The 144,179-nt window shown below is 46.0% G+C and overlaps 2 protein-coding genes across 2 annotated transcripts; one reads left to right on the top strand and one right to left on the bottom strand.

Moving 5' to 3' along the window:
- The first annotated feature begins 38,576 nt into the window (after positions 1–38,576).
- Positions 38,577–50,883, top strand: BNIP5 (BCL2 interacting protein 5). Its single transcript, XM_065913296.1, has 10 exons — positions 38,577–39,198; positions 41,793–41,857; positions 42,091–42,331; positions 43,368–43,499; positions 45,025–45,086; positions 45,400–45,637; positions 46,456–46,587; positions 47,406–47,470; positions 49,024–49,266; positions 50,848–50,883. Exons 1-10 carry the CDS (start codon positions 38,577–38,579, stop codon positions 50,881–50,883), a joined length of 1,836 nt encoding a protein of 611 aa, XP_065769368.1.
- A 6,302-nt stretch (positions 50,884–57,185) lies between these two features.
- PNPLA1 (patatin like phospholipase domain containing 1) lies at positions 57,186–108,221 on the bottom strand. The gene is made up of 9 exons (XM_065913295.1): positions 108,017–108,221; positions 81,591–81,823; positions 79,646–79,711; positions 78,375–78,584; positions 77,405–77,465; positions 65,467–66,036; positions 62,591–62,669; positions 61,338–61,463; positions 57,186–57,318 (listed from the first exon to the last, which is right to left on the bottom strand). The coding sequence occupies exons 1-9, from the start codon at positions 108,219–108,221 to the stop codon at positions 57,186–57,188; spliced, it is 1,683 nt and encodes a 560-aa protein (XP_065769367.1).
- Between the last annotated feature and the right edge of the window lie 35,958 nt (positions 108,222–144,179).

Here is a 144,179-nt window from a genome sequence, read left to right as displayed (position 1 = left end):
ACCACAACTACAAAGCTCATGTGCCACAAACCAGAGAGAAGTCCACGGGCTGCAACAGAAGATCCCACATGCCACAATGAGCATCTCATGTGCCGCAATTAGGACCTGATGCAGCTAAATAAATATGTTTAAAAAGACCTTAACATTTACTAAAATTTAAATAAATTTAACATTTAATACATTAAATTATATTTAACGTGGTTCAATACTTACTTGAGTCAAATAACTGGTGATCCTTTTTGTGTGTGTCTGTGTAAAATTTGTATTTGTTTTGTGAAGTGACTTTTTCCTATCTGTGGAGTCTAGAAATTGACCCCTGAAGGAGATCCTTGAAATCTGGAAGTGCTCATATCTGATGCTGAGCACTTTGCGTGGCTCATATCTGATGCTTTGAGAAGCGCTCATATCTGACGCTGAGCACTTTGCGTGGCTGACACTGAAGTGAATAACTGTTTTCTCTACAGGAAGTGAGACACTCCTGTGCATAATATATGGGAAGCAAGAGCTTCCTTGTATTCTCTTGAGCATAATGAGCACTTCCTGGAGGAAACAATATAACTTGATAAATTGAATATTTTTTTCAATTAAAGAACCAGCTGCTCATGAATAAACTCAGAAGCCAAGAAGTATTTGAGAAGATGCTTAACTTCATTAATAATTGAATAGTTCAAATGAGAGTGGCTTATGGATCGACAGCAACGAACAGGCTCAGGGGTGTCGGGAGTGGGAAGACGCAGCCACACTCACAAACCACAGCTGGAGGCGTGAAGAAGTTCAAAGTTTTGGAAGAGAATTTGGTAGCCTACCAAAGTTTTAAACGTGTCTTCCTTGTAACCCAGCCGTTCTATTTCTAAGGATATACCTTTCAGAAATAGTCTCACATAGTACAAACACATATTTAAAGAGATATTCTCTGACGCACTGTGTTACTGTCACAAAAGCTTAGGAAATATCCAAATGACTAGCAATGTGGTTTGGATAAATAAATACAATGAAATACCATGCAGCTAATGTAAAGAAAAGTAGATTCATAAGTGGTGATGTGAGTGGATATGTGGACACTTCTGCAGGCGCAGGACTGGGGGTCTTGGTCTTTTGTCAAATGGTGATGCTATCCTTGTCTATGGCTATTTGGAACTGGTGAAACCCTGATTCAGAAAACATGGCACAGAAAGGCTTAGGTTGATTTTGTTACATAAGATAGTTTATAAAAACTGTATCAAGGAATTAAACTGAAAGCATGGAATATTCACCAGTCTTTATGTCTTCCACTAAGTCATGAGAAGTTTACTTACCTCTCAGCGCCTCAAGTGAGAAAGGAAACGTTGAACTTGAAAGTCCTTGTCAACCATCTTGGGTTAAAAGAGGAGGGAGTGTTACCTTGGGGAGGGAGTAGGGACCCAGCTGTGGACAAGCTGATGTAAGCCCACCTCCTCCTCTCCTCCCCTCTCCCCTGCCTGCCTAAGTTGAGTTGGGAGTGGGGGGTTGGGAGTTCCACCTTTTGAAAGTTTCAAGCAGAAACGTCATCTACAGAAGGCTGACGAGCCAATGTGGGTAAAATGCAATTTTCTTCATGTCACCTTGCACGGGAAATACAGGGACACTGCTGAACACCCCTCCTGACTACTGACTGTTTCTTGGAGTTTAGAACATTTTCACATACTAAGTTAAAAAAAATTATCTGGGGTTTGGAAAGCAGAAAGGAGTCTTCTTTGCTCTTTGGCCAAAAACTCCCTTAAGACAATGTTTTTTGTGGAACCACCACAAGAACATCTTAAAAAACAGCAAGTTGTGGAAGAGTATATGATGAATGTTCCCATCTGTGATGATAACAATAACAACAACAATAAATCATAGAAAACAGCATACACACTTTGCTATTAAAAGTACCCCATCCTGGAGAAGAAAATGGCAACCCTCTTCAGTATTTGTGCCTGGAAACTCTCATGGACAGAGGAGCCTGGTGGGCTACAGTCCATGAGGTTGCAAAAGAGTTGGACAGGACTTAGCAACTAAACACCAACAATAAAAATCGGTTCATTAATTGTAACAAATTAGTACTGTGTCATATTAATGTGATATGTAGTAGGGGAAACTGAGTGTGAGGTGTATGGGAACTCTGTACTATCTTCCCAACTTCTCTATAAATCTAAAACTTCTAAAAAAAATTGTCTAGAAAAATTGAAAAAAAAAGTATCCCAGAAGACTATATTCAAAACAGTGACTCTCTCCCACATGTGGGGGTGTTATGGGGTCCTGGTATTTTAGGTCACACACAGGTAAGTATTATTACACAGTGCAATAGCTCTGCTCCCAGCAAAGTTGGCCCAACAGGCTTGCCTGCCTGTCAGCATGGCTTTTGCTTTGATAAGACCTTCAAATTCTGTCCTGGACAGCTTCCTGGTGAGTGGAGTGACCTTCCTTATCAACTGAGAGCACAGTCACCTGCTAATCCTAAGGTCCACCTATTCCTTGAAACATAGCTCCTTCTCGGTTGGACCCTAGTACCTGAAATCCCACCATCTGATAACTGTCCCAGGGGAATTTCAGAAGCATCAGAAGAGGCTGGCTCTCAAGTTTCACCTTGTGGGCAACCTCTGCAGGTGGAAACCTGGTCCTACCCCAGACTTCCATAGAAAGTCAGCGCTGAGAACAAAAGTCACTAAGGACAGAAAAACCTCTGAGTAATGCTTTAGGGATCAACCTTAGCTTCCCTTTTTTTGATGTTGGTTTTGCATTTTTTATTTCAAGATAAGCTATTTTCTTTTTTATTTCATTTTATTTGCTTATTTTTTAGAGTCCATGAAGGGAACACTTTAAAAGTAACAGGATGGTACTATCATCTGCCTGGCACACACCCCTTCTACTGGACAGTCAGGCAAATAAAGCTGGTGCTCCTGAGGGCTTCCTCTAGGAGGAGGGGGAATCTCAGTAGGTTCATGATTCAGAGAAGACAGACACCTGAGTCGTGAACCTGGACTTGAGTTAGTTGGGTGGGGGTACCCAGACCTGGAGACCTAGATTGCTGAATGACTGTGTGTGAGAGTCTGTATTAGTTCCCTGTAGCTACCATAACAAATTGCTACAAGTCTAGGGCCTTAAAATAACAGAAATTTATTCTCACACAGAAGACCAGAGGTCCAAAATCAAGTCATCAACAGGGCTGGTTCCCTCTGGAGGTTCTGAGGGAGAACCCATTCCATGCCTTTCTACTAGATTCCACTGGTAATCTTTGGCATCCTTTGGTTTGTAGATGCTTCATGCCAATCTCAGCCTTCATCTTTACACGGCTGTCTTCCCTGTGTGTGTCTCAAATAGCCTTTTGCTTTTCTCTTATAAGGACATCTGTCATTGTGTTTAGGGCCCACACTCAATCCAGGACAATCTCATCTTGAGGTCCTTAATTACACCCCAAGGCTTTTTCCGATAAGGTCACATTTCATAGATTCCAGGGGTTCAGACTTGGACATAGCCTTTTGGGGGTCATCACTCAGCCCACTAAAGAGAGGGACACACTGGGATGGAAGATAGTTGCTGCTCTCACTGCCCTTCAAGTTACTGCAATTATTCATGGCACGTTGCAAAACTCTCTTTGCCTAGTAATTTGCATAACCTCATATCTGTAAAAGAGGTCCCAGCCCCTGGGGACTAAATTACATTGTTTCAGTCAGTTCAGACCTTGCAGGAAGATGGGTGTAATGAAGCCCATTTGCAGAGGAAGCGGGGATGCTGAATGGAAGGAGAAATAGACGGGTGTTTGCAGGTAGGCGGCCAGCTCCTGAGGACTAGGGCCTTCTTGAAACCCCTCTCCTCCCCTCTGCTTGTTGTCAGACCCAGGCCCTTTTGCTGGTGGGGATCTCTCTCCCAAATGGGAAGATTGGATTTGGGTTTGTTCAGTGGTCAGAAACCCAGAGCCACTGCTTGGCATTCTTTTTGGGAGGGAGGTAGTGACAGAGAGGGCCTGGGCTGCAGCCAGACTTTCTCTGTGAAACTGAAGCCTGGGTGCCATGTTTGAGGGGCCAAGTGAACAGGAAGGAAGCTTTCTGTGAGACACAGCAAGCTGGAAGCTGTCACTGGGGGAGATACTCCGGAATCCTGCCTCTGAACCCCCACTGATAAGGGGGCAGGCCATTTTCTCATTATTGCTGGTTTTTGGTTTTATGTCAACTTTCCTTTATTGAACCATGTATACTACTGAAATACAAAGAAATCACCAGAGTTTATAGGAAGATTACCAAGACTAATGTCATTAACTCAAAATGAGGCTTCATGAACTGAAACAATTCACCTTCATTTATCAGCACAGAAACATAAATCTTTGAAAAGCTAAATAAAAGTCTATTTAACTTCAAATCCTGTTCCATGAACATCTTTAACAATCATTTGACATAATTTTACATGCTATATGAATAGCAAATAATTTAACAACAACTTTAACAAAACGATTTCATTTAACTAAATTAAAAGTATAAAATTCTGGTCAAGTTGTACTTTTACTTTTTTTTAGTCAGATGGTAAAAGCTATGAATTATTGAGTTCCCTGCCCCCTAAACATCTGGAGTAACCCTGTATACAATAAAAAAATGTAAGTATAAAATGTTAAACTATTGATTGCATAAGGAAAAAATGTAGACTTCACCATAGCAAAGATGACTACTAGCTTTGCTTACTATTAGATTCAACCACCATTCAGTCACTGAATTATCTGAGTACCCACAACAAGCCTGGCACTATTCTAGGCACTGGGAGACAATGAACAACAAAAAAAATAATAGTTTTTAATCATCATGGGACTTGCATTCTGCTGTGGGAAATAGACAAAAACAAACACAAAATAATAAGAATCATAAGTGTGGTAAATTCTATTAAGGAGACAAATAAAACTTTTGCCACAGATTAGTCCTTGAAATGGAGAAGGAAATGGCAACCCACTCCAGTCATCTTGCCTAGAGAATCCTGTGGATGGAGGAGCCTGGTGGGCTGCTGTCCGTAGGGTCTCATAAAGTTGGACATGACTGAAGTGACTTAGCATGCATGCATGCATCAGAGAAGGAAATGGCAACCCACTCCAGTGTTCTTGCCTGGAGAATTCCAGGGACAGAGGAGTCTAGTGGGCTGCTGTCTATGGGGTCACTGAGTCAGACATGACTGAAGTGACTTAGCAGCAGCAGCAGTCCTTGAAAGCTGGACTGTGGAATTCTAAAACCTAAAAATAAAAAATTCATGAAGAGCTACATCAAGATGACATAGATTCAGCAGACCTTTGCTAACATATAAGAAAATTATAGACACTGCCAGTGAAAACAGAGATCAATCTTTCATTGTCAAAGCCATGAATGGTATTATTACTTAGCAATACAGTAGCCTCATAAGATAATTAACCTCACAGTTCCACAGAGTTAAAAAGTTTGTAAACACAATATTAAAAAAAAAAAAAATTAACAGGTGTCTAAGGAGATAGGACAACCAAATGTAACGTGGTATCCTAAATGGAGGGACTTCCCTTGGTCGTCCAGTGGTTAAGACTCCATGCTCCCAGTGCAGGAGGCCCAGGTTCCATCCCTGGTTCAGGAAACTATATCCCACATGCCACAACTAAGGATGACAAATACTGCAACTAAGACCTGGTGCATCCAAATAAATAATTTTTTTAAAAATAAGAGTAAAAAATATTCTGAATGGAATATTGAAATAGGAAAAAAAAAGAGAAGGAAATCTGAATAGCCTACAGACTTTAGTTAATAATGTATCAAGATTGGTTCATTAACTGTAACAACTGTACCATACTAATGTAAGATGTTAATAACAGGGGAAACTGGGTGGGGCTATCTGCATGATCTTAATTTTTTTGTAAATCTAAAACTGTTCTGAACAAAATCAAGTATACTTTTAAAAAACATATATAAGATAGCTTCAGGAATTATGGTGGAAGGAAGGGAAGTTAGTAAAAGACTTAAATTAAGAAATGATAAGCCATAAAACTCTGCAATGTGAATTAAAATATAACTCAAGAGGGACTTCCCTGGTGGTCCACTGGCTAAGACTCTGGACTCCCAATGGAGGGGCCCCAGTTTGATCCCTGGTCAGGGGACTAGATCCCACATGCCGCAACCAAGAGTTTGCATGCCACAACTAAAGATCCTGCATGCGACAATGAAGATGGAAGGTCCCTTGTGCAGCAACTAAGACCCAGAACAGCCAATAAATAAATATTAAAATACAACTCAAGAAATTCAAAGGAAACATGCAGATACTTAAGTTATGATCTCTATTCATTCTAAAATCTTTCTAGGACAGAGATCAATGGATTTTTCATACAAACTAGCTCTGCATCAAAACACAAGACAGGCAATAACACCCTTGGAGTGCACAATAAGTATTTTAGATCCCTATTTAACAATAGTGACTAATAGACTATATTTTATGTATGGCACTGTCCTGAAATTGTCATAAAATGCCTGGACAAGGATCAACCTCATAGGTCTAACTACATTATTTCCTTCAAGAAACAAGTTTACTTATTCTGTGTTTTCCAAGTCTCCTGTAAATGTATCACACTTTGATAATTAAAAAAAAAAAAATTAAAAACAGAATGAAACAAGTTTATATTTACTTCAGGATAAAAAAGCAGAGACCTAGTAAGGAGGCAGGGAGAAAAGATTATGTATGAAGGGAGAAAAATCATTTCCCAGGTCTAACCGAAAGGAATACATAAGGCAGTACATACTTAAATCTAATTGAGATAACTAGATAATGAATCTATTCCTTCTCTATTACTCCTAACCCCAAAAGAAATCCTACAAAACAAAGATGTCCCTTATTCTAAAGTCTTCTCTTACAGATATCTTAAATATATAATTGAAAAATACTCATGAAGAAATGGAATAATTAACATTTACCCCAGTAATTCTTGTTTGCACCACTCTGAGGAGAATCAGATACTGCTTCGTGTTGAGACAAGAAAAAGGAGAGGAAAGGTATGAAAAATTCCAAGTAGACCAAGGAATTACACTGCACCATGACTTCCCCTGTGGTTCAGTGGCTAAGATTGCACACCCAATGCAGCGAACCTGGTTCAATCCCTGGTCAGGGAACTAGATCCCACATTCCCTGCCACAACTAAGACCCAGCGCAGCCTAGTAAGTAAAATAAAAATAAACAATTTTTTTTAAATGGCATCTGGCACAGATTGGGAAAGGCATCAACGCTGCCGAAAGACCTGTCAAGGATGCAAGTCAAGAGAAGGAAAGCAGGTTTTCCAACAGTCCACAGCCTAACCCCAGGGGTAAAAATCGCCACTGCCCCCACCGCTCCCTCACTCCCCAACCACTCCATCCTCAAGTCGCCTCCAATCCAAATAGACATCCTCCATGGTTGGTGCTTTTAGTGGCTCAGTCTTGTCCGACTCTGCATTGCAGGCAGATTCTTGACCGACTGAGCTACAAGGGAAGCCACATCCTCCATAACCCACACCAGTTCCCCATCCAGGTGGAAACAACCCACGTAGCACCCAGGACCTCCACTTCCCTCCTTCCACAAGACTCGCACTTCTGGGGGCCAAGGCTCTGGGGAAAGCAGAAGGCAGACCGCACACTCCCTGAAGGACGAAGAGGCCGGATCCGGAGGGGGGCTTCCCGGGTGGGCCTCATGGAGCTCACCAGCCGGCCTAAGAGCCAGGAGCTGGCTGGGGTTCGGGCAGGGAGCGGCGGTGAGTGAGCCCACGTGCCCGGAAGGGACGCTCGGGCGGCGGGGGCTGGGCGCGGGGAGGCCCGGGTGGCGGGAAAGGAGCCGGCGGAGCCGGGGACGCGAGGTCGAAACCCGTCGGCGGCCGAGAGGGGTGGGTGGACGCGGGCGGCGGCTGGGGGTGGAGCCCGGCGCGGGGAAGCCGCGCACTCACCGCTCTGCGCCCCAGCGAACGCCGGCTGGAATCTCCTCAGCGGCGTCCGGAGGTCCCCGCCCGCCGACGGGAGGGAACCGGAGGAGCTGCCGCCGCCTCAGCCCGCGAGGCGTCCCGCGCCGACGGAGAGGCTCGCGGCAGGGCGGGCGCCGAGCCCCCGCGGCCCCTGCAGGCCGGGCGGCGGGCGCGGCTGAGGGCAGGGCTCCTCTCTACCCAGGCCGGCAGCCCTCGGCGTCGTCCGGCACCGAGCGGGGCTGCGGCTAGGAAAGGAAGGAGGGAGCGGCTGGAAGCACCCAGGGCGCGCTCGGGGTCCCGAGGCTGGAATCGCTGCTTCCTCAGCGTCTGGTCGCGACACCGCGGTCTGGGCGGCTGGGCCTGACGCGGCCGCGTCGGGCGTCTCTTCCCGGGCGAAGCCTCGGCTGCGGCCGCCAAATGCGCCCCGCGGAGCGAGCGTCTGGTTATTGTTTCTATTCTTATAAAGTCCTTTATGCAGATTTAGTTATCTACCTTTTTTTCCCCAAGTTTTTTTGTTTGCTTTTTTTTTTTTAAGTGGAATTATTATACGTAATGCTCTAATGCGTCTGGAAAATATTTTACACTACAGTATGAAGTGTAGATCTAAATCGATACTGCTCTGATTTCTGGCCAGTTTCTCCAACATCATTTACTGCATCATCAGTCCCCTCTACTTTTTGGTTTGTGAGCTTTCTTTCTCAATAAATTTGTATATTATTTTGTATGGTTCAGAGCTTATTTTTTTTCTTGATTGATTTTCCCATTAATTCTTGTGGATGCAGCCTGATTTATTTCTTTGTTTATAATACATTTACTATCTAGCAGAGAAAACTTCCCCTCCTCATCTTAGTTATTTTTCTTTTCCAAAAATTTGTAAACTCACTTGCTACTTTTCCAGTGATATATGGCCAGGGACATTTTTGTCCATTTAAAAATTCTGTGTCAATTTCTTTTGAATTTTAACTGGATATATGATGGATTATGAATTAACAGAGTTGATGGTTTTTTCATGGATGTTTCTAAATTTTCTCACATCTTTTATATCATTTATGGATCTCATGCATTTCTTCTTAGGGTTAACTAGAATATTTAAAAATTGCTATCATGGCTAGGATATTTTCTTCTATCATATCTTCTAATTGGTTATATAGAAATACAGTAAATAGAAAATTAAGTAACAGTAAATAGAAAAATGACTTTTTTTGTGTACATTTATTTGGCACACAGACTCTTGTGTTATTCTGAGTTTTTAGTAGGTTCCAATTTTCTGGCTGTATTTTTACAAGTGATAACAACATTGTCTTCCTATATCTATATCTGTATCATCCATATCTATAAAGGATTTCAATATGAAATGAATGAAAATACTAAATGGAGAATCTCACACATGTGCCCTCAGAATAACAACTTCAGAACAGAGACTGGGACTTCTCTAGTGGTCCAGTGGTTAAGAATCCACCTTGCATTGCCGGGGACTCAGGTTTGATCCCGGTTTGGGGAGCTAAGTTCTGACATGCTGTGGAGCAATTAGGCCCACATGGCAACTGCTGAGGCCACACCACAACTAGAGAGTCAGTGTGCCCCAAGGAAAGATCCAGTCTGAACTTAAATATTTTTTAAAAAAAAGAGAAGAGAAATTGGTTTCCATTAAATGTCTGATTTACAGGAGACTGAGACATCTTACCAATGAACATTTGTCAAGAATCTCTCCCTGTTCTCAGGTCAATAAGCTTACTGTTTGGTCTCTGGTTGGACTTCCCCGTCTTTGCACTCCTTGCCCATATATAGACTCCTTCCCAAACCTTCAATTAATTCAGCATGTACAGCATGCATTTCCCAAATTGCAATTCCTCTGCTACTCTCAAGTCTAAAGTTTCTGGTAATTTGAGATTGCCTCAGTTTACCTCCTTATTTAGGTTGACATTCCATGGTGTCAGAAGTGGGATCCAAGGGAGAGCACCTCAGGAGGGACAGTGACTCTCATCATTGAGCAAGTACTTGTGCTGGGCCCCTTGTGCTCAGGGCTTCTTAGAGTCACCTCTTCTGGCTTGATGAGTCTGCTCTTGGGTTTCAGGCTCCCTCCCTTAGGTCAAGCTCTCCAGATTTATTTAGGATTTGGATAAGGATAGATTGTCCTTCCAGTGAGTGATCTTTTAGTTTCTGAATTAGAATACATTTGGATTTTCCTGAGAGCATACCAAAAACTAAAATTGGTAGACACAGATTGAACACCTAAATGCTGCCAGAGTGCTCCCCACTTGTATATGAGAGACAACCGTCCTCAAGGCACAAGACTACTGTGTAAGGATAAGGTGGTCACAAGTGAGCAAATTTCCCAATAGGCCACTTACCACTCACAAGAAAATTTCAGGTAACAAGGGACACCTGGGCACAGGTTGGACAAAGAGGGCAAAGGCTGTATGCCAGAAAAAAGAAGTATCCCATGAAAGGTACACTGTGAAACAAAACTGAAGTCCCAATCCTAAGCATATCCCATTGGCTATCCAGGGCTTTTTGTGTTTGCTCTTGGGGAAAAACTCCAAAAATGGGATCCTAGTCATCTAAATGCTTTAAGGTTGGCCCCTCTTTAGGAACCCCAGCCAGTTTTATGTTTAAAAAATTACAGTGTCTCCACATGTGAATGGACTAATCTTACTGATGACAACCTAAAATTATACTCGCCACAATGAAGGCTGTTCCAATTAGACAAGATCATTCATTTAAGAGATGTGCTTGAAGGCAAGTGTTCCCGAATCAAAGAGGATGGATACATATTTTAGTTAGTATGCAGATGCCTCCAAAAGCTTCAAAATTCCAAAATTTGAAAACTTCACGGAAAGATTCATTGGGAAAGGGTAATAAAAAATTAAAGATAAAAGAAGTACAACAAAAGACTATGAGACTGATGTAACGCCTACTGCTGCCCTCTGTCCTCCTTGACTTGGGTACTCATTCTACTAATTCTCATCTGAATTGCCTTTCCACTCTGAAGAGATTACAGGACTGTAAACAAAAATCCACTGAATTAGTTATCCTCATATCTACCCTCAAAGAATGGCCCCCACATGTGTCTGTCCCAGATTTGATAGGATTCTGAGGGGTTTTCTGGTAAACTGCTACCAATTATTCCCTTAAATAGCCAAGGGGGAACTAAATTTAAGAGTAATGGAGGGAGTTCCCTGGTGGTCCAGTGGTTAAAACTCTGAGCATCCAGTTCAAGGGGCATAAGTTTGATCCCTGATCAGGGAACTAAGAGCCCATATGCTATGTGGCATGGCCAAGAAAACAAACAAAAGTAATGGAAAGCCTTGCCAAATTTTGGTAAATACCAGAATTATACTATATTTTAAACCCCACTCTGGAGCCTACAAATTGGATCCTAGGAAAACTGGCAATGACCAAGTGAAGGGTCAGAATTCTTTTAGAGTCAGCTCTCCTGAATCTGTCTATTGCAAGAAAGAGAAGAAAATAGAATTTCATGTTGTCCCTTCCTTTTGGAATCCAGATCCATTGGTTATTGATCTTTTCTTTCCTGAGCTAGCTGTTACTTTCTTGTTTGTTTCATTTTGTGTCCTGAGAACTTGGCATGGCAATCATCAGGTTGGGGATCCCCAAATATGGCCAAACGGAAATGTCTGTTGCACCCCATTTGTGACTAGGTATGGCTAGATAGGGGACTTCCCTGGTGGCTCAGATGGTAAAGTGTCTGCCTACAATGCGGGAGACCTGGGTTCAACCCCTGGGTCGGGAAGATCCCCTGGAGAAGGAAATGGCAACCCCCTCCAGGATTCTTGCCTGGAAAATCCCATGGACGGAGGAACCTGGTAGGCTATAGCACATGGGGTCGCAAAGAGTCAGACACAACTGAGTGACTTCACTATGGCTAGATAGAGATGTGGATTCCACAACATTTGCAGTTAGAATCCTTTTGCCAGCCCTCAGGAGAACCATCTTTCATTTATGTGGTTATCTTTGGGGATGGCTCTGGATCCTGGGAAGACAATCCCTTCTGCACTCTCTTTGGGGATGCCTGTATGTGTTTATGCCATGTATGTCTTTCTCCCCCTGAGGAATCCTGCTTACTGCTGAACGTGTATCTTTTTGCATGTGTTCTTACAAAGCTGGCATTGTTGTCTTTCCAGTTTGTATTTTTAATTTACATGATGTTATTTGGTTCATCTCATTCTGTTTTTTACTTTTTTTCCCCCCAGTAAACACTACATCTCTAGTATACTTCCACATTGCTATTGGTTGCTTCTAATGTGTAAATAATTCTCCAGGGTGTCCATCCACTACCTCTTATCTGTCCTTCTTCCAGGATCTTTCAACTCCCTGCTACCACAAATGGTGCTGCCATGGATATCCTTGTTTCAGTTCAGTTCAGTTCAGTTGCTCAGTCATGTCTGACTCTTTGTGACCCCATGAATTGCAGCACACCAGGCCTTCCTGTCCATCACCAATTCCCGGAGTCCACCCAAACTCATGTCCATTGATTCGGTGATGCCATCCAATCATCTCATCCTCTGTTGTCCCCTTCTCCTCCTGCCTTCAATCTTTCCCAGCATCAGGGTCTTTTCAAATGAGTCAACTCTTCCCATCAGGTGGCCAAAGTATTGGAGTTTCAACTTCAGCATCAGTCCTTCCAATGAACACCCAGGACTGATCTCCTTTAGGATGGACTGGTTGGATCTTCTTGCAATCCAAGGGACTCTCAAGTCTTCTCCAACACCACAGTTCAAAAGCATCAATTCTTCAGCTCTCAGCTTTCTTTATAGTCCAACTCTCACATCCATACATGACTACTGGAAAAACCATAGCCTGGACTAGATGGACCTTTGTTGGTAAAGTAATGTCTCTGCTTTTTAATATGCTGTCTAGGTTGATCATAACTTTCCTTCCAAGAAGTAAGCGTCTTTTAATTTCATGGCTGCAAATACCATCTGCAGTGATTTTGGAGCCCCAAAAATAAAGTAAGCCACTGTTTCCACTCTTTCCCCATCTGTTTGCCAAGTGATGGAGCCAGATGACAGGATCTTAGTTTTCTGAACGTTGAGTTTTAAGCCAATTTATTCACTCTCCTCTTTCACTTTCATCAAGAGGCTCTTTAGTTCCTCTTCACTTTCTGCCATAAGGGTGGTGTCATCTGCATATCTGAGGTTACTGATATTTCTCCCGGCAATCTTGATTCCAGCTTGTGCTTCATCCAACCCAGCGTTTCTCATGATGTACTCTGCATATAAGCTAAATAAGCAGGGTGACAGTATATATAGTGATTGTAGCCATGAAATTAAAAGACGCTTACTCCTTGGAAGGAAAGTTATGACCAACCTGGATAGCATATTTAAAAGCAGAGACATTACTTTGCCAACAAAGGTCCGTATAGTCAAGGCTATGGTTTTTCCAGTAGTCATGTATGGATGTGAGTTGGACAGTGAAGAAAGCTGAGCACCAAAGAATTGATGCTTTTGAACTGTGGTGTTGGAGAAGACTCTTGAGAGTCCCTTGGACTGGAAGAAGATCCAACCAGTCCATCCTAAAGGAGATCAGTCCTGGGTGTTCATTGGAAAGACTGATGTTGAAGCTGAAACTCTAATACTTTGGCCACCTTATGGGAAGAGTTGACTCACTGGAAAAAACCCTAATGCTGGGAAAGATTGGGGGCAGGAGAAGGGGACGACAGAGGATGAGATGGCTGGATGGCATCACTGACTCAATGGACATGGGTTTGGGTAGACTCTGGCAGTTGGTGATGGACAGGGAGGCCTGGCGTGATGTGGTTCATGGGATCGCAAAGAGTCAGACACAACTGAGCAACTGAACTGAACTGAAATATACAGCCTTGATGTACTCCTTTCTCAATTTGGAACCAGTCTGTTGTTCCATGTCCAGTTCTAACTGTTGCTTCCTGACCTGCATACAGGTTTCTCAAGAGTCAGGTGAGGTGGTCTGGTATTCCCATCTCCTTCAGAATTTTCCACAGTTTATTGTGATTCACACAGTCAAAAGTTTTGGCATAGTCAATAAAGCAGAAAGAGATATTTTTCTGGAACTCTTGCTTTTTTGATAATCCAGCGGATGTTGGCAATTTGATTTCTGGTTCATCTGCCTTTTCTACAACCAGCTTGAACATCTGGAAGTTCACAGTTAACGTATTGCTGAAGCCTGGCTTGGAGAATTTTGAGCATTACTTTACTAGCGTGTGAGATGAGTGCAATTGTATGGTAGTTTGAGCATTCTTTGGCATTTCCTTTCTTTGGGATTGGAATGAAAACTGACCTTTTCCAGTCCTGTGGCCACTGCTGAGTTTTCCAAATTCACTGGCATATTGAGTGCAACATTTTCACAGCATCATCTTTTAGGATTTGAAATATCCATCACCTCCACTAGCTTTGTTCATAGTGATGCTTCCTAAGCCCCACTTAACTACATATTCCAGGATGTCTGGCTCCAGGTGAGTGATCACACCATCATGATTAACTGGGTCATGAAGATCTTTTTTGTACAGTTCTTCTGTGTATTCTTGCCATCTCTTCTTAATATCTTCTGCTTCTGTCAGGTTGATACCATTTCTGTCCTTAATTGAGCCCATCTTTGCTTGAAATGTTCCCTTGGTATCTCTAATTTTCTTGACGAGCTCTCTAGTCTTTCCCATTCTATTGTTTTCCTCTATTTCTTTGCACTGATCACCGAGGAAGGCTTTCTTATCTCTCCTGGCTGTTCTTTGGAACTCTGCATTCAAATGGGAATATCTTTCCTTTTCTCCTTTGCTTTTCACTTCTCTTCTTTTCACAGCTTGTTTATGTGCCCTTAAACAGCTTTGTGAGAATGGCTAGGAGTGGAATTGCTAGTCCCTGGAAAGTAGACATCAGTTTTCACTAACACGGCCTGATTGTTGTCCAGAATGGTTGTACCACTCTGTATATTCCCTATCTGCCTGCAGAGTATGGAAGTTTTCTGAATATTGAGCTTCAAGCCAACTTTTTCACTCTCCTCTTTCACTTTCATCAAGAGGTTCTTTAGTTCCTCTTCACTTTCTGCCATTAGGGTGGTATTGTACGCTTATCTGAGGTTATTGATATTTCTCCCAGCAATCTTGATTCCAGCTTGTGCTTCACCCATCCCGGCATTTCCCATGATATACTCTGCATGTAAGTTAAATAAGCAGGGTGACAATACACAGCCTTGATGTACTTCTTTCTCAATTTGGAACCAGTCTATCATTCCATGTCTGGCTCTAACTGTTCCTTCTTGACCTGCATACAGACTTCTCAGGAGACAGGTAAGGTGGTCTGGTATTCCCATCTCTTTCAGAATTTTCCACAATTTGTTGTGATCCACACAGTCAAAAGCTTTGGCGTAGTCAATAAAGCAGAAGTAGAAGTTTTTCTGGAATTCTCTTGCTTTTTCTGTGATCCAACGGATGTTGGCAATTTGATCTCTGATTCCTTTGCCTTTTCTAAATCCAGCTTTAACATCGGGAAGTTCTTGATTCACATACTGTTGAAGCCTAGCTGGAGAATTTTGAGCATTACTTTGGTAGCATGTGAGATGAATACAATTTTGCAGTAGTTTGAACATTCTTTGGCATTTCCTTCGGGATTGGAATGAAAACTGATCTTTTCCAGTCCTGTGGCCACTGCTGAATTTTCCAAATTTGCTAGCATATTGAGTGCAGCCCTTTCACAGCCTCATCTTTTAGGATTTGAAATAGCTCAACTATAGTTCCACCATTTCCACTAGCTTTGTTCATAGCAATGCTTCCTAAGGCCCACTTGACTTGCATTCCAGGATGTCTGGCTCTAAGTGAGTGATCACACCATCATGGTTAGCTGGGTCATTAAGACCTATTCTTTATAGTTCTTCTGTGTATTCTTGCCACCTCTTCTTGATATCTTCTGCTTTTGTTAGGTCCATACCGTTTCTGTCCTTTATTGTGCCCGTCTTTGCATGAAATGTCCCTTTGGTATCTCTAATTTTCTTGCAGAAATCTCTAATCTTTCCAATTCTATTGTTTTCCTCTATTTCTTTGCATTGATCCCTGAGGAAGGCTTTCTTATCTCCCCTTGCTATTCTTTGATACTCTGCATTCAGATGGACATATCTTTCCCTTTCTCCTTTGCCTTTTGCTTCTCTTCTTTTCTCAGCTACTTGTAAGGCCTCCTCAGACAACCATTCTGCCTTTTTGCATTTCTTTTTCTTGGGGATGGTTTTGATCACCGCCTCCTATACAGTATTTCAAACCTCTGTCCGTAGTTTTTCAGGTGCTATATCTATCAGATCTAATCTCTTGAATCTATTTGTCACTTCCACTGTATAATCATAAGGGATTGATTTAGGTCTTACCTGAATGGTCTAGTGGTTTTCCCTACTTTCTTCAATTTAAGTCTAAATTTTGCAATAAGTAGTTCATGATCTGAGCCACAGTCAGCTCCTGGTCTTGTTTTTGATGACTGTATAGAGCTTCTCCATCTTAGGCTGCAAAGAATATAATCCGTCTGATTTCGGGGTTGACCATCTGGTGATGTCCATGTGTAAAGTCGTCTCTTGTATTGCTGGAAGAGGGTGTTGCTATGACCAGTGTTCTCTTGGCAAAACTCTGTTAGCCTTTGCCCTGCCTCATTCTGTACTCCAAGGCCAAACTTGCCTGTTACTCCAGGTATCTCTTGACTTCCTACTTTTGCATTCCAGTCCCCTTTGATGAAAAGGACATCTTTTTGGGGGGTTAGTTCTAGAAGGTCTTGTAGGTCATCATAGAACTGTTCAACTTAAGCTTCTTTGGCATTAGTGGTTTGGGCATAGACTTGGATTACTGTGATATTGAATGGTTTGCCTTGGAAATGAACAGAGATCATTCTGTCATTTTTGAGATTGCACTCAAGTACTGCATTTTGGACTCGTTTGTTGACCAAGAGGGCTACTCCATTTCTTCTAAGGGATTCTTGCCCACAGTAGTAGATATAATGGTCATGTGAATTAAATTTACCCATTCTGGTCCATTTTAGTTCACTGATTCCTAAAATGTTGATGTTCACTCTTGCCATCTTCTGTTTGACCACTTCCAATTTACCCTGATTCAGGGACCTAACACTCCAGGTTCCTAAGCAATGTTGTTCTTTACAGCATTGGACTTTACTTCCATCACCAGTCACATCCACAACTGGGCACTGTTTTCACTTTGGCTCCATCTCTTCATTCTTTCTGGAGTTATTTCTATTTCTCCAGTCTTTTCCAGTAGCATATTGGGCACCTACCAACCTGGGGAGTTCATCTTTCATATCTTTTGCCTTTTCATACTGTTCATGGGGTTCTAAGGGCAAGAATATTGAAGTGATTTGCCATTCCCTTCTCCAGTGGACCACGTTTTGTCAGAACTCTCCACCATGACCCTTCTGTCTTGGGTGGCCCTACATGGCATGGCTCATAGTTTCATTGAGTGAGACAAGGCTGTGATGTATGTGATCAGTTTGGTTAGTTTTCTGTGACTGTGGTTTTCATTCTCTCTGCCCTCTGATGGATAAGGATAAGAGGCTTGTGGAAGCTTCCTGATAGGAGAGACTAACTGTGTGTGGGGGGGGGGTGGGGGTGGGGGGGGTGGGGATCTGTGTCTTGCTCTGATGGGCAGGTCCATGCTCAGTAAATCTTTAATCCGTTGATGGGCAGGGCTGTGTTCCCTCCCTGTTGTTAGGCCTGAAACCAAACTATGGTAGGGGAAATGGCAACCTCCTTCAAAAGGACTTATGCCTGCTGCACTGTTACATTCAGTGCCCTTGACCCAACAGCAGGCTACTGTCAACCCATGCCTCTGCTGGATACTCCTGGACACTCACAGGCAAGTCTGGCTCACTCTCTTGTGAGGACACTGCTCCTTTCTCCTGGTTCCTGGTGCACAAGGTTTTGTTTGTGCCCTCCAAGAGTCTGTTTCCCCCAGTCCTGTGGAAGTTCTGTAATCAAATCCCACTGGCCTCCAAAGTCAAATTCTCTGGGATCATCCTTTTATGCTCCACTTTTCTCTGCACCGTTATTGCTCTGAGCTTCCCAGATGGTGCTAGTGGTAAAAAAAAAAAAAACCCACCTGCCAATGCAGGAGCCACAGGAGACACAAATTTGATCCCTGGGTTGGGAAGATCCCCTGGAGGAAGAAACACCCCACTCCAGTATTCTTGCCTGGGTAACCTCCTGGACAGAGAGTCCTGGCAGGCTACAGCCTATAGGGTTGCAAAGAGTTGGACAAGACTGAAGCGGCTTAGCACACATGCATCATTGCTCTAAGTGATTCTGCTGCATCCCTGAGAGTAGCTTGGAAAACCTGAAGTATATGACCCTCAGTATTACCAAGGGTCAGCAAACTATCATTTGTCACCTGTTTTTGTATGCCCTGAGAGTCTTTGAGAGTGGTTGTTACATTTTTCAGATGGTTGAAAAAAAAATGTTTTTAAGAATAGTATTTCACAAGTTGCTCCATATCACTCATTATTACAGAAATGCAAATCAAAGCCACAGTGCGGTATCATCTCATGCGTTAGAATGGCTATCATGAAAAAGTCTACAAACAATAAATACTGGAGAGCAATAAATGCTGGAGAGCTGGAGAGGTTGTGGAGAAAGGGGAACCCTCTTACACTATTGGTGGGAATGCAAACTGGTACAGTCACTATGGAGAACAATGTGGAGATTCCTTGAAAAACTGGGAATAGAACTACCATATGACCCAGCAATCCCACTACTGGGCATACATCCTGAGGAAACCAGAATTGAAAGAGACACATGTACCCCAATGTTCATTGCAGCACCATTGACAATAACTAGGACATGGAAGCAACCTAGATGTCCATCAGCAGATAAATGGATAAGGAAGTTGTGGTACATATACGCAATGGAATGTTATTCAGCTATAAAAAGAAATGCATTTGAGTCAGTTCTAATGAGGTGGATGAAACTGGAGCCTATTATACAGAGTGAAGTAAGTCAGAAAGAGAAACACAAATACTGGGTATTAACAAATATATATGGAATTTAGAAAGCCAGTAATGATAATACTACATGGAGGGCAGCAAAAGAGACACAGATGTAAAGAACAGACTTTTGGACTCTGAGGGAGAAGGCGAGGGTAGGATATTTTGAAAGAATAACATTGAAACATGTATATTACAATATGTAAAATAGATGACCAGTGCAAGTTCAATGCATGAAGCAAGGCACCCAAAGCCAGTGCTATGGGACAACCCAGAGGGATAGGGTGGGGAGGGAGGTGCACGACAACCCACTCCAGTGCTCTTGGCTGGAGAATCCCATGGACAGAGGGGTTGGCAGGCTACAGTCCATGGGGTCACAAAGAGCTGGACATGACTGAGTGACTAACACTTCCCCAAAATAGTTGGAGTAATCCTCCCACTCATTAGCCTATGAAATTACCCAGCCCATAAAATCTAAACAAGCCACATTTTGAGACTGCACTCACTCTCTGTGACGGTCCACACCGTGGAGTGTGTTTCTCTTTGAATAAATCCACTTCCTACCTATCACTTTGTCTCTCACTGAATTCTTTCTGCAATGAGACATCAAGAACCTGAGTTTCATTAGGTCCTAAAGGTAGGTGTGTGATCTCAGTTGGAAGACTGGGTTTTGGTTGGGTTTGAGTCCTAGCCATCTGGGTTAGAGTCTCAAACTGGGTTTTTTCTGGGTTCAAGTCCTGGCACATGGGTTCAAGTCCCAGTCTGAGGTTAAAGTGTTTCAGTTCCATCTAAGCAGAGACCTACAAAGTGAGAAGGAATTGACCATGTGAAGATAAAGGCAGATGGCAAGAAGAAGATTCTGGGTAAAGAGAACAGCATGTCCATGGCCAGAGGGATCAGATCATGTTGTTGGAGGAACAAGGAGATGTTTGCATTGTCATTTGCATGATAGGCTTCTGCGTGCTAAGTTGCTTCAGTCCTGTCTGACTCTTTGCAATCCATGGACTGTAGCCCGCCAGGCTCCTCTGTCTATGGAACTCTCCAGGCAACAATACTGGAGTGGGTAGCCTTTCCCTTCTCCAGGGAATCTACCCAACCCAGGAATTGAAGCCAGGTCTCCTGCATTGCAGGCGGATTCTTTACCAGCTGGGCCTCAAGGGAAGCCCATGCAGCTAGGGGTGGGCAGAAAACTAGTTTTGGCCAATAAGACATAAAAGAGATCTGCTTTGAAGTGTCTGGGAAAACTCTTCAGATTAAAGGTGAAGCCACAAAGGACATGATAACTTTGCCCCTCTTGTCTGCCTTTGAATGGGATTGTGATGCTGGTGCAGTGGGGTCTGTGGCAGCCACCTTGTGATCATGAGGTGATAAGCACCAGAACAAACCTGATCCCTGTTGGTATCACTAAGTTCTGCACCAAACCCAGAACTATAGCTACCTTCAGGGACTCCTGGTTGGGTTAGATAATTACATGTCATTATTGTGGAAGCCTGAGGTTCTCAGCTGGGGGTAATGACATCCAGTGGCTCTTTGGCAATGTCTGGACATTTTTGGTTTTCACAACCCAAGGGAGTTACTCCTGGTAGCATCTAGTGAGTAGAGGCCAAGGATGTGGCTAAACATTTCACAACACACAGGACAGTCCACACGACAAATAATTATCTAAAATGTCAACACAGTCAAGGTGAGAAATGCTGCCGTAAGCCACGAAGAGCTTTCTTCTTTGATAGAGAGAGTTCAAGTGCCTGCCAGAGTCCCAGAAGGGTGAGTTAGGAGCAGAGCAACATCTACCTTAGTTCACAGGAAAGAGGAGTGCAGGCTTATTCCAGCTGGCTTCACTTAAACTGTTTGGCTTGGAGCAAGTTCCATGAGAGAGCTGAGGACTTGAGTCCCTCAGGTGAGACCCTACTGTGGGCTTCTCTAGATCTAACACTGCCTGTGCCCATGTGCCTGCTGTGTGCCCTGGGCTAAGTGCACACGTGAATTGCCTCCTCAAAGTTTCCCAGTGATTCTGAAAGTTCAGTATCACTTATTCCTGATGAAATAAGTATTCATATTCTAAGGCAAGTTAAGGAAAATTTAAACACAAATAATTTCCTCTGCCCTTTGGCCACCTCTCTCCCATCTACTGTGGATTGTGCATCAACCAAGCCTCCCCATTGGCAGAAATACCTGTGAAATGAGGGCAGGGGCAGGGCACAACCTTTAAAAGAATGACATAGCCAGAAAACACAACATAAACTGATTAGAACCAAGTAGGCCCAAGATGGTGGACAAGTTGACTTCCACTAGGTCTTGAGCCTCCGTATACTCTCGTTGTAACACATCGGCAAGTTAAGTAACACACCCACAGGCACCACGACAGTTCCAAGGCTGACCAGAAAGGTCAAAAAGTGGGCAGTGGCCCAACTTCTGGAAATTCTCACCCCTTCCCGCATGTAGTTGGAATACTCCTCCCACTCATTGGCCTGTGAAATTACCCACCCCTGTAAAAACTGACAACCCCATACTCTGGTGCCACTCCTGCCTTCTGGATGGTTCACACTCTGTCTGTGGAGTGTGTTTCTGTCTAAATAAATCCACTTTTACCTATCACTCTGTCTCACTGAATTCTTTCTGCCATGAGACATTGAGAACCTGAGTTTCATTAAATCCTGACACCAGGTGTGTGATCTCAGTTAAAAGACCATAGGTTCAAATCCCAATCTGAATTACATGCTTTCATCTGCTCAACCGTAAAGAGCAACATTTTCCTAACACCAAGACAACTCCTTAAAAGATAACCTTCCTTTTTGATCTTATAAGGGGCCACCCTGACCCATGATCCACCACCTGCTTTGTGTCGCCCATCAATAATACGTTATTAATGTACACCTGTGTTGGCTCAGATGGTAAAGAATCTGCCTACAATGCAGGAGACCTGGGTTCGATCCCTGGGTCAGGAAGATAAGTTGGAGACGGGAATAACTACCCACTCCAGTATTCTTGACTGGAGAATTCCATGGACAGAGGAGCTGGTAGGCTGCTGACTGGTGGGCTGTGGGGTCACAAAAGAGTCAGACATGATTGAGCAACTAACACTTTCACTTTTCTGTCTCAAAAACTTATATAACTGTGCTTTGACCTCTAATGGGTGGAACAGTCCCCAGAGTTTTGTAAGAAGCTGTTCCTGGGTTATAATCCTCAGTTTGTTTTGAGTAAAAGTTTCCATTTCTTTCTTAGAGTGAATGATTAATTTTTTTGTTGAAATTCCCATTGTACGACTGTGAAAATTGAGGTTCAGAAGAACAATGGGGTGCCATGGTTGACAACATGTTCTGGAGACAGACTGATTTTAATCTGCCGTTTAGCAGTGTCCCTCAAGCGTCTTGTTTTATCATTTTGAGCATTCACTTTCCATATCTACAAAATAACGCTATATACTTTATAAACATTATTATGGGCTAAAAATAAATAATCCATGTAAAAGCTCCTATTACAGGGCCTGACAGATGGTGAACATTTCACAAATGGCTGTTGTTATTCCTACTATTCTCAATATGCCCTCTGGGGCCGAGAAGCTGGGCTGTAGTGCAAAGGTCAAAGCTAGGTCATCATCATGACCACCTGAATCAGCTACTCGCTGTGGAGACCTAGAAACAGCTGAGAGAGGGGAGATTCTGGGAGCCACTAAGGGGAGAGAAAAAGTAACTGAGACAGGGAGGTGTAAATAGAGATTGAGATTCACTGAGCGCTTCAGGTGCAAGACCTAAATTCAGTCATTTTGCACAGGAACCAAAAGACTATATATATATATGTGTGTGTGTGTATATATATATGCCATGCTGAGCAGCTTGCAGGATCTCAGTCCCCCACCACGGATCGAACCCAGGCCAGGCTGCCACAACAGGCGGCTGAGTCCTAATCGCTGGACCGCCAGGAAATTCCCCCAAAAGACTAAGACCTTCTGACTGCGGGACTTTGGTCCCTGATCCTTACCTGGTTTGAGAAAGAGTGAGGTCACAGTCTCTCAGGGACCTCTCATCGAGGAGAAAGAAGACATCCCTCCAGGAAACTTGGAGCCCAAACACAGAGTGGGGGCTAGACTTTGCCCTGGTTGATTCCAGGCAGAGGGTGTGGCTCTGGGAATGAGGGTGTGTTCACGTACTTGCTCTTTGCTCTTGGGAATCACCAAATGCACACGCACATTATTTCCATAACGCAAATTCTCTTGCCAGGTTGGGGGCAGATTTGTGGGAACTGAGTTTCCAAACATAGACAGGTGTGAGTGTCTCTTGTGAAAATTCTTCATCTCTTAAATATGTTGCTTAGAACTGCTCTCCCGATAGCTCCTGAGCCTGGGGCCCTCAGTTCTGTCCATCTCTCTTAGCAAGTAATGCCTGCATTTTCACTCAAGATGAAGTTTATCTTCTGTGTCCCCGTGTTGCACACCCAGGCCACACAAGAGGGTAAATAGACTTTCTAAATAAACAAATATTCAGACTCTCAGAGGGGAAGAATATCCATTTTGTGAATATATTACCACTTATTTATTTACTCATTGTTCTGGGGCATTTGAGTAGTTTCAAGTTTTTGAGTCTTTGTCTGTTACAAATAGTGCTGATGTAAGGAAGTTTTACTAATGTTGTTTCGGGGTAGCATGTGCATTTCTGTCATGTATGTATCTAGGAGTGGACATCCCAGAGTCCCAGACTCTGCACTCCCAATGCAGGTTCGATCCAAAAGATCAGGGACCTAGATCCCACATACCACAATCAAGAGTTCACAAGCTGCAACTAAGAGCTGGTACAGCCAAAGAGAGAAAGATAAATATTAAAAAAAAAAAAATCAGTGGAGGTTCTGGGTCAACTTTACTAGATAGTACTACTCATTGGAGAAGGAAATGGCAACCCACTCCAGTATTCTTGCCTGGAGAATCCCAGGGACAGAGGAGCCTGGTGGACTGCCGTCTGCGGTGTCGCACAGAGTCAGACGCGATTGAAGCAACTTAGCAGCAGAAGCAGCAGCATCAGTACTCAGTTCTCCAAAGTAGCTGCATCACTGTCCACTCCCACCAGCAATACATGAGAAGTCTGATTGCCCCACTTCCTCTGTGACCCTTGGTATCACCAGTTGGAGAGTTTACAGGTGTGGCCACACACAGCAGCATGGCTGCACCTCAGAAACAGAAACACGGAATAGAGTGAAAAAAGCCAGACATAATGGAAAACCTGCCATGTGATACCCATTCATATAAAACCTGCAAACAGGTGAAAATAACCTACTAGAAGTCGGGATAGTGGTACCCATGAGAAGCAGGAGGGGGGACCTCTGGGGTGCAGGTGATGTTCTGCTTCTTCGTCTAGGGGCTGGTTACACAAATTTACTTCGTGAAAATTCACCAAGATGTGTAGTCAGGATTCATGCACTTTCCTGTGTGTTATACTTGAATAAAAATTTCTAGAGAAGTTGTCTCTCAATCTCCCTCTCTCTCTTCCTCGGTCATCTTTCCTCATAGTACTTGGTTGGGAACTGTCCCCACCAGTGGCCCTTTCTCAGCCATGCAGCCTGTACAGTTGCACAGGTTCCATACTCAGAAGGGCCTGCAGTTGGTTTTATGCTCTGTCATCTATGTCTTGAAATTTTTCTTGCCCCAGGGGCATTTTGTTTGCTTTTGGGACTGAGCCTCAGATGTCACGTAGCCACACTCAGAATCTACACAGGTCCCCTTCCCAGGCTTGGTTTCTGAGGACAGGGTCAGGGTGCTCCTATTCCTGAATAGAGAACATGCCAAATGCCCAGTTTGGCCCCAGGATGGTTCTCCCTCCTGTGGGAACATGGAATTGCACTTCCCTGTGGATAGAATTCCTGGGTAATAGGGTAGGTTTGGCTTCCCAGGTGGAACTAGTGGTAAAGAACCCGCCTGCCAATGCAGGAGTCATAAGAGGCGCAGGTTCGATCCCTGGGTGGGGAAGATCCCCTGGAGGAGGGCATGGCAACCCACTCCAATATCCTTGCCTGGAGAATCCCATGGCCAGAGGAGCCTGGCAGGCTACCATCCGTAGGGTCACACAGAGTTGTACATGACTGAAGCGACATAGCACACACACACACAGGGTAGGTTCAGCTCTCAGTTTAGTTACCATGGTTCATTTGGTCATTTAAATAGTGCAAGGAAATACTCGATGACAATTGATGAGACCCTTTATGTCCAGGTCCTAGGGAGAGCGTACTCTTAGCTGGGGAAGGAAGGACTTATGGAAGAGGTGGATCTTGAGCTGTGCTTTGTAAGACTTGTTTATACCAGGAAAAGAATGAAAATTCCAGTGGAGAACCTAGTGGATTAAAGGTTTAAAATTAGATATTAAAATATACGTGTTCAAGAGATAATGTAGAAATAGTCACCCAAGCTGGTAGTCGAGGTAAAAAAAAAGTGACTTGTGAGGTTCCATAGATAGTGTGAATCTTAGCAACTCTGCTGTGTTGCCTTATAGGCCTTAACAAGGCTTTTTTAAGAAGTGATGACTTAATTGTCAGGGTTTAGTGTTTTTGTGCAGTGTTAGTTTAGTAGCAGTTTTAGTCATCCTTTTGCCCAGATTAGTCAGTTAAGTGTTGACTATTATGTCTTTCCAGGAACTTTAGGTTTTGTCCATAGTGAACAGAGCTAGGGGCTTCCCTGGTGGCTCAGAGGTAAAAAATTCAGCTGCAATGCAGGAGACACAGGAGATGCAGGTTGGATCCCTGGCTAGGGAAGATCCCCTGGAGGAGGGCATGGGCACACACTCCGGTATTCTTGCCTGGAAAATCCCATGGACAGAGGAATCTGGGGGGTTACAGTCCATAGGGCTGAAAAGAGTTGGACACAATGGAAGCAACTGAACATGCATGCATACACAGAGTTAATGTTCATAGTAAGACTATCACACAGTGCATGAAAGAGTTATGGAACAGGTGATGAACTAAGTGCTAAATCGGTTGTTGGTCAAGGATCCTATCAGACCAGGGGAAGGCTCAGTGAGGACCAAGTTTGCATAGCCCTAACTTGAATGACAAGTGGAACATATATTGCTACAGTTAAGAGAACAGAGGATGGAGATGGAAATGACCCTGGTGTGGTCACAGGTTGATAAGAGTAGAAGATACACATAGAAAGGAAAAAGGAGATAGAAACATTAAGTTACTGAGTCCAGGTCACAGTGGCCTTGAGAGCCAGGACTGAGTACAATATTAGTGACCGTGAGAATTGAACCAAAGACCTAAATGCAGCACATGTTTTTCTGTACATTTTGCTCTTTTATCACGGCTTTCTTAAATAGACATCAAAGGATTTTTTTTAAAGTTCTGAGTTATTTTCTGTAATGTTAGGGTAGCTTTGTGATTTTATGAGGGGATCTGGTTTGGAAATTGACAAAATGAATAATTCCTTCTTGTGTTCCATTTCATTTCATTTGGTGTAATAACTTGGTTTCATAAGACTCTTAATATCAGCTTATATTTAGATATATAATATACATAGCCTGAAAGTACAGAAAAGGTATTTTTCATTTAGTTCATTACAAACTAACTGTACTTAGGGATACTTTGGTTTTGGATAGTTAAGTTATTTGTCTAGTCACTGTTGCCATAAACTTAACCTAAGATATATTTAGAAAAGGATTTATTTTTTAGTGCCATGAACCCCTTAGCAGTTAGTTGAGATCTCAGGCTGAATTCTCAGAATACTGTTTCAAAATATATAGTGTAAGTAGGATTACAAAGGAAGCAAATTGTATAAAAATAGCTACAACAATATAGTTAGTCAGTCATGTCCGACTCTTTGCAACCCCATGGACTGTCGTCCACCAAGCTCCTCAGTCCATGGAACTCTCTAGGCAAGAATACTGGAGTGGGTAGCCATTCCTTTCTCCAAGGGATCTTCCCAACCGGGGTCTCCTGCATTACAGGCAGATTCTTTACCATCTGAGCCACCAGGGAAGACACAAGATTTAACAAGTTGAATGATGTATTTACTTCTTTATCATATGATGCATGAGATAGAGGCAGTTTATAAGCCATCATAATGAACATAAGCAAGATACTGAGAGTCTAGCAGTCATAAAGCAACATGAAAATACATGATTTCTGTTAGTGATTAAATCACAGAAGTGTGGTTAAATGTGGCTTGTTGCCTACAATAATAATTGAAGGACATGCTAAGTTTCATAGCAATAAAGATAATTTTACCTGCCCCAGGTACAAAGATCTGGGGTTAGGAACCCTAATTTAGGGTAGTTTGAAATGCACGTTGACATTGCTTTTCTCACTTTCTCCTTATTGCTTTCTCTCTCTCTCTCTTTTTTTTTTTTTTGCTTTCTCTTTAATCCTGAAAAATACAGTGAACAGTTCACATAAAACATGTTCATACTATTTTGTGTTATGATGCTTGAGCAATATCCTTTATTTTAATAAATAACTATGCAATTATCTATATTTACCTAAGTATGCTTTAGCAAATTATTAGTAGGTTTCATCACTACGAACAAAGCTAGTGGAGGTGATAGAATTCCTGTTGAGCTATTTCAAATCCTAAAAGATGAGGCTGTGAAAGTGCTGCACTCAATATGCCAGTGAATTTGGAAAACTCAGCAGTGGCCACAGGACTGGAAAAGGTCAGTTTTCATTCCAATCCCAAAGAAAGGAAATGCCAAAGAATGCTCAAACTACCGCACAATTGCACTCATCTCACACGCTAGTAAAGTAATGCTCAAAATTCTCCAAGCCAGGCTTCAGCAATACGTTAACTGTGAACTTCCAGATGTTCAAGCTGGTTGTAGAAAAGGCAGAGGAACCAGAGATCAAATCACCGACATCTGCTGGGTCATAGAAAAAGCAAGGGAGTTCCAGAAAAACATCTATTTCTGCTTTATTGACTATGCCAAAGCTTTTGACTGTGTGGATCACAATAAACTGTGGAAAATTCTGAAAGAGATGGGAATGCCAGACCACCTGACCTGCTTCTTGAGAAACCTGTATGCAGGTCAGTAAGCAACAGTTAGAACTAGACATGGAACAACAGACTAGTTCCAAATAGGAAAAGGAGTACATCAAGGCTGTATATTGTCACCCTGCTTATTTAGTTTATATGCAGAGTACATCATGAGAAACACTGGGCTGGAAGAAGCACAAGCTGGAATCAAGATTGCTTGGAGAAATATCAATAACCTCAGATATGCAGATGACACCACCCTTATGGCAGAAAGTGAAGAGGAACTAAAGAGCCTCTTGATGAAATTGAAAGAGGAGGCTGAAAAAGTTGGCTTAAAGCTCAACATTCAGAAAACCAAGATCATGGCATCCGGTCCCATCACTTCATGGCAAATAGATGGGGAAACAGTGGAAACAGTGTCAGACTTTATTTTTGGGGGCTCCAAAATCATTGCAGATGGTGACTGCAGCCATGAAATTAAAAGATGCTTACTCCTTGGAAGGAAAGTTATGACCAACCTAGCAGCATATTAAAAAGCAGGGACATTACTTTGCCAACAAAGGTCCGTCTAGTCAAGGCTATGGTTTTTCCAGTAGCCATGTATGGATGTGAGAATTGGACTATAAAGCTGAGCGCCGAAGAATTGATGCTTTTGAACTGTGGTGTTGGAGAAGACTCTTGAGAGTCCCTTGGACTGCAAGGAGATCCAGCCAGTCCATCCTAAAGCAGATCAGTCCTGGGTGTTCATTGGAAGGACTGATGTTGAAGCTGTAACTGCAATACTTTGGCGACCTTATGCGAAGAGCTGACTCATTGGAAAAAACCCTGATGCTGGGAAAGATTGAGGGCAAGAAGAGAAGGGGACGACAGAGGATGAGATGATTGGATGGCATCACCAACTCAACATGGGTTTGGGTAGACTCCGGCAGTTGGTGATGGACAGGGAGGCCTGATGTGCTGCAGTTCATGGGGTCACAAAGAGTTGGACACGACTGAGCAACTGAACTGAACTGAACTGAAGTAGGTTTCATTATATTGCAAACATATGTAACAGAGTCCACAGTTAAGATTAAGTTGGTAATCAGGTGCATTCATCTGGTTAATTATTGATGTTCTTTATTTAGGGTCCAATTAATGTAAAAATAATCTAATGATGTGGCACATTTTACAAAACTGTGTACTGAAATAGCAACCCACTCCAGTATTCTTGCCTGGAAAATTCCACTGATGGGAGCCTGGTGGGCTGCAGTCCATGGGGTTGCAAAGAGTAGGATACGACTGAGCATGCACACACAGGTACTAAAACTCTAACTTGATAAGCATGAATTTTTAGCAAAGAAACAGTGCTCTGAAAATCCTGGTCAGATGGGAGAAGAAATTGATATACTTTTTAAAGTGCTGTAGTAATTTAAATGTCCCTCTTATGAGACCAAGTGTGCACCTAGTTCTAATATAGGTGTTTAAAATTCTTGGCTTTCTTTTCACTTTATAAATGAGAGGAAGATTTATTCTGTCAGCATCATATGCACAGTCGCTGTTAAAATGCTGACTTTGGCTAGCAGTTAGGTCAGTTGAAACTTACATTTATTGTTACTTGATTTTGCTGAAATTTTAGAATATTATCTTTCTCAAAAGATGTTAATTTGCTTGATGGAGGGATATATTTTGTTTTTCTCACCTTATTTAGAAATCATTAAATTTGGAATCAGATTCTTCATCTGCTAAAGAAATTAAATTTTTTTTTTTTAATTTGGCAGCATAGTTTGTGTTTACCTGTTAAACCAAAAATCACTGTAATTATTCATTGACTCTTGTAGTCTTTTGAGCTTTGCTGGTGGCTCAGCAGTAAAGAATCCACCTGCCAATTTAGGAGACATGGATTCCATCCCTGGATTGGGAAGATGCCCTGAAGAAGGACATGCCAACCCACTTCAGTATTCTTGTCTGGGAAATCCCATAGACAAAGGAGCCTGGCAGGCTACGGTCCATAGAGTCTCAAAGAGTCGGACACGACTTAGTGACTAAAACAACCAACAAAAGAGCCACATGGCTCTCTGCCCCGTGCTTCCATCTGCCTTAAAAAAAAAAATTGTGATAAAATATACATAACATAAAACTGACTATAATAACTATTTTTAAGTCTGTAGCCCAGTGGCACTAAATACGTTCATGTTGTTGTACAACGATCTGCACCATCAACCTCTAGAACTTTTCATCTTCCCAAACTGATACTTTGTACCCATGAAACTCTAACTCCCCATTCTCCCCATTCTCTTCCTCCTGCTTTTATAATTTTTTTTCTTGTTTGTGTCTCTTCCCAGCCACCTTGCACACTCCATGGACTGTAGCCCACCAGGCTCCTGTGTCCATGGGATTCTCCAGGCGAGAATACTGGAGTGGGTTGCTGTTCCCTTCTCCAAGGGGATCTTCCCGACCCAGGGATCAAACCCAGGTCTCCTGCATTGCAGGCAGATTCTTTACCGGCTGAGCCACCAGGGAAGCCTGCAGAGGGCCAGGAGGGGGCACCATCTTCAGAATAAAGAGGAGCATGTATGATGCACACAGGACCTGGAAAACATGGTTAACAAAAAGCTTTGTTAAATAAAAATATGGGATATAATTTAACCCTTGTTTGAAATCTGGGCTGGTTCTTGGACTAATGAATTCTCTAAATTCAGTGTTGAGCCAGTACCCAGGCAAAGTTGGATCCAAAACCTCTTTGCTGATGGAGTGGATAAAGCATTAACTCTGCTCCAATAATAAAATACTGGCTCTTTGTTAAGTACTTACCAGGGACTAGGTACTCAATACACAGAAAGGACTTAGAAAAGAACCTGTTGTTGTTCAGTCACCCAGTCATGTCCAACTCTTTGCGACCCCGTGGACAGCAGCTCAATATATTTTCTTTTTTCTTTATGAGAAGTATCACATTTGGCCCTGCAAGCATCCTCTAAGGTGGTCATTCAGTTCTGAGTGAGAAATACATTCAGAGACGTGTGTCCCCTGCCAGAGGTCACACAGCTGGCTGATGGTTCCAGGTCTGGGTAATTCCAAAGCTCAGTGCTTTCAGGATTTACTTTGCAACACTTCCCCATGTCAATTAGCCAAAACAGGATTTCTGACACATCTTACTTTCGTTTGAATAAAACTAGTTTCTCTTTTCTGATTATAAGCATGTATAAGTTCTGTTTTTTAAAAAAACTCAAGCATGGGAATTCCCTGGCAGTTCAGTAGTGAGGACTTGTTGCTTTCACTGTGGGGGCCTGGGTTCAATCCCTGGTTGGGGAACTAAGATCTCACAAGCCACAAGGCATGGACAAAGCATAAAATAAATTAAAAAAAAAAAATTAAAACATTCAGGCACTACAGAAAATGAAACTGTTCCTTAAGGCTTCTTAGACTGTTCCGTCAAGATTCACGGTGACCCTACCAGGATTTAGGCAGCACGTTCCTCATCAACTCCTCCTTCCATGTTTTGTCTCCAGGTCAGGGATTTTATGTTGCATTGAACGACCTTTCTTTCTTTATCATCTGCTCCTAGGTGTTCTCTGGAGAGAGTGGAGGAGGGTATGGAGGGTATGCAGATGCTGAATCTACCTCCTCCCGTCTCCCCACTTGTGTGTCCCATAAGAACTTCTTGTTTTTCATTCTATGCACTGGCCTTCCTCCAGCCAGGCCTAAGTTTGTTTTTCTGAGCGCTGGTTTCATCCTGGGTGTAATAAGGAAGTTGTTGAGTGAAACTGTTTTTTTCCGGAGTAGCTGAGGTAAGCCTGCTATCTCTGGGGGAGCGGGCAGCAGCCCTTGGGATAGGACGGGCAGGTGGCGGGGGCGGGGGCCCGGATTGGCTGTCCGTGAGCTCACCCCCTGGGCCACATGATATATATGGTTCTGCCCAAAGCATCTTCGGAGACAGCCTGGAAACCAGCAGCATCTTCTCCCTGGGAGAGCTGGGACTACTCCTCCTCATTGGATACACCTTCCAGCAGACAGGGAGTGGTGCCTAGACATCGTGGGCAGTACCTGACGCAGAGCCCCTTGGTTGGGAGCTCCCGACCAAAAGTGTCCTGGGACAGGAGCGACTTCCATGCTCTGAAGGTGGCTGAATGATACTCTCCTTAGACGACTGGAGTAGTAGGTGGGTATCTTGGGGTCCTGAAAGGCAGCTAAACCCTGAGTCCAGTCCCAACTCTGCTTCTAGCTTGCTGGTCTCTTCATCTCTAGAAAAGTAGAAAGTTCAATGACATGATCTCAGCCAGGTGTCATACAAGGAGCTGGGAACTCACCTGGATTTAGAAGCTCTAAACGCAAGTCCCAGCCCTGCTGCTTACTTGCTTAGCAGTCCTGAGCAGGGAACTTCACTTCCCTGGGTCTCAGTTTCCTCATCTGTAGAATGGGGGCAGCGTTACATACCTCTCCTGCTCATTTCCCTATTGGATGTTGTGGAGGTCAAGTGATAGCTTGATGTGAAGGTACGTAGTAAAGAGAAATTTTGTATAAATGGAGGTGGTGTTATTACCAATGGCTGGACTAAGGTTTTATCACTTTATGTTTCTTGGAAGCTAGTCCAAGGAGAGGGAGATCTTATGAAAAGAGTTCTGGTGGTCTGCTGCTCCAACAGGGATTTTAGGGGAGATTATAACATTGCATGGCCTGTAGTCTGTGGCCGTGGATAGAGGACAAGATGGGGTGAGAATGGGATGGGGGTACCTGCACAAACTCTAGTGCTGGATGAAGGGGTGCCATGGTCGTTTTTGGAGTTATCCTACTCTGTGTTGATGACCCTACTGCCCCCACAATCTGCCCCACTGCTGTGTCTCGGGGTCTGAAGGTCCACTGTTAGGGAGTTCATTGTTTTGGTTTTCAAAAGATCCTCAAAAGATGCAAATCCCAACCTTTTGGAAAATAGGTACCAGGTGATGTGTGTTTGATGGTGACAATCAGATTGGGCGGATGGTCCAAGTCTAGCTCTTGACATTGAGCTGCAGGCCGGCTCTGGCAGAGCTGACCCCACTTTCCAGCCCCAGGCTCAGATGCCTCTTTGATCCGAAGCTGCATGCCAAACCCCACTGGGCTCTGCTGTGGTCAGGTTGTGGTTGGAGTCCTTCGTCCCTGCCCAGCCTCACATTTTAAAGTGGACAAGGACCAGAGGGAGAGTTCTCAGGGATGGATATCCAGGCAGGAGATGGGTCCAGAAGCGATGAGATGTGAGGAAACACCTAGATACCTGGGCCATCGGGTGATGGGCTCGCTGGAGAGGACTCAGGGGTGAGGTAACCTCTCCTCAGGGCGTGAGGGCCTGCCGCTAGCCAGGTCAGCTCTGAGGAGTGTGTGTGTGCGCGCTAAGTCCCTTCAGTTGTGTCCGACTTTTTGTGACTATGAACTGTGTAGCCCACCAGGATCCTTGGTCCATGGGATTCTCCAGGCAAGAACACTGGAGTGGGTTGCCACGCCCTTCTCCAGGGGATCTTCCTGACCCAGGAATTGAACCTGCATCTCTTATATGTCCTGCATTGACAGGTGGGTTCTTTACCACTAGTGCCACCTGGGGAGCCCCCTGCTTATGGAGGACTGTCTTTAATTCCCGCTGGCTGACGGTGGAACTATCACCACTTAAATGGTGGTGAGATCCCATTGCAGGAAGTTTTCCAACAGGGGGTGCGAGTGTATGAAGGAGTCCTACACTTCTCAGGTCTCTTCCAATTCTAGGAACCTCCTAGGGACCCCATGAAGGAGAAGGAATACTCAAATTGTTCCCACCTAACACTTGGGCGGTGGGTGTGGGAACAGGATGGATCCAGTGTTGAGGGAAGAGATGACCACTTTCTCCCCCACTCCAGTCCTGCCAGTGGTGGTTGGAGGTGTCCTCCTGGAGGGGGTGGGCTGTGGGTGTGGACCAGTCATCTTGAGAGCCCAAATGGAAGACTTGGACCTCAAACGGGCACTGACCTTCGGCGTTCGGAGTGTCCATGGCTCACTTGTGCTGATGAGTAGGAAACATGAGTTGAGCTTCAGCCCTTGACTCTCCTACTCACTGACTGGCTTCCAGCCAAGAGCCTGTGAGCCCCACCCTGTGTCTACAATCTTTGCCTCTGGGACAGAGATGTCAATACCTGGGCACACGTGAGTGTGACTCCAGGCGTACAAGTCACAGCAGACACGTGTATGGACATGGTTATCAATGTCAGCCTGAAATAGCAGATTTGTTCACCCCTAAGTATGTATGTGTGTGTGTGTGTATGAGTGTGTTTATGGGAGGCCACTGAGTGCTGGAAAAAGAATTTAGAATCCAGAGAAGTGGATTCAAGCCCCATCTCTCCCTGCTTCTGGACTGTGAGACCCTGGGCAAATCTCTTCATTGTCAGAGCCTCAACCTCCCACTGCCAGCCTGGCTCATTGCCAGGCTGGGGCCAAGTTGGATTGAGATCTTGTGGATGGAGGGTGTGCTGGGTGCCCTGTGGCTGGTAAGGTGATTGTGTTTGTATATTTGTTCCAGAAACACTGAGAGCCTCCCAGGCAATGTGGACGCAACAGAACCCAGGCAGACTTGGGTCCTTTCTCTGGGACTTGGATCGAGACGGGGAGGGCAGAGGGTAAATGGATACCCAGAGAATGATGCCCTGTATTTACACTTGGGGGCACGGGAGGGAAATTTTAGGGTGTTATGAGTTCCCATAGGTTGACGGTACGAGAGTGTGTTTCTGGGTCACGGGAGTGTCTTAGCCCATTTGGGCTGCCATCATAAACTCTCATAGACTGGGTGGCTTAGAAACAACAGGGATTTGTTTCTCATGGTTCTGGAGGCTGAAGTCCAAGATTCAGGTGCCCACAGATTCGGAGTCTGGTGAGGGTTTCCTGGTCCTGAGACCAGGTCTCTCTGTGTGCCCACACGGTGGAAGGGGTGAGGGAGCACTTTGGGGTCTCTTGGATAAGAGCATTAGTCTCTTTCATTCGGGCTCTGCTCAAATGACTTAATTACCCCAGAGGTCCCCACTTGTAATACCATCCCACTGGGGATTACGTTTCAACATATGAATCTGAGCGGATGCAGACCTCTAGTCTATAGCAATGAGAGTCTGTGGATGTGACCCTGGGTCCACACCGCTCTCCCTCGGAGTGGCCAGCTGTTTGTTGTATCGTTTGTAGTCCAGGAGTGGAGAAGGCAAGCAGTTAAACTCCCTCTAGGGAGTGGTGATAGAGCTGTTACAGAGGAGCTTGGCAGGTGCGTGAATTAGAGAATGATATATAGATGAGGTCAGCATATAATTTAGAAAATAAACCCCAAATGGCAGCACGCTTGTGAAAAATTGGCCAATTTCCCTCTCTGCAATAACTCAAGGTCAGCTCTGTGCACTTTCTCTGGTGTTTTGCTGCTGTTGTTTTTAAATACGTCCACCGGTACATGTCAGAAGTCCTGCGATCGGCAGATCATTGGGATGTTACGGATATTTCTGAGCAGACTAGGAATTAGCTCTGAAATCCACTTTCTGTCAAGGCGATCAACAAGTTCACAAGAGCAGCTGGGTTTTCATGCAGCCAAGGTCTGCGACTGTCTCAGGGTTACCATCTGGAGGCTTGACCTGGACGGGGTGGAATTCCCCGACGGGCAGGCAGAACTTAGATGATGTCCCAGGCAAAGCAGGGACACAGGACAACAGAAAAAAAAAAAAAGAGGAAGGAAAAAGAAAGATTTGCTTTGATGAATTCTGGATAGGCAGAATTTTATAATTAGAAAGTCTGGAAAGATTTAATTTCAGCACATACAGAATCTGTGTGCGTGTGTATGGTGTGGGTGTGTTGGGGGAGCTGGTTAATATTAAAACACAATCTTCTCAGGCAGGGCTTAGAGACTTTAAAAGTCTGAGGACACATCTGCCCCACAGATCTTCCAGGGTGTCTCCTTGGAGGAGGGTAGGCTTTTTTTAAAAAAATGTTTATCTATCTGGCTACACCCTGGAGTTTCTCTTCCCACGGGAACACTCTTGGAATGCCAAGGTCATGCTCCCCACCCCTCCTCACCCTGCCTCTGGGGCCGCTGCAGCTGCTCCTCCTCTCGACCTCCCTCCCCTTCCTCTGGGCTCGGGGCACTGTTGTTTCAGGAAAGCAGTGGTCAAATCAAGGCCGTTTTCTTGAAAACCCTGCACGAAGGAAAACCACTGCCAAGTGGAATTGTCCTGATGCTCTGATGAGAAGTAGCAGTGTCCTTGGAATGCGATCGGGGAACATTGCCACCATCAGCAATGGGGGAAACCGTTTCCATAGCAACGACAGGTTTTTCCAGTGATAACTGCGCCTCTTTTCTCATTAGTTGGAGAAAGATGCCAGGCCCTCTGTGTGGGAGACCCCCTCGAGCCGAGCTAGCGCAGGAAGCCAAGGGGCTGGTTTAGTGGTTCTGTTACTGAGCAGCTTCTCTGCCAACCTCATCCAATTTGCCCGATCACAGGAACATATGGAGCAAGCGGAGAGAACCTGACATCATTCAGTGAATCTCTCTTTTTTTTTTTCCCTTTTTCTTTTCGGCCAGCAGCTTGTGGGACCTCAGCTCCCCAACCATGGATGAAACCCAGATGTAGCCTCGGCAGTGAAAGCGAATCCTAACCCCTGGACTGCCAGGGAAATCCCTCAAGGAATATTTCTGGCTCAGTTAACTTTGATCTTAACATCAAATAGAACTTCGACCTCAAGTTATCTTCTCTTTAAACCGTATGCTACTAAAGAAAGAAAGTAGGGACTTCCCTGGCAGTCCAGTAGTTTAGACTCCGCCTTTCCAATCCTGGGGGTGAAAAGTTCGATCCCTAGTAGGAGAACTAAGATCTCGCCTGCCACAGAGCACAGGAAAAAAAATAACACTAAAATTAAAAAATAACTAAATAGATAAAGAGTGAGAGTAGCTGTCAGGGGGATAGAGCATTATTGCCCTCACCACGTACACCCCTACTCCTGCCCATGTGAGGACATAAGCTGCATTTCATTCCCTAGCACCGAGCAAACTTCCTGGTACATAGTGGGTGCCTGTTAAAGGTTTGCTGAAAGAAATTAATGAGAAGAAAGCAAAATATTTTCTTCTATGATTTCTTTTCTTATCCCACTTAATGCCACATTTTGGAAACATAACTGTAAGGCGGCTTCTGAGGCTTTCAAGAACGTTAGACAACTTTCAGATAAGATAACATCGCTTAAAATTTTCATGTAACTCTATTGCTTCTTTAAGGAACCTTGGGCAACAAACAAATCCTTCTGAATTGCCTGCTTCCTCATTTCACTTCCTCCAAGACTGCAAGCGTGTGGATGCCTTGCCGGGTGGTACCCACTGGCTTCTGGCCATCCTCCCTACCCTTCCTCCTGAAACTCATGTTTGAAGGGAGAAAAGCATCCTTGGCTGTTAACTCTCACCTTCAAGTCCTTCTGTATTTCCCTGTCCTTTTCTTCCCTGTCTTTATGTATCTTCCTCACATTCACAAGGATGCCTGCACGTCTGAAATTGCAATTACAGGTTCTTATTTTTGTCTCTAATCTGGACATAGTAATAGAAAACATTTTAAAGTAATGAATCAGTTGGTAAACACAGAAGATATAATGTAGATACATTAATACTTAATTCACTAATAATAGTAAATGCATGATGAAGCTGTATTACAAATTAGAGTAGGCAACCCATAAATCTAAACTCCATAGGAATCTCTGGGAACTCAGGACTGAGATTCCAAACCATATTTCATTTTTCTCTTAACTTCCACCAAAGGGCAAAGGGTTTCTGAACAACTTCAGAAAAATTGGAAAGCCTCAGGAGTTTCAGATTAAAGACACACCAATCAAGTGCACTGCCCACACCCCAGCTGGTTAAAATGCTGCCCAGAAAGAGGAGGTTGTTTTTTCTTTTCCATGAGCAGTTGCTTCATTTTGGATGGAGAATGCTTTAAGATGGAACGGTCCAAATTTCTTTATTGTATGTTAACTACACACCCATAGGTATTGTTCAGTTTACTAAATGCTCATTATACATTTACTCCTTTGTTTAATAAGTACTTATTGTGTGCCAGTGATGTGCCAGGCATCTTCGTAGGTACTCAGGAAACAAGACCTAGCAAAACAGACAAGGGGGGAGGCAGAGAGGCTCAGGCAACAAACCGCTAAACACGTGAAGATGTAATCTTGCCAATAAGAGGGCCCCTGTGGGAAGGTCAGGGTTCTCTGGTGGCTCAGACAGTAAAGAATCTGTCTGCAATGAGGGAGACCTGGATTTGATCCCTGGGTCGGGAAGATCCTCTGGAGAAGAGAATGGCAATTCAGTATTCTTGCCTGGAAAATCCCATGGACAGAGGAGCCTGGTGGGCTATGGTCCATGGAGTTACAAAGAGGTGGACACAACTGAGTGACTGAACACACACACACACACCAGTGGTTAGGACATAGCACTTTCACTGCTGAGGGCATAGGTTCAATCCCTGGTCAGGGAACTAAGATGACCAAACTCAATCTCAGTGGACCGCAATCAAGGTGTTGGCAGGGTGTTCCTCCTGGAGGTTCTAGGGGTCTAGCTGTGAGATCTGGGGCATGACCTCCTGGGGATCGGTTTCCTCCCCTGGGACACAGGACAAGGATACCCGACCCTCCCAGGGATGCTGAGGAATTTAAACGAGACAATGTCTTTGAGAGTTGATAGTACTCACATGCCGGGAAGGTTGGATGGGCACACGGGTCAGCACCGCTAGTCCACCCTGCAGTCTCCGGGGCCTCTTCTAAGGGAGCTGTCTGTTTTGGTTGTAGCGCAATGGAGCCTCCACGGGGCCCGAGGAAGCCTCTGTCCTGGAGGAGAGCCAAGTCCCTGGACAGGCTGCAGAACACCCAGAAGGATTCAGAGTCGTGGGACTGCCAGGGCCCTTCCCCGCCCACAGGCCCCTTCAGGGAAGGTCTTTGTCGGGCGGCCAGTGATGGGACCAGATGTCTCAAGCGTCCAGTTCAGTCTGCGGAGGCTCAGAACACCACGGCTGCTGCCCCCAGCCCAGAGGAGACCAAGGACCTTCTCAGTGAGCAGAGGCCTCTGCAGGACGCCAAGAAGGACAAGGCCCAGTGGCAGGCCCCGCAGGGGTGGCTGAGGTTTCTGGTGAACTTATTCTTCAGGACAGGCCCTGAGGAGCCCAAGGAAAAGACCAACAAGAAGGCAAAGGGGAAGGAGGGGCCCCCCGACCCCGCAGAAACCCCCGAGAGCCCGGGCGAGCCAGCTCCCAGGAAGAAGCCCTACAGCAAGAAGGCCAGCCGCAAGAAACACAGCCAAAGGAAACACGGCGTGGAGGAGGCCAAGGGGGCCCGAGATCAGGAGGCCGAAGGCCAAGAGGCCAAGGCGGCTGAGGCCTCACGTGGTGAGGGGGCTGACCTGGGCCCAGCAGCCAGGGGTGAGCAGACTGTGCCTGTTTCTATGGTAACCCCACCCCCACCCCTACCCCAAGCGCTGGGGTGCTCTGAGCTGCTTCCTCAAACCTCTCAACAGAAAGGGTCTCAGAAGGTAGGGCTGCCATCAGGAACAGCATCACTTCTTAGAGGCAGAGCCGCATGGGGGCTGAGAACTGGAGGTGAAACCCCAGTTCCACCACTCACTGGCTGAGTGATCTGGGGCTGGAGACTTGCCTCACTGGGCCTCAATTTTGTTTTTTTTTCCCACTGATACAATGGAGACTATAACAGGTAGCCGTAGTCCAGAACTGGCATAGAGCAAGGGCTTCATAAGTAGCAGATGCTATTACTGTTAAGTACACCGGGTGGAGGAGCACAGCTAGGGAGAAATATGAAGGCAGAGGGGAGGCTGAGCGGGAAGCTCTATCCCCCAACATTAATCTATGTGTGAGGACTGGGGTAGGTGACAGGGAAGTAGAAACAGCTGTCTGCTGGTCCTAGACTTGATTCCATCAAGTTTGCTGTGTGACCTTGAGCAAGTTGCTATCCCTCTCTGATATCTCTTTGATTCTCGTTTGTAAAATGAGTGAGCTGGTCCTTAAGGTGCCATCCTTTTCTGATGTTTCGTGTCTCAGAGTTGAATGTCCCACAGGCAGCTGGAGGAAGATGGAAATTTACCCTACAGGACTCAAAACTCACCATGTTTTTCATGGGGAGAAGAGATCCAAGGAAGATCCAGGATACTCTGGGGTGGGGGAGTGGAGAAAGATGTCTGGGCTGAGGCAGCCTCTTTTCAAATGGAAACCTTGGAGGGTTTTTGATTTTTTTGGTTAAGCCTAGAGCTGGCTCCAGCAGCGCCTGGCCTGCTGTGAATTCCATGCACTGTGTTGATTAACAAAGTCAGAAGAATGTCACTGACACCCACACACACTCCCACACACTTGATTTCATCTTTATTATAGGTGGAGAAGACTCTGATCTCCACCAGTTCTTGCTCCTTGAAGGTGGGGGTACTGGAGTCTGGAAAGTTTCTTTCCAAGCCACAGATCAATCAGCAGGAAGAGCAGCTCAGAAAGCTCGATATTGCTGTTAGCAAACAAAATGGATTGTTCCAGATGACTGCTTGGACCTTGGATGTTTAGACCTCACAAAATGCATGTGCTGACCTTGGCTCTTCTGGCACTTCTGGTCCATTTATGTTAGAGTGTCACAGAAGGGAGTCTCAGGAATTAGACTGGCCTCTGGAAAATGCTTAGGTGTTAATGAGCATGGGACATTTTTAAGTCATTTAAAAATTTATAGAAGGAACACACACACACACACACACACACACATATATAAACACCCACATATATATACATAAATATTTAAGTATATAGAAGAGTGGAAAGAATAGTTCTGTGCACACTCACATACTTAGAATTGTTAATAGTCCTCCATCCTTGCTTCATTGTTGCTAAACCTCTTTAAGCCCTTTAACCCCTTTAAAATGATGCTTCATCCTTAAATACTTAGACACACATCTGCAAGGAATAAGGACAGTCTCATACACAACCCCAGTCTTGTTATGGCCCTTAATAAAATCCATAAGGCTGTATGAATCTAATTTCCTACCAGGACTGGGCATATTTTAAAAGATATGAAAATGGAGGAGCTATGCATCTGTCAAGGAGTAGCTAAAAGGCATTTAATTGTTATTTTGCAGGAAATTTGCAGGATGATTGCTCTCTCACGTGAGAGGGAGTTGGCTGGTAGATTGAGTCAAGGAACAAAAACCTAACAGGGTTTATAAATGAGAGGGAAGGGGTAAGAACCTCTGCAGACAGTCTGGGAAGAGGGACTCTTGTCTGCACCTTCTTTTGTGTAAACTGATAGGCTGGCAACTAGCAGAGGCCACTCTGGGCATGCTGTCTTTGGGTAGGTCGCCTGGAATATCAAAAGAAAACCATTTACATCGTTTGGGCTTCTATGTAAAGACTTGGCAGTGTGGTTGGGGCACCAACGTGGCAGGCTATCTGCGTCCTGCCTGCTGGAGTGCCTCGGTCCACCTCAGATAGGCTGGCACTCCATCATTTCCCTGACTGAAATTTTGTAGGTCGAATCATCTCTAACCTTGTAAGGTACTTCCAAACGCAGCCTCCTCTGATGGCCTGACAGTCTTCTGAGGGATCCAGGATGGGACTTACGATCCATGTGTCACAGAGGAAGTGGTGAAGGCCCAGAGAGCTTAAGAGACTTATCCAAGGTCACACAGCTTGGGTCACAAACCCAAAATAGATGTTTACAGATCCGCAACATTCAAAGGAAATTGTGGGGTACAAGTTGAATGCTTCAAGGACTGACTCGAAACTTCTGCATAAAATTGCATGCTTTGGCCTAGTACCCTTCGCCTGTGGATCTTCCAAACCCTTTCTTAGAAGGACCAGTCCCTGGGATGTGTGCTCCTCCATCCCCAATCTGTGGCCTAAAGGAGCTGTTTTAAGAAGACCCTCATTTAATCCATAAGTCCCAAGTTGGTCTCAGAAGGCCAAGGCAGTCATTAAAGAGTCCTGTCTGCTCCTACAAAGATTAACCAGGTGTATTGGTTTTCTTCCAGATGATATCATCATCCAGAAGATAGTGCAGCTGCTCCAAAAAGTGGGAGACCAGTGGGAGGAAGAGGTGAGGAGCGAACTGTCTGCACAGACGCCCAGGGGCATGCTACCTTCCCTCCTCCTTGCTCAGACCCTGCCTGTCCTTCCAGGCCTCGCTGCTCCCCTGCCCTGGTCTCTGTCACCAGCCGTGCCTGGGGCCACCCTGAAGCCCTTGGTTGCTCCTCGGTTGCTTCTTGGGGAGCTTTCCCCTCTCCTGAGGGTCAGGGGCCTGGCTCAGCTTCTCTCTCATCTCTCCCACAGCAGCATCAAGCCCTTCATTCTGTGGTGACCCGGCGAAACGCAGGACCGGCTGTCAAGAAGAAATCCCAAGAGAAAATGTCTAGCCTCAAGAGAGCCTTTTCTTTTAAGAAATACAGCTCCGAGGAACCCAGGAGAACAGGGGCCGCCCATGTTCCCAGCCCAGAGTCCCGGCCGCCCAGGAGGCCCAACTTTCTGCCCCTGTGTGTGGGCGGCCATCGGCCCTCCAGCTCCAGCCTCCCCGGTGAGCAGGCTCACGGTTACCATAGCAACACTGCCTCCGGTGCTGGAACCTTCCCCATGGCTTGAATTGGCCATTTGCAGAGCTGCCATCCCAGTTTTGAATTTCGCTCTGCCCTGAACAGCGTGGGGAGGGCAAAAGGAATGCCAGAAGGTTACCTCCACACACCAAGCCTCATCGTCTAGGCAACCCAGCTAAGCCCCCGGTGGAAACTGTGTTCAGAGAATTCCACCAACTATCATGGTCTCTCCGCAGCCTCAGCTTCCACATCCTGGCAGCAGGTAGCATGTGCAGGAAGGAACTGGAGCCTGAGAGGCAGGAGATCTAGGTGCTGGGCTGTACAATCCCTAACTCTGTGCCTCGAATCTCCTCGCCTGTAAAAATAAGACATTTTCTGGCTGTGTATCTGTCGGCCACCAGTCCTCATCTTAGGAAGTACATCTTATTATCTCCATTTCACAGATGAGGGAACTAGCGTTTCGGGAGGTAAAATCATGTTTGTGGTCACGGGGCCCATCACGATGGAGTCAGAGTTACTGGGAGAGAGGGCCTTCCTGGTGTCAGGGAGGACCAGCCTAGCAGGTCATCCTGGCCAGGGGAATTCACATTTTAAAAAAGAGGAAGCAATATTGAACACTAAAGAGCAGATCCCCGGTTGTGGGATTTCAGGCCACAGGGGAGGTATTTTCATGTAGGGGGGTCCTGGCTGCGACGGGGCTAATTCAGCCCAGGGCATCCGGCATCTACTCTCCAGTTCGCAGGTGAAGCCAAGATGGTAGAGGGATGAGCTTCCAGGGGAAGGAGGGGAGGCAGAGAAGCCCAGGACAGGCACAGCTGTAGGGATGGTCATGCAAAGGGATGAGGGACCTTGGTCTTCAGTACAGCGGAGCCACAGCCCTGCCAGCAGCCCCCTGCCGCCCCCAAAAGGCCTTTGCATGCACTAGCCACGGAGTGCACTCTGAGTCTCTGCTGACTTCTGTGCGTGAGTCAACACCCTCTGGCTGGTGAAGCTCACCCACCGTTTCCTCTTGCTTTTTAGGTGTGGAAGAACCTGAAGTCCAAGAGGCTCCACCTACAGATGGAGGAGAGCCAAGTCCCTTTGAACTTTGCACCCCAGCAGAAAGTGGGGGAGCCGATGAGGACCTGCAGCAGGACAGAGCCACAGAATTCAGTCAGTAGCCCCTCTTCTCTTCTCAGAGGCCTGTTGGGAAATGTTTGAGCTGAGTCCTCTACTTCCAGAAGAGAAACTGAACCAGAGAGAGGCAGTGACCTGTCCTTTCCTGCCTCTGAGCGCTGCAGGCTGGGGAGGCAGCTCGGGGTCCAGAACACAGGTTCTTAGCCAGACTGAGCCTCAGCTGTAAAACCACAAAAGTAATCATGCCCTCCTTGGGGAGGCCGACACTAGGAGATGCAAGGAAAGCATTAGTCCATGGCAAGGGCTCCGTAGAAGGTACAGCTTTAGAACCTGGATTTGAACCTGGGCTCTGACCTCTCCAGCTGAGTGATCTTGCAAGCTTCTTCATCTCTGATCTCAGTTTCCTCATCTGTAAATTGGGGATAAGAATAGTCCCCACTCCCTAGAGTTGTTGGAAGCTCTCAATGAATTAGTGGTGATAAAGCATTTAGAGGTGTGTCTGGGAGCTGCTAAAAAAATGTCAGCTGCTGTTGTGACTATTAGTGTTGTCACGTAGCCCAGCTTGAGAGCAGAGCCTCGGGAGAAATAAAGAGGATAGGAACAGGGGTAAAGGCCTTAGGAGAGAAGCTGAACCAATGGTGGCTGCCAGCTTTATCATTATTATTTTATCGTTGGCGGAGCCAAGCCTGTAATTATGTAATCACTGTCCCTTCTGTGTGTCTGAAGATCCGCTTTCCCTACCTCTCCCACTCTGCCTTCTTTGCTTTTCACAGAGGATGTGCCTTGAAGGAGAATTGAGAAGGGCCCCTGGTCTACGTAGAAGAGGAGGAAGGAGCAGGGAGGGGGGATTTGGTACCAGATGGCCTTGAGGCACCTTCCCCTGGAGGCAGGGGTCTCAGCTGTTTCCTACACATAACAAGGCATGTCTAGGCCCTTCCTCAGCAATGAATGAATAAGTGAATATGTTCCCATGGTATGAATAAGTGAATGAATGAGTGAATATGTTCTCAGGACTTCCCTCTAGCTCAGCTAGTAAAGAATTCGCCTGCAACGCAGGAGACCCCGGTTTGATTCCTGGGTCAGGAAGTTCCCCTGGAGAAGGGATAGTCGACCCACTCCAGGATTCTGGGGCCTCTCTGGTGGCTCATATGGTAGAGAATGAACCTACAATTTTGGGAGACCTGGGTTCAATCCCCGGGTTTGGGAAGGTCCCCTGGAGGAGGGCATGGCAACCCACTCCAGTATTCTTGCCTAGAGAGTCCCCATCGACAGAGGAGCCTGGAGGGCTGTAGCATGGGGTCACAAAGTGTCGGACATGACTGAGCGACTAAGCACATGCTCCCATGAAACCAGCTCTGCCCTCAGGCCACCTCTGGGGAATCTGTGGTCCCCACCATGGGTTGGGCCAGGGATGACCTCAAATGCAAGCTCATTAGCACCCACCCTGGAGGCCTGTGAGAATCACCCAGGGAGCCACCGGGTCTTAGGAAGTGAAGACTAACCACAGAAAAGCCTTTCCCTGCACTCAAGTGTGAGCAACCCCTTTGTTCTTTTTTTTTAGAAGAATTCATCCAGAAGATCATTGCTCTACTCCAAGATGCAGAGGAGCAGTGCGGAGACAAGGTGATCAAGACATTCCCCACCTAGACCCTGACTCTCACTTTGGACATCCCACCCCAATCTGGTGGAGTAACTCCCCTCCCCCTCCCCCAATCCTACATCTTGCCAGAGCCTGGCTCCCGTCTCCCCTCCTTCCTGGAGCCTCCCCTAACCGCTGCAGGCTGTGCCTGTCTTCCCAGCTCTGAGCACCATCACCCTACTTCCCTGGCCACACCATCTGGCCCACAGTGGGTCTCTGTTCGTTTCTAGGGCTGCTGGTCTCAGCTGACTTGTAAAGTCAGGGGCCCTGACTCAGTTTCCCTTATCTCCCCCGCAGCAACTTCAAGTCCAGGAGCCAGAGGTGGCTGTAGAAAACTTGGCCCCAGCCTGCAGGAAGAAAAGCCAAGAGAGGAAGTCCAACTTTAGAAAAGCCTTCTATAAAAAACACAGCTCCAAAGACCCCAAGAGGGTGGGGGCTGCAGGTGCTGCCAGCCCAGACTCCCGGCCACCCAGGAAGCCCAGCTTTCTGCCCCTGTGTGTCGGTGGCCGTTGGCCCTCCGTCTCCAGCAACTCTGGTGAGCAGGCCTGGGGTTGCCATGGTGACAGAGGCTGCCTCTGGCCCCGTGGCTTCCTCCAGGGCAGGGTTGGCCAGATGTGCAGTGTACCATTCAGTCTTGACTTTCACTCTGAGCAGAGTAGGGCCATGTGGGGGCACAAGAGAAGAAAGGAGTTGGTTGATGCCAGAATTCACCCCCCACACCACACACTCTGCCCCCCATCATAAACACCTGAAAACAAATACGGTATGAGAGCATCACCATACATAAATCAGAATCACCTGGAAAGGTGATAGAAAAATAGGCTCCGGTTTGATGAAGTAGCTCATGTTCTGGGCCTCTGTTTTTTCACTACACTAAGGTGTGAGGACCGCTGGGGTACAACAATCCCCCCAACATTGGCAGAGTACCCACTGCATGCTGCATTCACACATGTTATCTCATTTAATCCCCTTCACAACTCTCCCAATTGACAGATGGGGAAAGTGAGGTTCAGACAGGCTAAGGGACTCAGCAAAGGCTTGCCAAGTTAAAGGGGAAGTGGGCTCATTTGCTGAGACTTGTTGGCAGGCCTGCCTGCTTTCCTCCCAGATATAAGGAGGCAGAGGGGGAAGGTGGAAGAGAGAATGCGATTCCTGGAGGGACAGAGAGCACTGTGAACCCCTCTGAGACAGGTCCGGGGAGGGGCTGGGGGTTCCCTGAGGAGCCTGGGAAACCAGGACCCCTTTTAAGTCAAAGACTTTGGACAACTTCTTGTCAGATCCTGGGTTCAGTGATGTGCTGGTGGATTTGAGACAGGTGCAAACACATTCACACCAACTCCTCTTTGCCCTCAGATCTGGAGGATCTTGAATTCCAGGGGTCCCCATCCACAGAAGGGGAGCCAGTTGGAGCCCCAGAAGCACCCTCCCAGGCCAGAAGCCACAAGCCAGAAGGGGGACCTCAGCTGGACGGAGCGAATGAATCCAGTTAGTGTCACCCTGCTCTCTCCTGGGACAGCTACCCTGGGGCTTCCCCTTTGCATGACTTTCACAGGCTGAACCCTAGTAGGGAACTGGGAAGGGGCAGCTTTACAAATACCCTAGGAGACTCTAGAAGGGCAGAGAGGACACAGGGTTGGCCTTTGAACTGGGGCAGAGTTGCAGGTGGACAGCCTTCTTCAGGTAGAGGATGTCTGTCCATTCTGTGGGATGTACTTTCACCCCCACTGCATGCCACTGCTTCGCATGAATGCTTTGTGTAAAACTCCTAGCTTGCTCTGGGTCTCCTAACCAGTGGCCTTCTGGCAAACACACTCCGGTACACTAGGGGTACGGGGTTCAGGGGAAGCCCTGATTTGTAGCCTTTGCAGATTTCTGTGGTATAAAATCCCCACCTTGGCCGATTTCAAGTTGCCAACAGTTTATAACAACGCGTCTCCAAATATTCCAAATATTCATAATTAACTCTTGGTACGAGCCGCCACCTGCACACCATTGCTTACAGCCCAGGCTGATGATGGGGCAGGCTATTCTGTAGCCTAGATAAGGTCTCAGTTTCCCCATCTGTCAAAATGGAGCTAAATGTGGTGGCAGGTGAGGCTTGGCAGGTCGAAGTGCCTCCTTTGACTATAAAGCAAAACGAAACAAAACCTTCATGCTCCAGCTCTAGTTTAGGGGAAGAGTTTTCTTTGCTCTTCATAACTAATCTGTGTGCTGTGTTTTAGAGGCAAAATACTTCTGGGGTCGATGGATGGGTTATTGCAGAACTTGTCAACAGTCCTTCAATCCTTCTTTACTTTTCTTAGAGGAGCTGATCATCCAAGAGCTGGTGACCCTTCTCCAAGAAGTGGATGGCCAGTTGGGAGAGCAGGTGAGGAGTGCTCAGTACCCCCAAGAACTGAACCCAAGTTCAGTCCCCATCTCTGCATCTGGGTGACCGTGGCCTGCCCCATAACTTCTCTGAGCCTCTGCTTACTCTTCTGCAAAATGGGGGATAAATACCTATTTGCCAAGGTTGGTGCTTATATAGAAAATGCCAGACACACAGCAGAGGAGGTCAATGTTAATTTAAAATAACGTAAAGCTCTGTGTCTCCACCTGCCAACCAGGACTTCCCCCTGTCCAAATCGTCCTTGAAGTTCAGCTCAAGGAAGCCTCCTTCCCCAAGTCCCTCTGATCTCGTCCTCTATCTGTCCTTCACTCTGTCTTGGCACACACTTCAGCAATATAAGGCCTCTGATTCTTTCAAGCTTTTAGAGTTTCCTCTATTGCTAGATAGCTTGTAACATAATCACATCTACTTGGAGAGACAAACACAGATCACATACAAAGAGGCAGGCCATAGATGAGTGATCAGTGCGGTGGTGCTGGTTTAGTTGCTAAATCATGTCTGACTTTTGTGAACCCGTGGACTGTAGCCTGCCAGGCTCCTCTGTCCATGGGATTATCCCAGCAAGAATATTGGAGTGAGTTGCCATGCCCTCCTTCAGGGAATCTTCCCGACCCAGAGATTAAACCAGCATCTCCTGCATTGTAGGTGGTTTCCAGTATTGCAGGCAGGTTCTTCACAACTGAGCCTGTAGCCAATGCTATTGGTACCTCTTCTGGCACCACAGATCACCTGGCCCAGCTCCAGACTGCCAGCACCTGCGTCCTTTTGCCTGAAGACTGCCCCTCCAGAGCCCTTTACACCCATACAATAGGCCAGAGTGACACTCTCCACCTTGCCAGGAGCAGCCCTCAATCATCGGCTGATGGGAGCTGGTGTACACATACCCCAGCTCCCTCCCGCCTTGGGGGGATAATTCTGGGGCTCCCACAGTGCCCCAAGGGGATCAGGCTCAGCTGCCAGCTTGAGGGCGCTGCTTCCCATTCTTACCCCTGTTTCCACTCCCCCATCTGCCCGGATCACTCAGCCGAAGCGAGGTGCATCTGAGTCCTAGTCTTTGGATCTGCCTCTGGGGGAACCCAACCTAAGACATTTAGGTACTAGGAGGAGGAGGCTTAGCATGGGAACTAAAATCACCCAACATCCACTTTTCACAAAACATTAAACTATTTCACTTAATCCCCCCCCCATAGTGTGTTGGGGGAAGGTATTATTACCCCCAGTTTACACGACCAAACAGAGGCTCAGAGAGGTCACACACCAGTAAGTGCTATTTAAACATCCATTACCTGAATCCAAAGACCTGCATTTTGTCTTTTGGGTTTTTTTTTTCCACTTTGTTGTGCCGCTTGGAGCTGTACCTTGCAGAGCAGATTCTGAGAGGCCCGGGAAGGTGGAGGAATTTAACAAGGCATGCTGTCCCAGGGACAGTGAGGCGCCCAGCCTGACTGCGTGGGGTTGATGGAGGAGGGGTGCTGGGGGGAGGGGAGTACCTGCCAGCCACACTGATGGCCTGCCTTCATTTCTGCCTCCAGATCAAGCGACACCCCAGTTTTAAGAAATTTTTCTACAAGCCCTCAGTCTCTTCCCTCAGAAAGCTGGCAGCCACGCTGCGCAGCCAAGGGGCCCCCACCACCGAGTCCCAGAGAACCTACCCATTCGTCTTTGGCTTGGGAAACCAGTGTGCTGGCAACAATTACCACACTGTCGTCAGTCTCACAGGCCTACACTACAGGAGATCCAGTTATGGCCAGTTCCCGTACGAGGAGGCCCAGCAGGTGAGAACGGGCCACGTGGCACGAGGACTGACAAACTCAGATCACAAGGACCTGCTTCCTGTCCTCTCCCCTCCCCTGCTTAGTTCAGGACTTCTGGGGTCCAGCTCAAATGCCACCTCCTTGTCCAGGCCTTCTGAGACAATTCTACGCCACCGAGGTCTTTATCTTTCCCAGCCTCCCTGCTTCACCTGCTAATAAGCTAATTAGTATCCTCTTTTTATTTGGCACTGGTCTCCAGCAGGAGGTGTATTTTCATACTTCCTTATATCAGTATGGACTATCAGACCAGCTACTATCGTAGCTTCACCCTCTTGCTGTTTCATGGGTTGTGCTGATTGGCTTGCCAATTGAGGCGGTCATAAAATTTAAAGAAAAAAGTACAGTAAGATTACATATCAAATAAGGGATGGTGAGGTAGATGAGAAGGCTCCCTGGGGCTGTTTGGTTCTGAAAGGCTTCTCAGAGGACATTCTTCAAGGACCTTGCCTTGACTGATTATGAATAGCCTCTCTTCTGCCATCACTCACTCTTTTGATTAGTTTCATACTTTCTCTAATACTCCTCCCTTCCCTGAGGCTCCGGGATGGTCCCTGTAGAAAGAAAACTTATTAACTGATCTTTTTTAAAATCTGAATTTTCTGATGGACTGTAAGTTCTCCCTGCCCTTTTCAAATTCACTTAAGATGACCAGTTTACAAAATTTAACCACATCTAAAGTGCAGAAACTACTGAGTGAAATTGTGATTTTAAGGCAATTAAATGTCCTATTCATGTTGGACAAATAGGACCAGAACTTCTAGATCCAAATGGTCCCCTGGGGAACCAGACCTTCATTGCTATGATGTCACCCTACTCAAACCCTTTGTCTCCTCCTGGAATTACCTTTAGAGGCTGTGTGATAAGTCTCTCAAGAAAACAGGCCTTATTTCATGATACTTGTGGTACATCATTTCAATGGCTTTCCTGGTGTGAACCCCTTGTGACCTTAGACCTCTCTTTTCTCACACTCACTGTCTTCTCCTGGAGACTAGGGACAATTTGCCCTCTAAGGTGGATTAGGTAACACCAGATGGAGTGATCTGAGTTCTTTGTAGAAGATATAATAGAAACATCAGTTCTGACATCCTCAGTAGCCCTAACACTGTATCTTTTGGTTTTGCTAGCCATTCATTTATTTATTCACTCATCCATCCAATCACTACATATTCAGAGCCTCCTATTAGCCTAGCTGTGTAAGATGCTCTGAGGGCCTGTGAAAGGTTCTAATGGAAAAAGACAGACTGTTTACTGATAATAAAAGTAAATATCAATTAAATGCCAAATTAGCACTAACTGTGGCCAATAAAGCAAGTTGGTTCTGGGAGCCTTCCAGGAGGTAGCAGGCATTGATTTTGACCTTTGAGGATGGAGAGGCTGTAGATGGGGAAAAAGGACCAAGAGAACACGGCAGGCAGGAGGTACTCCGGGAGCAGAGACCCAGAGGTGGGAGCTAGTGGGTTAATGAGAAGTCTGTTGTTATCAGGGTGGGACCCATACATAATTGGACTATGGCTTAAATCTGTGTTCTTTTTCTCCTCCCAGAACATCACAAGTTCTCAGATCCAGAGTCCAGATTGAAAGCTGTGCTTTGCACTCAAGTTCCCTTGAACTATGCAAACATTGGTAGCTTCAGCCAGGAAACCCTGAATATGCTCCGTGTTCTCCCAATCCAGTGCTTCACAGACATGACTGAAGACAAGAGTGGACAGCCATTCCGTGTCCATGCACCATCGTGGGCTCATTGAGATGCAGAATGAACAAGGTGTTCTTCTACAAAACTGGAGGCAAAGGCTGTGGGGGGAAATGCACTGGACTGGGAGTTAGGAGACCAGGACTTCACCTGCTGACCTACCTCTGAACTTGGCTGCAAAACCCTGTATGAGTCCCACGTCCCCTCTCCTCTCCAGACCTTGGATTCTGGGCTGGATTAGTGACCCATCTGGTTGTATGATGCTAAAATATCTCTAAAGAGAGATAGCAAGTGCTTTCACTTTGTGGCCCCACGTAGCTGGAGGCAATCTTTAAGTACTGACCAAATGAATGAATGAATGGAACGCCTGAGATCCAGGCAATTCTGCTAGGCATTCTCTGGGAGGCCTTGGTCCTCAACTAAAATTGTAAGACCAGTGGTTTTCCTCTGAATTGGTAGTTAGAGAGGAAATGGGGGAGTTACCTCAATAGACATTGGTCTGGAGCAAGGCCTCTGCATTCCGGGGCCAACCCGAGGGCCCAGTGCTGACTTATGTACCCTTGCTTGCTTGCTTGTTTTATCGGGTGTTTTCTTGGTTCACCAGGGCTAAAAATATGCCCATGTAGAAGAGCTGCTGATACTTTTTTCAGATGTTAGTTTTTAAAATAAGTCTCTTGCTTCCCTGATAGCTCAGTTGGTAAAGAATCTGCCTGCAATGCAGCAGACCCCAGTTCGATTCCTGGGTCAGGAAGATCCCCTGGAGTAGGGATAGGCTACCCACTCCAGTATTCATGGGCTTCCCTTGTGACTCAGTTGGTAAAGAACTCGCCGGCAATGTGGGAGACCTGGGTTCAATCCCTGGATTGGGAAGATCCCCTGGAGAAGGGAAAGGCTACCCACTTTAGTATTCTGGCCTGGAGAATTCCATGGACTGGATAGTCCATAGGGTCATAAAGAGTCGGACATGACTGAGCAACTTTGACTGACATTAGTTTTAAAAATACATCTATGCTTAATCTCTCACCAGAACATCCACATGCACTTAATAGATGTGCAGCTACAGGTATCACATAATCTGTTCAGCTTGCCAACAGTACTTAATGCCCATATGCATTTGTAGAACCTCCCAGGAACCCTGCAACCTCAAGATGGGGAAGCAGTATAGTGGGGACAACTGGTCTGTCTTAGAATCCTCTCAAGCTGATGCCTTTCAGCTCTGCCATCTCATGTTTTGCTTGTTTAGTCGCTAAAGTCATGTCTGACTCTTTGCGACCCCATGAACTGTAGCCTGCCAGGCTCCTCTGCCCATGGGTTTCTCCAGACAAGAACACTGGAGTGGGTTACCATTTCCTCCTCCAGGGCATCTGCCTGACCTGGAGATCAAACTTGCGTCTCTTCCATTGCCAAGGCGTATTCTTTACCACTGAGCCACTTGGGAAGTCCAAATAATCCATTCAATGATATTTAAAAGTAAATTTGGAAATTAAATGGGGTTCAATCATGGGGATTTGCCAAAAGTCACTAAGAAAATCAACACAAAGAGTTCTGAAATTACATAGTGCCATATCTATATAAGTTGCTTTTCTTATGATAGCTACAATCTGCGTAGTTTTCAGGAAATGGGGGAGGGCTTCAAGCTAGATTGCCAGGGACGGTTGCATGAGTGTGTACTGCTCAAGAAAACCAAATTGCAGGAAGTGCTATTGACTTCTGAGACATTGTGGATTTATAGATTTATGATGATGATTTTCCAGCTGATGGCACAAAAGTATCTTGAGAAATGGGCTCCTTTTTGTTTTTGCACCAAGGCAAGGTTTTGTCTTCTACACAGCTCAACAGTTCCAACAGCTTGGCTCAGTCAGTCAACTTGCCGTGTGTCTATTATCTGCATGCTTGCCTGACAGGGCTATGAACACAGCCCTCTAACACTGCCTAGAACGCATGGCCATCGGGGAGAGGGTGTTAAAACCTGGATGGCCAACCCATCCTTGTTATCCTTGGTGGGCACTGTCTTGATGTGTTGATGTTGTGGCAAGCCCCAAAGGGTAGAGCTGAGAAGGGGGAGAAGCCAAGGGCAGAGAGACTTGGCACTTAGCAGGGACTGGCCTCAAACGTGAGGCAAAGTTTTAGAATCTGAAAGTCATTTAGTGTTATTGCTGCTCCCACGAAGTGGGGGAGGTTTATTTATTTTATGGATTCATTTTAGGCAGTGTTCAGGAACACAGCACTAAAATGTGAAAGATCAGAATCAGTTTTGAGAAGAGGGTCAGGCACCTTCTGTACAGACTTTCTTATTTGGAATGATGTTCTTTAAGTTATGTAAGTATTTGGTATGAGTTTCCGATGCTGGCATCTGAGTCTCATTTTTGTACTGTGTTATTTGAGCAAATAAAGAAACTGATTTGCACAGAAGTCTGACTTGGATTGGCTTATTCACCATGGAGGCAAGATGGAGCCACCTGCCATGTCTAGGCCAGCCCAGAGTCTGCAAGGTTGTGGGGGGCTGCCTCCTTTTCCCTGCCTGGCAGCCCTGTCCAGATGCGATTCAGGTGTCCCATCCTTGTGGTACCAACTTGCTGAGGGAGAAAAAAAAAAAAAAGGTGTCCTGGCCTGAGCATCAAGTGACCTGGGTTTTAATCCAGCTGCCTTCAGGCTGATGACCTTAGAGATAAGACTCCTGCCTTCCAGACATTCTACAGCTCTGTGATTCTTAAGGTGACAGTGAATTGTATGTCCAGGAAAATCTGGGCCAGTTCTAATGCTGCATCATCTGTCTTAATGATTCCTAAACTCTGGTACCCAAACTCGGGCACTCAAACCAGGATAAAAATGAACAGGATACAGTGCCTGGTTTTTGGTCCAGAAAATGTGGTCTCCATTGAAAGCTGTCTAAAGCCTCCTTTCCCCTGTCTCAGATAACACGTGAGTTCTTCCAGCAGCAACCTGAGGAAAGGGAACTTGTATGCCTAGCTTGTCTTCTTTCAAAAGTAAGTTTCCTTTCCCCAGCTCTTGAAGGTGTGCCTTAATGCTCTGAGAAGGGCAGGAGAGAGCAGCACTGCTATCATCTCAGGGACGAGGACACTGAGGCTGGGAGTGTTCCAGGTCACCCAGAAGGCTACAGGCAGAACCACCAAGGACGCTGTCCTCAGAGCCACTATAGTGCCCGCCCACCGTCAACCAGTATTTATCGAGCACTTACTATGTGTCAGGTCTAACGCTAGCTCTGAAATCCACAGATGCAAGACACAACCTCTGCCCTTGGGACGCTCACAGCCCTCACTGGCTGCGGTGCCAATTTTGTGCCAAGAGGAATAGAGGACCGTGGGACATGGTCTGAGGGTGGGGTTCCCTCCACTCACCCTGGAGGCCTCAAGAGCACTGAGGTGCATGGGAGACCCTGCTGCTTTGAAAGACTTTTGAAAGGTGGGCAAGTGATAACAGAACATCATAATTAACTAACCTCTTAGTGTCCTGACAAGTCAGGAGGCTAACTGGGTGGGTCAGAGATAATGGTGGGAATTCTCTGGTAGTTCAGTGGTGAGGACTCCAACTTCACTGCCAAGGGCGCAGGTTCAATCTCTGCTCAGGGAACTAAAATCCTGTGCGAACAGAGTGGCAAAACAAAACAAAAAGCCAAATAATTCCACAAAAAACATACCCAGAAATAATGGGGTAAGGGGGTCAGCAGAGAACTGGCTGAGCTTGGGTGTTAGCTGGGCTGCAGGGGTGCTGCGCTGTAGACGTCACACAGATATGCTTGTTTGGAAAATTAGCAAGTGTTCTGGCCTTGGCACCAGTGACACCTTCTGATTTCAAAACACAACCCATTCCTGTTGCTGTTTTTTTTTTTTCCCCAAGGTATTAAAAGAAGAGAGGAACTATTAGGGCTGCCAAAATTAGCAAGGAAGAAATATGGGTGGCCCAGTTAAATCTGAACCTCAGATAGACAACAAATAATTGCGATGCTGGGGGTACCCTTACATGAGGTAATTATTCATTGTTTATCTGAAATTAAAATTTAACAAGGAGTTCTGTATCTTTTTTTCTTTTCCTGGCCACCCTGGAACTCAGGCGAGAACAATTCTCTAACTCCCTCAGAGCATCTGGGCTCAAATACAGGCTTTGAGTTATAGCAATAGTTAATATTATATTCAGTTCTCCTTTTCACACCAAGGAATAAGCATTTCTGAGTTGTGCAAGATTGAAACCCTCCCTCCCCTGGCTCACATGTCTCAGGGCCTCTGGGCACACAGTCACTTGCAAACAGCAAGAACTTCTTAGGCAAAGGACCAAAGGCAGCAGGGCCACTCCACCTGACTCCCCGGGCTCCTCCCTTGACTGGTCTGGGCCGCAGACCTGGAGAAGGCAGCGGATGCTGAAACACCTGAGCTTTGGTTCTTCTCAGGCCTCTCAAAGGGACACTTAGGTTCCTCCAGGTAGATCCATCTGAAGAGGATGTGTGTGGACTCTTGCTCCCTCACATGGTCCTCTTCAATGTAGGTTCCACCCGCCTCCATGCCATAGCTTCCCACCCACTTGGGCTTAAATTTGCATGTGTCCTTCTCAGGGGCCACAGTGCAGGGCTGTCTTCCACCTAGTCTTCTAGGATTTGCATTCTAGGATTTGTTAGGCACAAGCATCTGAGCCCTGTGGACAGCCTGTTTTTCCTTACTGGGTCTGGCTGGAGCCAGAACTTATCCACAAGCAGTGAGTCAATTTTTTTTTTTCCTGGACAGGCTGCAAAAATCAAAGTTAAAGGCCTCTTTCTTGTGGACCGTTTTCACTGAGGTGTGAACAGCAGACAGAGTCTGCCCTCATCTGGGCGGGGAAAGGGGAGGGGAGGCCACACACGACCCCCCATTTCCTCTGTCAGCACGACTTGGGGAAGGCCAGGGCCGCCCGCTCCCCCCAGTTGCACCAATAATCCCGGGGTAAAAGCTGGTAAAGGCTTCTTGCCAGGTCAGCGCCTCCAGGGGATTCCCATGAGTGGCCGAGATGGAGTCCGCTGGTTCCAGGTCAAGCCTTTTGTGCATTGTGTGAACAAAAAACAAACAGCAGAGGAAGATGTGGTCTCTTGACACCGCAGGAAACAGGAAAGGGTGTCCACGGCTCAGGTCTGCCTGACCCCCAACAGTTTTGCCCTGTGGATGAACTCCTGGGGGAGGACGAGGATCTCGAAGAAGCAAACTCAGGCTGGATTGGGAGGAGGACTCAGAGCCCAGCTGCCTGGGAGGAGGCTGTGCTGCTCACTCTTAGTGTCTGTCTGTACTGACGTCCATCTGTCTGTCCAGAGCAGAGTAGCGGAAGGACCCCAGGGAAGCTAGGTGGATGTTTAGACAAGGAGGCTCTTGCCTGGGGAAAGCAGGACCCTCTATCCCAACAGGCTTGGTAGTGGGTGGGACCCTGGTCCTTGCAAGGTCTGGGGTGAGAGGAGGACGTCTGAGAACAGTGAGGAAAAGGTTCAGCCTCGCGGCCGTCAGGTTCTCTCCCGTTTCAGCTCAAGTTTCCTCTCTCGGCTCACAGTTTCCTAGAAAAAGGACACAAATTCATCATCTGCAAGTCCCAAATCTAGTACTTCCCTCCCCTTATGTCCACCAAGAACACTGCTCACAGCTTCATATGCTTTGGGCATCCTGAGCAAATAGCCACACTGATATGTGGAAATAGGAAATCTCAATTTGTATCAAAAGCCAGCTCAAGGGTTTACTTTGTTATACAAGCGGTCTTCTGCAAAAGCAGAATCCCATTTGCAAAGCAGGAGTTGGTGAAAGCGTGTTTGCCATATTTTGTGACTTACAAAAAGTCTGCTTGATATTTGGTTTTTCAGGAAGAGGTAGAGTGGTCTCCAGTATGCTGAGTACAGTTGTGTGGACTGCACACTGCACAAGGATACACTGCCAGTGCAAAAGGATAGGCACTTCACAGACATGTTGTATGTCGTTCATACAGTTTTCAAGTAGTCGGTCATCAATTGTTCAAAAAAAATCAGCATGTTATGACAACTTTCCAGCAGGTGGCAGTCAAGTTCTCAAGGACAGGGTGCTCTAGTCTTGGTGCACAAGGCATTCTACAGGCTCATGTTGGCCTTGACCGGGACCAGAAGAGGCAGGTGGGGGCAGAAGGAAAGATGGGCTGATGGGGCTCAGAGGTCACCGCAGCATCCTGGCACAGGACCGGCAGTGTCTGGCCCTCAGGGACACCCTGGGGAGCTCCACACCTCAGGGCAGCTGTATTCCTGGATCCGGCTGGGATGAGGCCTGCAGGCGACCCAAACTGTCTCGGAGGTGGAGATCAGAGAGAAGTCAAGTGGGCAGGGGGCAGACCTGGATGTGAGAAGCCGAGGAAGCACATGTGAGGGGAAATGAGACCAAAGTGGGGAAACTGGGAATCCTGATTTCCAAGCCCTCCTCCACTTGCTGCATGACCCTGAGCCAGTCACTTGCCCTCTCTGGGAAACAGCAGGGAGACACCTGCAGAACTCATCTTGGAGAAATGCTGGGATGTGGACCTGGATATCCCTGGATAATTTTCAAATCTGACTATGTCATTCTGTTGTTTAAATCCTTTCACGACTCCCCAGCAATACAGACGAAGTTCAACCTCTTTAGCTCGGCACCCAAGCCAGACTGCCCTACCCCTTGCCACGTGTCCGAGTGCATCTGCAGGCCTCTCTGCCCACAGGGAGGGGCTACACCACACCCTGTGACTTCTGACTCTCACCCCAGCGCTCCTTCTACCCTGGAGGCTGGACCACTTAGTGGTTAACGTCAAAATCCTGGTGACAGATGTTCTGGATTCAGATCCTGGCTCTGCCATCTACCAACTGTGTAACTCTGGGCTTGTACTTAACCTGTCTGTGCCACAGTGCTTGGAATATAATAACTACTATATAAGTTTTAGCTATTATTTAATTCACCTGTTAAAAAATTTTCATTGGATTATAATTGATTTCCAATGTATAAATCTACCTTTGAATAGGGGGAGGTTCCATAGTAACTGAAAGGAAGGATTCTCTAATAGTGAAAATTTGGGGAGTCTGACAGATTTGGTCTGTGGTTAAGAACCTGCTTGCCTGTGCAGAGGACACAGGTTTGACCCCTGGTCTGGGAAGATCCCACATGCTGCAGAGCAACGAAGTCGGTGCACTTCAAGAACTAAGCCCAAACTCTAGAGCCCATGAGCCGCAACAACTGAACTCTGAGTGCCTTGAGTCCACGCTTCACAGGAGAAGCTACCACAGTGAGAAGCCTGTGCACTGCAACTAGAGAGTTGCCCCCGCTTGCTGCAAGTAGAGAAAGCCCACACACAGCAACGAAGACCCAGTACAGTAAAAAATAAATAAACATTAAAAAAAAAAAAGAAGGATGTGAGTAGCAATCAGCAAGACGGATCTCCTTCTTTTCATCTGTAGCCTGTAGGCAGTATTTCAGTTCCTCAATCTGTATTTCTACTTTGAGGCCAGTTACACGTCCTGAGTCAGATGACCACTGAACTTTTACTAGAGGAGAGATAAGCCAGCAGAGGAAAGCCAAGCTGATACATCTATCTAGCCATGCTCCAGAAGAGCATATCTGGCATTACTGAATAAAAGGGGCAGGGACAGACTTGACCAAAGCTGTAAGCCTAGGCAGAGCTATCCTAGCCAATTCACAGACCTGTGAAAGAGAAAAGTAAAATGCTTGTTTTGTATTCCACTAAGATCTTGGCCCGGGGAGTGCGGGGGACAGTGTTGTTTGTTACATACAGCATTATCAAAGCAGCAATAACTGACTAATACAACCCATGCCAGAGTATAGATTGAACGTTTGATTTAAAACATACACAGACACAGACTCATCCAGAGTAATACATAGAACATCTATCCTGAGCTTTTATTCTAGACTCTTTCCTCTGCCAGGAGACCAGGAGTTTCCCCAGGACTAGCCAGTGGATGTGACAGTGTCTCTTGTGACTGTAGTTTCAGAACAGTTCTTTCCTCTTCCTGGATCACTTCTACTTTTCTACGCCTTATGTATATATATATGCATACTTTCCCCCCCTCTGTCCCCTAACGTTGTGTTTGAAATTCAAAGCAATAAATCTGCAAGGAATTGCTTAAGATCAATTGGTATATTGCCTCCCAGTAGTTTCATGACTTGTTCTATAAAGGAACACTGCACACGGGATGTGTGACTCACTGACAACAAGGTTTCCCACAGCTTATGAAAATCGTTTTGTTTGTTTCTATCACATCCTGCTTCTTTGTACAACACCTTGATTCCTAGAAGTTTATCAACCAAGGTAGCTCTGGCTGAAGTGCACCGTTCCCACTCTTCTGAGCATGGGAAGAGGTGTGGCTCTGGAGTCAAAGAGCCAAGTCTGGACCGGGCTCCCAGAGAGCAGCCCAGCTGCAGGGAAGCTCCCCACACCCAAGGCAGACCTTCCTACATCCTCATGACCGCACCTGACCCTGAGTGCCTAGAGACAGACTCAAAGGTCAGGGAAGTGTTGAGGATGGAGACCAAGGAACAGAGTGACCATTCCAGGCTGCGCTGACCATATGGTCCAGAAGCCGGTGACTGCCCCGTGGGTCCTGCACCCTCACGGTGTACCCAGTTGCTCGGTCACGTCCAACTCTTTTGCAGTCTCATGGACTGTAACCCACCAGGCTCCTCTGTCCATGGAATTTCCCAGGCAAGAATACTGGAGTGGGTTGCCATTTCCTTCTCCAGGGGATCTTCCCAACCCAAGGATCAAACCCATGTAAATCAAACTTTGGGGTAAATCTTCAAAGTTGGGGATCAAGTTGAATTTATCTTGCTTTTCTTCGGCCACACCATGAGGCATGCAGGAGCTTAGTTCCCTGACCAGGGACTGAACCTGTGCCCCCTGCATTGAGAGCACAGAGTCTTAACCACTGGACCACCGGAGAAGTCCCTTATACTGCCATGGCAGACATTATTGGCTGTATCAGCCAGTATATATATATATTTTTTGGCTATGCCCTGCAGCATGCAGAGCTTCCCTGACCAGGGACTGAACGCGTGGCCCCTGCTTTGGGACTGTGGAGTCCTAACCACTGGACCACCAAGGAGGCCCCTGAATTCACCCTTGATTTCCCCAGAACCTGGAAGAGCGCTTGGCATTTGTGCTGGCCTTAGTTGCTCAGTTGTGACCCCAGGGCATTTAGTAGGTGCTCAATAAAGTTTGACTAATTAAACCAAAACAATCTAATAGCGTCAAAAGCAATTAGAAGTAGGCCTAGGTGGGAGGGGGGATCGGGTGGGGAATACGTATAACTCTATGGCTGATTCGTGTTAATGTATGACAAAACCCACTGAAATGTTGTGAAGTAATTGGCCTCCAACTAATAAAATAAAATAAAAAAATAAAAAAAAAAGAAGTAGGCCTAAACTGGTCAGGACTTTTAGATATAGGTTGGCAACAGTTAGGAACTCTACATGGTGAATCACATGAGCACCCACCTGTCGGGTTTTTAAGAACAGTTCTTTTTTTCCCCACTCTGGGATAAGGAATGGGCTTCCTAGGTGGTGCTAGTGGTAAAGAACCTGTCTGCCAAAGTAGGAGATAGAAGAGACATGGGTTTGATTCTTGGCTTGGGAGGATCCCCTGGAGAAGGGCATGGCAACCCACTCCAGTATTCTTGCCTAGAGAATTCCATGGACAGAGGAGTCTGGCAGGCTAGGGTCCACAGGATGACGAAGAGTCAGACACGACTGAAGTGACTTTAGCATGGGACAAGGAATAGGAACTTTATTCCAGAAGACAGCAGATGGACTAGTGGACTAGTGGACTACTGGAATAGCAACTTTATTCCAGAAGATAGCAGATGGACAAGTGGACTAGCGGACTAGTGGACAACTTTATTCCAGAAGATAGCAGATGGACTAGTGGGTTAGTGGACTAGTTACACCTGGACTAGCAGGTGGACTAGTGTCCCAAAGAACCATCTTCTTTAAGTAGAGTTCTATTCAGAAGCTAAGAAGTAGCTAGTTCACTTCTAGGAGTTATAACCATAATATCTACTAATTATTGACTGCTATTACATATCTTGTACTCTTCGAAGCAAGTTACACAGTTGACCTAGTTAAACCCTCACAACAGCCTTACAAGTTGGTATTAGCCCTCTTTTATAGATCAGGAGATAGAGGCTCAGAAAGACCAAGAGTCCTAAGCACGCTCCCTGGGTAAGACTGTGGCTGAGCAGGGATTTTATGTTGGGTGCATCCAACTCTGAAGCCCAGTTCCTCGTGCTGATCCTTGCTGACCCCCCTCACTACCCCTATCATCTTCCTGCAGACCGCTCCCTTTCTGTGGGATTGGAAACATTGATCATGCTCACTGAGCTTTGCGGCCTGTTGTCTTGGTCCGTGGATGTTTGAAGGAGCCTTTTCTGGGGCCGCTTGCCTTTTGTTTGTTCTTCTTGAACACCTTGCTCACCCAGTTGGACTCTTCAGCAGGGCTCCCCCTGGACAAAGAGATGAAGTGATGCTTGGTTAATGACAGGGCTCCACTCCAGCTCAGAATGTAGACAGAGGCACCAATGTTATGATTCTCAGCCCTGGTTGAACATCAGAGTTCCCCAGTGAACTTTTACTTTGTAATCAATGAATGTTTATCTAAGTAACATCATACCCACTAGTCAAATGAAACTCAAACTTTTATACAGTTACACGTCAACACAATAAAGTAAGCTATCACGTGAACAAAATGCATAATTTATGCCCAAGCACAAAATTATGTATGTAAACTTTTTCCAAAAATTTTATAATTTAAGCTATACTTAATGTGAGAAGCAGGTATGTTTTAATATCCTGGGTATGATACCGAGTGAGAATATCAAAAATAAAAGTGCCTTGGGCCCTTTTCTCTGACTGTGGCCATAGGAAAACTCAGCCACTGCCAGAGCTACCCCAAGGAGGGGAGGGATGAGGTTGGTGAATAGAAACACCCTGATTTACTCTCTGATCTCCTGCTGGTGCCTTCACCAGCCAACCCCACCGGCATTCAGTCAGCAAGGGAGTCTGGGTAGTGTGATTCCCAGAGAGGTTAAAAAAAAAAAGTTTCCCCAGCCCTCTCATAATAGCTGCAAGGATAACAACTGAGCAAATGTTACACAACCCAGACAGTTGATGTGCATTATGAAAGAAGATTTTCTGGAGACAATCTGCAACATAGCAGTATTAGCCCCCTTCTTATGCTGTTAGAAAATAATTCGGATTAAGGGAGATTTGGGGTAGAGTCCCCTTCATTTATACTGTGCAGGACCCACCCAAGGCTAGGGTACAGCAGGCCTGCCAGCTCTCTTGACCTGAGACACCCCCAGAGAGTCAGGTACGAGGAAGGGCGCACACCCCCCACCGCATCCAGAGGAGGTACACGCCCCAGTGCGCAGAGCAGGGACTGGGAATGCCACTGTCGGCAGGAATAGACTCACGTCCCCGTGTCCCCCCACTGGAGAGAGAAGGGAGGTAGTGGTCTGTATCACATGCAGAAGAGGATCCCCAGGCAGCTAAAGAGATGGAAAGTATCATTTAGCTGGGCCCCCTCCCCAACCGAAGGAAAGAAACTGTCCCCAATCAAGGAGACACTCACACTGCGTGAGGTTTGCTGGTGGTTTCCTTCACATTAGCCAGAGGCACGGTGCTTTTCGAATTTGAAGAGGCAAAGGGAGCTACAGCCAAAAATAAAAATACAGAAGACAGAAGTGAGATGGGGACGGGGAGGAGGAGTACTTAGTCATTTTTGAAATAACAATAAGAAGAAAGTGAGAATGTTTAGAAACTCTTTTTCTTAAATTCTCGTATTTGGGACCAGAATCATATTTAGGGATTTGACTGAGATCCAGGGCAGCAGCCTCTGTGGGAAGGCCTGAAGCTAACCCTTGACGTAATATTATTAACAATTCTCTCCCCAAAAGCAGCCCGTTGTGTTAGGGAAAGTTTTCAAGAGAATCCCCCACAGGGGCCTGAACCTTCCATCATCTGCTATCTGTAATGTTTTTTTGTCTTCTTTACTGGAATAGGAAATACAAATCATTTCATGACCAGTATTCTTTTCAAAATTTTTTGGCCATGCTGCGGCCATGTGAGATCTTTGTTCCCCTGACCAGGGATCAAATCCACTTCCCACGCATTGGAAGCGTGGCGTCTTAACCACTGGACCACCAGGGAAGTCCCATCACGGCCACTATTCTTAAGTAAGCTCTTTACATGTTTCCGATGAGTATGGGGATATATAATACATGACTATTAAGGCGTAATTATGTAACACATGTAAATAATGATAATATGGAATAAATTAGCATGTTTGTCTATCTAAGGAACTTGGAGACCTTTCACCTGGGGACCTGCTGGCTGTCCCTCACTTCCCCAGATCTATTTGTGGTTCCTTTGTTTATGGATTTTTCCCAGGACTTTCTGCAACATTCCCACCCCTACAATAACAAGGCAAAACAACAAATAACATGAACCTCTGGGGGCAGCACTCTGTCCAACTCCCCCTGATGGCCTCAGATGTTACTGCTGAGACCCAGCAGGGCTTCTCAACCCTCTTGAGCACTGCTGACACCACTGGCCAGGCAAGTCTTTGGTGTAAGGGTTGGGCATTGTAGGATGTTTAGCAGCATCCCTGGCTTCTCCTGACTAGACGTTTCCCACCAGGTGACAACCAAAAATGTCTCCAGGGACTGCCAAATGTCTCCTGGGGATAATATTGTCTGTAGTGGAAAACCATCGGGCTATCTGTACCCTCTGCCAACCCCCGATACAAGTGAAGAATGCCAACTCCGGACCCACGATTGTTCAGGCCCCTGAAGATGGCTGGCTTTAAGCACTGATGTGATAACATAAAATAAATGCCTTTCATTTAACTGGGAACAAGAGAGCAAGTGAAACACTTTGAACAACTTTCTGGTCAAGATTAAAAGCATCAAAATGAACCTATTCCAAAAAAAAAAAAAAAAGGAAAGAAAGGAAGACAAGAAAACAAAAACAAAATAAAAGGCAAATGAACCTATTCCCAAAGAGAGAAAGAAAAAAAAAAAAAAGACAAAGTGAACTTACTCCAGAAAAAGGAGGGGGTCACACGTGACCTGGGGCAGAATCACAGAGAAGGAAGCCTGGCTAACCTGTGCTGCTGTTTATCATAATAACTATGAAAGTCCGACCGATGGACCATGAAGACCCTACAGCCTGGCCTGATTCCACCCCTTGGACCTCTCTCCCTTGGTCCCCACCCAGACCACCTACAGAGCCAAACAGGTGTCCTCTTCATGCTGAATGTGTCTTTTGCCCTCCTTCTCTGCACCCAGACCTCTGGAATAAACAAAATCTGAAACATTCTTTCTACTCGGTCAGATCCCACAAACCACAGTTGTCAATATCCTGCCCGTTTCAAATGACCCCTCACCTCCGAGAAGCCTTCCTTATTTCCCCCCAGAGAGAGGTGATCTTTTTCTCTGTAAGTACTCTCAACACTGTTTTTGTTGCTTACACAGTACTTAAGAATTTCTTCTTGTATTTTTGAAGTTAGTATCCATGCCCTTCCCTCTGTCGGAAGGGAGATTTCCTGAGAGTGAGGAATTGAGAACAGTTCATCTTTGAAGCCCCCAGAGAGGTGCTTCTCAGACTACCTGTACTGAAGAACCAATTTCTAAAAATCATACTTACAATCCATAATGGACTAGTACTTTGGTAAAATACATTACAGATGAACTAGTGGGAAAATGACGAAACTCTTAAACATCACGGCTCTATCTTATTGCTATAAACATTTCGAAATGCTTGATCTCACTTTCTGCACTCATTTCATTGTGCACAAGTAACAATAATTCAGAGACTGGCACTGGTTACAATAAAAATCTACGAGAGGAGCAATTCTCAAACGTGGGAGGGCGAAAGAACTGGGAGGGCCGGTAAAAAATGCAGACAGCTGGATCCCACCCCTAGAATTGTTGATTTAGTAGGTATGTGGTAGGACCTGAGAATTTTCATTTCTAACAAGTTCTCAGGTGGTGCTATTGCTGCTGGTTGGGGACCACACTTTGAGAATCACTAGACAGGAACTAGTGGTAAAGAACCTGCCTGCCAATGCAGGAGATATAAGAGACACAGGTTTCATCCCTGGGTCGGGAAGATCCCCTAGAGGAGGGAATGGCAACCCATTCCAATATTCTTGCCTGGAGAATCCCATGGACGGAGGAGCCTGGCAGGTTATGGTCCATAGGGTCACAAAGAGTCGGACACGAATGAAGTGATGTATGCACAGACTAAAGGAAAAAACAAAAAGCCAAGTACACTGCCCTCTCATGGTGGCCTCTCCTCGTAACCAGCAGAGCTATTAAAGCTAAGGGCTAACTAACTTCACTAGCGCACCCCTCCAAAACAATGGTTATTAGCTACCACATCATCACATATTTGCTAGTGGGCTCCGGATGTGAGGCAGCTGAGAGAGGCCAGAAGGGTCCATACCTTGGGGCTGTTCTGAGCCCAGTGCCTCCGCAAGTGGCTGTGCAGGTGATGCTGAAGAAGAATATCCAGGCAGCGTTGGAGGTGCCCAAACAGTGGAAGGCCCCAGGGATGACCTGGGTGACGCAGACGCCTGGGGCGGTGGGGAAGGGGGTGGAGATCCAGTCGGTTGTATCTGCTGTGATGGTGATACAGGTGACAGCCCAGGTGTTGAGCTGGGGAGTAAGTGCACAGCTGGGAGTGATGCAGGTGGCAAGTCAGCTGGAGAACGCGATGGTGATGAGGCTGCTGGCGATGCAGGTGATGAAATAGGTGACACCACAGGCCAGTCACCTGTGGATTCAGGTGCCTGCATGGGTGGGGACAGAGGTGGACTGTGGCCACCCCTTTCATCCCCTTTGGGAGCCCACTGTGTATGAAGTTGTCTGGATTCTTCTGGACTGGCCAACTCTCTTTGGAGGCTTGGTTGACAGCGTTCAGGACACCCGTTGCCAAGGGCGAGTTCTATCTGGCAGTACACTTCTACCCGGGGGAAAATCACTCTCTTGGAAGGAGAATTAAGATAAGCAGCATCTAGGAAAAACAACAGCATGGGGTCACAGGTGGCATTTCTAACCCCTGACATCAGCATGGTGTTTGCAAAAAATGGTTTCCCAAATTATTTTCATAAACAGGATGAGTGCTTGTAATTGTTTTTGTTTTGCTTTTGCCTTGTGTCTAGAGGGATCTCAGTTCCCTGGCCAAGGATTGAACCCAGCCATGGTGGAGAAAGCCCAGAATTCTAACCCTGGGCCACCAGGGAATTCCTGGATTAGTGCTTTTCAACAGCCTTTCTTTACTTACTTGAATTTATATTGAGTGATTGTGTATTGATAGAAGGCTGGGGTAGATTTAAACATTGCTGGTAAGGATCCAGTGGAGAGATGGAGGTTGCAGAGAGAGGGGGAATGATGAAAAATTGGAGAATTCTGAGACAGGAATGGGGTCTGAGCCCGGGTGGGTGAGTGAGCTGTAGACATATGCTAAGAAGGGTCAGGGAAAAGTGAGTCTATATATTCGGTGGCACAACGTCGAGAGAACTCCCCTCTGATGCCTTTGGTTTTGTCTGTGAAGTAGGAAGTCAAGTAGAGTAGAAGACTGGAGGTCAGGAGCAGAAGGTTTGAGGTGGTAATTGCAGAGGATGAGAGAGTAAGGTGACAAGAAAAATATAATGTGATTGCTTTCAGTGTAGAAATTCACAAGCCATTTAAAAAATTCATATGAAAATACAAAGGACCTAGAATAACAAAAACAACTTTGAAAATAGAACAAAAGCTGGAGAACTAAGACTACGTGGTTTCAAGACTTATTATAAAGCTGTAGTGATCAAGACAGTATGGTACTGACGTAAAGACGGGTAAATCTATCAATGGTACAAAACAGAAGGTCCAGAAACAGACCCATGACATACATAGACAACTGATTTTAGTCCAAGATGCAAAGTTATTTCAATGGAGAAAGCAAAGTCTTTTTGACAAACAATGCTGGAATAATATGATATCTAAATAATGATATGCTATCTAAACATGATATCATATAAATAATAATATGATATCTAATAATATGATACCCATTTTTTATAAAGAACTTAGATTTATATCTTGTACCTTATAAAAAATTAACTTAAAAGATAGATCACAGACATAAATGAAAACCTAAAAGAATGAAAGAATGAAAGAAAGAATAAAAGAATGAAAAGCCTCTGGAAGAACGGTGGGGAATGAGTGAAATGGGTGAAGGGGTCAAAAGGTACAAACCTCCAGTTATAAAATAAATAAGTCAAAAAAATAAATAAATAAATAAATTTTAAAAATAAATAAATAAGTCACAGGATGGAATGTACAATCTGGTGACTAGAGTTAGTATTAACAATATTCTATCGAATATTTGAAAGTTGCTAAGAGAGTAGATCTTAAAAATTCCCATCACAAGGAAAAAAAAAGTTTTTTTATAACTCTGTGTAGTGATGGAAGTAACTAGATTTTTCCCCCCATTTATTTTTATTAGTTGGAGGTTAATTATTTTACAATATTGTAGCAGTTTTTGCCATACATTGACATGAATCAGCCATGGATTTACATGTGTTCCCCATCCCGATCCCCCCTCCCACCTCCCTCGTAACTAGACTTTTTGTGAGGGTCGTTTTGCAGCATACACAAATTTTTAATCATCACCTGTACACCTGACATTAATATAATGCTCTGTGTCAATTATATCTCTAATTATACGCCAATTAAAAAATAAAAAGAAATATTGCTCTACTAGGAAAAAAAAGAACCAAGTCTTTTGGTACAAGTGGAGTGACTCTTTGGAGGGCACATATCCTTTTTCACCTAATTATTAAAGCACTGAATTTTTAATAAAATTGAAAAAATAGCTCTATTTAATTTTGGTCATTTTTTTTTGTTTGTTTTGTTTTACAGACTGAACATTTCCTTTTCCCCAGACTCCTTCCAATCACTAATGTCTCTAAGAAATTAATTGCCTATACCTTATTTTCTTACTGGTAAATGTTAATCTCCTTGAACACTGTAATTGCCTAAAATAATTGAACTGAGTTCACCATGACTCAGTTATTTGGTTTTTAATAATAAAACCTTTGTATTTTAAAATATTAAAAATTCCCTAGAAAAAAACAAAGGAGAGAGATATTTTGTAATCTTGAATGAGGCAAAGATTTCTTAGATAAAGACACCAAAAGCATGATCCACAAAGGATAAAAATTAATATGGACCCTACTGAAATAAAAAAATTCTCCTTTTCAGAAGACACTCTTAAGGAGTTGGGTAGAGAAATCATGGACTGGGAGAAAGTATTTGCAAATAGTATTTCTGAAAAAGGGCATTTATAGAGAACATATAAAGGCTCTTAATAAGAAAACAACCAATTCCATTTTGTAAATGGGCAAAGAGCCAATTGAAAGAGCTCCCAGTGGTCAAAACTGGAACAAACTGACTAACAAAATAAATAAAGTAGGACTGAATAATAATTCACAGTAAAAGATAAGTACTCAAGAGTCCATACTGATATAAATAGACGATTGAATAGGTAAGTCAATGGGGAAGAAAGAGACAAATCTCTCATGCAGAATTCCCAATAATTTCAGTGGATACTTCGGCCCTGAAAGAAATGGAAAATAATCTACTCCTTGCATGTGGGCTTTGCATAGTGACTTCCTTCCAAAGAGTACGGTATGAAAAGGAGAAAGAGTAACTTTAGAATGGAGACACGAGAAATGTGACCTCAGCCAGGTGACCAGGGCCAATGTCATCAGTGATATGTCATGTAGGCAGCACGTATCCTCGATACAATGTGATGAGAAAGGCATTTTGCATCAGTTGTCTTCCCCCAAATCCACAACCCCAGTCTAATCATGAGAAAAAACATCAAGCAAACCCCAACTGAGGGACATCCTACAAAATATCTGGCCAGTAGTTCATTAAAAGGGCTTCCCTGGTAGCTCAGCTGGTAGAGAATCTTCCTGCCATGCAGGAGACCCCGATTCAATTTCTGGGTCAGGAAGATCCCCTGGAGAAGAGACAGGCTACCCACTCCAGTATTCTTGGACTTCTCTGGTGGCTCAGCAGGGAAAGAATCCACCTGCAGTGCAGGAGACCTGGTTTCAAACCCTGGATTGGGAAGATCCCCTGGAGGAAGGCATGGCAGCCCACTCAAGTATTCTTGTGTGGAGGATCCGCGTGGACAGAGGAGCCTGGCGGGCTACAGTCCGTGGGGTTGCAAAGTGTCAGACACGACTGAGCGACTAAGGACAGCACAGTTCAGTTCAGTCGCTCAGTCGTGTCCGACTCTTTGTGACCCCATGAACCGCAGCACGCCAGGCCTCCCTGCCCATCACCAGCTCCCGGAGCTTACTCAAACCATGTCCACTCAGTCAGTGATGCCATCCAACCGTCATCCCCTTCTCCTCTTGCCTTCAATTTTCCCCAGCATCAGGGTCTTTTCAAATGAGTCTGTTCTTTGCATCAGATGGCCAAAGTACACAGGTCATTAAAGACAAGGAGAGTCTGAGCGACTGTGACAGACAAGAGGAGCCTGGGGAGACGGCACAGCTAGATGTGACTTGGGATCCTGGATGGGATACTGGGTCAGAAAAAGGGCATTAGGTAAAAACTAAGGAAGTCTGAATAAAGAAGGGGCTTCAGCTGGTAACAGTTTATCAATATTGGTTCATTAATTATAAACAATACACCATAGTACGTACCAAATGATTTATGTACTATGCTATAGTATCTAACAAGTGTGAGACACAAATAATAGGGAAACCTAAATGTGGGATATATGGAAACTCTCTGTACTATTTTCACATTTTTCCTATAAATCTAAAACAATTCAAAAAAACAAAGCTTAACCAATAAAGTGTATAGGGGGAAATTGGGCAAAAGAGTTGAACAGACACTTCACCAAAGAATATACTTGAACAACTAATTAGCAAATGAAAAGATGTTCAATATTATTAGTCATTAAGGAAATGCCGATTAAAATCACAATAAGATACCACAACACACCTATCAGAATGACTAACATTAAAAAAAACTGACCAGGAAACTTCCAGTGCCTGGGAATCCAGTGGCTCAGATTCCACACTCCCAATGCAGGGGGCCCAAGTTGAACCTGTGCTCAGGGAGCTAGATCCCACATACCATAGCTGAGTTCAAATGCCGCTACTAAGAGATTCTACATGCTGCAACTAAGATCCAGTGCAGCCAAATAAATATTTTTTTAAAAACACAAAAAATAAAAGAGATTGACCATACCAAGTGTTGGTGAGAATGTGGAGAAACTGGAATTCTCATACATAGTTGGGAATGTAAAACGATACAATCACTTTGGAAGATAATTTGCCAACTTCTTAAAAAGTCGAACATACATTCTGGGTATGTGTCTCAGTCTATACATATCTAAAAGAATTGAAAACAGGATCTCGAAGAGATATCTGCACACCCATGTTCCTTGCAGTATTATTCACAATAGCCAAGAGGTGGAAGCAACCCAAATGTCCATTGATAAATGAATAGATAAGAAAATTTGGTCTATATTCATGGTCTATATTATCCATCCTTAAGAAAGGAAATCCTATCACATGCTACAACATGCCTGAATCTTGAGGACATTATACATGAAATAAACCAGTCACAAAAAGACAAATACTATTACAATTCCACTGACATGAAGTATCTAAAGTATTCAAACTCATAGAAATAGAATGGTGATTGTTAGGGCCTAGGGGAAGGGGGAAATGGGGAGTTGGTTAATGGGGACAGACTTTTAGTTTTTCAAGATGGAAAAGTTCAGGAGATTGGTTGTACAACAGTGTATGCTTAACACTACTGAATTGTACATTTATACTGGTTAAGATGATACATTTTATGTTATGTGTGTTTTACTACTATTTTATACATTATATTTTATATTAAAATAGTATATATTATACATATATTTGCATACATACATTATATATCAAACATACACCATATGATCTGGTCATTCCACTCCTGTGTATTTACCCAAGAGAAATAAAAGCTTTTGTCCATATAGAAACTCAAGCATGAAATGTACATGCATGCATGCTAAGTCGCTTCAGTCATGTCCAACTCTTTGCAACCCTGTGGACCATAGCCTGCCAGGCTCCTCTGTCCCTGGGATTCTCTAGGCAAGAATACTGGAGTGGGTTGCCATGACTTCCTCCAGGGGATCTTCCTGACCCAGGGATCGAACCCATGTCTCTTACATTCTCCTGTATTGGCAGGCAGGTTCTTTACCACTAGCGCCACCTGAGAAACCTGGGAAATGTACATAGCAGCTTTATTCATAACAGCCCCAATTTGGGTACAATCTATACGCCCATTAAAGGGTGAATGGATAAATGAACTGTGGTATATTCACACAGTTGATTGGAATGCAAATGGGAATGAACTATTTATACCAAGCAATGACACGGATGAATCTCAGAATAATCATGCTGAGTGAAAAAAAGCAGACAAAAAAGAATTCATACTATAAGACTACATCTATCAAAAAAAAAATCTAAAAATGAAAATTGATATATAATGACAGAAAGACATCAAGGTTTGCTTGAGGGTGGGGGGATGAGGGAAGGTGGGAGAGATCCCAAAAGGGCATGAGGAAATGGGGCTTGAGGGATTGTTCCCAGTCTTGATTGCAGTGCTGGTTTCACAGGTGTGTGTGTGTGTGTGTGTGTGTGTGTGTGTGTGTGTGTGAAAACCTATCCAACTGTGAGCGGGAGGAAGGGAGGCAGGAAGATCAACCTGGCTGGGCATGCTTGGGTATGGGACAGATATTTCAAACGTGGCCACTTCTGAGCTCCTGCCTCACTCAGCACCCATGTCCAGGCATCTGTGTGGGGAAGGCGGATTTTGAAGGATGCCAGCAAGCAGTGCCCTTTGTTTTGGCAGAAGGCTACTGCCAGGTGAGGCCAGGGGTGGAGAGGGAGGCTCACCTGGTGGCAGAAATAATTAAGTCAGTGTGAGCCTTTAGGAGGGGGGAGACTGAGGATGCCAGGATGTGAGCTGAGGAGTTGAATGTGACACCTTGCGGGTGTGGCTTCCTGCCGGAGCTGACCCTCTTTCAGAAAACAGGCAGGAGGCTGGAGCAGACTTCCAATTTCTGCTCCCAGATGGTAGGTGGGGATTAACAGAGTGTAGTTCTGGGCACCAACCACAGTTTCTCAGGATATGTCAGTATTTCCTGCCTGCATCTGGTGCCAGGAGAAAACTCCAGTCCCATCAAACCCAAGAGGGTTTAGGTGCTAGAGCTGACGCTTGCACTCAGAAAGCCATGCACACCCTGGCAAGCTGGAAGAGGAAGCAAAAACAGCTGGCAGCCAGCATGAGACATTACCTCCCTTATGAGTTGTGTCTGTTCCTACTTGGAGTGATTCCAGGGCCATTGGGGAAGATCTGCCATCCTGCATATACTGTCCCCAATTCAGGAGGGGATGGCTGCAACGCTACTATTAGAGTTTCATCCTTGGGTTTAAGACCACCATTCACACCTGTGAGAATGTCCCAACCAGCTAAGGGTGGAAGGGGGAAGGGTGAGGAGTCACGGGGTTCCTCCAGAGGGTGAAATAAGGGGCTACTGAGAAACAGGGGAGATGAGAGATGCTTAACAATCCAATTTGTATCTCTCCCTGGGGCTTGCCCTGAGAGGGAGATAAGGGAGAATTCTAAGGGAGAGACAGGTATGGAGGCAGCCAGGTAGCCAGGCTGCCATCTGAGCTGTAGGGGGATTTCCTGCAGCAGGGAATTGGTGTCTGCTCCAAGATCCAAGAACCAAACAGGGGATCCCCAAACCCCAATCCTCAGCATACACCATCACTGAGGAAAGAATGGAGGGACCCCCAGCTGGCAGTGGGAAGGAGCCCAGGCCCTAGCCAGACCCTCCTGTTCCTGGGGCTCTGGAGGTGAGGCCTCATCTCCCCCACCACACACCCTTCAGGTGGTCCTCCTTTTGGATACTTGCGGTTCAGCTTCCCAGCTGTCCCCTGTGCAAATGCGGAGGATGGAGGAGTTGTCAGAGGACAACTGGGGTCAGGAGGCATCTGTCTGCTGAGAGGTTCTGCAGAGAGGTGAGAGGAGGGGTCTGTCTCTGAGGTCAGAGCAGGTAGTGGACTGGGTTGACCATGGCTAGGAGTAAAACGTGGAGATACGGTCCACCACCAGCCACCTTGTACAGATGAGAAACAGGCCCCAGGAGGTGAATTACTTACTCAAGGTCACACATCCTGGTGTGTTGAGAACCAGGATCTAAGCCCTTCTTACAGATTAGGAACCAAGACTCAGAGAGGTGGAGTGATTTCCTGGAGCTCACACAGCTTGGGGGATGGGGGTACTGGCCCAGAGCCGCTTGCTTCCAGAGCCCACATTCTCTCCACCCTGCTCCCCATCCTCCTAGTTGGGAGAAAGGACCCAGGAGAAAGTAGATTCAGGACAGAGGAAGGTTGGGAAAGCAGGAGGCAATTTTGGAGAAAAAAGTTTTTAAATGCATATATCCTAGGGAGAAGAAAAACCACATTCAGTCTTTTAATCTCACTCCTAAAACACACATTATTTAAACTACATACAGAAAAAGTTCACCATGATTCCACAGGGCCCTGCGGAGCTCGTAGGCACAAAGTCTTGCTGTGTCCCCTATTTCTTTGATTATAGGAAACAGCCTTCATTCAGCCTCCTCAGCCTTCCCTGAGTTCAAATGGGCAGGTTCAAGCAGTTGTTAATTAGGGAAGGGAGGGAATGGGAAACCAAGGAGAAACAGCCAAGAGCAGCCTTTGGGCAAGGTCGTGTTTCCCATCAAGGGATACACACAAAAATATCTTTGAGATATTCTGCAGATATCTGCAGAACCATTCAACTTCAGCTTCTTCGGCATTAATGGCTGGGGCACAGACTTGAATGAAGAAGCTGAAATTGAACAGTTCTATGAAGACACACAAGACCTTCTAAGAACTAACACCAAAAAATGATCTCCTTTTCATCATAGGGGACTGGAATGCAAAAGTAGGAAGTCAAGAGATACCTGGAGTAACAGGCAAGTTTGGCCTTGGAGCACAAAATGAAGCAGAGCAAAGGCTAACAGAGTTTTGCCAAGAGAACTCACTGGTCATAGCAAACACCCTCTTCCAGCAACACAAGAGACAACTCTATACATGGATATCACCAGATGGTCAATACTGAAATCAGGTTGATTATATTCTTTGCAGCCAAAAATGGAGAAGCTCTATACAGTCAGCAAAAACAAGACCAGGAGCTGATTGTGGCTCAGATCATGAACTCCTTATCACAACACAGACTTAAACTGAAGAAAGTAGGGAAAAGCACTAGATCATTCAGGTATGACCTAAATCAAATCCCTTACGATTATACAGTGGAAGTGACAAATAGATTCAAAGGATTAGATTGGATAGATAAGAGTGCCTGAAGAACAATGGATGCAGTTCAAAACACTGTACAGGAGACAGGGAGCAAGACCATCCCCAAGAAAAAGAAATGCAAAAAGGCAGAATGGTTGTCCGAGGAGACCTTACAAATAGCTGAGAAAAGAAGAGAAGTGAAAGGCAAAGGAGAAAAGGAAAGATATATCCATTTGAATGCAGAGTTCCAGAGAATAGCAAGGAGAGATAAGAAAGCCTTTCTCAGTGATCAGTACAAAGAAATAGAGGAAAACAATAGAATGGGAAAGACTAGAGATCTCTTCAAAAAAATTACAGATACCAAGGGGACATTTCATGCAAAGATGGGCTCAATAAAGGACAGAAATGGTATGGACCTAACAAAAGCAGAAGATATTAAGAAGAGGTGGCAAGAATACACAAAAGAACTATACAGAAAAGGTCTTAATGACCCAGATAACCAAGATGGCGTGATCACTCACCTGGAGTCAGACATCCTGGAATGCGAAGTCAAGTAGGCCTTAGGAAGGAAGCATCGCTATGAACAAAGCTAGTGGAGGTGATGCAATTCCAGTTGAGCTATTTCAAATCCTAAAAGATGAGGCTGTGAAAGGGCTGCACTCAATAGGCCAGCAAATTTGGAAAACTCATCAGTGGCCACAGGACTGGAAAAGGTCTGTTTTCATTCCAATATCAAAGAAAAGCAATGCCAAAGAATGTTCAAACTACCGCACAATTACACTCATCTCACATGCTAGCAAAGTAGTGCTCAAAATTCTCCAACCTAGGCTTCAGCGGTACGTGAACTGAGATGTTCAAGCTGGATTTAGAAAAGGCAGAGGAGCCAGAGATCAAATTGCCAACATCCGCTGGGTCATAGAAAAAGCAAGAGAGTTCCAGAAAAACATCTATTTCTTCTTCATTGACTTACACTAAAGCCTTTGACTGTGTGGATCACAACAATCTGTGGAAAATTCTTTAAAAGATGGGAATACCAGATCTTATCTGCCTCCTTAGAAATCTGTATGCAGGTCAGGAAGCAACAGTTAGAACTGGACATGGAACAACAGACTAGTTCCAAATAGGGAAAGGAGTGTGTCAAGGCTGTATATTGTCACCCAGCTTACTTAACTTATATACAAAGTACATCATGTGAATGCTGGGCTGGATGAAGCACAAGCTGGAATCAAGATTGCCAGGAGAAATATCAATAACCTCAGATATGCAGATGATACCACCCTTATGGCAGAAAGCGAAGAACTAAAAAGCCTCTTGATGAAAGTGAAAGAGGAGAATGAAAAAGTTGGCTTAAAACTCAACATTCAAAAAACTAAAATCATGGCAATTGGTCCCATCACTTCATGGCAAATAGATGGGGAAACAATGGAAACCAGTGGCTGACTTTATTTTTTGGGGCTCCAAAATAACTGCAGATGGTGATTGCAGCCATGAAATTAAAAGACGCTTACTCCTTGGAAGGAAAGTTATGACCAACCTAAACAGCATATTAAAAAGCAGAGACATTACTTTGTCAACAAAGGTCCGTCTAGTCAAGGCTATGGTTTTTCCAGTAGTCACGTATAGAAGTGAGAGTTGCACTATAAACAAAGCTGAGTGCTGAAGAATTGATGCTTTTGAACTGTGGTGTTGGAAAAGACTCTTGAGAGCCCCTTGGACTGCAAGGAGATCCAACCAGTCCATCCTAAAGGAGATCAGTCCTGGGTGTTCATTGGAAGGACTGATGTTGAAGCTGAAACTCCAGTACTTTGGCCACCTGATGGGAAGAGCTGACTCATTTGAAAAGACCCTGATGCTGGGAAAGATTGAAGGCAGGAGGAGAAGGGGACAACAGAGGATGAGATGGTTAGATGGCATCACGGACTCGATGGACATGGGTTTGGGTGGACTCCGGGAATTGGTGATGGACAGGGAAGTCTGGCATGCTGTGGTTCATGGGGTCGCAAAGATTCAGACACGACTGAGCAACTGAACTGAACTGTCCCTTGGAAGAAAAGCGATGACCAACCTAGACAGCATATTAAAAAGCAGAGACATTACTTTGCCAACAAAGGTCCATCTAGTCAAAGCTGTGGTTTTTCCAGTAGTTGTATATGGATGTGAGAGTCGGACCATAAAGGAAGTTGAGTCCGAAGAATTTATGCTTTTGAACTGTGGTGTTGGAGAAGACTCCTGAGTCCCTTGGACTGCAAGGAGATCAAACCAGTCAATCCTAAAGGAAATCAGTCTTGAATACTCATTGGGAGGACTGATGCTGAAGCTGAAACTCCAATACTTTGGCCACCTGATGCAAAGAACTGACTCCTTGGGAAAGACCCTGATGCTGGGAAAGATCGAAGGCAGGAGGAAGGGATGACAGAGGATGAGATGGTTGGATGGCATCACTGACTTGATGAACATGAGTTTGAACAAGTTCAGGGAGTTGGTGATGGACAGGGAGGCCTGGTTGCTACAGTCCATGGGGTCACAAAGAGTCAGACACAACTGAAAAACTGAACTGAAGTGAACATTTGGTAAACATCCTTTGATCCAGGAATCATTTACAATATCGCTTCTGTTTTATGTTTTGGTTTTTTGGTCACAAGGCATGTGGGTTCTTAGCTCTCTGACCAGGGTTCTGACCCACACCCCCTGCTTTGGAAGGTGAAGTTTTAACAAATGGACTGCCTGCAAAGTCCCGACCTAAACATAGTTTTTAAATCCAGAATATTTATCTGTACAAAAACTGTAGACACAGTACAGTCAGTTAATTTAAAGCCCCCTTTCCACACAGACCATAATTCTGGCCACAGCGACCTATCCCGGACAATGAAGACAGTCGGGTTCTTGTACCCCACCTCCAGTTCACAGACTGTGGGAAACGCTCCTTCACTCAGCCCTTCTACTTTCTGTCTTTGCCCCACCTACCCCATCCCACCCCCGCCCCACTTCCTCCTGGCCCCACATGGTACTCACTCAGCCTCCTCAAGTACAAAACAGCATCTTCATACCCTCGGTAGTAATAATCGTGGAGGATCTGCAAGGCGGAGCACCAGGAAGTAAGGGTGCAGCAACGCAGAGCCTGGCGGCCCCCTGGCCCAAAGCAGCTGCTTCTACTGCTCTTCAGCTTCATCTGATGGGCTTTTCAAAATGTACTCCTCCCTTGCTATCTGCTAAGAAGCGGGGGGTAGTTCCTGACCATGTGTCCATAGTGATGCTGCATGAAGGTGTTAAACCATTCACAGCTGACCATCAGTTTCCCCTGAGCCGCAGAATGTGAGAGGTCTAGAGCAGAACCGAAGAAGGTGCATTTGGACAGTAGGAAGAGCAGAATTAGGAGACTGGGCTCAAATCCCAGTGCGGCCACTTATCCGCTTGGTGGCTGTCTGAATATGACATCTCACAGCCTCAGTTTCTTCACTTGTAAAATGGGAAAAATAACTGTATGCATTACAGAGGATGCTGGCGGATTACCCGAGATATTGCCCATAACACCTTTTCTGTAAAGGGCCAAATAGTAAATATTTGGGGCTTTGCTGGTCACACACAGTCTCTGTCACTTCTCTTTTTATTTTTAACAATGCCTTAAAAATGGAAAGTCCATTCTTAGCTCACAAGCAATGGATTGGATTTGGCCCCTGAGCCACAGTTTGCTGACCCCACACTGAATGTCAGAATGCGCGAGTTCAGCCAGCATTCCTATCAGCGGCTCTGACATAATCAGGGGGAGAGAATTGAGGCTGGGTGCCCCTGGGGCACTTGTTCATACCTGGTAGCAGCAAGGCCAGGATGCAGGTTTACAAGGAAGTTGAAGGGACCAGCGAAGGGGGGAAGCACAGATGGACTGAGTGGGCCCCACTGGCTCCCCAGTCCCAGCCCCCCTCCCCGCGCCACCACCCTCCCTGGCTCTCCCTGCCCGCATGCTCAGATCCCTCGTGCCGCTCACCATCAGGTCTGGGGGGAACAGGGCGTGGGTCATCCTGGCAATGTTCTCCAGGGAGAACTGGAAGGAGCAGTTGAACAGGCGGAAATCGTGGAAGATGGCAGGGCAGTCCCGCGGGCAGATGTCCTGCTGCCCGCTGAAGGTGGAGATGGTGATGGAGTCGGTCCAGAAGGAGCAGGGCTGCATGCCGGTGAAGCCCCCGTCGATGTACCGCTGTGGGGCAGGGGGTGCCCATGAGAAACGCTCATCTGGAGTCACTCTGGCCCTCTCCCCAGCTCAGGTCATCAAAGAAAGGGGTCTTGGGACTTCCCTAATGGTCCAGAGGTTAACACTCTGCCCTCCCAGTGGGAGGGGAGGGGTGTGGGGGCATGGGCATGAGTTTGATCCCTAGTCTGGAACTAAGATCTCGAAGGTCGCATGGTAAGGCCAATAAAAAAAAAAAGGAAATGGGTCCCTCAAGAGACGCTTTGACACCAAGGTTCAGGGGCATCCATGCTCTGGATAAAGTTGTCATAGTCATCTTTTGTGAAGTCCCTCAGCGGCTGAGGGCAGGGCCGGGGAATGGAACCCGACCCCAGGGCCTTATGAGAAGGTGTACATGCGGTGAGTCCGAGCAGGTTGTGAGACATTCCCCCTCCAGGCTGCCGCAGGTCCCAGTTGCCTCCCTCTGTTGAGGTCAGACCTCTCCCTGCAAATCCTTCAGAACCCTCCTCACTACCAAGTGTTCACCCTCAAGTCTTGGGGCTTCTGTTCCCTCAACTATGAACAAACGATCACAGACACAGAGGCTCCAGCTCTCTGGGCACCTGAGAATTACATGGATGGCATGCATTAAGGGTCCATCTGCTAGCTGACTCCTAGTCTCTGGATCTCATTTTCTCTAGATATAAAATGAGGAGGGGATATGGGTTAAATCCTCCTGCTCAGAGCTGGTCCGTGGACCAGCAGCATCTGCATCAACTGAAGCTGGTTAGAGGCGTAGTCTCACACTGACTGCATTTTCCTACTGGGAAAATCTGGCAAACTTGTGGAGCCTCGACTTGCTAGGCTCAGTAATGGGTTGATGGGTGCAGAGAGAAGCCCAACCCAGTGGGGGAGAGGTCATCTTAAAACCCCAGAAATCCATCTACATTGGGAATTCTGAGTAGGAAAACACAAGGGCCTTTTCAATTCTTGTGGTCTTCCCACTGAATTCTGAGGCCATCCCTCACAGATGTGGGTGACAGGGGCCCCCTTGGATCCCAGCTCGCCCCCTCCCACACTGAAGCACATACCACGCCACGGTAAGTTGGAGGAATAAGGCCGCAGTACACCGGGACGAAGCAGCTGCAATACAGGGCCTGTGGGGAGAGAACAGGGCTGAGGTGCCCGAGGCCTGGGGGCTGAGTGGAGAGGACTCACCTGCAGTCTCTGGCCACCACCAGCCTGGCCCTCCTTACACCAAGGTGGAGGCCTTGCCCTGGGAAGTGGAGCCCCAGGTCAGTTTCTGGCTGGGTCCTTGGTAACCTCCTTGGTTGGTCTGGGCGGGGTGTCCCAGCTTTAAAGGGACAGAACGGCCTCAGTGATCTCCAGGCTTTCTTCTGGCCCCAAATTTCCATGAATCCAGTGGAATTCATTGTTATTTATCTGGCCTGGGCCTTTGGAATCTGATCCTTTGGAATCAAGGGATATGCTCACTGTTGGGAATGTTCAAAGAGGGGGAACAAGTAGGTGACAGTACATGGGGTGATGAGGGCTGTGGTGGAGGTGGGCATGGGCAACATGGCCCCAAAGTGCCCAACCCAGGGGGTGCCAGGCTGGCAGGTAATGAAGGAAAGTTCCCTGGCGGGCGTGACTGGAGTCTCACTGAGCAGGTGAAGTGGGGTAGAAAGGGGGAAGGGCATCCCAGGCAGAAGGAAGAGCAGGAGCAAAGGCATAGGGCCTGCTTTGCAGGACCTGCTCTGGCTGGTATCAGTAGGAGGGGAAAGTGGCGGAAGAGGATTGGGGAGAGAAAAGTCTTGAAGAACTGGGTGCTAATAAACCCAGGGGACATGAGGCGGCTGGAGGAAGTGTCCATGCCCACTGTCTATTCATCCCCCTCACCGGGATCAAAGCCATGCCAATCTGGGGAAGTGAGAATGGGCAGCAAGGGCCTTGCATTCAGAGGAGGGAAAGGGAGTGGAAATAAGGGTGGAGGGGCGTGGCCTCAACCCCTTTGTCCTGAAAGAAAATTGGGCATATCCACAGCACTCTTCAACACGAAGAATTCATAACTAAAGTTTATATTAATGGGGGCTTCCCTGATGATTGACTCAGTGGTAAAGAATCCACCTGCCAGTATAGGAGACATGAGTTCGATCCCTGGTTTCCAGAAAGGTCCTACATGCCTCGGAGCAACTAAGCCCGCGCACCACAGCTACTGAGCCTGTGCTTCAGAGCCCAGAAGGAGCAACTAATGACGCCTGAGCACCCTAGAGCCCAGACTCAGCAACAAGAGGAGCCCCCGCAATGAGAAGCCCTTGCACCTCAAACAGAGAGTAGCTCCACCCCCTGCAACGAGAGAAAAGCCCGTGCAGCAACAAAGACCCGCGCGGCCAATAAATAAGTAAATAAAATTATTTTTTAAATTATATTAATGAGCTTATAAAAGTGCACTATCAGAGCCCTCTTTCCATTTCATGATAACGCAGTCCTTTTTATCAAGGACCAAAGGAAGAGAGAGGGCGAAGCGAGGCCGTTCCCACACCCTGGGAGAAACTCAGCGGGGAAACCCTGCAGCCCAGGCCGACAGGAGCCACAGGACCTCTGCTGATAATACAGACGGGCCTCTGAGAAGCTGCAGGATCAGAGCAGAGGGCAAGGCAGAGGCAAAACGGGCGGGACTCTGAGCGCTGAAGTGCAGGATGGTGACCAAGTCTGATTCGTTTTTGGCGTCTCTCTGTACCCATCTCGTTTCACAGCTTGCCTGACAGAAAGACGGATGGCAGGAGCCCGAAGGGAGGGAAGAACTTGGGAAGCAGAAAACAGAAGGAAGTGAGGCAGACAGGCGGACCTAACCAGAGGCCTGTCAAAAAAGCAAGACCAGCCTCTCCTTTTCGGCCCCAGCTCCCTGTCCCGGTTCTCATTTCCAGCCCCGCCCACCCGGCCCCGCCCTTATCCCCGGCCCCGCCCACCGGCCCCGCCCTTATCCCTGGCCACCCCCACTCGGCCCCGCCCCCAACCCAAGTCCCGCCCCCTTGCCTCAATAAGCTCTTCCTTGGACGTATACTCTGAAACCACCACACTCTCTCCATCTGTGAACCGGGTGAGGGCCACGTGGAGCTTCCCGGTGGTGACCTTGTAGGAGTCCTCAGGCAGGACACGGTACAGAAACTGCCTCATCATCTGCACCATCTTACAGGATGGCGATAAGGGCCCCAAGAAGGACTTCTTCACCTCGGCCACACCCACATTGAGGACTCGAAGGTATTCATCTGTGGAGGAAGCAGAGAGGAGCGGGTGCTCAGCAGCCCCTATGGCATAAAGAGGTCAGGGGCAATCATGCCATCTCAGGGGCGATTATGCCATCTCATCCTGCATCCAGTAAATAGAAAAACCTGCAATTCTGACACAGGAGAGGTCTCAGGCATCAACCTGTCATTCTGCACGTGAGGAAAGGGTGGCACAGAGGAATGAAATCACTGGCTCCTGAGAGCTCACCGCTAGTCAGGCATCTTGCCTCCTTCAATTGAGGGCAAAGGACCACTTTTCTACCCCACCACCAGACTGCATTCTTTTGAGTCTGAGGCTTTTTGCCCTCTATGAGAGTCCCATTAAAACAGTGATATAGTAACTTATATGCAGAGTACATCATGAGAAACGCTGGGCTGGAGGAAGCACAAGCTGGAATCAAGATTGCAGGCAGAAATATCAATAACCTCAGATATGCAGATGACACCACTCTTATGGCAGAAAGTGAAGAAGAACTAAAGGGCCTCTTGATGAAAGTGAAAGAGGAGAATGAAAAAGTTGGCTTAAAGCTCAACATTCAGAAAATTAAGATCATGGCATCTGGTCCCATCACTTCATGGCAAATAGATGGAGAAACAGTGGTTGACTTTATTTTTCTGGGCTCCAAAATCACTGCAGATGGTGATTGCAGCCATGAAATTAAAAGACGCTTACTCCTTGAAAGGAAAGTTATGACCAAGCTAAACAGTATATTAAAAAGCAGAGACATTACTTTGCCATCAAAGGTCCATCTAGTCAAGGCTATGGTTTTTCCAGTAGTCATGTATGGATGTGAGAGTTGCACTATAAAGAAAGCTGAGCACAGAAGAATTGATGCTTTTAAACTGTGGTGTTGGAGAAGACTCTTGAGAGTCCCTTGGACTGCAAGGAGATCCAACCAGTCCATCCTAAAGGAGATCAGTCCTGAGTGTTCATTGGAAGGACTGATGTTGAAGCTGAAACTCCAATACTTTGACCACCTGATGGGAAGAGCTGAGTCATTGGAAAAAACCCTGATGCTGGGAAAGATTGAGGGCAGGAGGAGAAGGGGACAACAAAGGATGAGATTGTTAGATGGCATCACGGACTCGATGGACATGGGTTTGGGTGGACTCCAGGAGTTGATGACGGACAGGGAGCCTGGTATGCTGTGATTCATGGGGTTGCAAAGAGTTGGACACAACTGAGCGACTGAACTGAACTGGTAGTTGACAGGCTTTACCAAGTGATACCTGGGATGCATGCTTAGTGCCTGCTGCATCGGTGGGCAGGAGGGGGTGCTAATCTTGAGGGAGGGGAATTACAGGGAGGGGTAAACTTTGTTTTGAAGCCATTGCATCATCTTCCTTTTATGGCCCTTGGCCTAGGCCTGAGAGGGAGAAGGCCCTGACATGCGAACACAAGGCTGTGTTGCAGAGGTTCCCAGGAGGGCAAGTGAGATGAACCTTCTCCCTGCTTCTGTGCCCAGGGGCACAACCTGGCCACTTAAGAGCCTACACATGCCAGATGGGGCTCAGAGGTCAGATGTGTTGTCCAGGGGGTGGCAGAGGAAGTTGTGATCCTCCCTGCCCCCCGCCATCTCCAGAATTCCACCAGGGAAGTTAGAGTTGTGCGATGAATAAGAAGCGCTGTCACAGCACTAATGCTATGAGATAGGTAGTTCTGGCCTCATTTTACCGATCAGGAGACTGAGGCTCAGAGAGCTAATATAAGTTGCCCAAGGGCAACCATCTGGTAAGTGAACAAAGTGGGATTTTAACCTAGAGTGTGTGACCCAGGAACTCATGCTCCTTCACTCCATTAAGCTAAAAGCTTTCAGAGCTGGGCCTGTACCTGCTTCTTGCCAATTGCTGCTAATTTCTATCTTGTGCAAACCCGCTGGGAAAATCAGGAGTGGAAACAGATCTGAAAGGGACTGCTAATTTTGACAACAAACATTTAATTGTAAAAACATCCTATGCTGGGACTTCCCCGGTGGCCCAGTAGTTAAGGATCTGCCTGCCAATGCAGGGGACGGGAATTCGATCCCCGGTCCAGGAACTAAGGTTCCACATGCCACAGAGCAACTAAGTCCACGAGTCACAACTCTTGAGTTTGTGTGCGGCACTTACTGAAGTCTGCGTGCCCTGGAGCCGGCACACTGCAGCCAGAGAGCCGCCCCACTTGCAGCAACTAGAGAAAGCCCGTGAGTAGCAGCAAACAGCTCGTGCACCACGATGGAGACCCAGCACAGCCAAAAACAAATAATTTAATTAAATGTTTTTGTTTTTTTTTAAGCAAAACCCAAAATATCCCATACAAAAGAACTTTCTTACAATTAGCGTCATGTAGCAATGGCTACTTGGAAAGCTGTGCAGTCATAAGCTCTCTGCCACGTTAGGTCATGAAGCAGAGGTAGGACAAGTACCTCGGCCAAAGAACTCATCAAAGAGATTCCTGCGTGGATGGTAAGGGCTAAGATTCCTTCCAACTTCTGGGACTTTCATGGCCGCCTGACAGTAAATCTGAGAAGCCATCACAGGGGACATTACTTTCCTATTTACAAACAGAGCATCTGAGGCACAGAAAGGTTAAGTGATTTGTCCAAGGTCGTACACAGCAATCTGGGGACAAACCAAACCTAGGGGTGCTCTACGCCTCTCACATTTTACCATTCACAGATTACTCCTCATTAATCCTGGGAGCAGGTAAGATAAGGAGCTTCCGTATCACTTTACAGATGTGAAAACTGAGGCAGAGAAAAGCAAAAGAATACCGCCTGAGGTCAGACAGCCAGGCAGTGTTTGTTCTGACTCCAGACCCCACCTCCTTTCTCTGGGTGTTGGACTGATCCCAGAGGCTGAGCCAGCCTGGGTTGCCATGGTGACGGCCTTTTCTCTCCAGTTTTCGGAATCACAGCTGCCTGGGTGTAGTAAGGGCTGACCTGATCAACGCAGCATCTTTTTTTTTTTTTTTTTTTTTTTTTTTTTTATTTTTATTTTTTATTTTTTTTTTTTTAAATATTATTTTATTAGTTGGAGGCCAATCACTTCACAACATTTCAGTGGGTTTTGTCATACATTGACATGAATCAGCCATAGAGTTACACGTATTCCCCATCCCGATCCCCCCTCCCACCTCCCTCCCCACCCGACTCCTCAGGGTCCTCCCAGTGCACCAGGCTCGAGCACCTGACTCATGTATCCCACCTGGGCTGGTGGTCCGTTTCACCATAGATAGTATACATGCTGTTCTTTCAAAACATCCCACCCTCACGTTCTCCCCCAGAGTTCAAAAGTCTGTTCTGTACTTCTGTGTCTCTTTTTCTGTTTTGCATATAGGGTTATCGCCACCATCTATCTAAATTCCGTATATATGTGTTAGTATACTGTAATGTTCTTTATCTTTCTGGCTTACTTCACTCTGTATAATGGGCTCCAGTTTCATCCATCTCATTAGAACTGATTCAAATGAATTCTTTTTAACGGCTGAGTAATATTCCATGGTGTATATGTACCACAGCTTCCTTATCCATTCATCTGTTGATGGGCATCTGGGTTGCTTCCATGTCCTGGCTATTATAAACAGTGCTGCGATGAACATTGGGGTGCACGTGTCTCTTTCAGATCTGGATTCCTCTTTAGCCATCACCCCCTTATAGGGGAGGATGCTCCTGGCGAGCTGGGAAGGCCTTGCAATTTTAGCAAGGTTAGCCTTTACCAAGAACCAGTTTGTACAGACTGTTTTCCCTTGGGGGCAGGGAGTGGCGGCAGGCAACCCACCAGTAGGTTATGAGGCAGCTGAGCATTTTGATACCAAGGTGTTGGGTCACTTGAGTTCTCGCCCATAAGACCAATCAGGTTGGAGAGTCAGGTTAGGGTGGGGACTCGCTTTTTGGCAATTCTTAAAGAGCAGCTTGAGGTGGCCTCACAGGGTTGATGGCCTTTCTCACAAGCCTCAGAGTCAGGAGTACCTGGCTCAGCTTGCCCCCCAAGTCCTGGACTCCTAGCAGGAGGTGCTCACTAGGACCGCTGGAAGGAAATTTATTCTCACTGCACGGGAAATACATATTCATTGTGGATAAAAGAATTTTTTTTAATGCAGCTGAGCAAAATGAAAGTAAAATTAATGTCTTGGAATTCCTCCACCCAGAGGTTAACATTTGGTTTGTGTCTTCCTAGACTATTTTATATATTTATTCTTACTTACAAGAATGCTTATATAGAGTCATACTACATACACTATTTTGTAACTTGCTTTTTTTTACCTAATCATGTCTTTCCACATCAGTAAGTACCCATTTATAACCTAATTCACGAGCATAATGGACAGCTATTTGTAAAGATATATCATTATTTATTGAGCAGGTCCCCAAAAGGGGTTGGCTACTTAGTTTCCTTGCTTTTTCTAAACAATTCTGCAATGAATCATCTCTTGCTAAATTCTTTGCCATTCCCTAATTATTGTCGTCAGGATAAATTCCTGTACATGGAAATGCTAGGTCAAAGGCATGCATATTAGTCTTGTAATACTTAAATCATTGCTTTGGTATATTATCCATTTACAGTCAACTCTCAGTTGTATAGGGATAGTGGTGGGTGACAGGGACAAGGCAGTGGCCAATATAACATAGATGTCGCCTACATTCTTACATCTGAAAAATGGTGCCATCTGGAAACTAGAAGGGTAGCCAGGTTGAAAGGGGGCAAGAGATTGTCTGATTGCTCCCACTCGGGTGCCTAGTTTAATATTTTTTCCTACTGCTCACTAGGACTGCATCCCAAAGTGTGCAGAGTTATCTCTGTCTCACCTTGCTTCTTTTCAGATCTCTCTCTCTGCATCTCTTTCTCTCTCTGTCTTCTCAGAGAAAAACACCTAATCTGGTTAAACTAGTCTCTATTGGTAGAAAATCAAGTGTTAAGCATAGCAATTGCTGGGTGCTGCAAGGAGGGATAAATTTAGCTGGCTTCTTTATGCATCTCTGTTCTTTCTAGCACCTTCTCCCATTTAAAGTCCTCCTTCCAAGCTGCAGGCTACTGGGCTCTGAAACATAGTGTCCCACAGGGACCACAGCAAGATAGGATTTAAAAGCAGCTCTGTAGGAAACTCAAGGTGGGCTGCTCCCACCCCCAGCCCACACCTGCCACAACCACTTCTGCTCCTTCCCACCTCCTTTCACACTTTTGTATTTAACCTAATTGTGGGTCTGTCTCCCAAACCGAGAGTCTCTGAGGGCAGGTCTCTGTGGTCCTTCTTTCTCCATGACCTCTCACTGCACTTTGCCCGTGGAAGACCCTTCAGAAACTTTGCTCTAAGTTGGGAACTCCTCATGGAAGAGATGGGCCACACTCACCTACACCCACCAAGCCTCCCACAATACTTGGTGGGTGCTCAGTGTTTGTTCAATACATGAACAAAGGAAAATAAAAAGCCAACAAAGCAAGCAATGGAAATGCTTACAGGAAAGAGTTATTGGACTTAATTACCCAATAAAAATTTGAAGACAAGCTCATCACAGATGGATAGATAACAGAGCCAGTCATATTGATAAGTATGGCCAATTCACCAGGTTTTATGAGTCTATTGTACCAAAAACTTCCGTTGAAAAATAAGTAAGATCCTGGGATTGGGAGCTTTTGAAGAGCATTTGGAAACCACTCCAAGACTTAGTCACTCAGAGACTCTTTTCTGTGACCAGATCCAGTTCTTAAAAAGAGGTTAGGCTTTGGAGCCAGGGAGATTTGGTTCAAATTCCAGCTTTGCCACACACTACCTGGGTCAACTTGGCAAGTCAAATAACTTCTTCCAGCCTCAATTTTGCCACATATAAAATGGGTATAATAATAATTATACCTTACTGGGTTGTTATGAGGGAGATCATTTTTTTTTTTTCTCATTCTTTTTAGGAAGGCAGTTTTTTTTTTTCATTTTTTTTAAAGAGTCTGTACATAGTAAGTGCTCAATACTGGTTATGCTAGTGATTCCCCACGTGACCGAGGACAGTGTTTCTTGATGTCTCTGGCTTTCAGCTTTCTCAGGGAACATGGGACAATGATTCCAACCCACATCTTCATCAAGGTGCACTCAGGCTCACTTACAGGTTCAAGAGAGCAAAGTACAAGCACTATGGAGATGAGAGGATGTACCCCAGTCTCAGAGCATGGTCAGGGGGTGGGTTAGGTGTAATGTAGTTTAGGCACAGTTGGCAGTAGCACTCCTTTCCCTGTCAACTTGGGGGACCCTACAGATTTAGTAGGGGAAAGAGGGTCTTAGTAAAATCACTGAAGAGGAAAGAAAGAATTAGATGCATGTTTATCTTACTTATTTGCTTAAGCGCCTAATGTTTCCCCCTTCATGTGGGCAATGATGGTCTCCACATCATTCATCACTTTGTCCCATAGTGCATGGAACATGGTAGGCACTTAATAAACACAGATGCAGCCATGAATAATGGATATATCAGCAAACCCAGAAATCAAGGGAGGACCCAAAGGCTCAAAGAAACAGCTATTTAAGGTGACCCAGAGTATAAAAACAGAGGACTTCTCTTCCCCTCCTTCACATAGCCTCTTGCTAAGTGTTAAATCCTAGAAAGATGGGCACTTGGCAGCGGACAATTTAAACTGCTAGGGATCCCATTCATAGGGTGCCCGAATTAACTCGGCTGTGCGGGATGAATTTGCGGTGGAGGATGGGACTAGAGGCCCCAGCCTCCCGCGGACTGGTAGCCTAGCAACAACTTCCAGTTCAGCCAATCACCGTGAGGCTCCCTGCAGCTGCGGGAGCGGTGGGCAAGGGTGTGGGGGTGGGGGTTGAAGCAGGGGGCGCAGGAACCCCCCGGGGGAGGCATCGGTGAGCAGACTCACATTCCCAGGAAAGCCATGCAATTCCCCAAGTCCCTGTGTGGAGACCCTGGGAGTCTACTGCTTTTACCTGATCCCTAATTGTAGGCTGAATTATAGGCTGTATTTCCCTGTGGGTTTATCTTGACTGCCCGACTCCACTGTAATAATTATTATTTGTATTATCTTAACAACAGTCGTTTACCCAAGCAGGTTTTCACACTATAATCTCAGTTTATCCTCACAGAGGCTGCGGGGGATGTGGGGGAGACGGGTTTATTCTCCATCCTATTTCTATATCCTGCACTGCAGGGGCACTGATCGAAAAGCAATTGGCCTGAAGCTGCAGAGTCACCACTGGAAGGTCCATGGAGACCCTCTGAGGCAGTGATTTTTCAGTCTAGGAGTCTTTGTTTAAAACGAATATGGGGAGGAAATCCCCAAAAGAGGGGATACATGTGTATGTATGGCTGATTCACTTTGCTGCACAGTAGAAATGAACACAATGTGGTAAAGCAACTATACTCCAATTAAAAATAGATAAGTTAATGAGAAGAAAAAGAAATCTCAATATGTAAAACAACTAAAAACAGGGCTGTCCTGGGTTGAAGGCAAGTGGGGTCTCAGGCCCTGCCCAATCTCCCTAGCCCATCCTGGGAAGGAAGGTCCTGAAAGCACAACCCTGAAATTCCTAAGGACCTATGAGCCTAGGTCAAAAATGCTAAACCAGACTCATTCTCTCATCTTACAGGTAAGAAATCCAGCAGGACAAAGGTTGAGCTCAATACATATGGCTGAATGGCTGAATGGCTGGCTGGCTGGCTGGCTGGCTAAATGGAGAGATGAATAAATAATGGATATATCCTAGGTCACACTGTCTATGTTAGCAGAAACTGGAACTAGAATGTATGAAAAAACTGACATTTTCCTTCTCTGTTCTGAATGCATTATTGGCTTTAGGCAAGAGCAAAACAACTCTGACCTAGTAAGCACTTAAATAAACAACTGCCCCCCCCCCCAAAAAAAAAAACCAATACTTCTTAAGGATAATGACAATTTTCCACACAGACCTTTTTTCTGACCCTAAGGGTTTACCAAAGAATTGGCTCTAAGAAGTTCGAATCATCCTATCCCAGGTTGCCATGGAAACAGCAGTGCCTGCCACTGGTGTATCACGTGGATTCCTGTCAAGTTGCCCGTGGTGCTTTTTCCCGGGCTGGGGTCTCACACAGCCCCTGAGTGCTTCTCGCCGGAAGGCAGGCATGATCTCCCCAAATTTCCACTGAAGGATCTACTGATTACCCTGAGATGGAACAGGCAGAGAGAATGTGTCCCAGCTCTATTCTCTCTGTTTTCTCTGGTGGACCCGGAAGTCTGTTTGGGATTCTGCTCCAAGGTAGAAACAAATAGTGCCCTCCTTCCAGGCTGTGGCCCATCCTACCCTACAGACTCTCCCTGCACTACTGTGGGGACACTGGGATAATGCAAGAGCTGTGAACTAGTCACCCTCCAGTCTTTGTGTGTGTGTGTGTGTGTGTGTGTGTGTGTGTGGTCAGCGGACTTCCAGGTGAACCTCTGCTATAAAGAAAAAAGATCATCTCAAAGCATCTTCTCATTAGAGATTTGCCCAAATTAGGGCGCCACTGCAGAGGAATGTCCATGCCTCCCTCTTTCAAAACCATGATTACTGAAGTTCATTTCTGCTGACTGGCAGTATTCACTGCCCCAGCTGTCCAAGACTTCACTTAGCTTTGTCTGTTACCTACCTACATAGACCACCATTATGTTACGTGATTCTTGACGTTCTCATGAAACCACAGGGCTCGTTCAGTCCTGCTCTGCTGTTTATGGAGGAACCAGAGATCAAATTGCCAACATCCGTTGGATCATAGAAAAAGCAAGGGAATTCCAGAAAAATATCTACTTCTGTTTCATTGACCATGCCAAAGCATTTGACTGTGCGGATCACAAAAAACTGGAAAATTCTTAAAGAGCCGGGAATACCAGACCTCCTTACCTGCCTCCTGAGAAACCTGTATGCAGATCAAGAAGCAACAGTTAGAACTGGACATGGGACAATGGACTGGTTCAAAACTAGGAAAGGAGTACGTCAAGGCTGTTTATTGTCATCCTGCTTATTTAACTAATATACAGAGTGCATCATACAAAATGCTGGGCTGGATGACTCACAATCTGGAATCAAGATTTCCGGGAGAAATATCAACAACCTCAGATATTCAGATGATACCACTCTAATGGCAGAAAGCAAAGAGGAACTAAAGAGCCTCTTGATGAGAGTGACAGAGGAGAGTGAAAAAGCTGACTTAAAACTCAACATTCAAAAAACAAAGATCATGGCAGCAGTCCCATCACTTCATGGCAAATAGATGGGGAAAAAGTGGAAACAGTGACAGATTTTATTTTCGTGGGCTCCAAATTCACTGCAGACTGTGACTGCAGCCACGAAATTAAAAGATGCTTGCTCCTTGGAAGAAAAGCTATGACAAACCTAGACAGTATATTAAAAAGCAGAGACATCTCTTAGCCGACCAACATGTGTATAGTGAAAGCTATGGTTTTTCCAGTAGTCATGTACGGATGTGAGAGTTGAACCATAAAAAAGGCTGAGTGCCGAAGAATTGATGCTTTCGAACTTTGGTGCTGGAGAAGACTCTTGAGAATTCCTTGGACTGCAAGGAGATCAAACCAGTCAATCCCAAAGAAAATCAACCCTGAATATTCATTGGAAGGACTGAAGCTGAAGCTCCAATACTTTGGCCACCTGATGAGAAGGGCTGACTCATTGGAAAAGACCCTGATACTGGGGAAGACTGAGGGCAGGAGGAGAAGGGGATGAGAGAGGATGAGATGGTTGGATGGCATCACCGACTCAATGGACATGAGTTTAAGCAAACTCAGATAGGTAGTGAAGGACAGGGAAGTCTGGTGTGCTGCAGTCCGTAGGGTCACAGAGAGTCAGACATGACGTAGTGACCAAACAACAACTGGTTGCCACTCTTTGATACCTCTTGGTGACACGCCCTGTGCCAGGCTCCAACGCCTCATAGTTTATTTAATCTTCATGACACTCCTTTGAGGTAGGTACTATGGTTATCTCCTCTCTAGATGAGGAAACAGAAGCTCAACCAGTAACTTGGCTAAAGTCACATGCTGGAAAAAACAGCCGAGCTAGTCTTGAGGGCCCCAAAGCCAATGTTCTTTCCAGCACAGCCACTGTCTCCACCAGGGACATGCCCTTCATCTCCAGAGCCTCTGGTTCCCACAGTGAGGCGGGAGGGTCGGGGTGGGGGGATTGTGGTGTGTGGGGGTGGCTGGTTCCACAGAGGCTCTTGGGATCCGCCTTGCTAGGGTTTAGTTTAGGCATAGCTCCTAAGGGCTCAGATATCCCTGGGAGACAGGAAGAACTACAAAACTCAGATCACATCTTCAAACATATGCTCCCCTATTTGCAGACCCAGAGCCCTTTCTCAAACCCGTCTCTTCTCTCATCAGTAAACAGAGTGTATAATCCTGCTCTTCTTCCCGATACACAGACTTCTATTTATTTACTGACGTTTTACTATCTCTGCAGACTTCACCCTAAAGCCCAGCTGAAGATCTGGGCCCCTTCCAGATCACCCCTGCTGTTAGCTCTCTCTCCACTGTTACTGTCTGCACCATTCATCTCAGGCTACCTTGAGTGGCCCATCCTGTCTCTCTGGCTAGCACATTCCTTGAGGGCAGGACCTGTATCAAGAACACCCTCCTCCTCCCGTTATTGCCTAGCCCAGTGCTGAACACTTACTAGGTATTCAAGAGTGAAATGAAAGCACTATCTATTGTTCCCTTATTTCTGTTTTGCTCCTCCTTATATCCCCAGCACTTAATTCAGTACCTGGCACACTCTGGGGACTTAATAAATGTGGAATAAATCAATAGTGAATGGTGAAGGACTCCCCTGGTGGTCCGGTGGATAAGAATCCTTCTGCCAATGCAGGGGACATGGGTTCGGTCCCCGGTCCAGGAAGATTCCACATGCTATGGGGCAACTAAGCCTGTGCTCCACAACTACTGAGCTGGCTTTATAGAATTTGTGTGCTGCAACTACTGAAGCCTGCACCTAAGAGCCCGTGTTCACCAACAAGAGAAGCCCCGGCGGCAATGAGAAATCCTCATACTGCAGCAAGACAGCAGCCCCCGCTCGCTGCAACTAGAGAAAACCGACACAGCAACGAAGACCCAGGGAAGCCATAAATTAATTAACCAATTTTTAAAAATAATGAATGATGAAAAATGAATGGATGATTGAATGAACTGAAGGAGGAGATCAAAGAGTATCTTCTCTATTGGACTGTTGGGACTCTTCCTGACTGGTGGTCAGGAAGGTGGATTTCTTCAGTGACTCAGCTGGACTTGGGGTTTCAAGGGGGCAAACCACAGAGCAATTTGCTCTGTCAAGCCTGGTCCTAACTCTTGCCCCTACATCTGTAGACATCGGAGCCTGAGCTGTGACTGAAGAGGAGATTCTTCTTTAAGTGGTGATCTCAGGAGGATAGAGGTGGGTTACCCTCAGGACTGATGAGTCAATTCCCAATTCAAATGTGAGTCTAACCAGTCTAGGTGTTTGTTTATCATTTGTCTGCCTATTTTTCCCTGTAGAATTGGAAATAGAACTCAAACCAAATTCGATCCCAAAGAGAAGGAAAGAAAACATCGCTATTTTAATACTCTCTAAGTGAGCTGGTCTAAAAATGGATCCACCAAATGTAGTGTAGGATCCTGGATTGGATCCTGGGACAGAAAAAGGACATCAATAGAAAAACTGGTGAAATCTATAGTTGATGGTAATGTATCAACGTTAATGCCTGAGGGTTGGCAAATAAAAGACTGTAATTATATGAGAGGGTAACATTAGGTGAAGGATGGGGGCTTCCCAGGTGGTGCTAGTGGTAAAGAACCCGCCTGCCAATGCGGGAGACACAGAGATGCAGGTTTGATCCCTGGGTTGGGGAAAATCTCTTGGAGGAGGGCATGACAACCCCTCTAGTATTCTTGACTGGAGAATCCCATGGACAGAGGAGCCTGGTGGACTGCAGTCCCTAGGGTTGCAGAGCATCAGACACGACTGAAGCAACTTGACACGCACACCTGGGTGAAGGATATAAGGAACTATCTGTACTATCTTCGCAACTTTTCTAAATATCATTATTTCAAAATAACAAGTTTATTATTATTAAAGTAAAAAAAAAAAAAAACCAAAGGTTGCCCAAGGCAATTAGACCCACAGTGCCTGCCGCCCAGCAGGGGCTCAGTTAACATCTGCCAATATTGAGGGGACTGAATTAATATAGGTCACCTGCATGATTTGCTTTCCAAATAGATGTTTCCACTGCATAACCAACACATTCAGAATTTTGCCCAATTTTCCATTCAACTGTCTTCTACTTTAGTCCAGAGGCTTGTTTGGGGAAAATAATTTTTTGTCTGTTTGGTTGGAGAGATTAAACATGTAAAATACAAATTACTTTCTATTCAGTGAATTGAAAGATACTGATTCCAACATGTTAGGGGGAGTTACAACCACCTCCACCCAGTGATGTCATTTCTGTACATTTTACAAAAAGGTTTCTTTTTTTTTTTTTTTTGCATATATCATGTCATTTGATCTCACTTTCTTAACCAATGTGCAAATGATTGTTTGGCCCATGGAGTTTGGTAAGAGAGCTGGCGTGTTGCTTGCAAAGCAACTGCTGAAATCATTAGAGAAGCTAAAGAAATGTAGGAATGAAGAGAGTTCCACTCTTGGCTCATTGTGGTAGCTAATCTCTCTGAACACCTGTTTCCCACTTTGTAAAATGGGTATAAATATAGGACGGTGAGAAGATAAAAGTAAATGATTCATGCAAAACTTTAGGCATAATACCTGGCACATTCCAAGGGCCTGATAAATAGTATTATTAGTGTGAGTCAGAGCAGAGTTCATGTTACAGAAAACACTGCCGTCTCAGGCAGATAAAGAACTCTGGGGATGATTTTTGATGAGGACATTTTGATTCTGAAAAGTGCACCCACCCAGCATCCAGGGCTGAACTTCAGGTTGTATCTGGACAACAACACACACCATACACTTGCTGGCAAGAGGGAAAAAGAGTGGCTTTCTCTCATGTCTTAAAGAACTTTGGAGAGGCTTCTAGTTTCACTAATGGAGCGCTGAGCTGAAAAGAAAACTCTCCAGCTTCAGTAACAACATTGTCTTCATCATCAATGACCACAACAAAACTGCGGTTGACTTCACAAGGAAGAAAGAAAACAGAAATGAAGAAGGAACTGAAAGCCAGTGCCGGGTGAGAGAAAGCTGTTGCTGTGATTATCGAACCAGAAACTGGCAGCGTCAGGGGCCTTGGTTCTGGGCTGTGTGAGGGCCAGTTGAACCGAGACCCTGCTTAAAGCCAGGGCCATCCAACGGCTGCTGGGCCAATGAAACGTGGCAATGGCTTGCCTCTGTGTAGGGCTCTGAGTGAAACAACACAAAATCTCCCGTAAACATGCAAAGCCCCCAAGCCGGCATTACCTGTGGTTTAGAGCTTGAACTGACACAACCTACAGGGTAATCACCATAAACATTGGTCCTGAGTTGCTGATCACCCCGGGGGCCTGGCCAGGGCCGAGGCAAACCAGCTCAGACAGTCCTTGCACTGCCCAGGCCACACAGAATTCCCATAGAAAAACCAAGTCCTTGTGCAGATGAGTTCACAATTAAAGTATCAAAAAATATTAACCAGACCAGGTTGGAGTCCAGTTCTCTGTTTTAATAAATTTAACAACATTTCTAGGGTGTTCTTGTAGTTAAGTTGGAAAACTGCCGCATGACCCGTGCTTCTCCATTTCAAGATCATTTTCTTTTCCCTTGTTCACCCATTCATTCGACATTCATTCATCAAAGACTTATTTTGTGATGAATATTTGCCCAGCACATTCAGGATATCTTTTGTCTCTCATCATAACTTCCTAGGGATGTGTTCCCACCGCCAAGTTCCAGACGGGAAAACTAAGGAGGGGGCAGGTCGCTGGTGGACCGAGGCCCAGCCCAGCCTAGCTGCTCCTTCCTGGGAGCTGCGTTCTCCATCAGTCCTGCCGAGTCTTGTCCCTTGACTGAGCCACAGACAGGCATGTGGGTGACTGAGGAAAGAAGTCACCAGAGCCGAGTTTCTCACAGAGGCACTGGTGTCCTCCCAGCACCCACCCCTGAGGCCCCAGCGGGTCCGCTAACAGGACTACCCCTGAGTCACCTGCCAATGGCAATAGCTTCAGCCGCCCGTGGCTCCAGGGCCTCAGGAGGGGTGGCAGGGGGCTGCCCGAGGCAGCAGCGACCAGGCATGGGAGGCAGACCCAAACACCCGGCTCCACTGCAAGAGTCATGCCAGGTGCTGCCGTACCCACGTGTGTGGGGTGCGGCCCCAACTGCTCCCCTGGGCCTCCCCGGGGCTTTGCAGAGTCCTTTTGGAACCCATTCCCTGTCCGGAAGGACAGCTTGCCTTCCTTCCTGACAATGCAAGCCCGTCTGTTGCACCTGCAAATCTCACAGCCTGGAAGACTCTTCTCTCAGAGCACACAGTTCTCCGCCCTTCCTTCCGCCTCCGAGAGGCCTCCCCGCCCAGCCCACCTGAGACCTCGCCCTCTGATCACTCTCCACACCCTTCGCCGCTTTATTTTCTCCTTTGAGCATGCCTGTTGATGCTTTTCTGTATGTTGAGTTATTTATGGCTTGATTTCACCGAGAGAGAGTGCCAGCTTCATGAAGGCAGAGAGCTGTTTTGTTTGAGGCTGGGTCCCTAGGCCTTAGAATGAGCAACAGGACAAATGGCCTGTCTTATCCTTCAGCCAGAAACTGGTCCTCAACATTTTTGTCTGCACATTAAGTAGGTTAGACTCAAACAATGACTTTCAAACTAAAAAAAAAAAAAATCACTGGTGTTCAGGGGAGCCACAGGAAAAAAAAATCACTGGAATACTTTCTTTAAATGAAATTTTCTGAAGAATGGAAACTAGCAGGGTTGTACTCATTGCAGCTGGGGGAAGGCCATAGGGCTCCAGTGTGCATCCTCTCCTGCTCTTTTCTGCCTAGCCCCACCTCGCCCCCCCCCCCCCCCCCCCCCAGAATCCTGGGGTTCCTTAGAACAGTTTGGAAATCACTAGTCTGAGTGAGGTCCACCTTCAATCAGTCACTTCCACTTCCAAAGGATAAATACAATCATCCATAAAGTTGAGGAGCTGGAGTCGCTGACCTTCCTTCTATGGCATTCTAGCATTATAAGTCATATTAGGTAAACCCCAAAGTAGAAATTGCAGACACATTCAGTGTCATGCCTGCCAAAGGCTGGCAATTGTCAGGAGTCTATCAAGCAGTACTTGTTGGACCAGTAGTTTGTGTGAGCCACGGGACCAATTAGATCTCAGATTGCTCAACCAATCTAGTTGATGGGATGAGACACAATGTCTGAAAAAATTAAGAAAGGATACCATCAAGTAGACAGATTCTATGGGTGAACTTGAGATCCCGGAAAGAGATCCAGTGGGGTAAAATGGGAGGGTGTGTTGGGAAGAGGTGTTTTCTCTGGAGAGGAAAACCGAAGGTCTAGGCAGGGGACACGGAAGGACTGGGGGGCACTCACATGCCAGCTGCCACGAGGGAAGCTTGCTGATGGCTCAGTGCTGAGTCCCTTCTCAGCCAACACACTGGACTTGACCTGGGGTTTATGAAATCCAGATCTTGGTCCCAGGAAGGGGAGACTTTTTCCATCATTGTCATCATATATCTCATATATCAAATTATAACTACCGTGACAATGACTGCTAGTTGTCCCCAGTATCCATTCTCCCCTTTTTCCTTAGTAGTCGAGCCTCTGATTTTTAGCTGGACACACGGCATTCCAGAATAGAGTCTACATTTCCCAGGCTCCCTTGCAGCCAGGTGTGGTCATGAAAATGAGTTCTGATCCATTGGATGTGAGGTGACCTGATGTGTGTCATCTTCAAGGCCTGCCCTCAGAGGGAAGAGGTGTGCCCCCCTTTCCCCTCTGCAACTAGCTGGAATGCACAGGTGGCGAGGAGCCCTCTTGGACTGTGAGCAACACAGTGGAAGGAACCAGGGTCCTAACCTGGAGCCACCACACCAGCCTTGGGGGGGCTAGGGTGCAAAGACCATAAGAGCGAGCAATGCTCTTGTATTTTGTTGAAGCTCTGCTAGCCCAACCAGTGCAACTGCAGTGTCAATCCGAGTTTGCAAAGCTCATTCCCAGCGATCACTGCTGATCCCGGAGCCAGCTGTGGGGAGGGCTCGGCAGGCATATTTCCTCCCACTGCTCGGTAGCTGAGCTGAGTCTCAGGGTGGCCTGGCCAAGGTCACTTGCTGCTGAGTGGACTGCTGGGACCAGAGGAAACGGAAGGTGGACAGAGTTTGGACTTTGGGTTCAGACTAGCTTTAGTTTGAAGCCCACCTCCCTGCTTCCTAAACCCTGTTCTGAAAAACCATGTGAAAATAAGGTGAATGGCAAACTAGACTCACACTGTGACTGTAGACGCTTTTGTTCTCAGAATCCAGAGAGCCTGCTTCCTAGACAAGTGCTCTTTCCCACGAGGATTCCCATCTCTGAGACAAGAACCAAGGGACCAATGGGAATGAGGAGACTCTCAGAGGGGTGATGTCTGCGGTGGGCCTTGAAGGATGGGGAGACGGGACCCAGGGAGAAAAGAAAGGGGCCAGCACTCCTGGGAGAGGGAACAGCTTAAGCAAAGGCCCAGAGACAGGACACATCTCGAGACGGCTATGCACACAAAGAGGAGAACTCTCAATTCCAACCCTCATCCTCAGCTCCCTCCTTTTAATATTTTACTTAGTGGTTTGGATGTTTAGTGGGTTGTCACTGTGAGAATGCAGTGGAAGAGATCTTGGAAAATAATATTACTTTTAGAGGACAAAACAAAGTCACCTGATGAGCTCAGCTAAAAGGCAGCTAAAGTCCCCTGCCCCTGTCCCCCACCCAGCAAGGGAACAGCCTCTGAGGCTGGTACCCACCCAGCCCCATTCTGTGCCAGGAGACCAACCAGCCTCACTCCCCCGGGCTTCTCAGACTCACTGTCCTTATCTGGAGAGATACTTGTTGTGAAATGTTCCCGCAGAAAACAAAGCCTAGGGAGGCTACATACAAATTCTATGCAGATTCAAAATTGTTTCAAAATGATGTTAAAAGAAACAGAACAAAGCAGAGTGGGGAATATGCAGATGAAACCCGATCAGTAATATTGATAATTGTTGAAGTTAGATGATGGATGGGTTTTTGAGGGTGCATTATATTATTCTCTCCAAGACACTTGAAAATTTTCCACTTAAAAAAGTTATTTAAGAGCTTCTCTGGTGGCTCAGTGGTAAAGAATCTGCCTGCCAATGCAGGAGACACGGATTTGATCCCTGGGCAGGGAGGATCTCACATGCAACCGAGCAACTAAGCCTGTGCGTCCCAACAACTGAGCCTGTGCTCTAGAGTTTGGGAGCCACAACTACTGAACCCATTGCTGCAACTAGTAAACTCCGAGCTTTAGAAGTTGAGGAGCTAGTTTAGTTGGTTGAGTAGTAGTTTAGTTCTCTGTGCTACACAACAAGAGGAACCAATGCAATGAGAAGCCCACACACCACAACTAGAGAGTAGCCCCCACTCACCACAACTCGAGAAAAGCCCAGGCAGCAACGAAGACCCAGCACAGCCAAGAATAAATAAATATATATTTTTAAAGTTATTTAAGGACTTCCCTGGCAGTTCAGTGGTTAAGACTCCACACTCCCAATGCAAGGGACATGGGTTTGATCCCTGGTTGGGGAACTAACCACATGACAAGCAAAGTGGCCAAAAAAGAAAGTAATTTGAAAGTTTAAGAAATGTACATGAATGTTCATAATGATATCATTTATAATAGCTCAAACTAAAAACAACCCAAACATTCCCTGACAAATGGATTTTAAAAATGTGTTATACCCACATAAGGAAATACTATTCAACAATAAAAAGGAGTGAAGTACTGACGTGCTATAATGGATGAGTTTAGAAAACACTCTGCTAAGTGAAAGAAGCCAGACACAAAAGGACAAATATTGTATTGTATAGACTCCATTTATATTAAATGTCCAGAATAGGCAAATCTATAGAGACCAAAGTAGTTTAGTGGCTGCCAGGCAATTGAATGGAGGAATTGAGAGGTAACAGCTAAGAGGTTTGGGGTTTTTTTGACAGATAATTAAAATGTTGTATGATTGATTATGATGTTGGATATACAACTTTGCAAATATACGAAAAGCCATAGAAAAAGAAAAACATCCAGTAGGGGCTCTGAGCCATGGGTTTTCATAGGCTTCGATGTGAACGTGGGCAAAGGGTAAGGTATGGACCAGCCCCTGAAACAAGGTCTGTCTTCCTTATTTATGGCTCAGCCAGAGGAATTCACAGAATCAAGTCCAGTCTGAAGCCTCTGGAGTAACACCATTTTTCTCTATTCTGGAAAAATCCATGCCCCATTAATAAATATGGAATTTTATTAGTCCTCAAATGCCTGACCCATTTCCACTGCCCGGTTGTACAATCCTAGACTCTCAAGGGGTAGTACATCTTAGTTTTGCCAAGTGCACTGGGGCTTAACTGAGGCTGCACACCAGGATCACCTGGGAGTTGAATAAACACTGCTGTCGGCTTCCGCCCCAAGAGATCCTCATTTAATTAGTGTGGGGGAGAAGCCTGGGCAGTGGATGTTTTAAAAGCTCCCAGGTGATTCAAATGTGCAAGATTGAGAATCATTGACTAAGTGAAGAATTTTTTAATAACTAGGAAAAAATATCAAATGTGTAGCATGGAGTATGGTGAGTATTCGGTCATGAAACTTCTCTTTTAGATTTGTGTTCACAGTGGGTCACAATATGAAAAGTACTTCTTACTGTAACTTTCAGCCTGGGAGTTTGGAGACCTCAGGTTGACGGGTCCTGTCAGTCACCGAGCTAAATGAAGGGGACCCACCAGTGGCATTCAGGTGCCCCCCAGCTGCTGCATGGGCCTCTCCAAGGACAGATGCTCCCCTGCTTCCAAATAGCCCTATCCCACCTTGGGCAACTCTTGCTGAGTCAAAAGCTGCCTTTCTGAAACTCTCATATCAAACCCTGACACCAGAGGACTGAAGTCTTCACCACCCCCTGAAGGCACTATGTGTCCCAATCACGTGACTTTGCCCTGTTGTCAAGCAGAGTTCGGCTAGAAGCTGAGGTTCCTGACTAACCTGTCTCTACATGTCAGGTTTCTACTCATCTCTCAAGCCCCTGGACTTCCCCGGTGGTTCAGACGGTAAAGCGTCTGCCTACAATGCAGGAGACCTGGGTTCAATCCCTGGGTCAGGAAGATCTCCTGGAGAAGGAAATGGCAACCCTCTCCAGTATTCTTGCCTGAAAAATTCCATGGACGGAGGAGCCTGGTAGGCTACAGTCCATGGGGTTGAAAAGAGTCAGACACGACTGAGTGACTTCACTTTACTTTTCAAGCATTATCTCGAATGCCCCTTCCATGAGGTCTCCCACTATGGGATCTGTTTGCTCTCTCCCTCTGCACTCTTCTGCCTTTTAATTTTCTAATGTATGGTTGGAACTTATTGTACTATAACTAGTTGGTTATTGCCTTTGAGTTTGAGTAAACCATAAGCTCCTTGAGGGCATGGGTGGAGCTTCATCTTGTGTTATATCTCTGTATCTTCTGCAGGGCCCAGTATATGCTCCATACACAATCATTGAATGAATGAATGAATAATCGGCTTGCCATGAAGGTTTTATAGTGAGGGAAGTACCAAGTAGCAGCTTAAGTGGGGATGGGATTTTAAGTTCACCAAATCCTCATTCTTTGATAAGAAAAAAAATGCATAAGTTTGGCATTTGAGCTAGTGCTTGAAAGTTAAAGGGAGAAACAGGTCAAGGAGCAGTTTCTAGCCTCAGGTTGGAAATCCTGAATCCCCGCCATTGGTTGTCAGGGAAACCATCTCTCCTCAGATGGGTAAAAGAATGAACATTCATTCTCTAATGCAATTCTAATGAAAACCAGGCTCTTGTGTTAAATGTTTGGCAAACATTTTCAGGTGCCCCCAAATTGCCCCTAATGCAGAACTAGGCACATGTCAGCAGAAGATGGACCCACTGCTGCTTCTGCTTCCAATGAACAGAACACAATCTTAGGACAGAAAAGCCCAGGCTGGGAACAAGGGGACGGGGCATGGCCTGGAGGAGAGAGGTTGGGGGGCGTGTGTTGAAGGAGTCTTTAAAAGAGACAAGCCTGTTATTTGTATGCATTAGTTTAGTATAGTACGATTTACTATAGTACTGCATAGGACGATTAGTTACACATAAAGTATAAGATAATCTACCAAGGAACTTTTAGAACTATTTGAGGATTTTCATGAGGTTGCCCAAGACAATATCAACAAACAAAAGCCATCAATATTACTTTTATATCAGCAATAATCAAATAGATTAGAAAACACCGTAGAAAAAAAGATGGTGTTTCCTATAGCAACAAAAGCTATTAAATCTCATAAAAGACCCAAAAAATCTTTACTGAAGGACAAAAAAAGGTCAGAAGAGACAGAGAGATGGGTAGGCTATTAATATATTATAAATGAGAAGCTATAATTTCAACCAAAATCCTAATAGAGCTCTTTCACATGGGGGAAAAGGGGGTCAAGAATAAGAGTCAAGGGACTTCCTTGGTGGTACAGTGGATAAGAATCTGTCTGCCAATGCAGGGGACACGGTTTTGATCCCTGGTCTAGGAAGATTCCATGTGCCACAGAGCAACTAAGCCCATGTGCCACAGTTCCTGAGCCCAAGCATTCACCTACTGAAGCCCGGACGCCTAGAGCCCACGCTCCACAACAAGAGACGCCGCTGCAATGAGAAGTCTGCAGACCGCAACTAGAGAGGAGCCCCTGCTCACCGCAACTAGAGGGAAAGCAAAGACCTAGTGCAACAACAACAACAAAAAAATCAGACAAAAAGAGTAAGAGAGCCAATATTTGAAGAAGAAATCAAAAAAAAGAGGAGAGGGCTGCCATATGTGCTGTACCCTTATCATAAAACCATCATGATCAAAATACTGTGATATAGTGCAGAAATAGACAAGATTCACCAGTAGAAGAGAAGGGAGACTCCAGGGATTCCAGGAACTTGAATAAGCCAGAGGCAGCATCTCAAACAAGCGTGGAAAGTGTTGCCTGTAAATAGTGTGGGGTATAAACTTACCTCAATCAAAATCTTCTATTTCTACCTCAAAAGAGCTACAAAATAAATTTCAGATGGATGAACTTAAATATGAAAGAGCAAAATTTCCAAACTCTTGAAAGAAAATACAGAAGTAATCATTATAACAAAGTAAAGATATTAAAAAACACAAATTGTAGGCGGAAAGGTTTGATATCCCTGACTGCATCAAAATTGGGATTTTCTAAGCAACAAAAGACATTGTCCGATAAAAAGGCAAGCTATGGAATGAGATAAGATAGCTACAATGTCCATAACTGACAAATGATTCATGTATATAAAGAACACCTACAAGTTGAAGAGAAAAAGATGAGCAGGAAAGGGTCATGAGTAGGTAAGTTACAGAAGAGGAAACACAAGTGGGGACTTCCCTGGTAGTCCAGTGGCTAAGATTCTATGCTCCCAATGCAGGGTCCTGGGTTCGATCCGTGGTCAGTGAACTAGATCCCACATGTCACAACTGAAGATCTCCTGTGAACTAAGACTCAACACAGCCAAGTAAAATGGTTTTTTTTTTTTTAGAGAAAACACAAGTGGTTGATAAATACACAGAGACACTTAACAGCACTAGTAATCAGGGTGTGCAGATTAAATAAGCAAAATAAAATGAGATATAACTTCACATTCATCAGATTGATTTAAAACTCTTCAGTCTTGGGAGTTCCCTGGTGGCCTACTGGTTAGGATTCTACACTTTCACTGCGATGGCCCAGGTTTAATCCCTAATCAGGGAACTGAGATCCTGCAAGCCACCTGGTGTAGCCAAAAAAACAAAAAACTCTACAGTTTGATAGTCCCAAGGGTTGATGATGCCATTGTGGGGATATCAGGAACTGCTAGTGGTTAAATTGTTACAACCACTTTGGCCAGTTATTTAGCCAAGTCTGGTAAATTTCATGTGCTATGTATCCTTGGGAAACATTCCATGTGGACCTGACAGACCCAAACAAGGATGCTCACTGCAGTGTTGTTTATAACAACAAAAACTTGGCCATGTCCATCAACAGAATGGCTAAATGAACCATGATACAGTTCTAATGGAATAGATACGGAAAGAGGTGAAGAGGATTAAAGAAAATCAGGAGACTTGAATCCTGGTTCTTGCTCTGCTTCTAACTGATGACAGGATGGGGCAAGTCATGTATCCCTCTTCACTGAGTGCTCTCCCCAGACTTTCTCATGGCTCACTCCCTCCCCTCCTTCAGGTCTATGTGCAAATTCCACCTACTCAGAGAGGCTTCCCGGACCCTGGTGTCCATACAACCAGTATCCACGCCCCCTGACACTGCTTTGTCAAGAAGCAGAGTGGTGGGATTTCCCTAGTGGTTCAGTGACTAAAACTCTGAGCTCCCAATGCGGGGGGGCCCAGGTTCGATTCCTGGTCAGGGAGCTAGATCCCACAACGAAATATCCCTCATGCCGCAAGGAAGATCCTGAGTGCCACAACTAAGACCTGGTGCAGTCAAGTGAATAGATATTTATTTTAAAAAAAGAAGAAGGAGGAGAGGAAGCAGCAGCACAGTGACTTAATGGTCAGGCCAGGTTAAAACACCAGCTTTACCAACTGCTGTTTGCATGACCTTAGGCAAGTGATTTAAGCTTGCTGTGACTCAGTTTCCTGCTCTGTAAAATGGAGATAATAGTAGTTTTCACCTCAGAGGGTTGCTGTGAGGACTGAATGAGTTAATATGCCAAAGAGAACAGTGCCTTATATGGGGGAGGGCTGGTTAGCCGTAAACTGCATGGCAGTTAAAGTGAGTGAAGTACACTTGAGTCACGTGGCTCAATCTCATAAACATGCTGCTGAATGAAAAGAGCACACCCCTCGCCCTTCCGTGAACTTCCCTCCCAATCACAGGCGCGTGGCCGGCGCGCAGACCAGCCCCTGGTCACACCGCCGTCAGGCGTCCTTCTCATGGGTCTGAGTCCCTGTCCGCCGGCATCCACATCCCTCACAGCCTGGCCAAGTCAGTTTTCAGTTCAGTTCAGTTCAGTTCAGTTCAGTCGTGTCCGACTCTGCGACCCCGTGAACTGCAGCACGCCAGACCTCCCTGTCCATCACCAACTCCCAGAGTTTACCCAAACTCATGTCCATTGAGTCGGTGATGCCATCCAACCATCTGGGCAGTGTTTAATGATTGAACAGGATTAATTCTGAAAGTCCTCAAAGGCCCAAAGACACAGACATCACTGACCCTTTTGGCTGGTGCATTTTAAGAAGTTGAACTAAATACATGAGGAGGTGGGGGCAATGCAGCAGGTGAGTGACCCAAGTACCTGGAAAGAGAGAGAAATCCCAGAAACGGGGGTGTCTCCAATGGGAGGGAGTCTGTGACTCCAAGACTGGGGAGTAGGGGACCCTCACCCCAGTCCCTTTCTGAAGGCCTGTCCTAGGGTCCGATGGGTGACTGAAGGATGAACTGCTACCTTCACAGAGGACTTGACATTAAAAAAAAGATCTAGAAGGATCCAAGCAGGAGGGGAAGTGGGATTGGGTACAAAGTGGGGAGGTGAGTGAAGGCTTTCTTTTTTTAATACTCTAAATACTTTTGCATTGTTTGAATTGAGAAAGAAGTGATTACTTGTGAATTATGGGGAAAAAAATGTATCTTGCACGGAAGAGGTATTCAGGGAATGGGTATTACAATTATTCTTTAAAACAGAGAGAAAGATCTCACCCAGCACAGATCCGCAGGCAGGAGGGGGCCCTGCTCGCTCCCCTCCTCACTCCGCGGCGGGCTCTTCCTCCCTGGCCCCTCCTCCAACGTGGACCCTAAAGCCGACGGCCTCACTGCTCTTACCGCCTGCTGCCTGCCCTGTTCATCGCTCACTTCAGATAACAGCCTCCTACTGCTATCCCTGTTTCTTTTTTCTTTCCCCCCTTTTAAAATTGTTCTTTCAACTTTATTTTTTTATATTCATTTATTTTCAATTATCAACTTTATTATTTTTTATATTTATTTATTTTTAATAGACCGATGATTGCTTTACAATATTGGTTTGTTTTCTGTCATATATCAACATGAATTAACCATCAGTGTACATACACCCCCTCCCTCTTGAATCTCCCTCCTTTCTCCCACCCACTCCCACCCCTCTCGGTTGTTACAGAGCCCCAGTTTGAGTTCCCTAAGTCAGAGTCCCTTGGACTGCAAGGAGATCCAACCAGTCCATCCTAAAGGAGATCAGTCCTGGGTGTTCATTGGAAGGACTGATGCTGAAGCTGAAACTCCAATACTTTGGCCACCTGATGGGAAGAGCTGACTCATTGAAAAAGACCCTGATGCTGGGAAAGATTGAAGGTGAGAGGAAAAGGGGAAGACAGAGGAAGAGATGGTTGGGTGGCATCACCGACTCAATGGAGGTGAGTTTGGGTAAACTCCGGAAGTTGGTGATGGACAGGGAGGCCTGGCATGCTGTGGTTCATGGGGTCTTGAAGTCGGACACGACTGAGCGACTGAAATGAACTAAGTCATACTGCAAATTCCCGCCGACTGTCTGTTTACACGCGTTAGTATATGCGCTCCACACTACTCTCCCCCTTCATTTCACCCCCTCCCTCCCCTCCCCCAGCGTTGCTCTCCTTGTTTCTGCCCTGACCCTCTGTCTCATTCCCCAAAGCCAGGCAGTTGACGCATACCAACCAATTCACTCACTCACGCCATTAACCCTCTAACGTGACCTGAGGATGAGACGCGAGCAGAATCTCAGTGGGACAGAGGTAAAAACTGTGGCACAGAGCGTCCAGCCAAGTGCCCCCGGCCCACACCATGAAGCGCCCGCGCGGGGATCCCACCCCTGGGGGACTGGGCTCCAGCCCCTCGCTCTCAGCCACCTGTCCCCTCTGCCTCCCTCCTTCCTCCCCACTCCCCAGGAGCGGGTTCTGCCTGCTACAAGGGCCACGTGACCTGGCCCCTGCCTGCCCCTGCAGCCTCACCCCCACCCGGCTCCTCCTCACTCCCCAACGCCACGGGCTCCCCAGCTGGTCCTGCACCCGGAACAGCCTGTTCTTCCTAGTCATCAAACGGCTTGCTCTTGTTTCACTCGGATTTCTGCTCGAATGTCACCTCCTCCAAAAGGGCCTCCCTGACCACCCTTTCTCAAACAGTCCCCACTTTATTCTCTGACCCTTTCCTGCTGTGATTTTATTCATAGTTCTCATCACTTCCTGATCTGACGTTATGAGACTACTTGTTCGCAGGCTTATCCTGTGTCTCCACTGTCTCTAGAATTTCTGTTCCGTGAGGGCAGGGACTTTGTCCCCAGTGCCCGGAACACAGGCTCGCGCAGAATGTTAGCGCAGCAAATGAATGAATGCTCCGCCTCCCCGCTCCTGTCGCCCAGGCAGCCCACGTGGACATCAGTCTGCTCTGGGACGGGGTCTGGGCCTCCCGTGCGGGCTGCTCGGAACAGTCCACTCCCCTTCCACGGGATGGCGCTCCTGCCTCTCCCTGTGTCGCCCCATCCTTCCCCCGGCCTCCTGGACAAGTTGGGCAGAAGGCAAAGTGAGGCCTCCCATATTCCTTCCCAGTTTCCCTGCGCCGACCCCTCTGTCCATCCCTCCAAGCCCGGGGCTTTCACTTCCAGTCACTTGGAAGCTGGTCTGACGAATCCACCCCCACCAGGATGATGACGATGTCAATTTGTCCTTCCCAAGGACATTTTAATGAGGCCAGGCTGGAGCAGCTCTTCACCCAGCGTATGCCTGTGTCATGGTGTAACTCCCAAGACAGGATGTTTCAGAGAGATACCACTTTTCCCTCTCCCAGACCCTGTGAGACAGTGTCACAGGTCAAGGTGTTGAGGGAGACGGAGAGAGAGTTCCAAGCTCAGCCAGGGGGTCAGAGACTGGGGCCCGGCAAACCCTGACCGCAAATACTATCCCACTCAACCTACATCTTCCCTTCCCACCACCCAGAAGACCTGGCTTTGCTCTCCAAAGCATCCCCAAGCCACCCTCAGGCTCTGCTTTGTGGAAACCCTCCAGAGGCTCCCCAGGGAACCCAGAACAAAAGCCTTACCCATTTCGATCCCACAGATCACCAAGGCTGCCACCACCGCACCTGCTGACGTCCCAGCAAAGCGATGGGCTGTTTCCAGCATCCGGGGGGCCAGGTCCCGAAGGGCGTCCACCGCCCCGGCCTGGTAGAAGGAGAGGAACCCGCTGCCCGAGAAGGAGATGGAATGAGGGGTGTCCGGGTCCCCCTTAAACACCTGTTCTTCCATCTCCTCAACCTGGGGCCTCCCGGGGAAGGGAGGAACCTCTCAGCGCCGATGTGCCTGAATGCCAGCCACCCTCCTGTCGAAACTCGCAGCCAAGCTTCCCTGCCAGCCCGGAGCCTGGAATGTGGCTGTTGCTCCCCGGGCAGCTGGGACACCCACGGGTGGCTCAGGCAGCAGCTGCCTGGGCCTGTTGAGCTCGGCCAGGAGGCAGCCCCAAAGCCTGGTAAAGGCCCCCGGCGGGCAGCGTCCTGGCCCTGCAAGCGCCCTCCTCTGCACTTGTCTGGGACCCCTTGGATCGCAGGTGGCTGCCACGCAGGGCTGGGCCCAGGAAGAGGTGCTGCTCAGCCCTGAGTCCCGAAGGGTTCACTCATCGGGTTGCAAAACCTCCGAGGATGGGTATGGGGTGGCACCTCCCTCCCCCGCACGCCGCAGCTGGAAAGGACGGAAACGCTGGCCTCCCTCCAGGAGAGGGTATTCCTTTCCCACAGTGACAGGGCTGCCAAGTTGGCTCTGGTTTCTGAGGGAGACTCGGCTCACAGCACCCATGCCCCCACCATGACGCCCCTCCCTGGGATCCTGCTCCAGGCTCCGGGTGGCATGTGTGAGGTATGACACAATTATTTTTATTTGTTCTTGCTTAAGTGCCCCTTTGCTTACTCATCTGTTTATTCACATGTTAGGACTGGCCACCGGCAAAATTGTAAAGGAAAAGAGTTTGGGCTCCAGGGCCCCCACCCACCGCCTCTCCAGCTCTCGCCTTCTCTCCTCCGCCCTTCGCCAACACACCAACTCTTAGCACTCTCTGTCCAAGCCCTGAATCTCTGCACTGTACTCTAAGTGTGCCGCAAGAAATCATTCTGAAATCTCCATCATTCTGTGTTAGGGCATCACACTGGAAGCTATCCTCACTTTGAAATGAGATGTTTGAGATGTCAGTATCTAACCCCAAGGATGAACAGCTTGGGACCCCAGGTGTGGGGGCATCTGGGTCAGGGTAGAGAGATGATTTGGAGCCTAAGGGGAAAGGCAGGTGGTGGGGGGACCAAGGGTAGCTCCAAGGAACCTGGGTCATGCCAGTCCACAGCGGTGCAACATGGTCCTGGCAAGGAGCGTCTTCCTCACTACCAGCAAATGTCACTGCCTAAGGATGTTGCAAGGCAGCGAGGTGGCAGGTGTCCCCTTTCTCTGTCCCCCCAGGGCACACAGAAGCAGAATTGGAATGGAGACACAAAGTTTCCTGCCCAAAGCTCAGTCCAGCTCCATACTCCGCTAGGGTGGAGGATGTGATAGCCACACTGAACCCACCAGGGGAAGTGAAGTGAAGTGAAAGTCATTTAGTCGTGTCTGACTCTTTGCAACCCCATGGACTGTAGCCTGCCAGGCTCCTCTGTCCATGGAATTCTCCAGGCCAGAATCCTGGTGTGGGTAGCTGTTCCCTTCTCCAGGGGATCTTCCCAACCCAGGGATCGAACCCAGGTCTCCCACACTGCAGGTGGATTCTTTACCATTTGAGCCACCGGGGAAGCCCAAAACCCACCAGGGGACCTCCCGCCAACTCTGCTCGCCTTACTGATCTAGTGGAACTTCACACTGGGGAGCAGTGCCCAGTGTTCGGTCAGGAAGCGGTTTTCTGTCTTGGGTAGGTAGTTCCAGGTATATAATTACCTCTACTTGAGAAGGGAACTCCTGACTAAATGTGTCTGCAACAGAGAAAATGCATGCACACCTGTGTCTGCATTTGCGTGTATGTGTGCAGACTCACACACACACACACACAGAGATCTGAGGCCACCGACAGGCTGGGGTGAAGAGTAGGGTGAGGCTGGGTGGAGTCCAATCAGCTTTTGGCACATTGAGACCCTGCCTCCGGGAGATGGGAGGGAGTGGAAGCCTCAGCCCCTTACACTGACACCTACACTTGGGAACAAGATAGACAAATGAGAAATAACCAGAGACCCGTACAAGGCAGTCTATAATGAAGTACCAAATTGTGCAGGGCTGAGATTCCTGCCAGAAAAGTTCAGAGATGAGAGTGGACAGCATGGGCTGGAACCTTCAGAGAAGCTATGTGATAGAGTTGTGGGTTGGGGGGTTTAAAGAAGCTAGCAGAAGGAGTGAGGGTACTATAGCAAGAAGCAGTGTGCAGTCCTTACAGAGAGTGAAGGGGTGTGATGGCAGGCAGTTACCCAGGATGAAGGACTCTGGATTAGACAGACAGGGTTGAAGCCCAGTTCTATTGTTTATAGGCAGCGTGACATGTGGTAACCTCTCCAGGCCTCGGTTTTCCTCATCTGTAAAATGCGGACAATAATGGGGACAAATATACTGTACAGGAACTGTAAAACATAAGATATGGTTATAAAATGCCTGGCACATGGTGTGTCTCTTATTATTAAAGGTCAGTAAGGGCCAAGGCTTCTAGAACAGGTGGAGCTGGGAGCCAAGGTGGAATAAAAAGATGGGGTCAACAGAAGAAGGTGGGATGCACTTGCAATGTGAAGGAGGAGCTAGAAGAATTCTTGAGGGGGAGAGTCTTGGAAAGGCAGTGAGACAGACTAGAGGATGAGGAAGGAGGATAGAGCTACATCCTTCTATGGATGTTGGTGGCCAGGTTACAGGCTGAAGAAAGATAAGTTAATGATGCCATTGCATCAGAGACTCAGAGGACCTGGGGACCGGTTGGATAGGTAGGATGAGTCATGGCTGATGCCCATTTTTAGCCTGGGTGCTGGGAGGGGTGGGGTTGCCTTTGGCAGTCTTGGGAAAACTAGGACACAGCTGGGGAAACTGGGTGGAGAGTGAGTTTGCAACATGTCTGAGATGATAGCAGGACATTGGACATTGGAGCTTTGGAGGAGGGGCAGGGTAAGGCTCCAGAGAGGGGGAGAGATACCCCTGCCGTTGAGCAGCAGAGAAGGATGAGCAGCTGGAGGAGGGCATAGTGTCATGTTGAAGGAAGACAACCTTGGACAAGTATTTTTCCTGATCATCTTGCTCTTTCCAGTGAAAGAGGAGGCAAGGCCACCTGTTGTACATGGACTGTGGGGGCTTGAGAAGGCTGGGACCCCATCACCCTTTCAAAGATACCACTGTGAGACTTCCCTGGTGGTCCAGTGGTTCAGACTCTGCACTTCCACTGCAGGGCGCACAGGTTCGATCCCTGGTCAGGGAACTAAGATCCTACATGCCTTGTGATGTGGCCAAAAATTTAAAAAAAAGAAAGAAAGCAAAGACAGTGTTGAGCCCTGCCTCTGTTCCTGGCACCTTGCTCCTCGGGCCTAGCTGTTGGATTAGGCCACCGTCCTCACTGAGGAAAGATATTTTTCAGTTCCACGGGGATGGTGGAGACCACAGCAGGTACAGCACAGCGTCTAGGCGTGCTTGCTGAGTCGCTTCAGTCGTGTCTGACTCTTTGCGACCCCGTGGACTGTAGCCTGCCCGGCGCTATGAGAACAAGCAAACTAGAAACTCACTGGGAAGACCCCATGGGAGCTGTCAACGTGTTCCCACACGCTGACCCCGGTAGAGAGTTCTACACACCTGACTTGGGCTTTGGGGCCACAGGGTTCGCCCACCCTGTCCCTCGTCCCATTGCCCCTCGTTCCTGGCGTTGTGCTCAAAGCCCTGAGAGCTCCAAGCAGACGCCGTCAGGAAAGGATCACCTTCTGACACCTGCATCTGATTTTTAAAGTCGGCTCATAATCCTCTCAGGTGTTTTACTCCAAGTTAACTCCTCTTATGACTCATCAGCCTCTGAGGAAATCGCACGTAAGAAACTGAGACTGCTTATCCCACATGATTCCAACAAGACAACCCAAAGGAATTTATAGAAGAACCTGGGGTTTCCATAAATATAAAATATGTGAAATCACCCAGGACATAGCTGTCAGGGAGAAAGACGGCATTGAGTTTCCGTGTTAGCTTTTCATTGATGGTGTACCACCCTTTACTTAAATCTTATAAAAATGTTTATTTAGTGAAGAAGCTGGTTGTTTCTGGACGTGAAAGAATATGAACGTCATAGCATTGTCCTTGAGTAACCTTCTCAATGACATTTAACCTGAATCGAATGAAGGCTTAGCTTCTAGTTACGGTGAATACAGAGTATGAAGGGAAGCCTCTTGATCAGTCGTGTCTGACTCTTTGCAACCCCATGGACTGTAGCCCGCCAGGCTTCTCTGTCCATGGGGATTCTCCAGGCAAGAATACTGGAGTGGGTTGCCATTTCCTTCTCCAGGGGATCTTCCCAACCCCAGGATCAAACTTAAGTCTCCGGTGTCTCCTGCTTTGGCAGGTAGATTCTTTACCACTGAGCCACGTGGGGAAGCCTACAGAGTATGAAGGAACAAGTTAAATGACACCATATGAAAACAAAGACAAACTGAAACTGGGGGAAGGTCTGGTAGATAGCATTGCTACTCAGCAGCCATTCCCAGCCCGCTGCTCCTTGCTCCCCTCCCCATGAGCAGTTAAAAGGGCAGATACTTGATTTCCCAGCCTCCCTTGCAGCTAGAGACCAACATAAGAGCCGGTTCTGGTCAATGAGAAGTAAGGGGGAATCTGCTGGAGCTATGGCAGCCGTCTTGTACCCATCATGGGAAACAGGCAGACATACTAAGTGTATTAGTTATCTATGGCCTTGTCACAAATTACTTCAAAACTTAATAAACTCAAATAATAAACACTTATGAACTTACACAGTTTCCAAGCTTTAGGAACCTGGTAATTGTCTCTCATGAGGTCGTAGTCAAGCTGATAGCCAGGGTTGCAATCATCTCAAGGGTCTTGGGGATGGAAGAATCCACTTTCAAATGCACTCTCACGGTTGTTAGTAGGCACCAGATCTTAGCTGGCTATTGATAGAAAGCTTCACCACCTGGGTCTCTTCACTGTGCTGCTCACAAGATAACAACTTTCTTTTGCCAGAGTGAGAGGCGCAAGGGAGTGAGAGAGAGTAAGAGACAGCGAGTGTGAACCCCCGATGGAAGCCATAGTCTTTTTACAAGATTCTCAGAAGTGATACCATTCCTTCTGCCATATTCACACCCCTCCCACATTTTACCAGGGTTGGTCTGTGAGACCAGAAGGTGAGAATTCTTAGAGACAAAGGAGGCTGGCTACTTCACTGAGGATAGCAGAAGAGAAAGACAGAAAGAGCCTGGGTCTTTGAGAAGATTGTTGAGTGACTGTACCAACCCCCAAACCATTTGTACGCTTCCTTATATATCAGATAATTGAATGCCTTTATTGTTGAAGCCACTGTGCATTTGACATTTGCTGCTGAAAACCTCAGGATTAATGCAAGGACTATTCAGTATTCCTAGTAAGATGTAGAAATGATCTTGAGAAGAACAAATAAAAACTAGTCCTGTGTTTTTAGAGGAAATACTTTCAGATATAGATAGTTATTATAGCTGAAATCTGATTCATAAAAATTCTAAAAAATTCAATCTGAAAATTTCAGATGAATTTTATTATACCTTTTGGAAATTGTTCATCAACTACTACCTTAGTTAGAAGAAACAAAATATTTTTTTCTTCTTTATTTCCCCTAAAAAACAAGTGGTGTTCTACTAATTAATTGGATAATCCTCTAATATAGCACTTGACTTTTGAGGTGTGTGACTTAGTTTTTATACACTTGACCAACATATATGTATATCCTCTGTGGGGTAAAAGTGTTTACACCTTTTATGAAAAGTCTGTAATAATAATAGTAACAGACTTAAGGTGAGAAGAGAAACTTGATACCCTTAAGATGGGGACAGAGCTTGCTAGGTTATGACATAACCCTGTCAAGCTGTCCTTTCATATGACCTTAAGATCATTCATGCAAGCGAAATTACACCTTCTTCTCATTATGAAACAGCTCAAACATACATTAAAGTACTAAAAATAGAACAGCAAACAACCATATACCTACCAGACAGATTGAACTGATCTTAGCATTTTATCACATCTTGGACAAATATTCGCTTGGTTTTAAAGAAATGGAATATTACAGATAGAAGTGAAACTTCCTTTGAACTCTTTCCTGGTTTTACTCCTACTCTTCCTCCTGTGGGAAACCATGTCCCAGATTGGAAAGTCTTTCTCTTCCATGTTTTTATATTTTTATTACATGAATATATTTTATAAACAATATATAGTATTGTTTTACAAATATTTTAAATTTCATATAAGCAAACACATTGACTTCTACTGCAATTTGCTGCTTTCATTCAGCGTTGGGATACATGGCTCTAGTCACTGCTCTTGGTAACCTATTTTATGACCATGGGGCAATGTATTCATTATTCTCTTATTGATGAGCACTCAGGTTGTTTCCAGTGTTTTATATCCAACAATGCTGCAGTGAGAACTCTTTATTATACATTTTCCTTTACCTGATACAGGAATTTCTCAGGTCACAATGTGGCTGTATCAGTAGTAGCCGTGGGATTTTATTTTATGAAGGTGACTGAGCAGTGACAAGGAAAAGCTAATGCCAATGAAAGAAAATTTTTATTACTTACATCCTGGATTCAAGAAGGCTTGCCATGCCATGCATGGCCTCATGGAGAGGCACCAGGTTTGGTCAGGAGAAGGATGGGATGAGAGGAAGGCATGGCACAGAAACTTGATTGTGTTTTCTGCAAGAAAGGCAAGGCAGGGCAGAGAAAGAGCTTAGGACTGACCGATTTAAATAGTGTCAGCAGGCTCTGGCCTATAGAGGTGGTCTCACGGTGTCTGGAACCTAGTCCTGGGTGATAAGGGGAGAGGAGTAGTGCTTCCTGGAGTATGACCGCCAGATGGAGGAGGTGGTTCCGAGTAAGGGCTCTGGATTGGTTACTGTGCTATGAAAGGTGCGCTTTGAGCCCTTTGCTGTCACCAAGAATTGGCCTACCCTAGGAGTGATCTCTCAGTAGGAAGGCCACAAATGCCAGCGCATCGTGAATACATACAAGGGGACATCCCTGGCAGTCTAGTGGTTAAGACTCTGCCCTTCTATTGCAGGGGGCGTGGGTTTGATCCCTGGTCAGGAAACTAAGATCCCACATCCTGCCCCCCACAAATTATATATACATATATATATACACATATACATATATATATACATATAAGTATATACATATATACACACACAACACACACACATGTATATACATACATACATATATATGTGTATATATATATACATGTGTGTGTGTGTTGTGTGTATGTGTACATATATATACATACACACATATATGTTGTTGTTCAGGCACTAAATTGTGTCCGACTCTCTGTGACCCCATGGACTGCAGGCTTCCCTGTCCTCCACCATATCCCAGACTTTCCCCAAATTCATGTCCACTGAGTCGGTGATGCTATCTAACCATCTCATCCTCTGCCACTCCCTTCTCCTTTTGCATTCAATCTTTCCCAGCATCAGGGTCTTTTCCCATGAGTCAGCTCTTTGTATCACATGGCCAAAGTATTGGAGATAGCAAGCTCCAAAGTATTGGAGCTTCAGCATCAGTCCTTCCAATGAATATTCAGGGTTGATTTCCTTTAGGATTGACTGGTTTGATCTCCTTGCAGTCCAAAGGACTATCAACATATATAGTAATATATACATACACAATAGGAAGATAGGGCACTTCTTCAATTTGACCAGTTGTTGCCAAATTGCACTCTGGAGTGGATGTACCATTTTATGCTCCCAGTCAATAAGAGATCTAATAGCTTCCCTTCTTTTGGTATCACTAGAGTTTTTAAATGTTGCCAATTTGAAGGGTGGGCTTCCCAGGTGGCTCAGTGGTAAAGAATCCATCTTCCAATGCAGGTGACACAAGAGACACGGGTTTGGTCCCTGGAGTAGGAAATGACACCCAACTCCAGTATTCTTGCCTGGAAAATTCCATGGGCAGAAAAGCCTGGAGGGCTTCAGTCCATTGGGCTCAAAAGAATCAGACACAAATGAACGACTAAGCAACAATGATCTGAAGGGTGTGAACTCACTGCTGTTCCACTGATATTTTCCTGATTATTTATGAGGCTAGGCATCATCTCATATTTCATGTCCTTCCAGATTCCTCTTCTCTGAATTACTTATTCTTAGCCTTTCCCCACTGGGGTGAGGGCAGTTAATAATGTGTAGTCACGGATGCTAATATTAGCCCCACTAAATGCATTGTAAATATCCTTTCCCAGTTTGTGACCTGTCCTTTGACTTTTTTATAATGTCTCTATGGTACCAAATTTTAAAATTTTAATGTAGTAAAATGTATCATTCTTTCCCTTTATGGCTTAAGTGCTTGTATCTTTAAGTCGTAAAGATGCCCTCTCATATTAAATAGAGTCTTATTTTAAATGATTTATGTATCAAGCCTAAGCTATTCATTTAATCTCCCTTGAGAAACTGCCTTCTGGTTTGGCATCATGAGTTTTAAAATAGTGGCTTGGCCAAAAAGTTCCTTCAGTTTTTTAAGTAAATATAAAAGACATACTTTTCATTTTCACCAAGAACTTCATTGAATAACGTGTTTACTGTTTTGTTCCCCTACCTTGTGCCGTTTTTCAGACAGCTTCTTAAAAATTCCATCTTCCCAAAATGTTTTATCTTTTTTAAGTGAAGAATTGTTCCAGGTGCCTTTTACAGTCTTACAGGAATTGAAATATTTTCCATTAAGAAAATTGCATAAAGACTGAAATAAATGGACTTGTGAACGTGCAATGTCTGGTGGATATGGTGGATGAATCAGAACTTTCCAGCCAAGCTGTTAACAGTTTTTGCCTGGTCATCAGAGAAACATGCAGTCTTGCATTATCCTTGTGGGAGACTATGCGTTTTCTGCTGATTAATTCCAGAAGCTTTTCATGAAGTGCTGTCTTCAGTTGGTCTCAATGGAAGCACTGGTGGTGGTGGTGGTGGTTGTGTTGTTAAGTCGAGTCTGACTCTTGCAACCCCATGGACTATAGCCTGCCAGGCTCCTCTGTCCATGGGATTCTCCAGGCAAGAATACTGGAGTGGGTTGCTGTTTCCTTCTCCAATTGGAAGCAGTACTTGTTGGAATTAATCATTTGGTTTTCCAGAAGGCGCTCATAATAGAGCCCCTTCCTATCCCACATATACACATCATCCTCTTCTTTGGATGAAGCCTGGCCTTTGATGTGGTTGTTGGTGGTTCATTTTGCTTGTCCCGCAGTCTCTTCTGTTTCACATTATTGTACAATATTCACTTTTCATTACCCATCACAATTTGTTTTAAAAATCGAACATTTTCATTATGTTTAAATAGAGAATTGCATGTGGAAATATGATCAGGAAGGTTTTTATCTCTTATGTGAAACTCAAACATCAAAGTGATGAACATAACCAAGCTGGTGCAAATGATTTTCAGTGCTTGATTTGGATATTTTGAACATGTCAGCTATCTCTCACATGGTAATAACGCTGATTGTTCTCAATTAATGTTTCAATTTGCTTGCTATCTACTTCAACCGGTATACCTGTCTGTGGAGCATGGTCCAGTGAGAAATCTCCAGCACAAAACTTCTCACACCGCTTTGACACATTTCATCAGACACAGCACCTTCTCCATACACTGCACAAACATTTTCTTGCATTTCAGTTGCATTTTTAGTTTTCTCATATAAAGCAAACTATGCTGAAAATGTTGCTTTTTTTCTTATATCTTCAATATTAAAATGGCTACACAAAATTCGCCAATTTTGATAATTTTTTATCTGATAATGATAGCTGTCACAATACACTCTAACAAAACTGCTTTGAATCAAGTTAAAGACAGCTAAGCGCTACTATAGCCAACTTACGGAATGAAATGAATGAATATTTTGACCAACCCGATAAATACTTGCGGGGATTTATCCTGCAGAAATACTCATAAGATTCCCTCCACCTTCTCAGTATATGCACAGGGTAGTTAAATAGAGCACCAATTGTAATAGCAAAAATATAGGCAGTAAGCTAAGTATCTATCAGTGGAAAGCTAGTTAAATTAATTATAGTCAGGATTCATATATCACATAATGTAATTCTCTACAGCCATAGAAAAGAATAAGGGAGATCTGGATGTACTCACAAGGAAAGTTCTCCAAGATATATTGGTAAATAGCATTAAACAAACAAACAAACAAAAAGAATTCAAAGAATAAATATGCTACCATTTATGTCAAAAGGGGGGAAAAAAGATTTTCTGTGTGTGCGCACGTAAAATTTCAGAAACAAAACTACTGAGGGTGGCTACTTCTGAGGAGGGGGACCAGGGTTTGAGGGTGGGAGGGAAACCCATTTCTCATTGCCAGTCTTTTCTGTTTTCATTGTTATTTGCATTACGGTAAACAAAGAAGAATTGCTGTAGGTGGTGCCATTTGCTGTAAGCTGCTATTTGTTTTGGCATTTGGAATATTCTGAGGTGAAGAGGGCCTTTTGTTCCAATAGCTGAGAAGAAATTGAATTATTAGAAATGGGGCAGGAGACGGGGCATCATTGGGACAGTTTGATTACATGTCTTCTTTCTGCAGCTGGGTCTGAAGACATAAAGGGCAGTGCTTACAGCCACGTGCTGGTTGATGAGATCCAGGCTTGCCTTTGTCTGGGGGAGGGGGAGTTGCCTGGGAACCAAAGCGAAGTGTTTGGGAGTCTTAGGCGACTGTCTGTGGCGACTGTCTGTGGGATGGGCGTGGGGTGGGGGGAGGCAGAGGGAAGAGGACGGAAGGTTGTGAGGCAATTGGACTTGCCCAGGTCCCTGCAGCCCTGGGACCAGCCGTCTGAGCTGCAGCCTGGGCCACCGAGGCTCTGAGTGCCCCGGCTGCGAGTAGGAATAGGCTCCACATCCCTCCCTCAGGGGAGGAGGAGGGCCCCCATCTCTACGGCACTGGGAGGCAATCCTCTGGAGAGGAGGAAAAGCTAGGCTCAACCTAGAAAAATTCTCATCCAGTCAATGGGAATTAAAGGCACCCCAAGTTTACCCTTGCAGAGATTTGAGAAGGGAAAGGGATTGGGTCAGCATCCACAGAACAAAGATAAAATGTACCCCAGGGTCAAGTCCAACGACCTTCCTCAAGGCAGTGCAGTGTAGCTGGGCAGGGCCCTGGTCTCTCTGGGTTCAAATCACTGCTGTGTCAATTCCAAGTTACTTAACATCTCAGTGCCTTAGTTTTCTTATACATAAAATGGGAAAATAATAGTCACCTGCTAGAGGGTGTCCTGGCTTATGGTAAGTGCTTACAAAGTTTTAACCTTTGTAATTCCTCATTTACCACCTCTGTAAATTCACTGTAGTTGGCGCCCAGGGCAGTGACAGTCAGCATGTTGGGGGGTTGGGTCTGCATCTGAGGTGGATGCACATTAACCAAGCTCACAAACCTGACGAATAAGCTGTAACCAACTCGTTCATTCACACAGGCCAGCGCTTGTAGGAGGATCCATCATCACCTTGATCTTCGCTCTTTTCCCCATGGGAGAGCCCAGACTATACTTAGAAGCCCCTTGGGGGAATGGGGACACTTCTGTGCTCTTATTTATTTCTCTGTCTGCTCCCACTGCGTGACTGTCTGCCTCATAAGGGAGGGCGCTTTGGTACATAGGAAGCTGGTAATTTATGGCTGTCAAATAAATACCTGCTGAATGAGTAAACGGTCAACACGTGTTCCCTGACATAATCAAACACTGGAAGCAACCTGAATGCCCAACAAGTTGTAATTAAATCATGACCCAGTCACCCCACAAAACCAAATAGTCATTGAGAAGGATGATTTTAGCGATTGTATAGAAAGACAGAGAAATTCTTGCGATGTAATCTTAGAAAAACAAAAGAAATCAAAGTGGTCTGGGAGCGATGTGGTGATCTTGATATTTTGTTAAGTGAGAAAGCAAGATTCCAGAAAAGGAATATGATATGATGGCATTAGTGTGAAAATGGAGGCAAAGATTGTAAGACTTACCTTCTAACTGTAAACACAAAATACTTCTGACCAACAAAACAAGTGACTGAAAACACTGGAGCCCCTAGGAAGGGGGCCGAGAGGTGGACAGCTGGGAACAAGCCACCGACAACTTATGTACCCTCTGAATGTTGAACCTGAATGTGCGCCTGATTCAGAAAAATCAAATAATTTAAAATGCTTTCTGGAGAACTTGCCTGGTGGCCCAGTAGTAAAGAATCCACCTCGCAATGCAGGAGGACATGGGTTCGACCCCTGGCCGGGGAACTAACGTTCCACATGCCCGCACACAGCAACTACTGAACCCATGTGCTCTGGAGCCCACGTGCCACAACCACAGAGAGTGCAAGCGCTGGTACGAAAAATCCTGCCTGACTCAGTGGCGATCCCACCTGCTACTATACCACCAGGACCTGACGCAGCCAAACAAACGAAAAAGCCACTTTCTGGTACATAGCAAAGTAAGATAGATCAATACATTTTTTTCCTACTATATTCCTCAACGTTAAGGCACAATGCTTTTTTAAACTATTTTATTTATATTTTTATTTTATTTTTGTCTGCTCTGGGTCGCCATTCCCGCACGTGGCCTTTCTCTAGTTGCAGCGAGCGGGGGACTCCTCTCTAGTGGTGGGGTGCAAGCTTCTCCCTGCAGTCTCTTGAGACTGTTGTGAGAGAATCACAACAAGTGGATTCTCTTGTCATGGAGCACAGGCTCTAGGGTGTGAGGGCTCAGTAGTACAGGCTTCGTTGCTCCACGGCATGTGGAATCTTCCCAGATCAACAATCGAATCTGTGTCCCCTACATTAGCAGGCAGATTCTTATCCACTGTACCACCAAGGAAGTCCTAAGGCACAATTCTAACTCACATTTTAAAGTTTCTGGTGTCAGAATACATCTCAATCAGTGGGCATTCCTAACAGGTTCTTGGGGTGGGTTTTCCTGTCCCTAAAAAGCATTTACTAAATTAATACTGAGTTTTAAAATCAATGATATTTTAGGATCAAGGAAATACAGTATATAAAAACGTGTCATCTGGAACGAAACTGTAACAGTATAAACCATTGTGTGACGGTATTGTGGGGATCTTTCTTTCTCAAAATAGTCCTGACTGATATTTTACATCATCTTTTCAAAAGTTTTTTAAAAATATACTTTTAAACAGTTTTCAGGAGATAATCAATGGTTTTAGAGGGCGGGATCCCCCAGCACCAGGGTATAAATAAACCACTAAGCTGTAAACCTACAATAATCACCACTTCCTCAGCTTAGTTTAGTTTTAATAATTATCAGACAAAGCTCTGGGCCCTAACTCTACCTGTGGTTACAAGGAAAGACCCATCGTCCTTGGACTTTTCCTGAGATATCCATCTTCCTGGGATAGTTTGTCAAACCCGAGATAACACTTACTTGGTCACCGTGGGTGTCTCTTCCAATAATCAGTTCAGACCTCGAGATTTGATCATATGACATGTGGGATACACTAATAACTGTCCAACTGATGATTTGAAGTCTGACAGGAATTTCCTATTAGAAAATTTCATGTTTGCAAATTGCTACTAGTTCTTGTTACTCAAAGCATGGTGTGAACCAGCAGCAGCAGTTCATGCTCCAGATCTACTGAATCTAAGGTCAGCATTTTAACAAGACTCCCAAGTGATTCGGATGCACATTAGAGTTTGAGAAGACCTATTGTAAGTTATCAAGTGCAACATAGACGTCAGCTGTACTTCATTAATAAAAACAAAGTTAATAATAATTTCTTAATCTGTTTTCAGAGACCTTCACATTATCATCTCATTTGGTTTTTATAGCAAAGTACTAAGAGAGCTTTTAAACCCTGATGTATAGAACGGGAAACAAGATTCAAAGAATTAAAGTGTAACTTACTACATTGAGTTTTGATTAGCCCTTTAATTGGGCAAAGGGTTGCTAATTCATTGCTCAGGTACTCCTGTGGTTTTTCAATGATGCAGATATCTGATGTCTAGCCCAAGTGGGAGGTAAGCCCCTCACATCCCTTTGAACATCCTTTACCAGTTTCTGCTAGGATTGTGTTCCTTTCTCAACATCCAGGACTGTCCTTCCCTTAGGAGGAGACAGATGATAGCTTGTCTGGCCCCTCTTGCTGCTTATCTGGGGGCTCAGAGTGGTCTCAACCTGTCGGGGGTGGGAGAGCTTGTAAGGGACTCTGAGACCAAGCTGAAAGTTAAGTAGCCTCTGTAACCAGTATAACAGGTTGCTGGTCTAAGAAGCCAGATAGGTCTTTGCATCAGCCCTGTGAGGACTTTTGAATTAGAACTCCAATTAAAATAGCCTATTCTGGACTTGTCTGGTGGTGTGGTGGATAAGAATCCACCTGCCAATGCATGGCGTGCAGGTTCGATCCCTGGTCCGGGAGGGTTCCACATTATGCGGAGCAACTAAAGCACGTGGCCACAACTACTGAGCCTGCATGCTAGAGCCCAAGAGCCACAGCTGCTGAGCCGAGTGCTGCAACTAAGGAAACCTGGAGCCTGTGCTTTGCACGAGAGAAGCCACTGCAATGAGAAGCCCGTGCCCGCCACGAAGAGCAGCCCCCACTCCGTGCAACTAGAAAAAAGCCTGAGCCCAGTAACAAAGACCCAGTGCAACCAAAAGTAAATTAGTTTTTTAAAAAATAAGAATGGTCCATTCTACTCAGAGGACCAAGACTGGGAGGAGATTAAGCTATGCTTAAAAATAATTCAGGATACGTGAGAAAAGAGCAGAAACATTTATTTCTTAAGAAACCTAATTATTACTTACACCTAAGAGTTTATTTTTTTAAATCATCACGTGGAATTATTGGCTATGTAATTGTTGCTTTGTTCAGCTGTTTGATGAAACATTGGAGTTTTGTTTCTAGAAAACATGAGGAAACTGATTGCTTTCTAGCTCATTAACTATCTCCAAATTAAGCCCTGTATTCAGACCACATGAGCTCAGAACAGGAGCAGCCTGCCTGGACTGTTAGGAACCTAAGATGAACCTAAGAGTCCTGAGGACTAAGCTCACAAGGTGGAAATAGCCATAATGTATGCTAAGTTCTTCCTGAGTCAGGCTATTCAATCTTGCATTTTTAATGTTAAATAAAAATTTTAGAAAATAATTTGGCTGTTTATCAAGAATTGTAGTCAGTTGTGTCTTGGGTGAGGCTGCCTTCAATATTTCTTTGAATGAGTTATTCCATTTCTGAAAATTTATCCTAAGGAAATAATCTAAGGCATTGAAAAACTCTAGCCAAAAGAGCTCACCACAGCACTATTTTAGATATTCCAGCATTGAAAACCAATAGCATCTGAGAGTAAGGAAATGGATAAATGACCTACAGTGTATCTACCAAATGATTAAGTAGCCATATTTTAAATGATATTTACATTTAAAGGGTATCTGGCAGGGACTTCCCTAGTGGTCCTGTGGTTAAGACTGTGTTCCCAAGGCCAGGACCCTGGGGTCAATCCCTGGTAAGGGAACTAGATGATGCATACTGCAACTAAGAGCCCACAGCCATCAACCAAGATCCCAAGTGCCACAGCTCAGACCCGGCACGGCCAAAAAAAAAAAAAAAAGAAAGAGGATATTTGACACTGAACTGGGTCCCACTATTGCCTTTCATCTAATATGTGAAAATGGTTGAAACAAAGTTAAAAATGGAAGTCATGAGGCAAAGGTTATTTGTAAAGTACTAGCTATAAAATTTAGTCTAAATATATTAGGAAATTCCTGCCCAGATGATCATAATGTCCTTTACCCATCCAAACCCAAGGCCCAGCCATCCTTCAAGTCCTGTGCCAGCTCCCCATCCCTCCCTCCTCACAACTCCTACAGTACAGGTTGGCCCTCGGCATAGGCTGCCTTGTAGAGCTGGTGCTTTCATTCAGGATGTATCTCTCTTGCTGGGATCCTTAGTATCAGTCACTGGGTTTTAAACCTCTTTTATTCTACACAGCACACAGCTCAACCACTGCACCCGATCAGTCACCCAGTCTTACTGACTTTACTTCCAAGCTTTCCTCAGCTCTATTCTTTCTTTTCTGTGCCTCCAATTAAGCCTCATTTCTCACATGGGTTCTTGCCATAATTGTGGCAACTGGTTCTGTATCAGTTATGGATGCTTTAGGCTGCCAGTAACAGTAGAGTCAATCTGCAGTGGCTTAAACAATGAAGAAAGGCTATTTTTTTTTTTTTTTTTGGCTGTGCTGGGTCTTTGTTGCTGCATGCGGGCTCTCTCTTGTGATGAGCAGAGGCTGCTCTCCAGTTGCGGTTTCTCATTGTGTCGGCTTCTCTTGTCGCAGAGCGTGGACTACAGTAGTTGCGCCCCACAGGCTTAGTTGCCCTGAGGCATGTGGGATCTTAGTTCCTGGACCAGGCATCGAACCGGTGTCCCCTGCATTGCAAGGTGGATTTTTAACTACTGGACTATCAGGGAAGCCCAAGGCTATTCTTTTTATGTGAGAGAAAAGCCTTTTCCTGCAAGGGCTCCAGAAGACTCTCTCTCAGGGTCCACTGGCCAGCACTGGGTCACACGCTCGTGCCTTAGCTGCAAGGAAGGCTGGGAAAGCCATCATTTGGCATTTTCAGTCTCACTAGTGGAATGCAGACTCAGTCAGCAGGAAGAAGAAAAGAGTAAAGAGGCAGTTTCTGTTAGGGTAGGGAACCAATACCCTTGATTTTAGCCAAAAGGCCAGGAAACAATGGTAGGGAACCAGCACTGTTAGCCCCAAACTTTCTGCCTTGGGTCTCCCCACTCTTTATTCCATCCCCAACACCGTCACAATTTATTCATTCGTTCATTTAATTAATGAGTAATTCATTGTATTTGTCAAGTTTGGCGAGTTTATGTTCCAGCAACAAACAGCAAGGGGGAAGGCAGAGCATAGAAATTGGCACCACCTTTTACCTACTTCCATCTGAAAGTGACATTTATTGATTCTGCTTACATTTCATTGGCTAAAGCAAGTCCTGTGGCCACACCTAACTTCAAAAAGGCACAGACATGAGCTCATCCTTCAGTGCAGGGTAAGCAGCCTTAACACTTAACCAAATCCATTGACTGTATACTAAGAGAGGTGCTAGAGATGTATTGGTAAGCAAAGTACCCATTTTGAAAGCATTTTCAAAAGACTAGAAGGAATCATCTACCACTTCCATTATGCACTCAGGCTAACATCTAGAGACTTCAATTGTACTACATCTTACATTTTTATTGCGTTAAAAAAGAAAAAAGCCTGTCTGCCTGAATAGGCTGTAAAACCTTAAAGATGTCTTATCCCTCATTGTAAACCTCATTCCTGCAATTGTGTCTAGTACTAGTAGAAACATACATGCTTGTTGAATGATGTATGAGATAGGATGGGCTCGGCTATGGAACAGGAAGCCCAGATGATAGCGGCTTGAACAAACAGGGTTTGTATTTTAACATAGTGGGAAGTCTAACAGCCAGCAGCTGCTAGTTTCTCGGTTCAGCAAAGTCATCTAGGATCTAGACTCCAGCCTTACACCTGGTTTGTTGGCTTTTCCTCCCCGTGATTGTGCTTCTTGATCACAAAGGTGTTGGCACTGCTCCACATAATAATATCTATTCTTAAGGCAAGAAAAATGAAGAAGAAGGAGCAGCAGCAGGGGACTCTCCTCTGGTGACTGTACTTTATAGCAGGGAACAAAAGCTTTCCTAGAAGCCACCCAGTAGCTTATGTCTCATGGCTAAAACATGGGTCACCCCAAGCTTCAAGCAAGTTCAGATTTTTATGATCTGGTTCATTACTGATCTTTCATAATATGAAGGACCCTCATCACAACTATCTAACCAGTATTGAGTGCATCTGCCATTCGTGCTGGCACTATGGAATTTTCTCATTCACTCATGGCAACCCTGTGACAGATGTATTATCAATCTATTTTACATATGAAGAAATTGAATCCCAGAGTAGCTTGTCTAACATGCTCACTTACCAGCTAGTATATGATGACTCAGGAGTTTGAACTCCAGTGTCTGAGTCCAGAGCCTGTGATCCTACCCTAGAACTTGTGAACTTGAGGTCTAGAGGGGAGCAGAATGCTCATCAGAAGAAGCTTTTTATTTTGTGGTGCTGAGGCCCAGGGTGGGAGGTAACCTGCTCAAGGTCACACGGCAAGCCCAAATCAGAGCCAGGTCCAGGACACTGGAGTCCTGACCCCCAACCCAGAGCTCTATCACACTGTTCAGTTCAGTCGCTCAGTCGTGTCTAACTCTTTGCAACCCCATGAACTACAGTACCTCAGGCCTCCCTGTCCATCACCAACTCCCAGAGTCCATCCAAACCCATGTCCATTGTATCGGTGATGCCATCCAACCATCTCATCCTCTGTCGTCCCCTTCTCCTCCTGCCCTCAATCTTTCCCAGCATCAGGGTCTTTTCAAATGAGTTAGCTCTCCGCAAGAGGTGGCCAAAATATTGGAGTTTCAGCCACAGCATCAGTTCTTCCAATGAATACCCAGGACTGATATCCTTTAGGATGGACTGGTTGGATCCTCCTTGCAGTCCAAGGGACTCTCAAGAGTCTTCTCCAACACCACAGTTCAAAAGTATCAATTCTTCTGCGCTCAGCTTTCTTTATAGTCCAACTCTCACATCCATACATGACTACTGGAAAAACGGACATTTGTTGGCAAAGTAATGTCTTTGCTTTTTAACATGCTGTCTAGGTTGGTAGCATACTGAGCTGCTGCTAGTTAGAAATCTCATGTTAGTTCACTGATCTTTAAAAAGACAAAAATGCCAAGTGGGATACTGTGGACAAATCAGTTACAAAAAAAATGTATTTGACCTAAGGTTTGGCAAATTAGAACAAGTTGTTTCCTTTTTTGGAGTCAAAACTTTGTGATTAGTTGGTTCAAACTCTTATCCATCTCAGTGGAAAATCTATTCTGTACATAAATTTTTAGTTCTCAAGTGATAAAGAGAAAGGAAAGAATGTAATGGTCAGAGCCTCAGCTCGGGCTTACCAAGATTATTTTAAATTCCAAGCCCATGACCTAGAAATGCCTTATTTGTGGTGTTTAAACACGTCCTGTGTAACACAGCCTTGGGAAGCCTCTTAATAGATGAAATGTGTACAGCTGGAATCCCATTTCTACCACCAGCTAGTGTGGGAACCTATGACTTAGGCCCACTGTGAGAACTGAAAAGATCTAATGTATAGAAAGCATCTGGGATACAAAATGGGATAAACCATGCCTCATTTCCCCTTCCCCTGTCCTCTCACACTTCCCCTGCAGACTTGGGGCTGAAATACCTCTAAGGGTACAATTTGACAAGCAGCGTCTGCCTCACCACATGGCTTCCTGTTTCAGATGGTCAGAGTTCCTTTTGTCGACAGGACTCAAAGCCGTCAAGGGAAAGTTTGCTTCCGTTGAAAAGTCATTTTGGTGTGGCCTTTACGACCCTAGAGCATCAAGGTTATAGGCATAGGCTCTTGAATTGCACAGAGGCTCCGTCACTTCCTGTGTGTGAAGTTCTGTCTCTGTTTCCTTCTCCATACAATGGGGGTAATAGCAGTACCAGTCTCAGAGGCCTGATGTGGGGATGAAACGAGGGAACATATGTTACTCTGTAAGCACATCAGTTAGGTTTGCTGAAGCCTTATCGGATCCTTCTGTCTGAGACAGACTGCAACCTGTGACCCTCTACCAGAGCAACACAAACAAAGAAACTGTAAGGGACTGAAACATAACTACAGGCATGAGCAGTCAGGGAAGTTATGAACAATAAGATACAGAAAGGCCACACACTTCTAGCCATTTCTGAGGTGCTAGGAGCCAAAGCAGGATGAGCCTTGAGCATGATGCCTGTACAGGGCCCACCATGAGCCCTCTATTCACCATGGGCCCACCATGATGCCCATCATGCCCACCAAGAGGGTGGGCAAACCCCCAAGCCATCTCTGGCCCAACCCCTAATCCTCCCTACCCTTGCCCTATTTAAGGAACCAGCCGCCCTTCTAGGAGAGTGGAACCTTCTAGAGAGGACCAGCCTGTTTCTTCTAGAGAGGGAACCTGTCACTTGGTTTTGCTCCTTTGCCCTGTAGCAAGAGTCCCAGTAAAGCTTTGCCTGAATTCCTCATCTGGCTGCTTACCAGCTTCTGTTGATTAAAGAGTCCAAGGATTCGACCTGGTAACAAATCTCTTCCACGGCGTTTTTCATGTGTGTTCAGTGTGGGTTAGACAACATGTTCTCTGGTTCTTTTAAGGGTAAGGACAACGAGTCAAGTGACAGGCTGTGACAGAGTGAGGCATCACAGCAGACAGGAGCAGAGAACTGATGACTGCAGGGTAGACCCCTGGGCCCGCGGGGGCTCCGCCTGCAGCGCTCACGTTTCCTTCTGTTCCCTGGGCTTCAGTTCTCTGCTAATTATGGCTATTCAAATGTTTTCTCAGAAGTCTTAAGTAACCAGCACTAGCAGGAAGCAACAATTTAGTAAAGATTTAGAATTCTGTAATTTGGGTTTGACAATGAAGACCTCTTTCAAGATCTTCTCCCAGAACAAGAAGAATCGTTAGGAAGGAATAGCGGCATTCTCCGTGGACAAACTTGAGGAGCTCCCTGCCTGCCCGCCGCATCTTGTTCCGTCTGCTCTGTGCCTTCCTCGTCACACTGTGACTTCCACCCTCCACTTTTCCCATGTGCTTAGTCGCTCAGACTCTTTGTGACCCCATGGACTGTAGTCCGCCAGGCTCCTCTGTCCATAGGATTCTCCAGGCAAGAATACTGGAGTGGGTAACTGTTGCCTTCTTCAGGGAATCTTCCCAACCCAGGGATCAAACCCAGGTCTCCCACACTGCAGGTGGATTCTTTACCATCTGAGCCACCATAAGCCTCACCATAAACGAGCTCTCAGATCCTTCTCCAATCTCTGAAAGAAATCCATGTAACAGACATGCACATTCACTAACGTGCCTCCAGGGTACACCAGGCTGACGCTGGGACAGAGCAGACGATGAAGACACAGTCCCTGCCCTCCTGGGGCCGACATTCTTCTGGGCAGACAGAGGCGAGCCATGTAAACAGGAAAATATACAGTGGAGCAGGTGGAGCTGGATTTGACTGGGCTGGCGTTTTGCCAAGTGAACACAGTCTAGCAAGTTTGAGGTATGGGAGGGGAGGGTGTAGACAAAAGAGGAGCTGTAATAACTAACCATGGAGTCCAGGTGGGGAAAGGAGGGGAGAAGGGATCTGAAGGGGGTGGTGAAAGGTGGTGGACTATGGGGCCCGTGGGAGTAAAGGCTTGAAGAGCTAAAGAGAGGCTTGAATGTAGGATCTTCAGGGGGCCTCAGGGTTAAGTGTGGGGCTGAATAGTGAGCCAGGGAAGACGAGGTCACTGCAAGAGGGCAGGCCAAGGAAGAGGGAGGGCAAAGCCACAGTGGATGGGGTGAGTGGATGGTGAAAGCACAGAGCAGTGGCAAGACGAGGCGGACAGGGGACAGTGGGGCGGGAGTGAAAGAGACCCTTGAGGGCCCTTTGGGTGTGTACGCTCCCCCTCCTGGGTTCCCCATCTCTGTAAATAAATGACTTTGCTTCAGGCCTCCCCTCAGTCTCAAAAGTCTGGCTCAAGAGTTAATGATTAGGAAATGTGAACACATAGAAACAAAGAATAGCTGTTGGGCTGGGAAACTCATAACAATTTAGGCCATAAATCAGCTACATAGCAGTCACTGAACTCCCAGTTCTCTGAAAGATATAGATAACGCTGTCTGACACACATTCCTAAATTGTTTTTATAGAAACCAGACACTCCTCCCACCTACCCCACCCTCTATCACTGATGAAAACTGCTGACCATAAGCACACACAGAAACTCAGGCTGGTTGGGACCAGGTTTATGATGTTGACTCCTGAAACATTACCGCCTTACTTCACCACCAACCAACAGGCAAAAGAGCTGATCAAGCAGCTTGTGACCCACACCCCTAATGCGGCCTTTAAAAACCCCTCCCTGAAAGCCACTGGGGAGTTTGGGTCTTTTGAGCATGAGCTGCCCATTCTCCTTGGTCCGTGACAGCAATAAACACTGTACATTCCTTCACCACAACCTGGGGTCAGTAGTCAGTTTTACTGTGCCAGTGGACCTAAAACAGGAGGGGAGGGGGCAGGACACAACCTTTAAAAGAATGACATAGCCTGAGGACACAACATAAACTGATTAGAACTGAATGAATCCAAGTCTTCCCTGGTAGCTCAGACGGTAAAGCTTCTGCCTACAATGTGGGAGACCCAGGTTCGATCCCTGGGTTGGGAAGATCCTCTGGAGAAGGAAATGGCAACCCACTCCAGTACTCTTGCCTGGAAAATCCCATGGACGGAGCAGCCTGATAGGCTGCAGTCTATGGGGTCACAAAGAGTCAGTCGGAGACGACTGAACGACCTAACTTTCACTTTCAGGTCCAAGTCAACTTCCATTAGACTTTGATCCTCGGTATAAGCTCATTGTAACATGCGAGCAAGCTAACTGACACACCCACAGGTGCCAAGACCAGAACTGGGCCCAATTCCTGGAAATCTCCACCTCTTTCCCAAAATGGTTGGAATAATCCTCCCACTTATTAGCCTATGAAATTACCCAGCCCATAAAAACTAACCACAGCACGTTTTGAGGTGGCCCTTTCATTCTGAGGTGGCCCACACTGTCTGTGGGATATGTCTCTCTCTAAATAGATCCACTTCTTACCTATCGCTTTGTCTCTCACTGAATTCTTCCTGCAATGAGACAAGAACCTGAGCTTCGTTAGGTCCCGAAACCAGGTGTATGATCTCAGTTGGAAGACCATGGATTTTGGCTGGGCTCAAGTCCCAGACATGTGGGTTGAGTCCCAAACTGGGTTTTGACTGGGTTGGCGTTCTGACACGTGGTTTCAAGTCCCAATCTGAGGTGAACGGCATGTGTGTATGCTCAGTCACGTCTGACTCTTTGCAACCCTATGGACTATAGCCTTCCAGGCTCCTCTGTCAGCCTTCCAGGTTCCCCTGTCATGGGATTCTCCAGGCAATAATACTGGAGTGGGTTGCCATTTCCTCCTCTAAGAGATCTTCCCGACTCAGAGATTGAACCCACGTCTCCTACCTTGGTAGGCAGATTCTTTAACCACTGAGCCACCTGGGAAGCTCTGAAATGAATGGTTTCAGATCCGAATCCAGGTTTAGTAACAGGGGCTTAAGACCCTCAGATGATTCATAAAATAGTGATGGTGGTGAGAGGAGGAGTTTATAAAGTCATATTTAATAGTGTGATTTAATGTTACATTTGGGGAAAATCCATTTTGCTTTTACTGTAAGAACTATACAGAAGGAAGCTATTCATGGCATGAAAAGCAGGCCTAAGCAAGACCTGGGAGTATCTTGTTTCATTGAAGATCAAAGCTGTCAGCCTAAGGGATATAGTTCTACTTGTGCAATAGTAAGCAACTCTTAACTGGTGGGAAGGTATTTAGCTTTTTTTTTTTTTAATATTTATTATTTATTTGGCTGCACCAGGTCTTACTTGCAGCGTGCAGGATCTTTTAGTTGGGGCATGCAAACTTGTGGCTGTGACATGTGGGATCTAGTTCCCTGACCAGGGATTGAACCCAGGTCCCCTGCCTTGGGAGCATGCAGTCTTAGGCACTGGACCACCAAGCAAGTCCCAAGGTGTTTAGTTTTATAGGTGAAGGATCTTCCTCTTTTCTTTGCTTGTTTTTCACTGCTTGTCTTGTGGGATCAGTAGTTCCCTAATCAGGTATTGAACCCAGGCCCTCAGCAGTGAAATCTCAGAGTCCTAACCACTGGACTACTGTGGAATTCCCCCAAGGACCTTCCTATCATCCCTAAAATACCAGGCAGAGAGCCATCATTTCAAGAGTCTTAAAATAATATTATAATGACAATTTATTAGTGTCATATATTAAAAGCCAGTGACTGAAAGCCAGTGGTATAGACTAGTTATGAAAATGGGCTCTGCTTGGGTTTAAATCCCAGCTCTGCTACCCACCACTCATTTAACCTCATTTATATGAAGGGGATGGGGCATCCCAGGTGGCGCTAGTGGTAAAGAACCCACCTGCAAGAGACACAGAAGATGCCGGTTCAATCCTTGGGTTGGGAAGATCTGCTGGAGTAGGAAATGGCAACCCATTCCAGTATTCTTGCCTGGAAAATCCCCTGGCCAGAGGAGCCTGGAGGGCTACAGTCCATGGAATCGCAGAGTCGGACACAGTGGAAGCAACTTGGTACACATATGAGGGGATAATAATGTCACCTGCTCCTTCAGCTTCTGAGAAGTACTATGCAGAGAGGTTCCCTAGAGTGTCTGAGAACTCAAAAAATGTTGGGTAGATATTCTAATAATCTTTCTAATCTTTGTTGGCAAATAAACAAGAAAATAAGGCTCGGAGGGCCCTGGCCATTAGTATTTCTGTGTGTGGAAAAACAGCCAGAGAGTAAGACTGTGATGAGGTTCCAACCTCAGAGTGTGGCCCAGGGGGAGTGAGTCTGGGAGTGAAGGGCCCCTGGATTTCCGTTCCTCCTCAGCCTGAGGCCAAGGCTCCGAGTCTCAGCTTACCTACCTGTAAAGTGGGGATGATCATTCCGCCAGGTCCACTTAAGGTTGTTTTGAGGACCAAATGAGGAGATGTTCCATGAAGTGAATGGTAATTCAGTTCACCTGTGCTGAGTGCCCCACCTACCATGTGCTGGGCACAGAGGTTTGGAATTCAGCCTACCCACTCCCCAAAAAAGTACCCAGAAGACAGGACATGTACCCAGATAGCCAGAGTCTATGGGAGAAAGTGCTAGGAGAGTCTAATTATGGAAGGGAGAAGTCTCTTTATGGTTGAATTGATGGGCAGACTCAGGGGAGGACGTATTGAATGGTGCCCAGCGCACTCAGCCTCTCCCCTTCTAGAGCCTCATCCAGCAGATCTAAGTGCTCATGCCGGTTGAACCTGAGGTTAAGGCTGTTCGCTGTTGGCTTTATAGCTGCACAACTTCAGAAGCCCCCTGAAATGCCTACCAAAGGGAGCATATGTGGGCTCTATAGCAGGATAAGGAAAAGCTCCTTGTGAACAAATATGTTTCCTTCCCCTTCCTCTGGATGCTCTCAGGCTCTCAGACCCTCAACTTGCATCTACCACAGTCATTACCACGGCTTCCCTTGAATGAGCTTCCCTAGGCAACAAAGAAAGCTATGACCTGCATGTAAGTGAACATACACCCCACTCCGCCCCAAGCCCTAGAGAAGAGTACTGTCCTCCTTTTGTAAAGAGTCTTATGGGGCCTCCTTTGGCCTAGGCTTACTGGGGCAGCACAGCCAATAGGCTGGGATTTGTCCTAAGACTTCCTCGTTGATTTATGTATCCGCCACCCCCTCCCCTTTGAGACTATCCATTCTGTAAGGTCAGTTTTCTTTTTCTTTCCTTGGTGAAAGTGTTAGCTATTCAGTCATATCCGACTCTTGGAGACCCCATGGACCATAGCCTGCCAGGCTCCTCTCTCCATGGGATTCTCCAGGCAAGTATACTGGGGATATATCCCACCGAGCGACTGAACCTGGGTCTCCTGCCTTGGAGGTGGACTCTTTACCATCTGAGCCACCAGGGAACTCTTGAGGCCGGGATGGTCATTAGAAGGAGATGCCAGGGTAGGAAGCCCTAAGGAATCTGCGGGGGTGGGATGGAGAGGGGGAGGAGTAGAGCCGCAAACCAGCTGGTTCCGGGTTGGTTCAGAGAGGAGGGGCGGAGATACACACCATCACCTGAGAGAAAAGGTCAGCAGTAAAACAAGACAGGACAGATACAGCTCCCACCTTCGGAACGCGGGAAATTAAGGGAATTTGCCAGAAACAGACGGGCAAAAGGGCCAGAGGGGAGCAAAAACTATCTTCCATTTTCATCTAAATGCCTCAGAAGTCTCCGGTGTAAGAAACCTACACACAGACTCCCGCACAGACGGACACACTGCCCCACCTCTACACAAAGATATTCATTGCAGAACTGATTGTAAAACAGTGGAGACAACCCAACGTCTATCAGTAAGGAACTGGTTAGTCAGATTTTCATATGATGGGACACTTTCTTGTACTGAAGTACAAGAAAGAAGGAGGAAGTCTTTGACGCTCTGATAAGGAACAACTGTCAAAATATATTTTAAGTGAAAAAAAATGCAGTGGTGCATAATCAGGGAAATGAAAAGTTAAATCAGAATGTATGAGTCTGTAAAATTTTAAGAGCTGATAATTCTAAGCATCAGCAAGGGAGTGAAGCAAAGGGAACTCTCAATGACCTGGCCAGTATGTGAACTGACACAACCACTCTGGGAAAGTGTGCCTTCATCTATTTGAAGCTGACAATGTGTTTTCCCTCAGCTCAGCTCAGTCACTTCGGTCACGTCAGACTCTGTGCGACCCTATGGATTGTAGCTCTCCAGGCTCCTCTGTCCATGGGATTTCCCAGGAAAGAATACTGGAGTGTGTTGTCATGCCCTCCTCCAGGGGATCTTCCTAATCCAAGGATCAAACACCTGTCTCCTTCGTCTCCTGCATTGCAGGCATATTCTTTACCACGGAGCCCCCTGGGAGTCCCCATGTGTGTTCCCTCAGTTCAGTTCAGTCACTCAGTCATGTCCGACTCTTTGCGACCCCATGAATCGCAGCACACCAGGCCTCCCTGTCCATCACCAACTCCCGGAGTTTACTCAAACTCATGTCCATCGAGGCGGTGATGCCATCCAGCCATCTCATCCTCTGTCATCCCCTTCTCCTCCTGCCCCCAATCCCTCCCAGCATCAGGGTCTTTTCCAATGAGTCAGCTCTTCATATGAGGTGGCCAAAGTATTGGAGTTTCAGCTTCAGCATCAGTCCTTCCAATGAACACCTAGGACTGATCTCCTTTAGGATGGACTGGTTGGATCTCCTTGAAGTCCAAGCGACTCTCAAGAGTCTTCTCCAACACCACAGTTCAAAAGCATCAATTCTTCGGCACTCAGCTTTCCTCACAGTCCAACTCTCACATCCATACATGACCACTGGAAAAACCATAGCCTTGACTAGACGAACCTTTGTTGGCAAAGTGATGTCTCTGCTTTTTAATATGCTATCTAGGTTGGTCACAATTTTCCTTCCAAGGAGTAAGCGTCTTTAATTTCATGGCTGCAATCACCATCTGCAGTGATTTGGGAGCCCCAAAAAATAAAGTCTGACACTGTTTCCACTGTTTCCCCATCTATTTCCCATGAAGTGATGGGACCAGATGCCATGATCTTAGTTTTCTGAATGTTGAGCTTTAAGCCAATTTTTCAGTCTCCTCTTTCACTTTCCTCAACAGGCTTTTTAGTTCTTCTTCACTTTCTGCCATAAGGGTGGCGTCATCTACATATCTGAGATTATTGATATTTCTCCTGGCAGTCTGATTCCAGCTTGTGCTTCTTCCAGCCCAGCATTTCTCATGATGTACTCTGCATATAAGCTAAATAAGCAGGGTGACAATATATAGCCTTGACATATTCCTTTTCCTATTTAGAACTAGTTTGTTGCTCCATGTCCAGTTCTAACTTGCTTCCTGACCTGCATATAGGTTTCTCAAGAGGCAGGTCAGGTGGTCTGGTATTCCCATCTCTTTCAGAATTTTCCACAGTTTATTGTGATCCACACAGTCAAAAGCTTTGACATAGTCAATAAAGCTGAAATAGATGTTTTTCTGGAACTCTTGTTTTTTTGGTGATCCAGGGGATGTTGGCAATTTGATCTCTGGTTCCTCTGCCTTTTCTAAAACCAACTTGAACATCTGGAAGTTCTTGGTTCACGTATTGCTGAAGCCTGGCTTGGATAGTTTTGAGCATTACTTTACTAGTGTGTGAGATAAGTGCAATTGTGTGGTAATTTGAGCATTCTTTGGCATTGCCTTTCTTTGGGATTGGAATGAAAACTGACCTTTTCCAGTCCTGTGGCAATCCCTTATGATTATACAGTGGAAGTGAGAAATAAATTTAAGGAACTAGATCTGATAGACAGAGTGCCTGATGAACTATGGACGGAGGTTCGTGACATTGTACAGGAGACAGGGATCAAGACCATCCCTATGGAAAAGAAATGCAAAAAAGCAAAATGGCTGTCTGAGGAGCCCTTACAAATAGCTGTGAAAAGAAAAGAAGCGAAAAGCAAAGGAGAAAAGGAAATATATTCCCATTTGAATACAGAGTTCCAAAGAATAGCCAGGAGAGATAAGAAAGCCTTCCTCAGCGATCAATGCAAAGAAATAGAGGAAAACAACAGAATGGGAAAGACTAGAGATCTCTTCAAGAAAATTAGAGATACCAAGGGAACACTTCATGCAAAGATGGGTTCGATAAAGGACAGAACTGATATGAACTTAACAGAAGCAGAAGATATTAAGAAAAGGTGGCAAAAATACACAGAAGAATTGTACAAAAAAGATCTTCACGTCCCAGATAATCACAATGGTGTGATCATTCACCTACAGCCAGATATCCTGGAATGTGAAGTCAAGTGAACCTCAGAAAGCATCACTGGGAACAAAGATAGTGGAGGTGATGAAATTCCACTTGAGCTATTTCAAATCCTAAAAGATGATGCTGTGAAAGGACTGCAATCAATATGCCAGCAAATTTGGAAAACTCAGCAGCGTGTTCCCTGATGCTGCTGCTGCTGCTAAGTCGCTTCAGTCGTATCCGACTCTGTGCAACCCCATTGATGGCAGCCCACCAGGCTTCTCTGCCCATGGGATTTTCCAGGCAAGAGTACTGGAGTGGGTTGCCATTGCCTTCTCCGAGTGTGTTCCCTAGGCCCCTACAAATGCCCCACAGAAATCCTAACCCCAACCACCCCCCTAAACATACATACACATCAGGAGAAACAATTAAGAACATTCACACCAGTGTTGATTCTAGTAGCAAAAAATTGGAAGTAACCCAAATGTCCCTAAATAAGTGCAATGAAAAATTAATTGTGGTATTTTCACATGATGGAATTCCATACCAGAGTGAAAATGACTGATATCCCATGACTGAACTTCAGGACCCCTAATCTAATCACGGCTGGGATACAAGCAAGCTGCGGAAGATTGCAAGCAATACCCTTCCTTCTCTTTAATATCCCAAATGGTAAGACACTATACAATACTTATCACATGATGAAATAAACATTTGGCAGAACTATAAAGGAAAAAAGGGCATAATAAGCATAACATTCAGGATAGTATTTAGGAGAAGAAAAGGTGAAGGTGAGAAGGGCCACAAAAGGATTTTAAAGAGCCTCCTTCCATGTCTAGGAGAGGTTAGGTGGTTTATTGTATCATGGGTTTTTAAAAATTATTTATATATATTGTATCCTGGAGAAGGACATGACAACCCACTCCAGTATTTTTGTCTGGAGAATCCCATGGGCAGAGGAGCCTGGCGGGCTACAGTCCACAGGGTCGCACAGAGTCGGACACGACTGAACGACTGAGCACACACATATATATTATATAACTACCATTTTATATTTAACCAATATTTAATAAAAACAATTCTAAAGCATGAGACTTGGGACTTCCCTGGTGGTCCCAAGTGGTTAAGAATCTGCCTGCCAATGCAGGGGGCATGGGTTTGATTCCTGGTCTGGGAAGATCCCACATGTTGCACAGCAACTAAGCCCGTGGGCCGCAGCTACTGAAGTCTGCGTGTGCTATGCCGTACTGCAATGAACAGTAGACCCCGCTCGCCACAACTAGAGAAAGCCTGTGTATAGCAGTGAAGCAGCCATAAATAAATTTAAAAAAAATTTTTTTAAGATGACTAAGTTTTAAATAACAAGACGTAGACCAATGTGAACAGTGTGCTACCATTGGTATAAAAGAGGAGACACACACACTCATGCACATGTGCGCATACACCAACATTAAACCACCTCTGGAAGGTTACACACATAATCAGTAAAATCAGTGGCTTCTGGGAGGGGAACTAGGAGGCTGGGGACAAGATGGGAGACTTTCCTGAAGATTTAAAATTTTGAATCACACATGTCGATTGGAGTTAAAAATAATAAGTAATAATAAAATTTGAAGAAAGACAGAGGAGAAAGGGAGGGGAGGGAGGAATGGAAGGGAGGAGGGACAGGGGCAGGAGGAGGAATGAATGGCAGGGCTCTGACGGCCAGAACCTTCCGAAGCCTTTCGGGCGTGCCCAAATCTCAAGCAGAGCCAGAAGCCCTGCCGAACAGCCCAGGGAGGCCCGAGTCCTCATCCCCCAGCTTGGGCTACACCCCAACATGCTCTGCACCTAAAAACAGGGCTGGCCTCCATGATTGCCCACATCAACTCGGCTCTGCAATCTTTTGTTTCCAGAGCTCTGTTTCCAAACAAGACTCCCTCCCCGAGTCTCATCCCCTGACCCTGCGGTCTTATCTCAGACCTTCGGTCACCTGTGATCTGAGCAATTCCTCTGAAGTCACTTCCATGAGCCTTCATCCTGGTTGGCTCTGAAGTATGCATCTGTGTCACCAAGGTCAGCCAGAAACAAACGGGCCTTTTTCATCCCCTCTTTCATCCCCTTCTCAAGGACTCAGTGTTCTTTGCCTACCGCCTCATCGAGACCTGTTCGCAATTCTTTATTATGCTGAAATACCAATAACTCAGAGAAAACCAGGGTCACAGGCGTCCCCAAGGATCATGGCCTTGAGAGGTAAAGGCATGAAGTGCTAATGGAGCTTCAAGCATCAGCCATTGCGGGGAGGAAGGATTTGGATGCAGTGTGCCCGGGGTGCCTTCTGCCCTGCTTGTACACAGGATGCCTGAGGGGTGAAGTACTGGTGGTGTGGGTCTGTAGGAGACAGGCTCAGTTCCCCAGAGCCCAGTGGCCAGGGATGAGGATGGGGCGGCCAGGGAGGATTGTGTGACTCTGAACCAAGAAGGTCCTTACTCCCCAAAGAGCCAGTGCAGGGATCTGCGTGGCTCTGTAGTAGAGGTGGGTGCTAACAGAAGGCTGGGCCACGCGGGACAGGATTAGCTCTCCCATCTCACCCATCCCCGCAGTGAGGGGTTCCGCGGTTGCAAACACCTTAGCTGTTCATACCTCTGCCTTGGAAGCAAGGTGGTATCACCAAGGAAGAAGCCAGATTGTATGATGGCAGTCGGCGGAAGCTGTTCAGCAAGCACATCTAGTGCCAACGTCATGACAACACGAGTGTTGGCGACGATGTGGAGCACCTAGATTCGCCTGCACGGCTATGGGAGTGTAATCACCCAACCAATGGAAAACTGTTAGGCAGAACCTTCTAAAGCTAGCAATTCTACTCCTGGGGATTTTCTGAAGAGAAATGAGCACTGTGTCTACCAAAAGACCTATATGAGAGTGTTCATAGCAGTGTTACTATGACAGCTCAACCCAACTTTGGAAGCAACCCAAAGTCCACCAGCGGGAGAATGGATAAACACAGCATGGTGCTTTTGTGCAACAGAATATTACCCCAAACAAGTGCAGCTACGTGCATAACACGGACGGAACCCAGAGGCCTGATGCTGAATGAGAGGAGCCGGACACAAGAGCACGCACTGCATGATCCCATTTTATGAAGTTCTTGAACAGGCAACACTGATCTCTGCTGTGGAGTCCTGGAGAGTAGTTACCCTTGGCTGGGGGATTGGGCAGATATTGACTGGGATGGAACATGAGGAACTTTCTGGGAGGAAATGTTCTGTACTTGGGCCCTCTGGACTGTGAAGCTGGGATGGGTGGGGAGACTCTCCTCAGGGCCCCTATTTAACCCACACTCTCGCCATCAATGTTACATCCGTAAACTATCTCTATGCCCCCTCAAAGGGGCCAATATAAAGAAGGAAGAGGAAGGAACTCAGCCATCGCTCAGAAGTGAGAGGAGTTAAGACTGAAACCACTTCCAACCAGCCTTATAGGTGCCAAGGAACATGAGGAAATGTTCTGTATTTTAAAATCCGTGGTTAAATCCGTGGCTTCATGGATGGAAACAAATATAAAAACTCAGAGATTAAAGTTTGTGTATCTCAATTACTGTATGTAAAGTTATATCAAAAACAACAAAAATATTCTTGGTCTGAAGCGCCACTGCTCTGGCCCCCTAACCTGACTACTCAGATGCAGGGTGTGTCCACCTTGGAATGACCTTTCATGTCAGGGGCTGGTGCTGCACCAGCGAGCAGAAAGAGGGAACATCTCAGGCTGGGGAGGAAAGTACATGGCCATTTGCGGGCCACCTCGCTCACTGGTGTTTGAACATGGGGTGGAATTTGGTCTAGGACTGATTTCCATAGAAACGTACCCCAATAAGAAGGTTCTTGGGATAGAGAACTATAGCTCTCATTCAATTTCAATTGTTAGAGTCTACAGATATCTTAGCAAAATAAAGGGAACAAGCAAACATTAACAGGCAATGGTTGGCATAAGCCAGGTCATGATACTGAGCAAGAGAGGGTAAGTTAAATTTTGGCAGAAAAGTTGTTGGGCCTTGTGTTCCAATCATGCTGAGCACTTCTGCAGTGACTGCAGACAGCTACCAGCTGATTTCCCAGCTACCCAATACAAGAAACTAAAATACATGTTCTATCTAGGGGGAAAAACAAAATGAGACTATAAGGGAATTACATTAAAATGGTGGAAATGGTTATTTCTGGGTGGTTAAATAGTCTTACTTTCTCCTTTGTACTTAGAAAAAAAATTTTTTCCCCCAAATTAGATAGCAATGAACAATCTTATATTCTTCTGTGACCAGCTCAAATAAAATCCTTCATGGGTCCTCTGAACTGTGAAGCTGGGATGGGTGGGGAGACTCTTCTTAGGGCCCCTATGCAACCCACACTCTCACCTACCAGGAGCCTTCAGTGTTACATCCCCAAACCATCTCTATGCCCCCTCGAAGGGGCCAATATAAAGAAGAAAGGATGAGGAAGGAACTCAGCTATTGCTTCAGAAGTGAGGGGAGTTAGACTGAAACCACTTCCAACCAGACTTATAGGCGCCAAGCAAAGGATACACATGTTCTTTGAAACATTAACAACGTTTCTGAAATTTTGGGGACAACTGCCTTTTTCTATGTCATGTAGCCTGTGAGTCCTGGCCCTCTTAAGAATATTAAAATTGTAGACAATACTAAAATATATATAGTATAGCATGCTGTATATATGTGTGTGTGTGTATATATATATATATATATACACACACACACATATATCATTTTTTTTCCTCTTCACTTTTAAGGGAAAGGACAACAGAAGGGAATCCCCAAGTGCCAAGGTCAAGTCAGAGCCCCACTCCAGCTCTGGCCCAAACACATATCTCTTGGTCCCCTCTTCCCTACCATACAGTGAGCTGGAAACTTCTTCCTCGTCTTTTGGAGAAACCATTTTGCTCCTCCAAAGACCTCCTCCCCTTGTCCTGGTAAAGGCCAGACTGGCTGCAGTTGGCAGGACCAGAGATTCACACTCCTTGCCCTACAGACACCAAGGATAGCCAGCACAGCCAGGGGCAGACGAGGCCCCCCTACATTCCTGTGTCCCAGAGCCCAGCAGTCCTACCACCTACCCCCTCTTCTCTCAAAGTCAAAGCTCACAGCCTGGCCAGGTCAGGAGAGCCTGACAGGCAAACTCACACTCAAGCCTTAATGGCAACTGTGACGTTAAGGAAAGTGACCAAGCTGACCAGGGTCTTGGCAAATGCTTTTACTGTTTTTTGAACTTGTTAGGAAAGAAGAGATTTTTCTCTTCCTAGTCAGAGGGCCCTCACAAGCTCCAGTATCGTATTTCAGATTCGAGGCTATGAATTTTAATCATAGCATTTATAAAAATAAATCAAGGAAACTTCTACGCACCTCAAGGGCTCTGAATACGTGGGCGTGAAGAGAGTAGAAAGTGCTAGTTTCTTAGCACTGCCTTTTCCTGCTCTGCAATACTGAGCACGCCTGACCTGCCCCTCTCTGTGAAATGAGTTGTTGAGGGGTGGTGGTTGGGGGTGTGTGTGGCTAGATAACTCTTAGGACTCAACACTGTCTGCATGAGTCCCTCCTTGGGGACTGTCTCCAACCTGTCCCCCAGCCCCAGTCTCTAGATAAAAGGGGCTTTTCTTAGCTCTGTCCTCCCCACTCTCTCTCCTTGACCATTCTTAACTACTCTGACGGGTTTCAATGGCCACACATTTCTATCATCTGCTCTTATGTTCCTCTGGAACTCCATGTCCAGTTCCACTTGTTTGCTGGGGGCTTTCCTCAATGTCCCACAGGCAACATAAACTGATCAAAACCTACTCTTCCTTCTTCCTCACCCGCAAACCCACTGCTGGTCACTCCAGCCACACAATGACCCTCCATAACACTCTTTTTTGACTCTGATTATAAGTCTAATTAGTCACCAAGTTTTAATCAAGTTTCCTCCCTATTCAAATCTTTCAATGGCTGCTGTCACCTACCATGTACTACTGCCACACCCTGGCTTTGGAGCCCTCTATTACATCAGTCTCAGAGAGGCTCAGAGAGGTCTAGCAACATGCCTGAGATCACACAGCAAGTCAGTGACAAGGCTGTTAATCCCAACACACTGCCTCACTCCCTGAATGGCCTCTACTCAAAGGCGATGGCAGTTATTGGAGCTGGAATACACACCAAACCTCCCAGAGGTCACCATTTGTTTAAGTCGCTTCATCTGTTTACGATGACTTCCTTTTTATCCCCCTCTGCTAAAATCCTACTCATCTGGTCATTTTTATTTGCATATGTTTTACAGGGTGAGTTTATAATTTCTCTCTAAATTGCTTTTATAATTCAAAATAAAAATTTATGTATAGGTATTTTTAACCCCATTTTTCAAGGGTTGAATTAACTGTTTCATTCTTCTGGAACCTTTTTTAGAGTTGTCTGTAACATTTATAAATCAGGTTGCTAGCATCCTGCACACTAACATGTAATACAAGGGCTATCAGTTTATTAGAGATATTTTGTTAATGTTATACCAGAGTGAGAACCTTTATACTTTGGTGACTTCAACGATAAGAATTTCCAAAGCCCTGTGGAGGAGGTGACTCCTGTATCCTCTAGTCACACACTGATACATGTAACTTCCAGCCAAGCAGAGCAGCCAGGCAGAACCAGAGGGAAAAACTATTCTAGGCCCAACAACAGAGCAGGTGGCCCCAAGGAATACTCTTGTTTCTGCTCAAGATACTGCTTTCCAGAAATGTTGGAGCCAGAGCTACAGACAGGGGAAGGGGGTACAGAACAGGCCAGCATAGCCAGCTCCTTGTCCCAGGATTCTGCCATCATTTCTTGGCTGGCTGATCTTGGACAAGTCTTTTAATTTTGCTGGTCTGTTTCCTTGTATGCAAAATGAAGACTGGGTAAGCTCAAGGTTCCCTTCTAGTTGTAAAAGTAACTAGGATCATGCTCTGCTTCTCTTGAGTCCTGGCTTGCCATCAGTAGAAGGGGGGCAGCAACAAAGACAAAGGAGGTAGGGACAGCCTAGAGTTTCCAATTCTGCAAGCCTGGTGAACAGGTACCCGATTTGTCCAAAGGGTCATTTCTCCTGCTGGACGAGGAGCAACTGCTCCTGAAGGAAGGTGGCCACAGGGCAGCGGAGGTGTGGGAGGCAGGCTGGACTTTCCACAACTCGCAAAAGGCAGCGCTGCTGGGGAGAAAAACCTCAGAAACCGTCCTCACATCTCTTCCAGGGGTCTGAGAGACAGACAAGCAGGCAGACAGAGCACGCTCCAGCTGGGAGTCTGCAACGGCTAGGCAACCCCGTTCTTAATGCAACCACTGATGGCCCTGGCCTCCTGAGGAGGGAGAGGGCTGCAGAGATTAGCAAGAGAAGGGAAGGCCCCACTGACAACCATAAACACACACAGCGGCTGCTGCCCATTAGAACATTTATTTCTCAGAGAGAAAATAAGTTTAAGACAGTCATATTATAGTAGGTAAAATTAACTTTTGTATTCTTTACAAGCATAGAGTTTTCTCTGTTTATTACCTCTCTTATACCATCTGTTATA

The sequence above is a fragment of the Muntiacus reevesi genome, chromosome 20 (genome assembly GCF_963930625.1).
Source record: "Muntiacus reevesi chromosome 20, mMunRee1.1, whole genome shotgun sequence".
Taxonomy (NCBI): Eukaryota; Metazoa; Chordata; class Mammalia; order Artiodactyla; family Cervidae; genus Muntiacus; species Muntiacus reevesi.
This window is presented reverse-complemented; position numbering and strand designations above follow the sequence as displayed.

Coding starts and splice junctions, on each gene's coding strand:
- BNIP5 (XM_065913296.1), top strand. CDS start 38,577: ATGGAGCCTCCACGGGGCCCGAGGAAGCCTCTGTCCTGGAGGAGAGCC. Junction 41,858..42,090: donor GAGACCAGTGGGAGGAAGAG/GTGAGGAGCGAA, acceptor TCTCTCCCACAG/CAGCATCAAGCCCTTCATTC. Junction 42,332..43,367: donor CTCCAGCTCCAGCCTCCCCG/GTGAGCAGGCTC, acceptor CTTGCTTTTTAG/GTGTGGAAGAACCTGAAGTC.
- PNPLA1 (XM_065913295.1), bottom strand. CDS start 108,221: ATGGAAGAACAGGTGTTTAAGGGGGACCCGGACACCCCTCATTCCATC. Junction 81,824..108,016: donor GATCTGTGGGATCGAAATGG/GTAAGGCTTTTG, acceptor CTTCCTCCACAG/ATGAATACCTTCGAGTCCTC. Junction 61,464..62,590: donor ACCAGCAAACCTCACGCAGT/GTGAGTGTCTCC, acceptor CTCTTTGTCCAG/GGGGAGCCCTGCTGAAGAGT.